The 121,896-nt window shown below is 36.8% G+C and overlaps 1 protein-coding gene across 1 annotated transcript; it reads right to left on the bottom strand.

Moving 5' to 3' along the window:
* Positions 1-771: 771 nt before the first annotated feature.
* A1CF (APOBEC1 complementation factor) lies at positions 772-76,318 on the bottom strand. The gene is made up of 12 exons (XM_037496093.1): positions 76,266-76,318; positions 53,391-53,534; positions 35,787-35,921; positions 33,824-33,954; positions 28,093-28,331; positions 21,107-21,271; positions 14,327-14,424; positions 9,911-10,184; positions 7,773-7,978; positions 5,456-5,592; positions 4,602-4,753; positions 772-1,312 (listed from the first exon to the last, which is right to left on the bottom strand). Exons 2-12 carry the CDS (start codon positions 53,487-53,489, stop codon positions 1,161-1,163), a joined length of 1,788 nt encoding a protein of 595 aa, XP_037351990.1. The 5' UTR covers positions 53,490-53,534; positions 76,266-76,318; the 3' UTR covers positions 772-1,160.
* Between the last annotated feature and the right edge of the window lie 45,578 nt (positions 76,319-121,896).

The following is a 121,896-nucleotide window of genomic DNA, read 5'->3' as shown; positions in this document are numbered from 1 at the left end:
CTCTTGGGGATTTGGGTAAATAACACCCTGAGGGGGTCTGAAGAAGCAGCTTCTGATAAGCAGCAATGGTTGTAAGGTTTACTGTGACAATTTCAAGACCTAAAGCCTGCTCTGGTATCAAAGCTGTCTGATACTTATCACAAGTAAATGGAAGGGTAGGTAGAGAATTTCTTGACAGATTGAATATAAATGGATTAGATGGTTGAAGTTAACAGAACTGTTGCTGGATGCAACAGTTACTGATGGTGGTCTGAGGGCTGCAGAAAGATAAAAGAAATGAGAATAAATCTTACTTTCTGAAATGACTTTTCAGTCAATTTTCTAAATATGAAAAATTATTATGTAATACTCTAGATATGATTTACTTGCTTATGATATTAGAAAAGAGCAAATGAGACAAGATGAAAATAAATACGAACAAGTCCAAATGTTGAAAATGGGAAAAAGTCATTTCAAGTTGGAACGGTTGCTTTGCTGTTGGGAACCTTGGGCAGGGTAGCAGTTCCAGGGAAAAATATACATGGACTAATGAAGTTAATAAACAATGGGTCTTGACTTGTCTCAGCCATGTCTGTAATACATCACAACAGTTTCTAGGAAGTCCCCAGGAACAACAGGGGACAGAGAGATGCTGACCTATAACAACTTGATGGCATTTTTAGACTAAAATGATACTCCATTAAACCCTGGACAGTGTTTCCTGAGTCTGCAAACATGCCCCTTCTGCCTTTTGTGACTTTGTGTATCACAGAGCAGCTGAGTCAGCAGTTACAACTCTAATGTTTACTTGGCTCCCTCTGTTGTAACTGGCTGCTCAGATCTGCTCAGCCTCTGAAGTCCAGTTGACTGAAAGATCTCTCTCCGTTCTGTCAGGATTTGTAAACAGACCTCCAGGCTGCTCATGACTCTGGGAAGTACAACTTTTAGGGATTATGACTCTTTAGCTTTGTATCAGACAAAAGGCTCCTTAACTTTGATTTCATTAGGAATAACGTTCTCATGGTTGGAATTCTACAATTAGCATATACTGCACAGTCTCAGAAAAGGTATTACTTCAGGGAAAGTATTACTTGTGATCATTAGGGGACTGAGTTAGATGTTTATTTCTTCCATATAGAGTTTCGTTTGTCTTATTGTTAATTGGGAAAAAAAAGATATCTTCAGAAGGTTCCATATCCATCCCCTCGGGCAGTCACTGCAAAAGTGGGGTAGACCTCGTATGTTGCATATGCTGCTAAATCTTGTCCAAGGGTCACTGCTTGCTTGAGCTGGGCTGCAGACACAGCGGCGGTGGCACTGGGGACGGCATATCCTGGAGGAGCAGGCAGAGAAAACAGGAGAGGGATTCTCATTTGCATTTTTTATTACGTACTGTCCTCTTTTTGGATTAAGAACATTTAACATATTGCCTTAGGTCACAGTAAATATGTCTGCTTGAACAGGTGCTCCCAGGTGTATTCAGTCATCTTATCTAGACTTAGTGATTTTTAAAGTGACATTTGAAAGTCCTAGGTCAGTCTTCCTGAAAGTGTGGTCAGCTATCGGTTAGAATCACTTTACACTTAGAAAATTAGAAACAGTGGAGGTAGGTGCTGAGACACTTAACAGGATGCTGAGTTCATTATAACCTATGATTTAGAACTTTTTCAGAGGGTCTTAGAATTTATAAAGGAGGGAAGCGATTAGTGAGTTGGCAGGGCATGGGGGCAGGAGTTTGGGGAATCTGGTTCTGTTATACCCCCCATGCCCCCCAGCCCCCAAATGAAAGGTTAAAGCCATTGCCTTTACCTAAGAAAGTTGTGTAGGCATTAGATAGACTAGTGGAAGAAATACTAGTCTACTATCTATCAATAGTATTCTTTTTAGTAGCACCAAAAATGCAAATATCTGAAGTAGAATCCTATATTTCTAAATCATGTACAGTGTTGTAAACCAACATTACCTTAATAAAAAATACATATAAAAAATTAGATAAATGCAATACCTAGCCTGTTCACCTTTAGACCTGTGAATGGCAAAACCTTCCTTTTCACCCCCACAGTCAAATTGTCTGAGGTGTATTTGGAAGCCTTGATGCCTATCCAGACCCTTAGAGAGCCAAGGGGTTTGAGTGATAAGACAATTGTTTGTGTTTTTATAATAGTATTGTGTCTAGTTGATTAACAGTCACTTTTGAAGAAGAGAGCATTACAGTTATTATTTAAACTCAATGTTTCTGTGAAAGTTTTATACTAAAACCTGGATATTTCTGAGACCATCCCAAATATGTAAGGTAACAGGAAGAGGGAAAATATACTGAAGCAGGGCCTCCCCGGTGGCGCAGTGGTTGAGCCCTGGGTTGCGAAGCTGCCCGCAGCCTCTGCAGCACCGGTTCGATCCCCAGCCACCGGGTGAGGGTCCCACATGGTACGCAGACCTCTCCTGACGCCCGCTGCTCCCCTCAGCAGTGTACTTCGTCAGTCTGCCTGTTCTGCTCTCTGTTCTGCTCTCTGTTCTGGCTCTGGTGAATTCTTTCACTCTCCTGTGCTTCCGACTGTAACCAGTGCTTGTATAAATAAATAAATAAATAAATAAATAAATCTTTAAAAAAAGAAAAATATATACTGAAGCAATGAGTTGGTACCTGATTAAAAATAAAACCCATTTGGTTTATGTGCTGTGGAAGTCTGCCCAACCCCAGATACATTGATTTCTTTCTGATGGTTTCTCAGGAAATGGTGGCAGGAAGTTTACTGGACTATTAAAAAAAAAAATGGAATCCACCCCTGGCTCTTTCACTTTGGGCATAATGCTGACTAATGCATTAGTGAAGTTTGCTACATTTTCCAAGGATATAAGCGATGTGTTAACAATTACTTCTTCATATTTGGAAATAGTGTTTCTAAAGTAAGGGTGTGTGTGTGTGTGTGTAGATTTTATCTTTAGGGCATTTTCGTTTCATTTGGTTAATTTCTTAAGTACATGGGTATTTGTGTATCAAACAGATCCTTCCCTTGGAACCTGATATTCTTTGCTTGAGTCCACAGCAAAGTTTACCAGAGGATCTCTGATTATTAGGCATTTCCCCAAAAACTTTTATGTCCTCAACATTTTTAACTTATGGTAGGCATAAATAGAAGTGATAACATGATAAAACATTCCTGGGGAAAATAAATCCTTTCTGATGTGAAAGCAAACTAAAATTTTCCTGACAGTGGCTATTTTTATAGTGCACAGTTAGGAGCCCTTAAGTGCAGCTTTTTGCAAGACAGCGTTCAACTTTCTCCAAGAACTGAGAAGCTCTGGCTCAAGTCCCCAATGACAGACATGTTAACATCCTGTTTCACAGAAAACAAGCACAGGGGTTAATGACCCCGCTGTTGCCCAGGGGGGACCTTGGTCTCTGCTCTGACATCTGTTGTACTGATAACCTTGTAGGGGGTTACACACCTTCCCCACATTCTATAGCTATAAAGCTGATTTGAAGTCTCACTTGAATGTGAAACATGATTTATTTCAACTTCACTTGCCAGGATGGAGGATATATTAGCAATTTTTGAGAAGTAAAAGCAAACAAGAGGAGTCCCTGGTGTTGTGGATTTGAGGAATATAGTTCTTACACTTAGTCCTGGCTAATATATGAATTAATCAATAGGAATGTCCTATTTCTGTGTCTACACAAAATTCTCTGATTTGAGCTTATGAGGGGTATGCCAGTACAAGAAGTCAGAATGATAAATTTCTTCAGAAGAAAAAGCTTCTATTACTAAAATATAATACAGTAATCTGCTTAAAGAAAGTTTGCAAATATTATTTTTAATCTCTAGAGAGTTTATTTTTAATTGAGCATTTGTTGTGGGCATATAATAAGTGGGAGAACAGCTTCTAAATACGAACCCAAAGGCATGCTAATCTACATATAGGCTTTATTTTAAGCAATCAGCATATGCTCCTGACCAAAATGACAGAATATATAAAATGAGGTCTGATTATCCACATATTGAAAGGACTCCCTTCCAACCCACACACTCCCACAATATTTTTGATTTAAAGTAATTTAAGAAAAAATGTCATCTCTACATTTCCTTCAGAATGCAAAATAATAGAAGTAGAATTGAAGATTAGGATTGAAGAGGGAGTTCAAGGATTATTTAAAAATTGGTTGACCTTAATTTTTCCAGTATCTGGTTTCTTCATCTGCACAATGGGTGCAAGGATTGAACCTCTCTCTTATGATGTCATGAACATTACTGACATAGCGGAAAGCGTGATGGGTATTTAGGTGAATGCCTGGCACATAGTGTTTAAATAAACATCCCAACTCTTTTACTAAAATTAAAGACAAAAAAACAAAACAGATCAGATGCAGAGTTTGCTCATTTAAGATCACTCAGCTGCTTTAAAACTAAGTGAAGAGGAGACCTCACTTTCACTGTCCGCTCAATTCTTTTCACTCATATTTCAGTGGTTTATGCATGTGGTAAATTCATTTATGTCACAGTGGATGTAAATCAGATTTACTGTAGGTCAAGTTCACAAACAACTCTATTAGCACATGGTCCCAAAGCAGCTTTCCCAGACCCTCTCTACAGGGTGCCATTTCAGGCACAATTTTTCCATACCTGGAAAAGCAGTAGCAGAAGCAACAGCAGCAGCTGCAGTCTGAGCATCAGCTCCCTCAGCCGGAATGCCCAGGGTCTGCAGGGTGTACTCGGCTGCGTATGTCTTTGCTTCATCCATGTAGGCGCTTAGCTTGGGAGGCGTGAAAGGGTGGCTGGAAAGCACAGTCACAATAGATATTTTAAACTCGTGCTTATGAGAAAAATGAAAACTTAAGGTGCTACTAACTTTTAAAGATGATCAGATAATGGATTTTTTTGTCGTTGTGGGTATTTTTCATTCTCTTTGCTAGTTAAGCTTCTAAATGTACATGAATGTAGGAGTATTTGTGAATTGATCTACAACAATGGTAGTTGATGACTTCAGAGCATACTTGTAACTCATTACTGTACACGTTTTTCTATGTATATGTGAAACACAATGGCTCCAAAAATATGTAGAAATACAGGCTTCAGCTAAAATTCATAAGGCGATATCCATTACTGTGAGGTCATATGTTTGGCCCCAAATTTAAATGACATATACAATGTTATGGATAAAATTAGCAATTTCCTATGGTTCAGACAGATCTGAGAATGGACTATATTTTTGATTTCTATCCCATTTTACATCTGCAATTTTCCACTGGTTGTTTATTCCATATATTCTTCTGTGAAATTTAACAACTTTTAAGTGCCAATCTTTTAGCTGGCACATACATTTCAACTACACATTTCCACATTTTCATTTAAGGGAAAATGAGTAGGTTGTAGATTTCAACACTGATCATGTTTAGATAGTGATAAAATATGCTTCATTTCTAAGACATTCACATTCTAATATCTAAAGGTTTAGGGATTTTGGAGAAGTTACGCACATTGCCGGGTTCTGACTGGCCAGAGCTGGAATGGTTATTTTGTATAAGAATAGTTGTCTTTGGTCTTGTCCAATGGCAGAGTGCAGCTGATATACTGGCTGTCCCCAGTTATTTTTCTGACAAATTTCTTCTAATATCTATAAGAGCAAAAAAGTGATTTCTCTGTTCAGATATCACATTTGTATTATTTCTCCAGCTTTCAGGTATTTAAACTCAAATCTTCTCAGTTTAAGCTAATCTACGAAGATATAAAATGCCATATGATTTAATGACTCATAAAATTTAAGATGAACTCAATTTGAACTCCATTTAAAATTCTATGTTAATTCATAAAAATAATTTTTACAACATTTACTCTAATGCTTTTAGTTTAGTCCATTAGCTTTAACTTCCCCCCAAGAGTTTAATTTTACAACTTGTTTGATGTATATTTCCATTTAAAAATATTATATTTCCCACAGTGTTTCTGAATTTACTCGTCATTACCCCCAATCTTTCTATTTATAATGGTTTAGAGAAGATAACATATGAATACGTTCTTGTTTCTTGTCATTTGTCATGGAGTTTTAACTTCACATTTTCAAAAAAATAATTAAAAAGTTTAATGGGTTAGTATTTACTGATGAGCATTAATAGAGGGGTGTTGATGGTTTCACCATCTTTGACAAAATCTGCTTCAGGATATTTTTATAACGATCTGATTTTTAGCATCTTCCTGCATGTTTGTCCTTATAGCATTACTCCAAACATAGTTTTTCCTAAAGGCACATATTTTCTTTATCCCTAAAACCATATTTGGTGGATCACAAACTCTGATGCTCCTATTAGTCAGCAGAGTCAGTAAACTGTGCAAAACTAGCTGTGTAAAACAGGCATAAATCTGAAAAAATATAACTGTGGGAAAGTATGATTCCCCAAGGATGAATCTATTAAGCTTCTTATCTCATTTGTTCTAAGCTAATTCAGCTGCAATAGCATGACATATTCAAGTTTATTAAAACTGTACATTGCTCCAATTTTTTTCTCTTAACTTTTTAATACTCTTAGTTTGTAGCATCTTTCATCTAAAAAGTGTTCTCAAAGGCTTCTGGTTAAAAGTAAATTAGGTACTGGGCCTCCCCTGGTGGCGCAGCGGTTCAGCGCTGGGCTGCGAAGCTGCCCGCAGCCTCTGCAGCACCGGTTCAATCCCTAGCCGCCTGCGAGGGTCCCACATGGTGCAGACCTCTCCTGCAGCCCGCTGCTCCCCTCAGCAGTGTATTTTAGTAAATCTGCCTGCTCCGCTCTCCCCTCTGGCTCTGGTGAATTCTCTCACCCTTTCGCGCTTCTGACTGTACCCAGTGCTTGTATCTATGTATGTATGTATGTATGTATGTATGTATGTATAAATAAATAAATAAATAAATAAATAAGTAAATTAGGTACTAAATAATAAATTAACAGAGGGATACTCTTGCTTCCCTTTTAATTCCCACAGTGCAAAACACTTGCTACAGGAATACAGACTCTTAAGTAGGAACTATAGGGCAGTGCTTGTCCCTTGACCCTTGTTGGGAGTTCATAATTCCACTCTGGAATTGTTCAGGGTCCATTTCTGTTGGTTGGAGTGGCATGATTTTCAATTTCTGAGTGACAGTTATAGATATGCAGAGAAAAATGAAAGAACTTTAATTAGTTGATAGAGAAGATTTCTCATACTGTAAAATAAAGCATGACTAATTTCCAACCTGGCTTTAATATAAAAAGCAGAGATCACTGTGCCATTAGAACTACTGTCCAAGACTTAAAAGTTACTGCTATATTCTTAAAAGATTTCTCCATGTCCCAGTACTCCAGTTGGATTCCTTCATTTGCTTTTTTTTTTGCTTTTTAACTCAAGATACTACCATCGATAACAAGGGGTTTTCTTTTAAACAGTTTTTTTTCAAAGAAAAAATCTTAAATGGTCTATTCATTCCTTGTCATGAATATTCTTCATTTGCTAAGTAACCTGGCTCACACACAATTGATATTTATTCTGAGCTATGGTCTTTGCTCCCTATTATTTTCATTTTAGGTATAGGTATAGGTCTCAAGATCTGTGCATTTCAGTGACAGATCATTTTAGGTTTCAAATTTTATAATTATGAAAAGAAAAAGGAGTCTATAATAGAGTAATGGCACTTGACACCCATCAGGCTACCACTGTACATTACTTTGGTCACGTTCTCTACTGAACAAAACAAAACAGAAGTCCATGTGGGGATCTAGGCAAATGGAAGGTAATGGATGGTCTTTGGCCTATGTTAAAGAATCTGTCCCTGGAATTAACATCACCTACCTGGGGAGCAAGTTTAATTCCTTGAGGCTTTAAAGTGACAGGATTCATTGGGGTGAGCTCCATCCCAGGTAAAAGATCAAAGAGTTTGTCTTCTCTCTTGTCTCCTTTCACCTGGTATCCACGCCCCAGGCCTGTGTATGCCAGATAGCCACGGCCGCCCAGTCCTCTCACTCCCGCAGCCCCTACAGGTACATTCATGTAAATTTCTAGGAATGTAAGAAGGCATTAAACTGAATCAAACCACCAGAAAATCACCCTGAATCTTACTGTAATGGAAAAGTTAGCCCATGTCACATTGATTATAGCTCTGAAGATAGGTAGAAAACTCTAGGATTCTAATATAATGAAACTCAACATAAGGTAGGATGTTCCCTAGATTAAAAAAAATATTTATGGAAGAGAGTAATATCATCAAAGCTATTGATATGTATGTGACCAACTTAAAAACTTTGGCACAGAGAAACATTTAGAACTTCTGTCTTTACTCTTATTGACATTTTTCTGTAGATTAATTAATATTGGGAAGATGTTAATTAAGATATCCCAATGTATATTATACCACATGTGTTAAAATTAGTCTTGTATTTTTGTCATCAATCAGTAAAACCAAAAATGAATTCTAGCTTCTCCAATAATTCCACCCCAATGACCCATTGGAAAACCCACAGTTAAAAAACTTGTTTTTGAGTTTATCATTTTCTCTCTTATGTTCTGTCAATGTAAGGTTTAAATTTACATTGAGTTTCATTAATAGATTCCTTTTGATTTTTTCGTTTTGCCACATTGTGACTTTGATTGCCTGTTGGTGGCATGAAAAGATGAAAAATATTTTAAATTGATTACCCTTAATCCATGAATATCGTTCATTGATTCCTTTCTTGTTACAAGACAGGTATATATTTCCCCCCGTGGAGCAGAGCTTGTTTTTTTCCTACATTACAACTGGTTTATAACTTATGTATTATGTGTATTTACAACTTATGTTTAAATGATGTGATGTTAGATTATAAATGCATAATGTTTAATGACATAATTTATGATCCTATAGATAGATTATCTTTAAGGAAACCCTGATGACTTCTTTTGCATTCTCATTTTTGGTGGAGTGGTTGTATTATGAATATGGAATTTTTATGCTGTTGAAGATTATAGCTCCTAGCATCCTAGAAGCTCTAATCAATTCATTTCTCTTGAAAACATGATACAAATACTATTTTGACAAGATATGTCCCTATTCTACATCAAACCCAAGAATAGATTTCAATATAAAATTTGTTGTTGAATTACCCAGATTGGTGTCATGGTTGGAAGACAGAATTAGGATTCTGTTGGCATTAGCCACATTCCAGCAGGACCATTTTGAAGGATCCTATAAGAAGAAACAAACTAGTTTCTTGGAAATAAAAGTGATTTTTTTTTGTCTTCTACATTGCTTGAACCAAGTGATCTCAGAAAAAACTGCTTGAACATTTAGATTTTATACAGCATTCAAAAGTTACTGGTTGGCAGTTTGATGGAGGTGTTTTTTCTCTATTTGAACTTTACTATTTAATTTCCCATGTCCTGGAGAAAAATGTTTATTTCCTTAATAGAGAGGCTTTTTGGAAAGTATAGCATATATTTCTTGGAGGAGGTCAGATGAGAGAACCTTCTATATTAGAACATATTTATGATGACTAGTTATTTACATATGAAAGCGATGCCACTGACTCACCATCGATTACATGTTCTTGAACTGTTTTTACTGTGAGAGATTTGGTTTCCATTTGTCCATGTTGCTCTTACTTGGAAGTTTGGTAATAAGTCACATATTATTGCAATAATGAGGTCCAGTGATAAGAATGAAGCTAGCAATTGTGGAACTAAGTGTAAGTTTCTGAATATTTTATGGGTCCATGCAAGCATCAAATGTGTGTATCAGACTCATTTGTACTATCTTCTGGCCACATTTTTTTCAATAACCAGTTGTAATGTGAAAAAAGATTCCTATGGAAGGAAAACTATTGATATAGCATTTGATTTTTTAATAAACAATTTTCTAGCTCCTTTCTCCCAGTGGCCCCAATTTGTCTAAGTCTATTGCAATACAAATCATTTGCAATTTTAAGTTATTCTAGGAAAGAGTGGACTAGTGTTACCTCTAACAGAAGGGGCTCGGATAACAGCCCTGTTGCCAAGATGTCCTTTGGTGGCTGGGAAATGGAGGCTGGGGATTGCTGTGTAAGGTTGGGGGGCATAGAAGACAGGAGCGCCAAGGTAGGCTGTGGTGGGATCATAAACAGGACCGAAAGAATAGGTGTACTCTCCTTGAAACATGGTGCCCCTTCCACCTGTACCACGGGTGTACCTAACATAACTGTCCTTGTCCACTGGCTTGGCTAGGGTCACCTCTATGGGGCAACCATCCAGCACCTGTTGTAGAGAGAAAAGGAAAAGTAAAATAAGAAAACATGAAGGCAACAAAGTGTCGCTGAGCTGCAGTAACATCTCTTTTACGTGTTCCCTTATTTGTTGCCAGGTTGACTTTCACTTATATATATAGCTTATTTCTTTATAGGTTTGGACCTGCCAACCTGCTGTTGGCCACTGTTGGCCCTGCCAGCATATTGGAGACTTTCTGTTGACATTGGTTATAATTTTATTGCCTGAATTATGTTATATTTTGAATGTGGTATATTTATATATATATTAAACACACACATATATTAAATATATAATTATTTATTTATATAATTCTAAGAAATTTTAGGTGGGATATAATCTTCACTGCCTACAACACTAAAATGAAGGTAAAAGAAAACCAATGAAGAGATCAACTATTATCAGTGGTTATCAGTTCTTAACACGTTGGCATGGAACAGCCCATTTAGACTTTTCCAACAGCCAGCCAGCTAAATGGCTTGCTCCTTAAAGCAGTTATACAATAGGTATGTTTTCACTGGGAGAGGGAGGCTGAAAGTGTGGCCTTGCTCAAGGACGAGGACCCTGGGACGCTACTGCATTTGTCCCCCACATGTGCATCTTTCTTTCTTTGTACAACCTTTTGATCTGTTGACCAGTTAGGAATTAACAGGGATGGTAGGAGAAGCGTTGAGGTTTCTCAACTCAAGTATGACTTAAAACTTGTCCTTCAGAATTATTGCAGTGGTTCTTTTCTGACACCAATTTTTGACTTTGCAAACAGCTCCAAATATTGATGATGATTCTTTGTAGATCTACATGTGAGACTCGCATCTTTGTAATGCTTGTGCATACAAGTGTCAAAAGGGTAGGCAACAGATACTTCATAGGTTGATGTATGCTATGAGAAAGCATTTGTGACTTCTTTTCAGTAAGAATATGATGAGCCTCTATAAAATATGAAGAAAAGAATTGATATAAAGTGTCCTGCCAAAGTTCCCCTTCACAGCTGTTCACTGTATACCCTAGCTCCTGGAATATTGAAGTCTGTTGGACAAATTTGTGCTTCGTGGTCATCCTGACCATTTTGGTGGCTTCTGGGGCAATGTTTCCCTAGTTTCTGTACCTCCCTTACTTTTTAGTAGCAAGAATAAATAACAAATACATTAGCTGGAATGCATGAGAGGTAGAATCCACCTGCTAGATATCCAATGATCTCATTTTGATGTTGATGTAATTAGAAAATATGGACTTGCAATATTGAAGAAATGGGGTGACTTTGGACATAAGATTCTTTATATCTTCAGTCCTATCTTGAGGAAGATGAGAGGCCAAAAAAGTCTATGTTTAAAGGCACTTTATATCATGAGACATTTTAAATGCTTTAAACTTAGTGTATTTTTAGTTATTTGGTTTAGATGTTTTAAGAGATAGAACAATATATTTTAAATCTGTATAACTCCAATGTCAGCAAAATTTCTTGATCATAGACACTTCAGATATTTATAGAATAAGTGAGTAATCATGGCCAAAGGTCAATTCATTACCTTCCTTTCCAAAGAGGTTTCCCTTATTGAAAGCCTAGATTGACTCAACCTTCTTTCTTACCCTGTGTCTAATCAGTTCCTGAGATCCTTAAATTTGTTCCTGATGGCTTGTGTAGTATTCTATTCTACAATCCATCTTACCCACTCTCAATTCTTTATTTCTTATGTTTGGTGAAAGTATTAACTTTTTCACTAGTTTTAATTATAATCCTCTCACTACCCAGTTAAGCTTCAACTCTTATTTGATTATTTCTCTAAATTATAAATTTCATCATTAATTACAGTGAATAAAAAAACTTCAAAGCTTCACCTTGCATAATAAGTTAAATATAAATATCCTTTCACTCAAAAACTCTCAATTCCTAGGCAACCTTAATTTTGCTTTGCCATGCAACATTATAAACATAACTATAATGTTCACTACACATTTAATAACATTGAATATATTTAGCTATTTTATAGGTACATATACACTGCTACAAGTTATCTAGCTATGAATATCTATAGCTGTAAAAATTGGGAACAATATGAATATTTTCCATTGTAATTATTCTAGTGCAATTATTCAGCATTTATTTTATGATTGACTATCCCTTCTCAGCAATTATCATGTATACTCAGCAAAGTTTTCAAATTGAAAAATGCTAATCTACAAATTGTTTTCAAATAGATTTTATGATACTAAATGTAATAATCAATGTAAAAAAAGTAATGTATTACTTCATGGACATATGTTTATGCATTAACATTTGCTTTGCAGTTATCTTTTATGTGTTGGAGTCTGTACTTCTTTTCCTCCAAGGACTCAAACTTTTCTGTGGGTCCCAGAGAAGCTTAGATGTGCAGACAAACTGTATCTGAAGGGCCTAAATTGGGAGATTCTCTGTCTGTCCTCCTTATCCAATTCCTTTTGATCTCAGCCTCTCTGCTGTGGGAGGTTACTCTACATGGAGTCCTCCCTTCAGGGGCTCTGGCGCCTCCTGGTTTGATTTGGCCAATGGGGAGCTCTGGTAGGAGGCTGGAGAGATTATAATGAGTTTGAGCCAAAATATTTACTTATCAATCCAATAAACATTAAAAAGTTTTTGTAGGGCCTCCCTGGTGGCACAAGGGGTTAAGCATCAGCACTATGAAACTATCCGCAGCCACTGCAGCATGAGTTCGATCCCTGGCCAGGGAGGTGACCCACATGGCACAGCAGACCTCTCCTGTCTCACCTGCTGCTTCTCTCAGCAGTGTAGTTCAGTCAGTCCACCTGTTCTGCTCCCTACTCTGTCTCTGGTGAATCCTTTCACCTCCCTCACCCCTAATCTGGACCTCAGTTCTTATATGCATAAATAAATCAATCTTTTAAAAGTTTTTGTAAACCACTTACCATGCTAAATAATGATGAGGTACAAAAAGAATCTAGTAAAAATGCTTATCAAAGGACTGAAAGTCTGCCAGAGGAACAAGACAAGTACACAAACACCTTTGGAAAGTACAGTAATGTACTCTGGCTCCCTCTCTGAAAGGTCACTTTGGCTTGGCTATGTCCTTTGACCAAAGGCCTTTACTTTCCTCAAAGAGACCTGCTCTATATAACTGTTTCTCCTTTATAGTCCTCATGACTTCTCCAATTCCTGGCCCTTGACTCCAAGAGTATAGGGAGTCCTTGGTTCCTGTACTGTGTCTTTTTTTTTTTTTTAAAGATTTATTTATACAAGAACTGGGATATGGGTCAGAGGCGCAGGAGGGTGAGAGAATTCACCAGAGAGAGCAGGGAGCAGAACAAGCAGACAGACCAAAGACACTGCTGAGGGGAGCAGCGGGCAAGATAGGAGAGGTCTGCCACTCCATGTGGGTTTCTCCCTGGCTGGCTGGGAACCAAATCTGCGCTGCAGAGGCTGCAGACAGCTTCACAGTGCAGCGCTCAACCTTCTGTGCCACCGGGGAGGCCCCTATACTATGTCTTTTAATTCCTCTTCTCCATGCCTACAGCTTTGTCATCTTTGTCAAAGTCCCTTTGTCATCTTTCTCCTGTTAGGACTGATTGATGCATGGTCCTTGGTGCATCGTGATCTAATCAAATTGAACTATTTTTTTTCTGTTCTGTAGTCATTATTTTGCTCTTTCCAATCCTGAGTGCCACTCCTTTTCCATTTTTTTTTCCTTTGGAATTCTACCCAACTTCATGGTTTATTTTAGACATTATCTTTAGAAATCCATGAAATTCTCTGACTCTTTATGATCCACTTCTTTCTTTGAAAATTCTTAACCACTTTTAATCTTTTTACTGACTCATGACTGTACTCTGCGAAGGTGTTTGTGCACTGGTCTTGTTCCTCTGGCAGACTTTTAGCTCTTTGATAAGCATTTTTGCTTGATTCTTTTTGTACCTCCGTCATTATTTAGAATAAGTGGTTTACAAAAACTTCTTAATGTTTGTTGGATTGATAAGTATATATTGATTTTCTCCATACAAATCAGAAGATACAGAAGTTAATTTTTAAACAGCTACATTTTTACCATGTATCACTTTTCTGGAATCTATACATATTTTTTATTTGTCCTACATTACCTACATTACATTTGTCCTACAAATATTTTTTATTTGTCCTACATTACCTTCCCATTTAAAGCTTTCATGGCTTCAACGGCATCTTCTCGGTTACTAAAGTGCACAAAAGCATAGTCTCGAATTTTCTTTACCCTCTCCACAGCACCTGTGAATAGAGTGAAGTAGTCCCATTAGCAATGTGGGATTAGTACTGAAAATGGCATATTTTAGCACTACGTTTTCAAGAGTATTTGATATTATATTGGAGACAATATTTAGGTAAAAGTTCTCATTGAGATTATTTCATGTATGCAATTTAAAATTCTGCACATTCAGCAGATTTTATTTGTAGTTTTTTTTTTTTAAAGATTTATTTATTTATACAAGCACTGTGTACAGTCAGAAGCACAGGAGGGTGAGAGAATTCACCAGAGCCAGATCAGGGAACAGAACAGGTAGAAGGACCGAAGTACACTGCTGAGGGGAGCAATGGGTGGCAGGAGAGGTCTGTGCTCCATGTTGGACCCTCGCCTGGCGTTCGGGGATCGAACCGGCGCTGCAGAGACTGCGGGCAGCTGAGCAACCCAGCGTTCAACCGCTGCGCCACCGGGGAGACCCTATTTTTTAATCACGCATATTTTCTGCGTTATGATGATGTTATGGATTTGTATTCTTCACTTCTTGGATAAGCTCTTTAAGAGTAGGAGTAGTTTCTTTTGTATATTATATAATGTAAAAGATAGTAGCTTATATGTGTAAAATATCTGTCGCATTGAGTTGAATTCAATTATTGATGATCTTACAAATATATATTTAGGTGATTACCATTTTAGATTTATGACTTTTCCCCAGAAAAAATATGTTATCTCTTTTGATTTATATAGTAAACTTTTAGAGTTAGGAGAAATTTTAGCAATGAGTAACTTTAATTTTTCTTTAATTCATTTTACCCTACTTACTCATTTTTAACTTACAGATTATAAATCTAAGTTTCTAATAAGTTAAGTGAGATACATGAATTCACACAACTAGGCACTAGAAATCAGGTCTCTTATCTGATACTCTTTTTTTTTTTTTTTTTTTTTATAGAGGCATGCTTTATTTATTTGTTTTGCTGGTTTGTTTGTTTGTTTTGTTTATACATGCACTGGGTACAGTCAGAAGCGCGGGAGGGTGAGAGAATTCACCAGAGCCAGAGCAGGGAGCAGAGCAGGCAGAAGGACCGAGGTACACTGCTAAGGGGAGCAGCGGGCGGCAGGAGAGGTCTGCGCACCATGTGGGACCCTCGCCGGCGGACGGGGAGCAGCCGGGGATCGAACCGGCGCCGCAGAGGCCGCGGGCAGCTTCGCAACCCAGCGCTCAACCGCTGCGCCACCGGGGAGGCCCCTATCTGATACTCTTGATTAAAAAAAAAGTGGTTTCTGAAGAACATATGACCACCAAGATAGTTCCTTACCATGTTGTTCATGATATCTAAGGCTTGGAAGCAATGAAGATATCCACTAATTCTACCTTGAGGAATGTCTTTTACAGAAGTAATCACACATGTGCAAAAGAATCATGCATAAGGATATTAAACCACTGTTGAAATAACAAAAATAAAACAATTTAATGTCCTTTTTTACAAGAGTGATAAATCTGGAACATTTATTAAAGAAATAGGCCTGTATGTGCTTACATTGAAAGATTGAAGATCTAATATTAATCTAAATTATAAAATATGTATATCATGGCATGTAAAAAAACCCCAACCCAGAGATATGTGTGCATAAATGTGAATTCACACAGAGGAAGAGAACTAGAAAGATAGAGACCAAACTATCAATAGAGGTTACTTCAGAAATGAGGAAAAAAATTGAGGAGAATTGGGGGACTTTCATATTTTAATCTATGTTCTTTGATATTTTTAAAATAGTTACAATAGTTGTTTGAATAGTAACAAAAAGTAAAAATCAATCTAACCTATTTTTATATAAAGGAGTTGCTATATATGTAGATGCTAACATGTAAAAATAAAATATTCTATTAAGATCTATTAAGAACTCATGGAAGTTCACATTTCACTTTTTTTTGAAGATTTATTTATTTATTTATACAAGAACCAGGGTACAGGCCAGATGTGCGGGAGAGTAAGAGGATTCACCAAGACAGAGCGGGGAACAGAACAGTCAGACTGACGAAATGCACTGCTGAGGGGAGCAGCGGGCGTGACAGGAGAGGTCTGCCATGCCATGTGGGACCCTCGCCAGCCGGCCGGAATCGAACCGGTGCTGCAGAGGCTGCAGACAGCTCCACAGCGCTGCACTCAACTGCCTGCGCCACCAGGGGAGGCCCCACATTTCACATTTTAACATTAAAATGTTATTTGTTTTACTTTTATTATTTTTTGCCTAGATTAAGGGTAAAATGGAAACTTACTTAACGTTGATTTAGTAAGCATTTAGCATGTCAATTATCCTCTTTAGTTTCATTCATTTGGGAGTATCTTGAAAGACTAGATTTCTTTTTCCTAAGCTTAGTTTCCAGAGACAATATAGAATGGACACTTTGCCAGGAAGGATCAGAAGCGGAGATAGGTCCTCTCCTTTCTTCCTCTTCTTATCAAAATAGTCATCCTATTTATTTTCTTAGATTCAACATCACAAAGACAATTAGAGTTTCTATCACATAATCCAGTGGATATAAACCACCGTCCTTTAGAATAATGGTGGGGCTATCAAGTAAGGATAATTTTTAAGTATTGTGTTACTCCTCTCTCCCTGCAGCATTCAGCCTTTGGCTTCTTATGACAATGGTTGTACAAAAAAAAAAAAAAAAAAAAAAAAAATGTCTGGCTACAGGAGAAAATTAGTAAGATATGTGAAACTATAAAGCATGAGACTTGTAATTAACTGAAATTCTAACATGGTCTCTTTATTCCCCCAGAGTTGGATAAGGTAGTTATTGTGACTCCACCCTGAGGATTGTCTTGATAATTAAGAAGTAAGAGGTTGGCCAATCAGGACCTCTACCAGTCTCTTCTCCTTTCTTTTTCAGAGCTTTCCTTTATCTAGGCTCTACTAGACTATTAGTCTTTGAGAACAGGACCTGCTTTAAAGGCATCTTGCATTGTCTTCACCTTGCCCAATGCCTTCTACACAGGGGCTGCCCAATAAATATACACAGAATGACTGAATACTGTCAGTCAATTCAGCTTCTATCATCCATATTAGTTAGGTGGCATTTCAGATGATAATGGATTTAGGTGTTCTCAAATTCTACTTGCAGGTACTGAAATGGACTTGCATATTTGAGCAATACTGCTTTTGGAAATCTTAATTCTTGAAAATTTACAAATGAGGTAAGTTAGAAAGTGTGAGTTTAGGGCCTCCCCGGTGGCGCAGCAGTTGAGAGCTGGGCTGCGAAGCTGCCTGCAGCTTCTGCAGCGCCGGTTCGATCCCCGGCCACCAAGAGCGAGGGTCCCACATGGCGCGCAAACCTCTCCTGCTGCCCGCTGTTCCCCTCAGCCGTGCTTTCGTCCATCTGCCTGTTCTGTTCCCCGCTCTGGCTCTGGTGAACTCTCTCACCCTCCCACACTTCTGACTGTACCCAGTGCTTGTATAAATAAATAAAAAAAATAAATAAATCTTTAAAAAAATAATAGAAAGTGTGAGTTTATATCACAAAAGCTAATTTCCTCTACAGTGGTATTTACATGACTCATTTATTATGTTCTCTTTTATTTTTGTATAGGAGTTTGTTTATTGATTGGTTATCATTAAGCAGAGGGTGAGGTAATAAAGCACTGGTACTCATTATCAATGATCATCCATCAGCAGTGATGAAAAAGACTCTAACATCATAAGACAGGGAATTGGAAAAATATAACTGCTCAATATCAGCTTGTCAGCACCACATCAATTATCTGAAGACAAGCACAGTTACGATCTAAAGAGAGGCTTACTAGAGGATTGCTGTTCTCAAAGTTTGGTCCTTGCTAGAACTTAATAGAAATTCAAATGCTGAGGACCCAACCCAGACCTACTGAATCAAAAGCTCTGGGGATGGACCATCAGTGTGTCTGGGTGATTCTGATGCACTATCTTTTTAAGAAAATCAGAATTTATAGAATGGCTCTAATTGGAATTTCAGTAGATTTCCTTAGGCCTTGTTGGGAAGAACCTATATTTTGAGGCCCCATTTCCTGTTTTGATGGATATTTGCTTCTCTGCATGGCATTATAATATCTTCAGGTTAATCAGGGTTAAAGTTATAGGTAATCAGGGCCTCCCTGGTGGTGCAGGAGGTTGAACGCAGTGCTGTGAAGCTGTCCGCAGCCTCTGCAGTGATGGTTCGATCCCCGCCAGCTGCGGAGCAACCCACATGGCCCAGCAGACCTCTCCTGTCTCACCCGCTGCTCCCCTCAGGAGTGTATTTCAGTCACTTTGCCTGTTCTGCTCCCCACTCTGTCTCTGGTGAATCCACTCATGCTTCGCACCTCTGGCCTGTACCCTGGCTCTTGTATAAATAAATAAATCTTAAAAAAAGTTATAGATAATCAAATATTTGCCAGGAATATTCAGGTTCTTTTTAGGAATTCAGTTTTTAAATGGAATTTTTTAAGATCTATGTTCTTGTTTTCGCGCTACAATTTTTCCAAATATGTAAGAACTCATCCCTTCCACTGCAAAAGAAACTAGTTAGCTCTTGACTTTTTCCTGCCAGTAGATCAGATGTTTGCTAGTTGTTCACTCTCCGAACAGTTTAAGTTATTTTGCAAAGTGCCAAAAATAATTCACGCATCATTATAGATCCCTGAGAGTTGTGCCACCAGCCTCAGGATGTGCTCTGGACTAGCTGGACACACTTTAGGCCTGAAAGGAAACTGTTGAGAGAAACAGAGGAACAGATCTGGCATTCATTATTTTCATTATAATTATTAGGGCCTGTTTCTCTTTAATATGCAGCCTGGGAAAGCTGATAATCAGTGACTATGACAGGAAGCATATTTTTGGTAGTTTCTCATGCTAGCCCTTTACCAAAAAAGGATAATATTTTAATTAGATAAAAATAAGAAGTATTAAAGTTTTACTCACTCTGGGAAGGTAGAAAGTTAATATGAAATGAGGGGAGTTGTTCATGAAACAGTATTTATGCAGGCATATGTTAGTTCCTGTGCTTACAACAGCACCAATTTTCAGGTCCTACCTTACATGTCACTTCTCTGAAACATGACTCTTCCCTGCATACCAAAAGTAGGCTGACATTGCTGTAATTCTTTCTGGGGGAATCTTAAACTCCTTCTACACATATAATACCTGTTAACTCTTCCAATAGTGCCTGACACATAAGAGCTTCTGAAAATGACAGTTGAATGAATGAATGGAATGAAGTTGGAAGGTGGGGTTCACAGAGTTGTTATATGTTCTTAACCAGACCTATATTCAAATCTTGGATTTGCCATGTGCTAGTTATATGACCCTGGACAAAATCCTCAACTACTCTTGAGTCCTGGTTTTCTAACCTTGAAAATAATTGAAGTGATAACGTAACCTACATCATATATGTGAGGAATAAATGACACATGCTATGAAAAAGCTCACTCTACACCTGACACATAGTGGGGCCATCAGACATTTGCAGTTTCTTGATTAGTTATGGATTCACAGCAGGAGCCATTATTGTACTAAAATGGCAGGAGGGGCAGAGTTCTGAAGGCTAGCAAAAGATCTTTGGTGAAACTTCAAAAAGAATGACATCCTTACTAATTTCCTTCAGAATGAATTGTAACAGAATAGCTTATTCTGATATACTTGACATAGTACCCAGAGGTGGAACAGACAATGTGACTATGTGAAATAAAAAAAAGGCAGTTTTAATGTGATGGCACCATGGTTGATGCTTGTCAACAAGCTAGAGGGTTATTGCCTGGAGAGAGGGAAGCTTTCATTTATGGAAGGATGTTTTCACAATGAAAACTTTGGCCAGTAGTCCACAGAGTATTTTCCAAGATACCCTAATCCCAGAAGATAATCTACCAAAAAATGGGAAGTGTTCCAAAAGTTTGGGAAATGAAGCATTCTACTTCTGGAGACTTTCAAAAACATATTAGAAGATTAAGCACTCTAATAAGCCCCATGATAAAGAAATCTATTTAATTTTGCTGAACCAGGTATTTACAAACTTGTTTGACTATGAACTCCTTTCATCAATAACATCTAACAATTTGTAGAATATTAATGTTCTGCTGAATCAGCTTCAAGGGATGCTTGTTTATGCATTGGTAATTGAAATGCTTTACTTGTCCTCATGCTGTAGTTCTATATGAGAAAAAAAGAGATGGGGAATCAATCTCATAACTTAGAATTGATAATAGAAAGTATTGACAAGATAAATAGCAATTATTTCCCTCTACCTTCCCTCTGTTCCTTATCCATTCTCTTTATGCGAATGAGCTTCCTAGAATTAATTGTCACCTCCTTATTTAAGTATGTAAAGTCACAAGCATGTTTTGTAAGTCCACCAGTTTTCAAGTAGGGGTGATTCTGCCCCAGTCCCCTCCCCCGCGGTGTACATTTGGTAATGTCTGAAAATATTTTGGTTATCATATCATAGAGATTGTTAATGGGATCTAATTGGTAGAGGCCTGGGATGGTGTTAATTCTATAATTCAGGGGAGAGACCTCCATGATTGAGATTATTTGGCACAAAATGTCATTAGTACTGAGTTTGAGAAACCCTGTGTTAGAATTGCATGAATGGCCATGCATTCATTAATACAACAAATATTTAATGTTATGGGAAGTCATCTCAAGCATAAGTGCCTTTAGTGTACATTTTGAAAAAGCAATCTTCCTATTGTGTCCTACCTGGTTTAATGTTGTTGAATTCCTTCTCAATCATCTCTTCAGAGGTAGACAGCATTAGGTTTCTCACATATAGGATTTTCACTGAAGACATTGTATCTTCATCAACTTCTACTTCTGGTTCTGCCCAGTCTACTGCAATAGGATGTCCCCATAACTGAATTCTTCCTATTAAAAAAGGACCACAAGTATGATTAATTATGTAGAATCAGGACAATATGATCTCATTTCATACTGATGGCCTTTTAAATTAAACTGACCCTTGAAGTCTTGACTGAGAGAGAAGACCAATATTAAAAGAGGTGATTATTGATTTTAAGAAGCATTCCAAATAAATGTAAGAGCTGGCTGGCTAGGAGGGAGTTCTGTATGACAAGTGGCTTATTACAATGATTGAGTATAAAGGGAACTAGGATGTGGCTTGAAATGGAATAGAAATGAGGCAGCAGTAGGCATACTTGGGTCTTAGGATAGCTCTCACAGGTGAAGGTGAGTTGACAGAAGAGAAAGGAAATGAATGGATTTAGGGATCAGACATAGCATCTGACACTATGAAGTATTAAAAAGATAAGAATTATTGGTATTTTGGTGGTGAGTGTGGTATGGTTACATATCTGAAGAATATGGTATGAACCCAAATCTTACACAGTGCTAGAAAGTAAGGTTGCCTCAAAAAGGATACAATTTAAAACAAAAAAATTTCACTGGGAAGTATGTCTGCTGCTGTTGGAAACTGTGGCCAGCTACCACTGCTGATTGTCCAAAAACAAAACAAAACAAAACAAAACATAAAAGGTATATGGGCAAGAGTAGGTCGGACTCATGCATCCTTGGTTTTTTGCCTGATCCTTATAGTTGGTCAGAGCTCTGATCAACCATGTATCCTCCTAGTTCTCTCTCTGTCAGAACGTGGGTAACTCAGGAAACTGGAGGAAAAATGTTTTCATCTAAATTAAGAAGACATGAAAAGCAATGGAAGAGTCTATGATGAGAACTATTCTTAAACAGGCATTGTTAGCTATGACAACATATATTTTTGCTTTCCTGTGATAGCAATCTATTGAGCGAATTGCACTGTACTCTGTTTCCTAGATGTTATCTCATTTTCTTCTCACAATGACTCTATGGGGCAGGAAATGGCATTCTCAGTTTTGTAGAAGAGGGAAGAGGAAATGAGCTGCAGAGAGGATAACTTATCCAGATCTGTTTCCCTTCTCTACCATGTTCCCCACTTCAACACTTTTTCTGCTCGCCTCCTGGACCCTTGCACGGTGCAGATCCCTGTTTCAGTTATGAGAAGAGGTTAAGGGTCAACTCAGTTCCTAACTGTGATTGAAAATCTTGTTTGTTTTTTTATTATCTGTTTCAGAACAAGCTGTAGTATGGAAGAAATTAAAAAAATCGAGAGAAGAGAAAAACAATCAGAAATTCTCAATGTTGGTAATTATTTAATCATATTACACATGGGAGGCAATTCTTTTCAACCAAAACCATCTTTTTATTCTTTGAAAAACAGCCAATGAAAACACCCATGGTACTGACATTTTAAAATCCAAACAGAGTCAGTGGCTCTTAGGGAGGCTGATACCTCGTTCCGCACTATATCCCAGAGTGCGGTTTTCTCTGCTTCCTTCTCTCCTTTCCCTCCTTTCCCTGTACCCCTCCCTCTGTCCTGTCATTCCTTTTGCTTTCCTTCATTTCTGTTCTATGCTTTACACAGACTTTGCTGCTTGTTTTATCTCTAGATTCCTACAGTTCCCAGGTCACCTAGGGGTTCTCAGTGTTGGCTCCACACTGAAAAAAATTAAAAAGTACTGAAACCTGGTTTCTGCTCAGTAGTATGTTGCCCCTGGTCCTATCCGTATGCAAGAATAAATTTTCAGAATTTTGTTATCTGATAGATATTACCTTGGTCACTTGAAATATACTATGTTGGGAATATTAATGTCATGAAAATCCACAAATGCTGTGAGTTAGGGCTTTTGATTTTCCCCTCAGAGTTGGCTGTTAAATATTTACTAATTCACTGATGGCCCCAGATCCTCCCCCTTCCAATTCTGATATAAATGGTCTAAGCCCCAGGACTCTCAAAGCACCTCAGTGAATTCTTTTTTTTTAAAGATTTATTTTTATGCATATAAGAACTGGGGTCCAGGCCAGAAGTGTCGGGGGTGAGAGGATTCACCAGAGACAGAGTCAGAATGGGGAACAGAACAAACAGGTGAATCTACTGAAATATTCTGCTGAGGGGAGCAGTGTGTGAAACAGGAGAGGTCTGCTGCACCATGTGGGCTAACTTCCTGGTCAGGGATTGAACTCATGCTGCAGTGGCTTGCAATAGCTTGATAGTGCTGAGACTTACCCCTTGTGCCACCAAGGAGGCCTAGCATCTCAGTGAATTCTAATGTGCAGCTAAGTTTGAGAACTACTGTTCTAGCACATTGGCTTTTGCCTCTGTAGGGTAAGGTAAAAAATCAGACTTTTCTGCCCTCCCGCCATCAGGATAGATGAGGGAACCCTGTGATCCTGAATGCATGCCTTATGGAGGGCACCTGAAGTGGGTACACCTGCGCTAAGACTGTGCTTTTTAAAGGCGTTGTCATGGGGACGCCAGTAGAAGCAGCAGAAACTGAAGAGAAGCTGAGAGAGAAGCCAAGAAGCCGAGAACGAATGGAAGCCGAGAGAGAAGCAGAGAACGCCAGAGAGCCCAGATAGAGTGAAGACTTGCTGGGGGCTGGGAGGCCTGCCAGCCTCCCGGTCCCCCAGCACCCCTGCCTGCCATGTGCCTGGTGAACCCCAATAAAAAACCTGCAAAACCACTGAGGACTCTGACTCCTCCTTTACCCGGTCTGCATGTGATCAGAAAACCTGCACTGTGGCCTGTCCTGCCTATACAGCCTCCCAAATCTGGAACCATGGTGCGTATCCACAGAGCTGAAGATCTATAAAAACTCGAGCAGACAGAAGTGAGAGCTCACCTGGAAAGAGGTGGTTTCCATGAATGTCCTTTCAGAAGTCAGTGGTGCAGAGTAGTTGGGAACATGAGCTTTGATGTCAGAAAAGTTCAGATGTGAGATCACTAACCCTGATTAGGAAACATGAACTTATTCTAAGCCTCAATTATAAAAATTGGTATAATGAAAGCACCTAATTTCTTTCTAATTATTAAGGTTGTTTTGAAGATAAAAAGAGACCATGCATATAAAGGTGTTTATCACTTGAAAGATAATTGTTAATATTCTTTTGATTTTTGTCTATTATCCAGAATGTTTAGTTTCCTCAGAATATGACTCTTTGACTGCAGTAGTTAAGTCTGATTTTTTAAAAAAAATAATCCCCCATGTCCTTTAGAAAAGAGCAGTGTCTTGTAGCTATTTAATAAATGTTTGCATACTGAGTTGTTCCCCAGGTGTCCCTATTTATGCTCCATGCAGGTGAATGTCCAGTGTCCGTTGAGACTTAGCAGAGGGTATCACAAAACTTGGCTGCATAATTGAATCATATGGAAAGTTTAAAATGCTTTCATTTCTTTCATTAGAGGTTGATTTGGGTACTGGTAGTATTTAAAAGCTTCCTCAGGTGGTTCAAATTTGTAGCCCATGATTCACAACTATCAAATTAGATTAGTGATTGCAGGGGCAGTAGCATCTTGGGAACTTGTGATAAGAGCAAATCAGATCTACGGCAGACCTACTGAATCAGGAACTCTGGCGGTGAGGCCCTGCAGTCTGTACTTTAACAAAGCTTCCAAGTGATTCTGAAGTAGGCTAACCACCATTAGAACTTCTTTCCATAAAGTCCTTAGAATGGATCAATAGTCTCCAAGTTAGATGCCCAACTTCCACACACTTCAGTACAGCACTCGTTTTCTCGTGAGAGCTGCCACTGTCAACAGAAGAGGTTTGATGCTGGGGAATCAATATATTACTTCAGACAACAGTTTTCTCTTTGTGTTCAAGCCTGAATCAATTAAGAAGGAAAAGCTTCTTGTGGTCCTTGCTGATCATGTTTCTTAAATATTTCATTCTGTACAAGGCTCCCCAGAGGATTGCCATTACTGAAATCCTTTGTTGCTGTTGAAACTACAGTGAGTGAGATAATAGATGGAGTGTGCACATGAGTCATAGAGCTTAATTTCAGGCCTCAGTAAGAATGAAAGTTTGCTCTGATTGGCTTGTTCACCCTTGTGTCTCATTTTGTTAATCTGCCTTTGAGGGAGGCAATCTGACTATGCTGAGCTGAATGAAACTCAACTCAGTTAAAGCCAACTCAGATGGTCCTAGGCAAGGGGGGGGGTGAGTTTGCTCTGATCATGATAAAGATGAATAGTGAATGGGGAGAATAAGGTAGATTTTCTGTTGCTGGATCCTGAACTATCTTGGGTGGAAGCATCACAACATAGATGAGAATTTCTGAAGCCGAGCTGATCAGCAATGCCCAGTCTAGTCAGTTGACTCAGGTAAAGACAGATGCTCTTTCTGTGGGTCAATGTGCTGTTTTATTTGAAGAAAGAGGAAGCTTATGGGGAGGTCAGGTTCTCCAGGAAAATTGATTGTCTGGACTCTAGAAACTCTTTTCTCCTATTTGGACCCTCTTTCACTGTCATCCTCCCCTGGTTCCCAAAAGAACACATACGTTCATTTTTATAGATAATGAAGGAAGAAAGTGACTAGTATGGACTGAAATAGTGACAGTGTGTTTCTCAAGAAAGTGGCTGAACTGGGGCTTTGTTTTGTTTTTTTAAAGATTTATTTATGCATACAAGAGCTGGGGTACAGGCCAGAGATTCAGGTGTGACAGGATTCACCAGAGACAGAGTGGGGAGCAGAACAGGCAGATTGACTGAAATACACTGCTGAGGGGAGCAGCGGGTGAGACAGGAGAGGTCTGCTGTGCCATGTGGGTCAGCTCCCTGGCCAGGGATCGAACTTGTGCTGCAAAGGCTGCAGATAGCTTCATAGTGCGGCGCTTAACCCCTTTCACCACCAGGGAGGCCCTGAATTGGGGCTTTGAATGCGATTAGTAAGCTGAGGGGGAGGGGTACCCATTCTTAGTAGGGAATACAGCTTTCGGAATAAAAAAGACAGAAATGAGCATGGCATTATCCAGGACATTGAGGAGTTTGTCCTGATAGAAAGGAGAGTTTGTATTGAGAAACAAAGCATAGCAAATATAGTTGTAAAGGACTGGGGCCATGAACAAAAGGCCTTTACTCTATACCTCAAATACAGCAAGGTGTCAGTGAATATTTTTGAACTGATAAGTGAGGGATACCATTTACCCTATTAACATATTCTTAAAATTTGCAAGGATTCTATGAGAGGTCAACATGATACTTGGGAAATATAATCTTATGCTTATGTTTAGGATGGAGTAGGCAGAGGGTGAGGTAGTTCAAAGAAAAGCAAAGCTGGTAGAATAATTAGAAGATAGTGAAAAAAATCTAAGTGTGGGAATACAAATCACTCGACTTTATGATGGATTATGTCCTGTAAACCCATTGTAAGCTGAAATGCATTTATACATCTAACCTAACAAATATCATAGCCTAGTCTAGGTTATGCTCAGTATACTTACATTAACCAACAGTGGGGCAAAATCAAACAACACAAAGTCTGTTTGATAATGAAGTGTTGATTCTCTCATGTATTTCATTGAATACTATATTGCAAGTGAGAAGCAAAATGCCATCATTCAAAATTTAAAGTATTGTTTCTACCAAATGTGTACTGCTTTTGTACCATTGTCAAAAAAAAAAAAACCCATGAATTTGTATCATCTGTTTATGTTTAGGCTATAGTGACATTTCGAGAACAGCGTGGGTGTGAAGGACTATTCAGTAATATATTCATTGATGTTGAACAGTGAGAGGATAACAAAATACTAAGTCCATATCATGGAGAGACTAGGTCTGACTCCAAGAAGATTTTCAGTGATGATGTCACTTATCCTGTGAGTCAAAGGACTTGACCACTGCATAATGAGGAAGTAGTAAATGGAAGCTTCCACTTTAAAAAAAAATCTACCTCTCTTCAATGATTTAGCAGTTTTTGGAGCTATCTCATATTTTTTTCACTTTGTATTGCCTTCATCAAATTTCCCCAAACCCAAAAGCCATCTTCTAATTTCGAAAATTTCTACAGGGCTAATTCTACTATTTGTTTCATTATTAGGAATGTGTACAAGGACAATGTAAATCTACATATTTTTGTTTCGTTATGAGCCTGGTGGCTGTCCCATAATGTTCATGAGAAAGATTTGTTCCAATGTATCTAGCCTGCCATTCTTGAGAGCCTTTGATTTTAATACCTTACTTTCTGTAAGTTCTAGCAACTATTTTAGAATGAATTGAAGACTTTTTCCCAGGTAGATCTGACTGAGGTAGTGTCCTGGTAGAGTTGATGGGTATTGAACACATGGGACCTACCCTGTGGCTGCAGCACCCAACAAAGGTGCCTCCATAGAGAGCTGTTATTTCTATTCCCCAAATTACTCAAGAATTATTAGGCACTAAGGATTCATAATAGACATATAGAACTTAATTGCCATTGGGATAACATAGTACTTATAGATTTATTTCTACATTGTAATGGATAATGTTACTTATTTTAATAAGCCTGATAACAAAACCTATACATGAAAGCAACCATTGATTGATATGTCTAATTCTAAGAAGATTCTTCACTTTAAGAAGATTCTTTGAGGGTTCATTATAGAGTTGCTGTAGTTTGAAGTTCTGGATTTCTTCAGTGCATGTAAATTAGACTGAATGCATATAATAAGTATTTTTCAGAACCAGTCTGTGAAAACTTGTGAGAACCAAATCTATCTGATCTGTGAATAAGAAGGATGAAGAATTAAAAACATAATAAGCAAAACTGGAGTAAGAACAAACAAAATAACATTTGATTTCTTTGCTAAAAGTCATAGCAGCTTGAGGGAGGCAGAATGGAGTGGAAAAGTCTCATGCTTGAGGAGGGGATGCTGACCTGGTAGAAGTTTCCTCCGGGCCATGGCAGCTGCCCTGTGACTCTCATATTCCACAAAGGCAAAGCCTCTGTTTTTTGTTTTATCTGCAGCACTTGGGTAGACGATGACATCAACAACTCCTTCAGTAACCTTTTTCATCTCGGATAAGATTTCTTCTCTCTTTTTTGTTTTTGGGATTCCCCCAACAAACAATCGGCAGTTATCCACACTGGCACAAACCCCTAGGAGACGCCCATTTCTGCAAATAGAGCAGGCATATTGATTGGTGAGAATCCTGGTGGAATTAAGGCTTAAGATAGAATTTGAAGATTGATTTATTTATTTATACAAGCACTGGGTACAGTTAGAAGCATGGGAGAGTGAGAGAATTCACCAGAGACAGAGCAGGGAACAGAACACGCAATCTGACGAAGTACACTGCTGAGGGGAGCAGCGGGCGTGGCAGGAGAGGTCTGCGCGATTAAGATAGAATTTGAAAATGTATGACTCTGAGTCAGAAATGGTCTGCAGATGTGGGATGCTGGTCTTCATGGTGTCTAAAATATTTTTGGAGAGTTGTGGTTGCTTTTGAGCAGTTGAAAGCTATGTCAATATTGGTGTTACATTTTTTAAAAAAGAAAAAAATATTCCATTATTGGAAGCTGAGTAGCATCTGTGATCCTTAGTGTTAGTCTTTACCTCATTCCCCACTCTTGAAGCCTATTTACCTGCCCATATAATGCAGTTTACTGCCCAGCCTTGGAGACATTTAACTTTTCATTTCTGGTGCCCCCTTTCTCTTCAATTTATACAGAGAAACTGTTCTAATATGATTGCTATTAAAGTTAGTTCCTTATACTGGACAGATTTTCAAATATATTCTCATTTGGCCTACAAAGGAGCCTTTGAGATGGGCATATAGGTGTTATTGATGTTTTACAGATCAACTCAAGACACCAAGAAATTTTGTGACTTGCTTATGCTGTTACAGCATGTAAGGGATTAAACTGGCCATCAGATGCTCAGTTCAGTTTTTGTTACTTCAACTGTGCAATGTTGGTATAAACCTCCTAGGCAGAGTGTAGATTGATGAAACTTGTTTAAAAATTGGTTGCAAAATGTATCAAAAGGTTTAACATGCATAACCTTTCATCAAATAATATTCCTTCTGGAAAGTCACTTTAGGAAATACAGATGAGCACCAACATTTTTTAATCATAGTCTTTGCTATGATTTAAAATGGTCCCCAAATTGGAAATGAGCAAAATATTCCACTGTACAGGAATAGTATAATGTATCTCAACTGAAAGGATATCAACCTTAGGACTGAATATTTTCATGTTCTATACTGTAGAGTTTGTTATCCCTGCCCATGAAATGCCAAATGATAGACATCTTTCTAAATATTCCAGAGTGTATGATAATTGCGTTTGCTTGAAAATCATGAGGCATTCATACCATAGCATGCTCTGCAGTCATGAAACAGTAATCTAGAAGAATAAGTACTGGCTAAAAAACAGCTTACAATAAGCTTTTTTAGAAAAAGGCTATAAAATAAGTATGTGAGATCATTTTGTTTAAAAATATATTAAAAACGTGAAAAAGAATGAAAATTCAGCATAATGATTATCTTCAGGCAATAGAATGATTTTAACTTTTAATACTTTGTGTTTAGGGCTTTTTGTTTTGTGCTGTAATGGCTTTTGTAATAACACAAAGTTATTAAAAATGGGTGAAGGTCTTTTAACTGCAACTGCTCATTCATCGTGAATAAAAGTACTCAGTCAGGTGAGTGGAGTGTTTGTGCTGATTTGTTGAAACTAGTAACTCCCAGTTGTGTTGAGCATTCTGACCAGGATAGGGCCACTATCCTAGTGATCTTGCTTTTCTAAAGAACCAAGGTCCATGCATCAGAACTGAGACAGGTGCATCTCAGCCTGGTGAACACTGACCTTGGGACGTGCTTTTATTTGGGAAGGGAGGTCTGATAAAGTGGTCCTTCAGGTTTTTTAATTTAAACTTCACTTAAAATAAACCCCTTCCATCCCCAAACATTAGTTATTTGAAATTATATTATTTTTCATAATTAGGGTCCCTGTCAGATATGAATTACTATCAGAGGAATCGTAGAGTCTCCATTTCCTATTTTTAAATCTGTGTGGTTTGTCAGGCACCTTTCCAGAATTGCTTGGAGACAAAGAGCCATCTCTTAAAAGATGAAAGCATGACTTGAATGTCTCCAGAAACCAGGCATTTAGATGCTGTTCAGTGAATATTTGATGCTGAGAAGGATGATATGACAATTGTGGGGCTTTTCCATATAAGAACCATATTTGAGAAATAGTGGCTAAAAACAAATCAAGGTTTAAGCTCTTCTCTACATGAAAGACTCTCTCTCTCTGGCAGAACTGATTCAGGGCAGAGTGGAAATAGGTGAGGTTAGTCTGGGATGTCTATTCTGCTCTTGCTTATTCCATATATCCTACCCTCAAATTTTTAAGTAATTCTGTGTCTTCTCTGTACTTATGACATCCAGCCTAACATTTGACTGCATTTCATCCACCAACTTTCTCTCCGCAAATGCTTTGTCATACTTCTCTTTCCACCCTTCTCCTTCCATCATTACCACCATAGCCATCAGCAAGCATGAAGGGTATCTGTAACATGTCAGACACTGAGTTTTGTGTGCATTTTTCGATTTATTTTTCATATTACCTCATGGGGAAGGCATGTTTTTACCTTAATTTGATAGATGTAAACACCGAAATTTCACAGAGGATACTGTTACATATCTGTGATAGATGGATTATATTCATTATACCCTATCCATTTGCAAAGAGTGTTGACAGGCCCCCATGGGTAACAATGTGTTAAGTAAACAACTATAGTAAGCCCTTTTGATTCCCAACATAGGCAATTCTATATCCATCTCAACAACCATTTTGGGAATAATCCTTACTGTTAAAATGTTCAGATTCCATGAAATGCAAAAAATGGAGAATCTTCCACCCCTTGAAACAATACAACTGTAATATAAACAGCTTTGTTAAAATATAGCATTGTGTAGCTCTTTCAGAACATCTCTGTGTGATCAAGTACTACTAACATAAGTCATACTGAAAGAAGCCAACGGATTTGTCCAAAGAAACCTGTGCTAGACCTCAGATCTCCTGATTCCCATGCCAAACAATCCTCCACATACCAGACTGAGCTCTTTTGGGGTCCATGGAGGCATGTGTGGAAGGGGAGTCTCCTTTATATTTTCTCCAAGACTCTGTTCCAGAATCCAGCATTGGAACTGAATAGCCATTCAGTAATATTAGTTGTTGCCAAATCCAACTGATCTTTTTATGGCTAAGGGGTTCAAGAAAAATGCCTCAGTAATTGACTGATTTACAGAATTATCATGTATATTTATTGAATATTTTGTGTTCATATGATATAAAAGAAAAATTAATGATGGTAGGTAACTACCATCTACTACTTTTTCTGTATTCATCAAATTAAACATTCCATTAATCTTAAGGTACATTTCTATTGTAAGAAGGAAATAAGCTTAAAAATCTGCATTTTGGGGCCTCTCCTGGTGGTGCAGCAGTTAAGTGCTGGGCTACAAAGCTGCCTGCAGCCTCTGCAGCACCGGTTTGATCCCCAGCCACTGGCGAGGGTCCCACATGGTGCACAGACCTCTTCTGCTGCGCCCACTGCTTCCCTCAGCATTGTACTTCAGTCCTTCTGCCTGTTCTGCTCCCTGCTCTGGCTCTGGTGAATTCTCTCACCCTCCCGCGCTTCTGACTGTACCCAGTGCTTGTATAAATAAATAAATAAATCTTTAAAAAAAAACCCTGCATTTTATGATTGATAAAATGTGCTAATATAAGAAGTCTATCATTTGTTGACCTATCGATACATTCTAAGTACTGGGCTATATATTTTAAAATCTTTCTAATATCACCACATAAAACCTATGAAATAAGTATCCCCACTTCGTAGATGAGGAAATTGAGGATAAAGAGGCTCAGAGAGATTAAATTACTTGATGGCACTTGAATGAGGCCTGTTTGACCCCAAAACCTATTGCTTCTTAATTCTAGAGCTGATTTCTCTTCCAGATGACACAGTTGCGGCTTCCTTTAAGAAAGGATCTATGACATTTCCTTCTCCATGTGAGGGTTTTAGAACTCAGAAAATTTCATGAAGTTCCAGTTTACAAAATTCAGTTGTTGATTGCATAGGGCAGTTCTGTCCTGGAACCCTCCCCCACTACCATGGCTTTAAATATGATCTATGTTTGTTTAATATTTTGCTAAACACATTTATATTTTTTTTTTGAGATTTTTTTTTTTTTATATATATTTTTTATTTATTTATTTATACAATCACTGGGTACAGTCAGAAGCGCAGGAGGGTGAGAGAATTCACCAGAGCCAGAGCGGGGAGCAGAGCAGGCAGAAGGACAGAAGTACACTGCTGAGGGGAGCAGCGGGCGGCAGGAGAGGTCTGCGCGCCATGTGGGACCCTCCCCCAGTGGCCGGGGAGCAGCCGGGAATCGAACCAGCGCTGCAGAGGCTGCGGGCAGCCTCACAACCCAGCGCTCAACTGCTGCGCCACCAGGGAGGCCCTAAACACATTTATATTTATATTATATTCTCCCCTGACTGATGTCTTCAACATCTTGGCTGCGGTGTCTAATGTGCATCTCAAATGTAAATTGCCCCAAACAGAGGCATCTGTTTCCTGCTGTTCTCCAACAATATCACATCCATCTGCTTGTATAATAAATACCCTCGGTTTCCACCCAGAATGCTAAATTGACTCATACTCTAAATCCAATATTAAACTTCTCTTTCATGTTTTCTCTTACTTAAAAAAATCCAATATTTAGCCAATCTTGTTTATTCAAACTTTAAAATATATCCCAAATCTGACCCTTTTTCACCACCTTCACCACTAACCTCCTGGTCCAAACACCATCTTCTTTTGTCTGGATCAATACTACAGCAGCAGCGTTCTAAATGCCTTCCCCCTGCCAATCCTTAGTCTGCTCTACTTCATTCCTCATCCAGAAGCCTCGGTAACATTATAAAATACACAAATCCAATGAAAAATCCTCCTAAGAATTTTCCCATTTTTATTATAATAAAATCCAAGTTCTCAATCATGGTGTCAAAGACTCTCCCACTCAGTTGCCTTCAACTCTCCTCTCTTTCCAACCCATTCGGGTTGACTTTCTATTCCTCTCCCACATCAACTTTGTTCTCATTTTGGGACCTTTACACTTGCTGTTATTCCTTTCTCTGAAATAATCTTCTTCCAGGTTAGATGGTCATGCCTGACTCTTTTCAAGTCTCAGGCCAAATTTAACTTTTCCAGAATGTTTTCTTAAATACACCATGTCAGAGTAGCCACCTCTTCACCCAGCTTTGTACCATTTCCTGGTCTTATTTTTTCATGTTGTTTTAAATAATCTTATGTATCCATTTGTTCACTATGAGAATAGAAAAATATACCTTGTTACTGCCAGTATTTTGAATGGTGCCCATCACATATTTATGCAATGGATCAATTAATGTATTTTTTTAGTTTGGTGCTATATATATTAATATTAAATAATATTTCATTAAATTGGCTTTCACCAAGGAAAAGAACCTTTTCTGGTTTGACTATTTTTGTACACACTATATTAGATAAACTTGTTAGAAGAACAGATACAGGTGCATTGTCTGATAATCTAAAGGAGGTGGTTCTTACCTAATTTCATAATTATTTAGTTGCTTGATTGCATTCTTGGCTTCCTGTTTAGTGGAGAATGTTACAAATGCATATCCTCTATTGTTGCCATTAAAATCCATCATCATTCTCATTTCATAAATTTTACCAATCTAAAAGTGATAGAAAAAGAAAAAATTCATATTTATATATTTACGCTCCCAAAGGAATGCATGAGGGCAGGCATACACATGCACACACACACATACATGCGCACACATACTCACACATTCATGCCTCGTACACACAAACACACAGTGTTTTCTGAAGTCTGTCTTTGTTGCATTTGGCATTTGCATCCTAGGTGGAATGGTTTGCATATATTCTTGCTGGGTTCAGATCCATTGCCTGATTTCAAAAGTCAAGTGAAGAAAATGTGTATATACTAGTGGCATGTCAGCCTGAGGTCCCAACAGGTTTTTGACAGAGCAAATGAGCTCATATTACACAGTTATCTGGGGAAGTATACAATGTCTTAGGGACTTAAAAACACATTTATCAATCTTTGCCCTCAGCACTAATCTCTGAAGTCTCCAATTTTACGTTTACATGATCATATTCTACACTGATAAGTTTAAAGACCATGCATACTCGTTTGGAACCTTTTTAACTGACTCCTTACTTGTCTTTTCATCCTATTATAATGTCAAGGTAAACACAGAAGATGTGTTTCAGGGGCTGACCAGAGAAGCCCCTTTGTTTTCTCAGTCTGTTGCTGAAGTTTGATGCTTGTCTTAATACAGCGGACCCAGGACCAGACCCTCCTTAATAGTTGGGGACTCTATCCTTCTGACTAGATCCCTTCTGCTTTGCTTATATACCACTCCTGACCCTGATGTTCTCTGAAATTCTAGATTCAGCAATTTAGTATTGCTGGCTGCTGTAAGGGTAACACAAATATATATGGGGCGGGAAGAGGAGGCATTGTTAAGCATATGCTCTTATCTCAGTGGTCGGTGACCCCTGGCTCAGCCTCCCTCCAGGTTACCCTGCCCCAAGGTACTCAGTGATGGATACCTATTCTTTTCTGTGCTCATTTGGAAAGAATTTCAGCATTTTTCATTTCCGTGTTTCAGACTTATCTTGATGCCCTTTTTTAGGTTCAGTATATAAGACTCTTACAGGATTGAGTCCTCATAATTTATTTGTCCACATACCAAATAGGTTTGTAATATAAAATTAGAGTAGCATGAATCTAAGGCTGAGTTATAGACACACACCTGATTATGGCATTAACAGAAGGAAATAGCTAACCTCTCATTTTTAATAAAATTTCTAGGAATGTGGTTTTTTCCAACAACACTTGGTAAATTATTGAAAATAAAATTTTATTTTGTATTCTCCCTTTAAATCCAGGTTTAGTAACAAAGTAACATTGGGAGTTAAAATTCATGAAATTTATTCCTTCTTTATATAATGATTTTGAGAAGCCTTGATATCAGTCTTGTTGATGCTTCAGGGCAGATAAGAAATTGAAACTTGTAGGAAAAAATCTCATTTTGGATTAATATATGGGCACACATTTGAGTCATGACAAATATACATTCTTTTAATGTGAAAGTGTTACTCTTCATAAAACCATATTAAAATGTCAAGTGGGGCCAATAGGTTATTATAGATGTTACAGTGTTATGCTGGGTTGACAGACACATTGAGTTTGCACTGAGATAGCGCTGCTAGCTGTGATCAGGGATGGAGACATTCAAAAGTCATCAGCAGTGATAGTTCCAAGTGTTAGTAACAGAACAAAAAGCTAAGTCAAGGAGTGACAATAAGAGAAAATTCACTGACAGCTGGAAGGTTATAACTTTGTCTCTAATTGAGGAATGGCACCAGTAATGGTGAGAAACCATCTCTGACAACAGAGAATGAGATTGAAAGCAAAGTGAAGGAGTAGTAATTTTCTCTTGAAAGATAAAGAAGCATATACTACATTTGGACCTACTTTTTCACATAACGGTATAAGTTCATCTTCAAAAAGGTCTCGGGGAAGTTTTCCAATAAAAATTTCACAGCCCCTTTCTGGCGGCGCAGCATCCCAGCCAGGTGGCGGGCCACCGTATTTTCTCTGTCCATTTTCCTGCAAATCCAGAGTGAGTTGTATGAGGGAGAGAAGAAAACAAAAGAATCTTTAGTTTGAGTTCCTCAATTATTTTTCAGTCATTTCACAATAAGAACTGTAGTTATCATTGACAAGTGGATTCATTGCATGATAGAAATAAAAGTCATTTTAATGTATATTTTAATAGCTTCCTCTGTTCCTTGACTTGCTTGAGATAAGCATTGCAAAAACTCAGGAAGTGCTGGGCAAAGATAGCGGGTTATTGTATATTGTGTTGTCATTCAAAATCACCAATGCCTGATAATTAAAGGATCTGACTATAATTTGAATCCGGGACTCTGATTTCATGTTGAAAGCTATGTGGTGTGAGAGTAAGAATTCTGCAACTTCTGTTTGTGGGGAACACTGCTGTTCTTAGAATTAATTCCTGCTTTTTTTCCTTTGTTCTAACAAACCTTTGTAAAATTCAATATGTTTTGGGAAGAGTGGCATTGGTGTCATCTAACCTGGTGTCTTTATTTTTCTAGAGTTTAAAGAACTGAAAGGAACTTCAGGGAACCAAAGTGACATATAGATCTAATCCATTTCTAGTGATCTATGACAGTTGATTTGCTGGGGAAAGGTAAATTCACTTTCCACTTGGACAAAGCCAGAGAGCTCTTTATATTTTGTTATGTTTGGGGGGGATAGGAAAATATAAGGAACTAAAATTCTGTATTCATCACTCTCTCTACAACTAATGATTTTAAAAAGTTTTATACTATGAAATGGTATATGTTAGTAGCAAAATATAGGTAAAAATAAAAATTCCCCAATATATTAGCCTATCCATCAGTATAAGTAGTTGCTGTTAAAAGTTTGCCCTTCCAAATATTTTCCCAAGGATACTTTTTCTTAAATGCCCATTTAAAAATATGGTTTTGTAAATAGTGACTTATAATCTAAGTAAAACAGTTGCTGGTTTCACTGTTAAATCTTTATATGTGTCAAGTGTAGTGTTTGCCAATTATTTTGTAAGTATTAGTACAAAAACTATTGTTTAACAGTGATTTAAAAGATGTTTGTGCTTAGAACCATTTTATATTCCTAGTGTTTTATATCTTGCTGATAAGTCAGAGGAGTATTCTGATTACTTTTTGCTCCAAACAACAGGTCAGGTTTTTTTTTTTCTTATTAAGTATTTAAATATTTGTCTCAAAGTTTTCTTTTTTTTCTTGCCCTCTTATAGGATTATCCAGTAACAAAACTTTGGTATTGCTAAGAAATATGAGAAATAGAATGCTATATACTTACAGAAAATGGTCCTTAAGAACTCAAAAAGCTATATCGTAACCAAGAATTTCCTAAAATATTTAATATGATATTTTCAGAGACATAGTAAATGCTTTATTTATTTATTTGCTAGCAAATACCTATATAGCACTTTACTACATGGCGGGCAATGTTCTAATTCTCAAACAACATCATGGGATAATTGCTATCCCTATTTTACAAAAGACATCAAAGTCCAGAGAGGGTAAGTAACTTTCTGAGGTCACGTAATTGGGGAGTAGAGAAGTCAGGATTTGAATCCAAGCCTTCTGGTTTCAGAGACCATCAGCTTAGTCCCTGCATTTTGTTGCTTTGTAATATGGAAGCATAATCACCTATAATAGGTTTATATATTTAAATGCCTATTTATGAAAAATAAAAATAATTTTCTTGACATTAAATTGCAAACTCTGTTGCACTTAAAATCCTTTCCAATTTCCAATCATTTTGTTACACAAAATTTTGAGGAAAACATACTTTTATTATACACAGAGAGACATATTTGTATCCCCAAATGACAACCCAACTCCCTGGGTTAACTTTCACAATTGTGGTTGATGATGATTCCGCTAGGTCATTTCTGTAACTTAAATGTACATAGATTTACTACCCAATGAATAAGTAGAAGAAATGCCATGTAAATTTGGTAGTATTTTTATTCTTCAGTTTGAGGAAGCCAAATTTTCATCCCATAAAAATATAGTGGCTGTTCCAGGATTTTTGATTTGATAAGATTTGTCTGATAGTTTGGAAACAACCCACAGATTGACCTTTTAAAGTCCTTTCAGCTTTCTTATTATATTTGCTGAAGATATCATCAGACTTCTTAGTTCATATCATATGCAAAGGAGTATTGGTCTGCTTCTGAGCTAAAATAATTGGGCAGCAAAACTTCTTGTCTTTCTGTGGTTTCTCTGAACACTTGAAAAATTCCCCAAGAGTATTCTTGGGCATTAGGAACCATCTGATTGGTTCAGAGATGCTATGAAGTTCACACACACTGGGGAGCTTTGCTCTGTGAACCACCCACTGGGCTTGGAATGCACTAGTGGTGAAAGTCCAGGCCAATTTAAGACAGGCACCGACATTAGTCACAGGGTTAGAATCACTGTCCATTACTCAGAAAGGACAGTTGGGAACTGGATTGCTGGTATTTTCAGCACTATTTTTTTTTTTTTTCCTACTAGTTTTTTATTTTATTTATTTATTTATTTTTTAATAGAGGCATGTTTTTATTTATTTATTTGTTCGTTTGTTTGCTTGTTTGTTTATACATGCACTGGGTACAGTCAGAAGTGCGGGAGGGTGAGAGAATTCACCAGAGCCAGAGCAGGGAGCAGAGCAGGCAGAAGGACCGAAGTACACTGCTGAGGGGAGCAGCGGGCGGCAGGAGAGGTCTGCGCGCCATGTGGGACCCTCCTCAGGTGGCCGGGGAGCAGCCGGGGATCGAACCGGTGCTGCAGAGGCCGCGGGCAGCTTCGCAACCCAGCGCTCAACCGCTGCGCCACCTGGGAGGCCCTTCAGCACTATTTTTATAGTTGAGGAGTTTAAAATAGATAAAACCCAGTTGTAACTCCTCCAAGCTGATGTCCTTCTCATGAGATGCATTCCCCCAAGCAGCGTAAGTGTATTTATAGTCCAGACTTTTGTTTTCCATGAGAGAATGTTCACTAAAATCTGGGGTCTATTAGTTTTACAATCAAAAACTTAGAAATCATTACTCTCTCTGTTCACACATAAATAGGTCAAAAACCTTCAATTCTTTAAATTAAGAATTGCATACCTAGTTCTAACTGTAAATCCAATGTGTTTATTTAAATATTGGATGCTAAAACTATCTGGTAACTCAGTTTATATGTTAGGGTATTTGGAAGTTCCTTCTGTGACAGATACAGTAAGCCTTTTATGATGGAACTGTAGAGTCTTTAAGGGATTGTGTATACTGTCTGCCTGACTTCAGGTAATATTATACAAGCTTCAATAAATCATTCTAAGCAATATATTTTAGCATGAATAAATATGGACTGAGTTCATTTTGACAATCATGCATCTGAACTTTCATATATCTGGAGAATTGGACAAAACTATGGGTATTAAAAATGCCAGGTATTTGCTTTTCTAGTCTCCCTTGTAGCTGGGACAGTGTGATTATAACAAGAAACTGAGTTCTGGTATAGAAATTGCAATGTGAAATTAGCAGATTATGATGGTGGATACACGTTCTAATCATTTCTGATGTGTGCTGTGTATTGGGATTCATTCCCTAAAAACTTAAATCTGATTATCCAAATCCAAAGTTTTTGTGAGCCAGTACCCTTTTAATAAACACCCTTTCTTCTTTATCAATCAGGGTTAACTTGTGTTACTTTTGCATATTATTAGCAGCAGCACAAAACTAAAACAGCAGGCAGCCCTAATTATCAGGTACTATGTTGAAAGTTTACATGTGCTAACTCATTTAATCTCAACAAATCTATGAGGATGATACTGCTATCACTTCCCTTTTACAGATGAGGAAACCAAAGCACAGAGTTTACCCAAAGTCATATAACAACTAAGTGACAAGGACATGATTTGACTTCTGAGGCCATGTTTGTAGTCACAATATTATTTTTCTGTTTTTTTTTTTTTAATAAAGGCAATATGGCTCATTACACACATGAGTAAACTGAGTCAAGATATTATGTGACTTACTGAAAATCACACCGGTTTAATTTATTTCAGAAACAGTAGACTAAAGGTCCTTGATTTGGTAAATTGCATGGCATATATACTATTCAAAAGTCTTGGTGACTTTTCTTCTCAGATTTATCAATCTCTTCATTCTTCATGTTATATATGTTATACCTAGTTTCTTGTTCAGCTTTACCAAACATGGAGACCAGATGATTTGTTGTTTCCCATAAATGAGCACATTCATAAACTGGAAAAATATTAACTAATTAACCCTCATTCCATCTTTTTTTTTTAATTCTGAGTAATAATTTCAATTCCTTTATGTTCCAATTCTGTGATCATTTTTATGGTTCTCTTGGTCTTTTGTTTTTTTCTTGCCAAGAGTGGAGACATTGTGTACATTCCTTAACTAAACTATTTTAATGTGTTCTCCTATTCCTTTTTCAATTGACTGTATTAATTTCTACTCTTGGGTGATACCCATGATTGATGGCATCTTTTAACCTCATAAGCATGCCAGTCACCAGACCCCTCCCCAGAGCATTGGTTCTAGGGTCAAATCCTTTGGACATTTCTTATTGTTAATGCTATTACATTAAAAAAAAAAATTTCTGGACTGTATCCATTGCATTTCATGAATTATTTTCCCAATTATTGATTTTTGAGATTGAATAGAAATCTTGACTGGCCATTATTTCATTTACTTTCTGTGTATATACCAACTGTACATGGGGTTCAAGGAAGATCTATAGGATTTTAAAAACAGTTTGAAAAGATGCCTCTTAGATATGTTTTTCGATAGATTTGAAAAAACAAATCTAATAGTATATGTAGAGGAATCCTCAAAGATATGAGACTCCTTACATGCAATTTACCTTTAGTCTGTTTATGGAATTTTTGACAGACAGCATATAAGGAATATATGTAGGGAGATATGCTAAAAGAAATCAACACGTAGGAGAAAGATACATACTGTAAAATTTCACTCATGTGGAATATGAAGAAACAAAACAAAGGAACAGATAAAACTAACCTCTAGAAATTGGACTGTAGAATTTAATAGGAAGCAAAAGCAGGAGGGGCCCTGACTGACCATAGTGGGGGGTAATAAGTGCTTTGGTGGTGGGTGTGGTGTGGTAATACACATCTGAAGAGGTATGAACCTATATCTTTAAATCATACACAGTGTTGTAAACCAATATTATCTCAATAAAAATAATACAATTAAAAATAAATTATAGCTCTTTAAAATTGTATGATATGGTTCTCCCATTAAAAAACAAATGTTAGAATATTAGGAGTTATATTCCTGTATCACATTGGAAGGCTGACTATTGAAGACCTATTTCCTAGGAAGGTTATCCTAATTCAATTCAATTTATTAGTTGTCTTTTGGAGGATGAATTAATTTATGTTATTAAATGATGCATTTAAAATATTTAAAATTTTTTTTTTCTTTTTTCAAAGATTTATTTTTATTTATACATATAAGAACTGGGGTGCAGGCCAGAGGTATGGGGGGAGGGGTGGTACAGTGAGAGGATTCACCAAAGACCAAATGGAGAGCAGAACAGGCAGATCTACTGAAACACACTGCTGAGGGGAGCAGCCGGCGAGAGAGGACAGGTCTGCTGCGCCATGTGGATTAGCTCCCTGGCCTGGGATTGAACTCATGCTGCAGTGGCTGGTGATAGCTTGATAGCACTGATTTTAACCCCTGCACCACCAGGCAGCAGGCCTAATTCTTAAAATCTTATTTCTCTCTACCAGTGGCACTTTTTATTATTTAGAAAATTTTATACTCTTTCTCAAAAAAACATGAATCCTTTTGGTCTGTTTTGTTTTGGTGGAACAGGAAGTAAAAAAGATGAAGAAAAAGAACTGGAAGAGTAGTTGATTCTCTTCAATTGTATGTTAAAAGTGAAATGTTAATAATTTTTGTTTTCAGAAGCAGAATTGACACATTCCTCTGATTCCCTTATGGGAATAGTAAGTAAATTATGTCTTGCTGTCAGGAGGAAAGTTAGCACCCAAATATCAACCAAAACAAACAACAAAAAAATAGGGATACCCAATCTGGGTTTTGAAACTTTGAGCCTTTCCTGTAAGTAATTGACTTGCTATTAAAATAATTTCATTCATTCCAGACTTTTGCAATTTTGAGGTATGGAATTATATGACTGCCAGTCATTAAACTTTCATCTCTCACCTTCAAACCCCTTTTATATATCCCACTTTGTGGTACAGTACTGGAACCCTATAAATCATATTTTTGCTTTTCTAGCTCCCTCCAGTTCTATATGGCAAACTGCCCTTTAGGAATTTAATATCCCAATATTTTAAATATTCAAAAACAAATTATTTAAGAATAACATATTTTGTGAAGTTTTTTCTAATGTAAATTTTTAGTGAACTCAATGGGAATATCAAGATGATCACACAAAATTAGAAATCAAAAAATATTCTCTGAACCTGTGTTTCTACTCTAAAAGAAAAGTAAAATGCTGATTAGCTTCTGAGAGTCTCTGCAGTCTCTGATGTTCACATTTTGCAACAAAGTTAACATGATGGACACAAAATCTTTATTATTTTTTAAATTATTTATTTTTAATATATTTTATTTTTGTGTAGAAGAACTGGGATGTAGGCCAGAGGTGTGGGGATGACAAGTTTCACCAGAGACAGAATGGGGAGCAGAACAGGCTGATTGACTGAAATACACTGCTAAGGGAAGGGTGGGCGAGACAGGAGAGGTCTGCTGTGCTATATGTGGGCTAGCTCCCTGGCCTGGGATAAAATTCAGGCCTTAGCGGTAGGCCTTCACAGTGATAGCGCTGAGACTTAACCCCTAGGTCACCAGGAGGCCCCCTACATTTATTATTTTGATGGCAGGATTTTGTGTGATCATATTCACCTTGGCTCTGAGTATGTTTTTTTTTTTTTTTTTGGTGAGACCCTCGCCGGCGGCTGGGGAATGAACCGGCGCTGCAGAGGCTGTGGACAGCCTCGCAGCCCCCTGCTCAACAAGCTGCACCACCAGGGGAGGCCCTCTCAGTATGTGTTATAACACACTGCTCCAATCTATAAAACCTCTAAATTCCATTCAAGAAATAACAAGGCCAGAGTTTTGGTGATTCCATTATCCATTTTGGGTTTTTGTCCTTGTGGGATGTGAAATTTATTCAATAGGCCAATCCAAGTTTTTATTTACTTATAGGTTCAGTTTGCCTTTTTGAATTGATTAATATGACATTTGGAAATCTGGTTAAATATTACGAATCTATATGCGATTAAAGACATTTGTTCAGGCCTCCCCAGTGGCGCAGTGGGTTGAGCACAGTGCTGTGAAGCTGTCCGTAGCCTCTGCAGCGCAGGTTTGATTCCCGGCCTGCCAGGGAGAAACCCACATAGCGCGGCAGACCTCTCCTTTCTCGCACACTGCTCTCCTCAGCAGTGTATTTCAGTCAGTCTGCCTGTTCTGTTCCTCGCTCTGTCTCTGGTGAATTCTCTCACCTTCCCGCACCTCTGACTGTACCCTAGTTCTTGTATAAATAACTAAATCTTAAAAAAAAGAAAAAGACATTTGTTCAGTACAGATAAAGAACATTTGGTTTGGGTAACTGCGTTTCTGCTCTTCCCTAATTGACAAGTAGAATTCCACCTAACACATTTGTTTTTATGTCAGGTATATATGTTTTATACAGTGAGAAATTTTTTACAGTAATTATTCTCCTTTTCTCAGTGGTATGAATTTTAATTTCTGACTAGCTAAGGGTAAAGCACTAATTCTTTTTGACTTTAAACTCTTTATTTAATTAGGGAAAAGGGTGAAATAGGTCTTTTCAGAATGTTAGGATACTTACAAAAGAGATCCTGATTTTGACACTATATTTAAATGTGGGGATATGTTCACAGATGTTTTGTGAGTTAGTCAGTAGGCCCTTGAAGTGAATGTGATAGAGACTTTTTTAAAATCAGTGGTGGGTGTGATGTGGTAACACACATTTAAAGCTGTGGATCCTGTGTTTTGGAATCATGTAGTTTTATAAACCAAATTACCTAAACAAAAGAAAAAACATAAAATCAGTGTATCTGCAGTTGAATATCCATTTTATACCTATGAATTAATTACTCTGCACAAATTCACTTTTTAAAGAAATTTAAGCAAAAAAGAAAATATATGAACTATTAGTATTTCCCACAATGGAAAGTAATTATAAAATAATTGCAAAAAAGGAAAATCATAATCAAATTCTGCTCCAAAGCTCTGAACACTAGTTCTGCACTTTCTGTTTAAAAACGTTTGCAGGTCCTTCAATAACTAACTTTCCTCACCAAAAAGCTTGAAAGAGAATTGAAAGTGGAATAATTCATTATAAAATTCACCATACCAGTCATTTAACATAATCTCGTGCTCTGACCTGCACTTTGGAAACAAATTTGAAAGAAGATCATAGCTGCCAAGGTCCTACCTACAACTACGATTGCATGGCTCCTGACCTCATTTTCTTCTGCGCCTAGCTAGGCTAGAAAACTCTTTGCAAGTAATAACAATAAACTTTTAAGTGCTGAGGATGAAGAGTCACTTATCTTTTGTTGGCTGATCAGTATTGAATGGGTTAAAAAAAAGTCCTAAAGTTGTCTGCAGGCAAAGTCCAAAGTCCGAAAGAACTGTTTTGGCTTCTGCCTATTTGAGTCCTGAAGCTCACACCAGCTATTAGGCTGAGCAAATGGAAACCTTTTGTGCTTCAAGTTTAGGGGCAGCACTATAATATGTGGTTTACAAAGATTTTTAAGCTTATGTCAAAAACTTCATATAACCAGCTCTCTATTAAATGATTTGGGGAGAAATTCATTGCTGTTTGAAAATAGTTTCTGGAATGAATCTCTGTGACTTGGGATGTTGAAGTTCCTATCATGTGTTGGACACAAACATTCTCCATAAAAAGATTCCAGAGCTGTTCTTTTACTTGGAGTCTTCTGTACCATACTATGGTATTTCTGGTTAGTAGAACAAGGCTTTTTGGGAGCTTTAAAATACGGCTGCCTGTGGGCTGCTGGGGTGATAAGCTTAGGGAAATATCCGCCTGTGATGAGCTGCTGGTCTCATCCTGTCCTCATGGTTAGGCTACCTATTTAAAGAATTAGTGTCATACACTTGGAAAATGACCTCAGTCTTTGGATAGCATGGGTATGAACAGGTGGTAAGAACAGGGATAGAAAAAAAGTGGGACCCACGTGCTATATTTTATCATATAGTCAAATTCCCACTTTTGTCCCTAGGACTTTTGTGTAGTGATTGGAAAAGAATTTCAGTGACACAGCACTATTCTATCTTCTCACTGAGCCATTGTAGATAGAGCCAGTTATTAAACTCTGAGGACCCAACGTTACTTATTTTTATTGCATTATTTGTGGAAGGGAATGCAAGTTGAGAAATACCCAAGTAAAATGATGAGAGATGGGGAGCTGACTTAATTTGGAACTCTCTTAGAAGAAGGAGGTTATTGTAATCAGGTTTTTATTGATCTAGAACTATCCTTTGTATGTTAAGACTCATACAAATTAGAATTAAAATATTTGGTTGCATTGAGACACCAACTAAGAGAACGTAATGTAGCAAGCAAAACTTATGGGTAAAAAGTAAAGACATTATTTCATTCCCAGTTTGAGGGAATTGCTGCCAGGAAACCAGGCACATGACTGATCCATTTAGGAAGGGAAAGAAGTCCACTTATTTCTCTTATTTTCCAGCTATAATCCTTCTGACTCTTTGGAATGGATAAATAACTTCATTGCTCAAAGGTGTTAACTTGCTAAGATTTTGGTTAAAGAGTACTGCCCAAGTAGGCCCTTTTGTCAATAACACTGTTTCGTCCTTGTTTTTTTTACAAGGTTTGTTTGCTTTTATCCTCAAAGTCTCAGCTTCAATGTCATCTTATCTGAAGAAGGCCACCAGCCATTCTCTGTCACACACTGTGATTTGTGACACCATGATCTGTAATTATTTTGTTTATTGTCTATTTCCTGTATTTCCATGAGAATAATCTTTATGAAGGCAGGAGCCATGAATTTCTCTTTTTTAAAAAAAATTTTAAATTTATTTACAGCAGAACTGGAGTATAGGCCAGAGGCATAGGAGGGTGAGAGAATTCACCAGAGACAGAGTGGGGAGCAGAACAGGCAGACGGACCGAAAACACAGCTGAGGGGAGCAGCGGGCGGGACAGGAGAGGTCTGCCGCCATGTGGGTATCTCCCTGGCCGGCTGGGGATCGAACCTGTGCTGCAGAGGCTGTGGCAGCTTCACAGCGCTGCGCTCAACCCACTGCGCCACAGGAGAGGCCCGCCATGTATTTCTTTATGAAATCAATAAATGAGCAAATAAATGATTGAATGCAGGTTAAGGTCTTCATAGAATAAGTGGGTAAGACCTCTTCAAGGTCATGTAACAGGGATTTAAAAAAAAAAATGTAGCTTCACTTTTAATACAGAGAGCTAAATTAAGGATTAGAATGAGAGGCAGCACCCTTTTTTCTGTAAAAAGGCTGGATAGTTCATATTTTAAGCTTTTAGAAGAAGTAACTATTTAAACATGTGAAAACCAACATTACCTCAATAAAAATTCATGATAATTTGAAATAAAAACACTAACCTGAATTTTGAAAAATGTGAAGTCCATTCATAACCTGAAATTATTACAAAAAATGGACTGTAGCTACATTTGAGTCATGAGTGATAGGTTGCTGACCCCAGACTTATGTCTCAACTGAGCTGTATGACTACTCTGGGGCTTGTTTTCTAACTGTAAAAATCAATATTCCACAATTTCAAACTTATAAAGATTTGAAAGAATAGCCTAATGAACCTCAGAATCTATTATTCAGTTTTAATAATGAACTTTTTTTATATGAAATGAAATTTTTTTTTTAATTTTTGTATGAAATTTTCCTGATTTATCAGCTTCTGACTTCTTCCCAGATTTTTTCTATTTTATGAGATTTTCTCTTGTAATAAAGAAATCCATATTTATTATGGGAAGTTTGGAAAGAAAGAAGAGCATCAAAGCAAGAAAAAATTTATCCTTATCAGAATTACATTTTCTTCTTTTCATAATTTTTTTTATTATATATGAATAATTTCTTAAACATATCTGGAAATTAATGTATATGTTTTTGCATTCTGATATTTAACTAGGCTTAAAAATTTGGACATTTTCCACATCATTTTTAAAATCTGTTTTACGTGGCTATATAATTTAGAAGTATAAGGGTGATCGTATTTCATATGACCAGTAGTATCTTATTGGACATTTAGGATATGTTTAATTTTTTATTAAACTATAATTATAAAACTGTAATTACCACTATGCTAAGCATCCCTATATCTTAAATATCTGGTCAAATATTAGGTCAAAGAGTACGGTCAGTTTTAAAGTTTTATACACAAAGGTAGCACCCACAGCTATTTTTGCTTATTTTATGCTGTGTTGTATTATTTTAGATTTTGGATAAATTCATTTTCAATTACAACTACTTTATATGCACTTTAGCTGAGGTGCTATATATTACACTACTATAATCCCAAGATCTACCACTAACATACTCTTAATAATAGCGACTGAGGAAACAAAAGAGAAAAACATAACCAAAAATTCCCTGATGTTTATTAAGGATGACCACTGTTTTAAGAGAGAAATGGGCCTATCATACTTCCTAAAAATCATGTTGTAATGAATTTTTCAAAAGAATCAATTGAATAAATGGACAAGAAATACTTACACAGGTAATATTTTTAATAATGTTTAAATAATATATGATCCCTCTGGTAAACTATTTTTCACAGTCTAAAAATTGTTTTTGTTGTTCCTTGCCAATATACATATATTTGTTTGCTTATTTGTTTTTTATATTCTGATAGGAGAAACCATCCAATATTTGCCTTTCACTTTCTGACTTCTCTTAGCATCATCCCCTTAAGGAGGAACATGTGTACATATGGAGGAGTAAAAATTTAACTCCAAAGTTATATGGATAGTAAATAATGGACATATTAGTTTTAAAAACTAAATGAAAAAAAAAGTAGTTATTGCAGAAAAAGTATATATACTAAGTATCCTGGATCTACTATTTTAAAACATTCATAGTACTTGAGGATGACCTTTATGAAATATATGTATTTTGGTTTAGTTGTAGATTTAAAATTGATATAAACTGACCCCTCCTTAGGTAGGAAGCATTCTGAAATTTTTCATCTATGCAAAATGTATTTTCTTAGTTTTAAGGGGAAAATTCCAGATGGAAGGCTTATCACATGTCACAGAGTTTATGACCCACATCATTAATGTGTTCTTAAGGAAAGGATCAACGTAATGTGATTTTTTTCCCTCTAGCTTCCAGAGAAATACCTGAGTTTAGAAATCTGGAAAGTTTAAAGTCTAAAAGTAGGGGCAAAGAAGCTTCACACACAATTCCATTACCTGGAGACAAAGACTACTTGCAAATTAACATTGTAGAACATTTCCTTCCACTATAAATACTTTGGAATGATGTTGAAAGTGTGGCTTGTGAACATTACACAATTTTATCAGTAATATTTATCGAATTCCTACTATATGTGGGTTACAGCATTAAATTTCTTCTATTCTCTGAAGTACTCTGATAAAATTTTCAATTATCAATATATAAAGATATCCAATTATAAAAAATATGGTACCACAAAATGTTTTCAAACCCTCAAACATATTGTTGCATCAGTTTCCGTATGAAAGACTGACCCATGTTATTAAGTAACCTGCAAAATTCTATTTTTGATAGCTGTATTTGTCCTGCTAGTGATAAGAGAGCACACATTAGTCACCCTCTGTTTTTTGAATTCTTGTTTTGAAAGTATTTAACATTCAATATCAGAGACTACAAAGACAGCAAAAGTAAATATTTCAAACCCTAACTTTACAAATATGGTAACAATTTAAATGATCATTTTATGTGCCTGAAGTGTTCCTGAATTGTATCAAGATGCTCTTTGTTGTCATTTTTTGTACAGAGATTTTTTTTAAAGTAAACTTCTTGTTATCTCCTCTTATTGGACAATGTTATCTTTCCTCTAATCCAGAGTAGAAAAATTGAAGTGTTGAAAACATTAAATTGCAAGAGTTTGAGGCTGTGTCATAGTAAATGCTGTGTCTTAGCATATGCTTTTTTCAACAAATTAGTTCAGTTTGCTGACCAAAGGCCAGCTTGATCATATACAGGATTCACAAAATCATGACAAATAGAGTGGGGGATAAGACCTCACAATCTTCTGGAAATTAAGGCCAAGAGAGGTTAAGGAACATATTAAGATCATACAACTTGCACGTGGTAGAGGCTAGGTTTTAATACCTGTCTGATTTAATATCTTGGGTGATTTTTCTTACTTTTGAGCAAACTCAGGAGAGATTCTCCAATTCATTCAAAGATTGGACTGAATCATGTATTTGTTTACCTCTTGATTAGAGGCTGTAGGCCTAGGTAACTAGATTTTAGAATTTTTGATACCTATATTACTGGTGATTCTTACCTAGTAGACTTTCTGCTGACAATTTTACTTAAAGTGAGTACAAAGTTAAAGTATTACCAAATTTAGGCGTAATATTTTTTTTTTTGCATGCATGCTCCTATAATCTCTAAAATTGCAGTCTTAAAGATAACATAAACAGTTCTTAGTTCTGCTAATCTTGCCACAATTTTTGTCAGTAGAAGTGGAATTATTACCTATAAATCTTGGACAAGTTACCTGAATTTTTCATACCTTGTTTTTCTTAACTGAAAAATGGTGATCATAGTAGCTATTTCAGTGTTATTGTAAGTACTGGACAAATAGACACAAAGCAGTTAAAATATAAGTGACCATAAATACTTACTATTATTGTTGGTAACTTGTGATATAAACCTTTCTCATTCTTAACATTTTCTGAATGTAATTGAACACATCAGATCAAAGTGACTTGTATATTGGTCATATATTTTAGGGGTAATTTTATTTGAAATACTTTTAATTATAAATTTCATAAAAGTATAATTATAAAAGTATAAAACCCTATTGGGTTTTTTCCTCCATAGTGCAGTTGTTCCTAAATCAGTACGTTAGGTTTATAAAATGATCTCCTTTGCTATTTGAGTCTCTTTAAAAGTACTGTTAGGGGGCCTCCCTGGTGGCACAAGGGGTTAAGCACCACACTATGAAGCTGTCTGCAGCCTCTGCAGCACGAGTTCAATCCCGGCTGGCCAGAAAGAAACCCACGTGGCGCAGCAGACCTCTCCTGTCTTGCCCAGTGCTTCCCTCAGCAGTATATTTCAGTCAGTCTGCCTGTTCTGTTCCCCACTCTGTCTCTGGTGAATTCTCTCACCCCCTGCATCTCTGGCCTGTACCCCAGCTCTTATATGCATAAAGAAATAAATCTTAAAAAAATAAAAGTACTGTTATGGCAAGCTGTAATAACACAATTTTCTGTGCAGGGATTTTTAAAAATGATCAATTAATGACTGGGTACTACTTCATCTGTAAAAGGATTTTCAGATGGGATGGGACTCTTTTGGCTTTTGGTTTGGATAGGCAATCAAATCATTGGAATGCCAAACAGCAGGAGGAGGTAGTAGGGAACTGCTTAATTACTTTACATTGTTAACCTAACACTCTCCTCTTGCTTCCCCACCCCCAGTTTAAGAAAGAGATTGGAGAGTTTGAAAAGAGTTTTTGAAGTTTATATACTTGGAAACCACTGCTGGTGCATTATGAGTCCTAGTTCACTCTTTCTGGGAGAAATTATGAGGTGCTTCTCTGTTAACCTAAAGCAGGGAGAGGAATAGAAAGGCAGTCACTCAGAAAGCTTGTGTTGTATTCCCTGTGTTTGGGAACACCAGTGGGTCTAATCCCCTGCTCAACAATAGGTGACCTGCTACTTTGATGTTGAAGAGAAGGAAAAATCTTTGCTTTGTGTTCCCTGCACTTCTGCATTTACTGGATCTGAGTATCTGTTCTCAGGAAACTAGAATTTGGCCACATGTAGTAATTGGAGGTTATCTTCTATCCTCTCCCTGAAAACTGCTTGGAGTGTCAAATAGAGCTCTGCAGGAGACCGAGGCTCAGGAAAAATGGCCAACCAGAGGAGAGATTAGCCAGGTGTGAGATCCCCAGCAATGGAAATAAATCTCTAGTGATCCTGTGAGGGATCCTGCAAGTTTTACATGTCTGTCAGGCCCAGAGTCCAATGCCAATATCAGGGAAGTAGAAACTCCCCTGCATCTTCTCCTCTGCTGTATCTCTTCCGCTATATTTTAACTGTAAGTCAGAAATTGTAGTTAGTGAACTGATGCAAGAAGAGTATAGCATAAAGGAGGAAAAGAGAAAAGAGACAGCTCTCCACTCTGACATAATTGGGAAAGGGAAAAGGCTGTAACTTTGAATGAAGTTTTTATTATAATGGAGTGGACATATTAATTATTCAATGGAGGATCTTTTATTATCTGAAAGTTACCAGCAAGTCATGAGACTTGCTCTGAATTTCGTCTGGGATGAAAAGAAAGAACTAGTGCCAAGAATAAAATTAAATGGACAATTTATATTGTCAGGATTTTTTTTAATGATTCAACTTGTTGACTGCAATGATCATACATTCTAGTTTACATACATTTCTTTATTTTTATGCATTAAGGTTTGTGATATTGAGTCTTATAATTAATATCACACTAGAGAGGTTTATGCATATTTCTCTTCATCATACTTTGGATCACTAGAGAAACACTCCCAGAAGTGGGATGAACTTATATATAAGATCAGCAAACTGCTTTTTCAAAATGTTTAAGTAATTTATATTAACAACATATTTGCATGAATGTTTCAGATATCAAGAAGTTAATAAGAAAAAAAATTGATTTCAAAATATTTTTTATTTTATTACATATATGGAAGGGTTAATTATAAAAGGAAAGCAAAAACTCTTTCAAGTAACTATATCAGAGCAGATTAAAAAATTATTTGTATGGATTATGAAGCACTCCTTTATGTGGTAGAAGACTATATAAAAGCACTAATTTTGGTGGCGAAAACTTAAAAGTTTACTAATGATTTAAAAATAATTTAACTGTTACTTAGTATGGAAAGTTAATAATACATTAGTATTTCTCTTGACTTAAATGAAACTTTAAAAAGTTTACCATTAAATAATACTTTCTGAAATCTTAAGAAAGTCCAAATATTCTTTTTCTGAGTGAAAGTTTTTTTTTTTTTTTTTTTTAAAGATGTATTTATTTATTTATACAAGCACTGGGTACAGTCAGAAGCGCAGGAGGGTGAGAGAATTCACCAGAGCCAGAGCGGGGAGCAGAGCAGGCAGAAGGACCGAAGTACACTGCTGAGGGGAGCAGCGGGCAGCAGGAGAGGTCTGCGCGCCATGCGGGACCCTCCTCCGGTGGCCGGGGAGCAACCGGGGATCGAACCGGCGCTGCAGAGGCCGCGGGCAGCTTTGCAACCCAGCGCTCAACCGCTGCGCCACCGGGGAGGCCCTTGAGTGAAAGTTTTTAAGTCACTTGGAGCATTATATTATTTCAAACAAAACATGCCTGATTTATAAGATTAGTTGGAAACTGAATGTATTACATTTTCCAAAAATGTGACAAAGGAAGATGTGATAAAAGGACATGGTTGCATATTTTGTTGTCCACATATGATGTCTGTGTTCACAACAGTACATAGGTTTGGCAAAGTTGAGTGGGTAAAAACATAGCTGAGGATTAAAATATTTGTCTCACTGTAAGAAGAGCAATATTATTTCTTCAAATAAGATAATTTATATCCCTAACACGAATTTGCTTTTTCTATACCTAATTATATACTTAATACTACTAAGCTCTGTAAAAGGAGTTATCATAAAGATAATAAAAATATACTGATAATTCTTAATAATCAATGTCTAAATAGACAGTTTTAGAATTTTTTTTTTCATTTTCAAGAATGCTGAACATGGACAGGACTGGTTATATATAGGAAACTGTTTGGAATAGCTTGCCTGACCAATGGCCAGTCAGGATCTCATATCTAGTAGTCTTCCTACATCTGCAGTGATTCTTCTGGAAGTTAGGCTAATTCCTAGATAATTATTTCTCTACCGATTCTTGAAATGCTAGCTTGATTCTACTTCATACACAGCTTTGGATGGTGAATTACACCTGCCTTTTCATATACTAAAATAGTCTTTCAAATCTGTGACAATGTTTGTGAGTGTGGATACATTTTCTGCTTTCAACACCAACCTAAAATTGAGTGATACTGTAATCTAGATAAAAATATTACTTGCAGGGTCACCTACAAAACTAAATGATGCTACTTCCTCCCCCCCTGTAAAGGAAGAGCCATCTCAGTGGTTAAATGTCTGTTCACATTTGCTTCATAGGCCCACTAAAATTCGCAACACTCTGTGAATTCAGTGGTGGGCTTCAGTCGATGTCGAAGGATGTTCCTACCTGGACCAAGCTATATCCTGTGCGCTGGACCAGGGCGCGGAGTGCTGCTTCCTTCTGGGTGCCGCTCAATCCATCCCCGGATTTGTGATTTGATTCCATTGAGAGTGATTATCAGCAAAAAATCAGGTTAATTAGGGTTGCTCACTGAAACCAAATTTAAGATAAATTAAGTAAATTACTGTTGCCAAATCCAAACTTGTCCTTTTCATGAAGGATATCTTTAGGAAACATTCTCTATAAAAAAAAGTCATTAAGTTTAGAGCATCTAACAGCCACACAAACAAGGCCAGTTAATGTCCTCATTAAAAAAAAGCTTAAAAAAAATCTTCAATTTTTGCTGAAATTCAGAAGTCAAACATGACTTTCTTCAATTAGAACACAGATCAGTATTCCCAACCCAATTATCTCTGAATATCACCAAAATGAGCAAAAAAAAAAAAATTAGCTTTTGTCAATTAAAAGAATATAAAGAATGATCATTGCTGTTGTGGGAAGAGGGCAAAGTTACTAAATCAAATCAAGTAAGATAGAATGTCAAAATCATGAGACTTTACTTCATTTTTCTATCCCATATATTACCTAATATATCTATCTATTCTCCAAAGATGAATTTTTAGGAAAGACTGTACTGGTGACAGATACATGAAAGTCATCATTCAAACTATTAGTAACAAAAAGTCACATGAGAATTTTAATACAAGATCAGTAGCTGCTTCTGAGAAGTGGTGTGTGGTCCTGATACCTGGATCACGTATGACACAGACCACGGCCTAAGTAGTGGACATGAGTCCTTTGTAAAAACCTAAGAAATTATGAAAGTTTACATGTGTCCATGTTCATTTATATAGATAGGCATATCAAATAGTTTGCTATTGATAAATTCCCAGGCTCCCCAGGCAAGAAAAATGGCCACATTGAAGGTTCCAGGCCATGGTGGTTTGAGGGCCTGGAGGTGTGCATTTATGTGTGGGTGTACACTGACCTGCTGGCTTAGAGTGTGAGTGTTTGTTGAAGGTTCTGTGCTGGATTGTCACTCTGCTTAATGGGCTCTGCCAGTCTGACAGAGGAAACACAATTTATGATTTGATCAAATGCATATCTAAGATATTTGCCTATAGATCCTTATTTTTTTTTGTCTTAGGCATTGAGATTTCCTACACTGATTTTAGTTGTAATTTAAAGGTGCAGAATTAATGGACCATTAATAATATAGGAAATCAAGCCTAAAAGTTGGGTGTCAAAAGTGAAGCTGGAGTGTTCATTTTTAAATGCAACTGCAAAGAATGGAATTATTAAAATAACAGAAAAAAAAGCCCCCAATGGATTACAATCATTTGGAAAGCAATATTTTCAATGTAATTTAGAAAACCAAAGGAAAAAAATTGCACTTCCGCAGAGTGAATATCCATTAACTGGTATAGGGACTGAACAATTTCACAGGCTGACAGGCTGACCATTGTCCTCATCCTTTGTAATAATTCTTGTTTGCTTCTGAGTCTGGTCAATTCAACTTTTACTGAATTACTAATTCTGTCAAGAAGTATTTAGTTAGTGCTATGTGTAGCCCAGCTCTAGGGATATGAATTTTGTGTTTATATTTTATAAAGGGCGCATATAAAAAAATCTAACTTTTCTGTGTAGGCTATGACAAATTAGAAAATATCTTTCTGATACGTGTGCTTTAGTACACATGTAGCAATACATTAAGTGTAAACACCTTCCCGTGGATACTACAAGGTAGGTTTAAAATGAGTTTATGATCTTGATCTACCAGTGCATAGTCATAGAAATTTCTGTGAAACAATACATGTCCTCTTCAAAAAACTACAAAATTTAAAAAATTGACAAAAATTAGTTTTTAAGACAAAACCTAGCTCTTGTGCTTTTTCCAAATCTCACTAAAATAGTCTTTTTGTCAGGACTTTCTCAAACTCTCTGAATTTAGCCTGCACGATCAGGGAGGCCATGGTGGACTGGGCTCTGACGGGGTTAATCATATGTGTCTTACAGATATTTGAAGGCAAAGTCTATTGTCTTTTGGCCAACCTGTAGATTTGCTTTTTGTTGAACTTCATCTTTTCCAACAAAAGATAACAGTTCATGGTGAAATGACAAGTTTTATTTGCAAAGCCTAGCTTTAGTTTTGGTTAATAATTAGTAATGGTGATTAAAAAATGTTTTGACATTTGAAAGGTCTATTGATCCCATATAGTTTCACTCTGAAATTATTGCAGAAATCTGTATATCTCCATATAGGGTTAAGTTATTAGAGACCAGAAAATGGAAATGGAATTCAGAAATTGCCATAAGAGATGCTTGATCAGTAATGTTTATTTATCAAAAACGACCACCTCTCTTAATGTTGATCTAATCTACAGAATGAACTTCAATTCTGAAAAATATTTTTAAGCATGTCTAACTTTTGTTTAAAATTTGGTCAATTTCAAATACAGGTTTTGCAATACATTTTCTAAACTAGCACCCTATAGATTCTTCAGCTCTGGGGCTGCTGGATTTTTAAGGAGTAGTTCTCAGTATGATGTATTGAGGCAATGGAATGCACCACCTACATGTAGCAGGCTTTAAAACCTTTGACATTAAAGGAAAGCAATCATGAGTATTTATCACTTATTCTTTCAAACATTATTTACTGAGTGCCTGCTATCATTCAAGAAATTTTTGAGAAACTGGGGATATAACAGAGAATAAAAATACACCTTCTTCTCCCAAAAATTCTTTTGGAATTTCATGATGGGTGAGACAGATAATAAATAAAGTAGATAAGTAAAATATACAGCATTTTTACAGTTTCTGAAGAGAAAAAAATAAAGAATGGAAGACGAATAAAATGTGAATGTATGTGGGAAGGGATATAATTTTACCTAGTGTAGTTCTAAGAGTGAATTTGGGAAGTGACCTGGGTGAAGTGAGGATGAGTTTGGAGAACAGCATTCCAGGCAGGGGCCCAACAAGCTAAGAGTGACAGCTTGTTGCTGGAACAATACGGAGACCAGGGTGGAGAGGTTGGAACTGAGTGAATGAGAAGAGAGTATGAGTCTCCTCATTCGTGAATTGGGTAATCAGCAGGCTGTGATATTGCTGTTGTGAAGATAAAATAATAAAACATCTGGGAAGTGTTTAGTTAGCTCTGGCACAAGAGCAAGCATGCCCACCTGACTTACAGTTACTACAAATAGCACATGTTGGAGAAGAGAAGCAGAGTGGAGGATGAGCAAAATGATTCTAGAGGGGCCTGATGGAGATGATAGCACTGCCTAGTATAGTTTCCTTTTCTTCTTCCTTATATTCATTCTGAAAATGGGTGTCGGTCGGGCTGATAATTTATTATTATTGTAATTTAATAATAGAAAAACTAGGGGTCTCCACTATTTCTGACAGCTTTCATTAAACCACTATCATTTGTGTCCCCATCTTCTAAGACAGTGTGGATGGTCTTAGCCAAGGAATAATTTGTTCAAATGTATACTCACCCATGTCTGCTATATCAAATGTTCACCTCTTTACCAGTAGAAACACTGAGCCTCATTTTCTTTGCAAATGTAGTTGTGATAATAATAGTTTGTGTTTCATAAGGAGTTGAGGACTAAATATGAATGCATTTGAAATATTGAAGATGGTTCCTGGCTTTTACTACCTACCTAGTAAGTGCCAGATAGTATATTTGTTGGCGAGGATGTAGAGAAAAAAAGAACTCTCCTGCACTGCTGGTGGGAGTGCAAAATGGTCCAACCACTACGGAGAGCTGTGTGGAAATTCTTCAACCTACTAAAGATAGAGCTTCCATATGAGCCAGCAATTCCACTCCTAGGTATTTACCCAAGGGACACAGAAACATTAATTCAAAAGGGCACCTACACCCCTATGTTTATAGCAGCACTATGTACAATAGCTAAGCCATGGAAATAACCCAAATGCTCAAAAATAGATGACTGGATCAAGAAGATGTGGTACATATACACAATAGAATATTACTCAGCAATCAAAAAAGATGAACTCATGCAATTTGCAGCAACATGGATGGCGCTGGAAGGGATCATGCTCAGTGAAATAAGCCAGAAAGAAAAAGAAAAACACCGGATGGTCTCACTCATAGCAGGAATCTAGAAAACTTAAATAAGGGACCTGGAAAAAGACTAATTATAATAAAGAAAAAATCAAAATCAACAAGCAACTATAAACCAGAGACATACTATGGGGGGTGAGGGTGAGGAGAGGAGGAATTAGGGTCAAAATAAGGGGAGTGCAGTTGTGTGGGGAATATAATCAAAATGAAAATGCATACATTGTGCAAAAATGAAAAATGATGTAAGAATTACATAAAATAAAATATATTAAATACAAAAAAAGAATAAGTACTATTATCCTATTTTGCAAAAAAAAAAAAAAAAAAAAGAATTTCAGAATGACTTGTGAGGAAAACAAAGGCTGAAGATGTTAGCATGATATATCCTCCCTTATGGACTAGATCCGAAACACCCTTCCCAATGCCCTGCCTTATGCTCTGCGTTTGGAATGCCCTTCTTTTTCTTTCACACATCTCCTTACTTTACTACAACAACCTGTTGATCCCTCTAGACTTGACTGCAATGTTGCTGCTCTGTGAGGCTTCCTTTACCTCCTCCATGAGTAACTTTGGTTGCCACATCAGTGTTCTCAAAAAGCCTGTACACCCTTGCTTTGTTGCACATTGTACTTTGATTTCTTGCTTACATGGCTGTTTCTCACTAAACTGTGGACATTCTGAGCACAGGGACTGTGTTGTACTCATTTTTGTTTGCCCAGAAGGATTAGCCTGACATTACACTAAGTGCTCAATAAATACTTGCAGAACAAATGAAAAACACTAGACCAGCATTTTATACATCATAGTAACTTACACTTGATCATGAGTAAAGTGAATCTGCATTTAATTTCCTAATACATATTCTTATTTCAGTCACTTCCTGAATTTTCTCTCCTGGAATATAATTGTTGGATGTAAGAAACTAATTTGAGTACTTTCTCTGCATTTATGAACATGGCATCATATTTGAAAGAGATTGCAAGGTGATTAAAAATATGACACAGAAACATCAATTCCAAAGAGCACCTGCACCCCTATGTTTATAGCAGCTCTATTTACAATAGCTAAGCTTTGGAAACAGCCCAAATGCCCAAAAATAGATGACTGGATCAAGAAGATGTGGTACATATATACCATGGAATATCACTCAGCATTCAAAAAAGATAAACACATGCAATTTGCAGCAACATGGATGGCGCTGGAAGGGATCATGCTCAGCAAAATAAGCCAAAAAGAAAAAGAAAAATACTGGATGGTCTCACTCATAGCAGGAATCTAGAGAACTTAAATAAGGGACCAGGAAAATGAATAACTATAAGAAAGTGAAAATCAAAATCAACAAAAAACTATGAACCAGAGACAGTTTTTGGGGAGTGGGGGGCGGGAGGGGAGGGATTGGGGTCAGAATGGGGGGTTTGCAAATGTATGGGGAATATAAAAATAAAATTTAAAAAAAAAGATTGATTTTTGGATTCATTTCTGCACTCATTACCTTTTAGGTTTTATATTTATAACTTTAATGTCTATTTGAGCAAGAGAAAAAGGAGCTAGAAGTTTGTGGTGGTTCAATATTTCTGCCTTCCTGAGAGTCACAGATAGATTAGAATAAACTGCTCACCTTGGCTGGTGATAGCTTGATAGCACTGAGACTAACTTCTACACCACCAGGGAGCCCACTTTTTACATTTTAATTGTGACTATTAAAAATTTGTAAGTGAAACATGATTCACATTATATTTCTATTGAGCAGTGCTTTCAGATTGTGCTGGGGGTGATGACTATTACCTCTTTGCTTGAATCCCGTTCTAAGGGAGGTCACATGGCTTGGATGGGACAACGTGATGCATCAGAGATGCTGTCTTTCTGATCCCATCTGACTAGACCAGAGTCAAACAGCTAGGATTGAGAACCAGTGTGTTATGTTTGATTACTTGCATGGTCCCTTGATGTGGATTATGTCTTGATGGAGATAAATAAAATATCAAAAGAGCTCCAGCAAAAAAAATAAATAAATAAATAAAAATAAAATAAACTGCTCACATTATCGCTTGGTTGAGACAGTCAATGGAAAATTCCAGAGTTCACTCTTGGGCAAGGTCAGACCATTGCCCCTAATGGCCTCAAGAACCAGTGGGCCCTGACTCAGGAAAGGTAGCAGGGAAACAGAAATAAGAAGGAAGGTGGAAGAGAGAAACAGGTAGTGCAAAATCCTGACATTCCAAAAAATCGTGATCTAATGAAAGGTAAAACATTTCTTGTACATTTATTTTGTCTTACATTGAAGAAAATTGTAGAAGGAAAAATATGAGAGGCTCTTAAGTGATACTTGTTATCAAGATCTGTATGAGGTTATGGCAATGTAGGAACATCTTATTAACCTAGTGGAACATAAGTGACAGGAAACAAAGTGAGAAAACTAATTTTTAAAATAAATCTCACAAAATGGCAAATTAGGAGGGCATGAGACAAAGGTAATAGAAGTACATGATGGAAAACACACCTAGAAAGAATAAGTTGGAAAAGCAAAATAGAAATAGTTGTTGGAAATGATAGGCAGACAATAACAGAAGGATCTGAAGAGTGAAAAAAGAATTAAAGGTAGAAGTTTTGGTTTAATACTATAGAAGTAATTGTCCTTAACTTTAACAAAATGCTTAACAAATATTAATGCCTGCTATCTATCTGGCACTGTGATAGGCATTTTTAATATAGTAAAATGGTGAGTTTTGTAAATATTACAGATTGCATTTTATTCTCAATATTTGAATTTTCTGAAGAGAAGGGATAGGGAAATTGAAAGTTAAGAAATACTACTTCCGACTTGGAAAGCAGAGGTGTTCTCTTCTAATCGAGCAGGAAGACTTTGGGGCCTCTGTTAGCACTGTACCCCCTGTGCATTTCAAATTGATCATGCTTCACTTCGCATTGGGACTGTGCCAAACAATTCAGTCTCAACCCACCATTTTATTGTGTGCTAATGTTGCATGATAGAGGATGGATATAAGTCTTTATGCAACATACAAGTTATATTAAGCATTTTTATCATCAGTTTCAATCTTTTGTAGTTCTTAGGACTTTTACACAGATTTTTACACAGAATGAGCTTGCATTTAAATTTTAGTTTCTCCACTATAATTTGAACTCCTCTGCAAGACTATTTCCTATTTTAAGAAAAGAATAGGAATATAGATACCTAACTTGAAGATGTGTCTTCAACAAAAGATTATAAATAAATCAAGTAATAGACATGAGAGCACTTAAGTTAGTGCTTGTTGTATGGAAGCTGCTCAAAAAATATTCTGTTATTCTCCTTCTCTGCTCTTTGGTTAATTCACCTTAGCCATTGTCTGTTGTTCTCTGCATGGTTTGTTTCCTTCCGAGCATTTGTTTATGGTGAAGAGTTGTGGCTTTGAATACATGATTTTGACCTCTCTCATATGGCTTTAATAATTAATCTAATTATGTATGTTTGCTTTCATTTCTCAGTAGGAAAAATTTCTTAAGGTCATAAGTCTGTGTGTGTTTTCTCTAATAGAGCTTGCTAGTGTTGTAATGAAAAGTGGACACAACCTCAACATTCATTGTCAAAGAAATAGCTTAAAAAGCAGTAGTAAGGTGAAACTAATAAAATTTATGGGTTTGCTATGTATTACTAATCAACATATAAAGATGTTGGTACAACATATAAAGATATAGACAGATATTTGTGAATAATAATCAAGTAGAAAAAGCAGGTTACAAAACAAAATATGTAGTCTGATTTCATTGATGCTAATTTTTATATTTATATTGGAAGAAAAATGATTGCTATTTATATAGGTAAATAGCATATAGTATAGCACATATAGATAAATCATGGATAAAATGATTTACCTTTAGACATTATATAGTATAACATCTGTAATATGCAAAAGTAGATTTAAATCAATAATAATAGAGACATTTATCAGTGGACAAATGAGTAAGGACATGACCAGTCAGTTTACAGAAAAAGATAAACTTATTTAAATGTGCCATCATCTTCAGTGATCAGAAAAAAGGCATATTACAACAAAAAACCAAGATATAGTCATGCACCATTTAACAACTGAGAAACGTATCCTTAGCCAAAGTCATCACTGTGCAAACAAATGAGTATACTTAAACCAATCTCAATGGTATAGCCGAGGCACCATAGGGAGCATTATTATATATGCAGTACATTATTCACAAATGGTACATTTGTGAATGGTACATGGTGCCATTCACATGGTACATGATTACACCTTAGTTTTGTATAACTGGCAAAATTATAAAATGTTTCAAATGTAAACAATAAACATAGTTGACTTACTCAATACTTACATGCTATGTTCTAAAAATTATGCATAATTCACTTAACCTTCATAAAAAAATCAGTGATGTAGATACTATCATTCTTATGATACAGTTTATAAAGGAGGTTAGAGAGGTTAATATATCCAAGTTTACTCAAGTAATACATAGCAAACCCATGATTTGAATCTTGGCTTGGGGTAATAGTATGGGTTCTTAATTGCTCAGGTTGATTTTTTCCACAGTTTCCTCACCTTAAAAAAATGGCCAAGGAGAGGAAAAAGGGGATAGATTATAGCATTTACTTAGTGTCTTTTAAATTGTTGCTGTGAGGAACGCATGACACCATGGTGAACCTGAGGAGGGTATACTCTAAGTCAGGGCTTTCTTCCATAGGGACAGATGGTCTTCGTCATCTAAAGCATTATGGTAATTGAGCTTCTTTGCTGGAATGAAAATGAACTTTAATAGATCTTTCAAGTAGTGCTGTGGGTGGACTGTTTCACCTTTCACTTGGACACATTCAAATTCTGACCATCTATAGATATGATTCAAAATGGATACATGATCATTGCTAATTCTCTGCTGTGCACTGGTTCTATCTCATGGAGACATTATTCCTTGGCAGAATATACAACCTTCTTAGGTGACCAAGTGATGTATCACTTGGCTGGACCTGATTTGGATTTCATGTTAATTTCTATTCTTAAAATTAAATTGTTGTTTCCTCCATTGATATGTCGCTCTCTCCTCTGGATTGTAGACAGCCAGAGAGGAGAAAGTCAATGATGAAATAGTGCAAGGATGTGTAAGCAAAGCAATGAGTGTCTCTCATGGGCACCAGACATCTATTTTGGGAGTATGATCTTCTATCGCTTCATTTACTTCCACTTAAAAATATTCACATAGGGCCTCCCTGGTGGCGCAGTGGTTGAGTGCTGGGTTGTGAAGCTGCCTGCAGACTCTGCAGTGCTGGTTTGATCCCCGGACACCTGGTGAGGGTCCCACATGGCACGCAGACCTCTCATGCCGCCCGCTGCTCCCCTCAGCAGTGTACTTCATCAATCTGCCTGTTCTGCTCCCTGCTCTGGCTCTGGTGAATTCTCTCACCCTCCTGTGCTTCTGACTATAACCAGTGCTTGTATAAATAAATAAATAAATATTTTTAAAAAGTCATATAATTCCATGTTTCCTTCTTTTGTCTTATGCTCTTCATCCTTAATCCTTTAATTTGTTCTCTACTGCTCCTTTAGAGACATTCATGATAAAGAAGTTGCAGATTCCAACTGGAAGTGAGATTGTACTTATGAAACAAGATATTAGCTTCATAGAGAGGCAATGCAGATAGACAAAACTTTTAAAGAAATGGTTCTTTTTGCAGAAATGTACAGGGCCAGTTAATACTTGGATTACTGTTTGTTGATGGGTGATCTCATATACCATTCAATTTAGAGTCATTTTGAGTTTTAAATAGAGTAACTTAAAATAGCAGAACCTAAGATACTGGGGGAATTCTCTATAGAGAAATCCAGAACTATAATAGAATAAAAATACCATTGGAACTACTGACTTAGACTTTATTAAAGAAAACAGAACAAGCAGATGTATATATAGATGATTGTAATTTTGTACATATCCTTGTAGATTCTCTCTCTCTCTCTCTCTCTCTCTCTCTCTCATAAACTCCCAGACTATATAAGGACATTATAAACATGCAAGGTGATAAGAAGACATGTCTTCTCAAGTTTTCTAAATTATTATTAGTTCAAAACGAGAAATCATACACAATTTCATAGAAAACGTTACCCAAACTCTTGGCAAAATTAAGCACATTTAGCTGACCCACAGTTTTATATTCTGCAAAAACAATCCAGATAACTGGAAATCCTTTTTATTTGAGGAATAAATAATTTCAAATAGAACAATTTACTTTTATATAACAATTTCTTTAAAATCGTATAATTCATGGTCCACTAGTAACACCTTCTACTTTCTACCATAGTCTTATTAAGTTGATATTATAAATGTACATTTTATCTGCTTCCAAAGACATTTCACCACTTATTTGCTTAAAATGTCCTTTAAATATCAACAAAGAGTCTAAATCCCTGGGATTTAGCTTGAAACTGTAAATCACACAAGGAAATACAGAAGCAGCATTAACCTATGCAGATCTTGTCATAATAGAACTATGAGATTTAACTGTAAGCACACCTAAATTTTAGCACATGATACTCATTCCATTAAATTTGTCCTTTCTCAGTTTTTATCATGCTCCAAAAAGCAACTTCACTATGATCTTCTGCATAGACAAAATGTACAGTTTGAGTGCATTCCTTAACTAGGTCTTAAAGAAGCTTGCCAAGCAGGCTCCTGTCCTTAAAATTTTTAAGCACAATTAAAATATACTCCAAATTGGCACTAAAAGATTATTTAATAATAGCCAGTGCTGGTTGACAGCAGGTATGAGATACAGAAGCAATGGATAAAGAAGAGGTCCCTCCTTAATGTCACATAATCAATTATACTTGGGCTTTACCTTGTCCATCCACAGAGGGGTTCTGATTCACCCGATCTGGGGTGGGACCCAGAAGATGCTATATTTTAATGCCTCCCCAGCGGATAATAATGTGCAGCTCAGTTTAGAGGTGCTGAATGAAGCAAGTCTATATACATTAACAAATGTTTGCTTGCAAAACAGAACAATCGAAAGTACTTGAATTTATCCCACTTGCCAAACAGATGGGACAGATTACTCAAAAATTTTATTTAAAAAGTATGTAAAAGAAAGGTAGGGACTAGATTGCAGGAGAAAAGGGGGATGGTTAAACAATTTTAGTCTGTAACTGTAACGATTACCTACATTTTCATCATCATCTAATGAGTAAATGTTTTTCTAATTGCTAGTATTTTAAAATAATAACCTTGAAATACCAAAACCACATCTAATCTGGTTCAAGTGATTTTTATTTAACTTAGTTTCCTTAGGAACCAATCAATAAGGTATTCATAATACTATGTTGTGCATAAAACTGCTGCTTATCATATTTCCATGTATCGAGAAGAAACAAAAGTTATGACTTAGAGAGAGGATGAGAAGTAAAGAGTAAGAATGGCTTTTAGAAGAGAGAAGAGCAGATGCAGGAAGTAGTTTAGTTAACAAGGAAACATCTGAGCAGATCTTTAAATCCCTACTATTGAATTTCTTATAGCTTCTTTATCCAGACAACCTACAATACAGATTTTGCATGGATTCTGGGTCTTGACTTTTTCTTGTTTTGCACTTACACTCCTGCCCTCACCCTCTGCCATTACTGAAATTAATATGAATGTAGCCAAAGTGTACAATGAAACTTTAGTGCCTTCTACTCTCTATCCGCTGCCTTTTGCCTCTCTGTTCCTACTGATTGGTCACTGTGCTTAAAAATATCCCTTCAATAGTTTCCTCAAAAATCTTTATCTCATCCCGAACCATGAAAAAACAGTACATATTTTAGATGACATTCAGTGCCTGCCACGATCTGGTCCTAACTTAACTTTTCTGATTATCAATCAATTCAAGTCTAGAGCTAGTTTGTACTCAAGTCCATCAAGTCTCTTGGACACACCAGTTATTTCTTATGTTCCTTTGTTTTTGTTTTCCATTTGCCATATACCTAGAGTTCCCTTCTGTCCACAATCTGCCTGTTCCATTGGATTGGGTGTGATTGTGTATGTATGCAAGAATGCACAAGTACAAATGTGTGAACATGAATGTGTATACACACACAGGGGTGATAAACCCCTGTCAGCCATTGTTGGCACACAGCATTACACAGGAGACTTCTCTATAACCATCTATTTTGGTTACTAGCTCTGAATATCACTCTCTTAAAATCCTCCTGCCTCTCCTCAAGTTGGATAAGAATATAAGGTTCTCTGAAACACAGATCCTCATAAGTGACTTATTCTTTTTTTTTTTTTTGTGGGACCCTCGCCAGCGGCCAGGGAACCAACCGGAGCTGCAAAGGCTGCGGGCAGTCTCGCAGCCCAGTGCTCAACCGCTGCTCCACCAGGGGAGGCCCATAAGAGACCTATTCTTGATGACATTGAAGATTGAGAGATGAATACTAGTTTTTCAGTTAAGAAATAATTTTGGAAACTGTGCTTTTGTTGGAGGAGCAAGTGGTGAAAAGGGAGAAACTAGTTAAAAAGAGATCAGGAAATTTTTATTCCCTTAAGACATATTAGATATGTCATTTTGGTCTAGAGAGTGCCCAGACGTTTTGTCAAACATTATTCTGAGCATGTCTCTGAGAGTGTTTCTGTATGAAATTCATCTCTTATATGTATAGTGCTATATTAAGTCTTTTTTTTTTTGCATTAATCGAAGGTTTATTATGTACCGACCTTGTTTTAAGTCCATTGCATTGGGTTGACTCACTTATCAGCCTATGAGAGAGGTCTCATATTAGTCCCATTTTTTTTTTAAATTTTTTCTGGTCTCTTTATTTTTTAATTGAAATATAATTCACATGATAAAATGCAGAGTTTTAAAACTGTGTCCTTTGATGAGTTTTTTACCCACTGCATTTAAATACAATCCATTCCAATAACCCCTTTTTTTAATATACAAATTTTATTTTTCTATTCCCCATACAATTGCAACCCCCTTATATATTAGGTCTTGAACAATAAATAGAGGACTTCCCCGGTGGTACAGCGGGTTGAGCGCTGCACTGTGGCACTGTCCGCAGCCTCTGCAACGCAAGTTTGATTCCCGGCCTGCCAGGGAGATTCTCACATGGCGCAGCAGACCTCTCCTGTCCCGCCCGCTGCTCCCCTCAGCAGTGCTTTCTGTCTGTCTGCCTGTTCTGCTCCCCACTCTGTCTTTGGTGAATCTTCTCACTCTCCTGTGCCTCTGGCCTGTACCCCAGTTCTTGTATAAAAATAAATCTTTAAAAAAAATAAATAGAATAACTTTATTGCATTTGGGGAAGTCCTAATTTCCCCAAATAAGTAACATCCAATTTCTAGCAAATTAAGAAGTCTTGGAGAAGGGAGTGAATATTTATAATGGAACCTTAATCAGAAGTTAGGAGAACACTTCATGGGCTTCTTGATTTTAGACACAAAAATATAATACCTCTATATATCCAACACAGTATCTAGAACAGTGTTGAACTCAATAAATCAACTCTCAATTGGCAAGTTAACATAAAAATCCCATGGAATCTCCTTTGTAGCCTTTCTTCTAGCTATTTCCCTTAAAATGGACACTAACCTTTCACTTCTTGCACAGTTATCCTGATGTCCCATCTAGTTTCTCCTCACATAATTTGCCCTTCAGGGGCTATTGCTATGCCTGTGCAGGAGACTGATTGGGGGCAGATTATATTAACTCATGCTTGAACTTTTATCATGCTAATAACCATCCTATTGTTCACAACCTGCTTCTTTATAGGTGACTTTGCATGCTGATGTTTTGTTGTTGTAACTATGAAAATCATAGGTTCTGAGAGGTTTACACTGTGGTGTGAGGATCCAGATATCTATTCTGCTTCTCTCACTAATTACCCAGTTCCTTTAAAACATTTTATACCAACTTAATTAAGAGGTCTGTCTGTAATAAAAAATATCTCTGTCTTGGAAAAACTGCAACAGAGTCAGGGAGAAATAATTCCAAATTTGTACCTCAAGCTAGTAATGGGGGAATTAATTTCTTTTTAAAGAAATTATTTTTATATATTTTGTATCATTGTTCATCTTTGTACAACATTTGTTTCTTCCTCTCAGGTGTAGTTGGGTAATTAATTTCTAAGTCACCTGACTTACAGTAAAAAAAAATCTATTTTTTTAATTTATATGTGTATTTTTCTTTACATCATTGTTCCTCTCAGGTGTAACCCCATAGAATTTCCACCAAGTCTCCCGTGAACCGACACCATAATCTCTTGTGCTCCTTCCTTCCCTCTTCTGATCCCTCTCCCTCCCCTGCTGAATGTCTCTGATTTATCTTTTGCCTGCTAGTTTTGTTTTTGTTTTTGTTTTGTTTTTTTTTCCTTATCCCTTGTTTGGTTCCCCTATATTCCTCCTATAAGTGAAACCATCCAATATTTTTCTTTTTCCTTCTGACTTATTTCACTGAGCATAATCCCATCCAGCTCTGTCCTTGTTGCTGCAAATGACATGATGTTTATCTGTTAGACTGCTGAATAGTATTCCATTGTGTCTATATACCACATTTTTTTTTAATCAGTCATCTGTTTTAGGACATGTAGTTTGTTTCCATATCTTAGCTATTGTAATTAGTGCTGCAATAAATATAGGAGAGCAGTTTCCTTTTGAAATAATGTTTTTGTGTCTTTGGGTAGATTCCTAGGAGTGGAATTGCTGGATTATATAGTAGCTCCATTTTTAGTAGTTAAAGTGTCCTCCACACAGCTTTCCACAGTGGTTGGACCATTTTGCATTTCCACTAGCCTTGCAAGAGGGTTCCTTTTTTTCCACATCCTTGCCAGCATTTGTTGTTGCCAGATTAAGAAACAAAACAAAACACCTACTTTAAACTCTTGACTTTGGAGACTCTATTTTCTAACCACTTTCTTCTAGTAAGGCATTGTGTAATACACACAGAAATAAGTTGGCAATAACTATAATAGTTACAATTTATGCACACTTGTTTGGTATCATTCTGTACTTGTGTAATTCTGATCTTCAAAATGACCTTGATTTTACAGAGTAGTTAAATAATTTGCTAAATATTATGTAACTAATACGTGGTTAAACCAGGAGTTGAGACAACACATTCTGCCTTAACTCTTCTGCCTTAACATTATAATTGTCTGTCTGTTTGCCATGACAACACTGTGAATCAAAGACTTTAATCACTGGATTTTAGAAAATATCTTGGAAATCTGAGATACTAAAATATTATTATAGGAAATACTTTATGGCTTGTTTAAAAGATTAGTAAAAATAAGAGTTTCTGGAAACAAAATTTTCTTCCTCTTTAAAAATATCCTAAGTAGCATGTCATGGCATTCCCTAAATGATTCACATTCAAGTCAATGTACTTGTACTATTCAGTGCCTATTATAAAATGGAGAGACGGAGAAACTCCCATTCAGTAGGGGTAGTAATCAGATGACTTTAATAATAAACCAGAATTTCAGCAAATTTTGCAAAAGAAAAATCTAAAATACAGAGACTAAACAGCATGCTACTATGCTATTGGATTAATGAGAAAATCAAAGGAGAAACTAAACAGTACCTGAGAAGAACAAAAATAAAGACAAGAACTACCATTTCCTATGGAATGCAGAAAAAGCAGTATCAAGAGGGAAATTTATAGTAATACTGGTCTATGCCAAGACACAAAAAAACCTCAAATAAATAATCTAACTTAATACCTTAAAGAGCTAGAGAAAGAAAAACAAATTAAACCAAAAGCCCAAAAAAGAAGACAAGGAAATAGAACAAACAGTAAAACATGTATGGGACCACACATGCCCCAAATGACCAAACAAAAGAAAAGAAAAAGGATTGATATTTCAATCCCTGTCTTCAAATTATACTACAAAGCTATAGTAATCAAAACACTATGATATTGTAATAAATAAATACAGGGATTAATGGAATAGAATTGGAACCTATAAATAAACCCATATTTATATGGACAGTTAATATATGAGAAAGGAGCCAAGAAAATAAAATGTCTTCAACAAATGGTGTTGGGAAACTTGGACAACCATATGCAAATAGTGAAACTAGGCCACTATCAAACACTGCTAAGCAAATTAGCTCAAGGGGGTCAAAGATGTGAATGTAAGACCAAAAACATAGAAAAAACACTCCATAACTTTGACTTCTGGGACATTTTGGGGGACTTGACTCTAATAACAAAGTAAACAAAAGCAACAATAAACAAATGGGACTATATCAAGTTCAAAATTCTCTATACAGTGAAAAAAACTATCATTAAAACAAAAAGACATCTTATGAAATGGGAAAAAATTTTTATACATCATACATCCAACAAAGGGCCGATATACAAAGCATCTATAGAAACTCATCTCATAAAACTCAATGAAAAGTAAACAAATATTCAAATTAAAATAACGAACATAAGAGATAGATATTTCTCTAGAGAAGACATACAGATGGCCAACATGGAAAAATGCTCATTGTCAATTATTGTCAGGGAAATCTAAATCAAAACCACAATGAGATACCACCTCACACCTGTGAGAAGGACCCTATGTAGAGACAAAAAGTGACAACAAGTGTTGGTGAGGGTGTGGAGAAAAAGTACACTGTTGGTGGGAATGTAGATGGTCCAGCCTCTATGGAAAACAATATGGGGGTTCCATAAAATATTAAAAATAGATATAGCAGCATATTCACTCTTTCATATTTATCCAAAGAAATAAAAGAACACCAACTTGAAGGGATATATGCACTTCTATGTTATTTGTAACATTATTGACAATAACCAGGTTATAGAAACAGTCTAAGTGCCCAAGGACTTATCAATAGATAATAAAGCTGTAGTCTGTATACACAATGGAATATTAGTCAGCTATTAAAAATAAAGTTGAAATCTTGCCATATGTGGCAACATGGATAGAACTGGTGGGGATAATGCTATGTGAAATAAATAGGAAAGAAAAAGACCAATACCAGATGATTTCTCTCAACTCTGCAGTATAAAAAAAAATTAAAAAGGAATAGGCAAAACTAACCTATGGAATCTGACTAAACTAACAGACAAAACTAACCTTGGAATCTGACTGCAGATCTGAGGAAGGGGAACATTGTGGGATGGTGGGAAAATGGAGTTGGGGGTCTCAAGGGATTATGATGGAAAATTATTGGTACTTTGGATGGTGGGTGTTGTGTTACAACCTATATTTGTGGCCCTGAAACACATACAGTGTTGTAAATCAATATTAGCTCAGTAAAAAAATTAAAAATGAAAATAAATTTAAAAATTGTTGAATAAGTTCAGTGAATTCACCCTCAAAAATCAAATACCTGCCTTTCAAATAGGGGTATTATCCTCTGGTTACCATGGAACTGCTACCCTTGATATTCCTCTATTTCCCACTATCAAATCATACTTGTCCTAATAACCATACCCACAAGGCTTTACCAGGCAGGTTAATCTGCTAATTGAGTTCAGGCTAAAGTGTTCCTAGATATTAACTCTGCATCCCAACTAATTTGTATTTTAATAAGGTTCTTCTAGTAACACATTCTTATTATTCTAAATGAATAACTCTATTGGGACTGGTGGAGTTGCTATTTGGGAACATCTGTGTTTCAATTTAATGTTCCAAATTAGGTCATTTTAAATATGAGACTCCCTAAGCATTCATAGACCTTGCAGCCCAATTATTCTTTCTCTGGGGAGCAAGGTGTGTCCTCCAGGTGGGAGCTGCTGTGCCCTATTCATACACTGCCTGAATACAGGTGTATGACAGTCAAGTCATTCAGGACAATCATTTTGTATTTTTTTTTTGGTGATGCCTCCACTATGTTCATGGTACCTGTGTCTGCACATATGTCCTCTGTGATTTTGGCCTGTCAGACTCTTAAAGTCTCATAATGAGTCTATTTTAACTGAATTGCTGCTTGTGTTAGTTTGTAATTGGGTATAGCAAGAGGGTGGAACTCAGACTAAAGGGAATGATCCTTTTTAACTGTGGAGGTCCTGTGATTTGTATATAGAATCAGGATGAATTAGAAAAGTTGCATGGTGGTTGGTGGTATAGTGGAATGGCCCTGGACTTGAGTTCTTAATCTGAAAAATGTGCCTTTAACCTTGGGAAACTCATTAGATTTTCTCTGTCAAATGAGGAATCTCAAAATTTGCTTCTGAGATTCAATGCTTCTCAGTGTTCCATTTATTGTTTTGTAGGATGATATGTGCCAGGCTGATGGAATTCACTTCTTTTTAATACTTTCTAGCTGTGTGACCTTGGGTAAGAGTCTCCAGGTTCCTAAGACTTAACCTTTTTGTTAGAAAAGTTGCATAGCAGTTAGTAACTGTTCTATATAATTCAGAGAATTAGTCTGATCAGATATGAGTCTGGCCTGTGGCAGGAGCTATATAAGGGTGTAAGAGCTGTTATTAATATTGTTATCATTCTCATAGGGTGCCAATTCTGAGAGGTTAGTACAAATTCCTGACTGTGAAGACTGTTAGTGATCTTCAGGATCTCACTTTCCCCTTCCATGGTATCAGATTCTGATTGCTGACTTCCACTGCAAATACTCATAGATATTAGGAATTAAGTATGTCTAATAAGCCAATTTACTTAATGCAGACATCCCCAGCTGCAAAGATAAACACTAAGCAGAATCCTAATAAGTGAGTTGATTATACGAATGCTAAAAGGAATGAAAACAAATAAAAAACAATTGCATTAATATATAATACTCTGCCATTATTTTAGGAGACATTATAGAATCCTCCCACATGTCTACTTCTTTCATTAGGTTTGTTATAGCATCCATACTGATTTCAATATTTTTAGGGCTGTTTTCTTCTGGGACCTGCATAGCTTGTGTTTTTCTCTCATCTGCATGTGTTCCTTATAGCTTTACCTAACCTTTGAATTAGTTCATCAATAAATTAGTGAAGGTCCAGTGTAGTAGTTGAAGGCTGACTATATAATCTACATCTTGCTACATAAACATAACTAGACTTAGAAACACTAGGTGAGAGCATCTTTCATTAATTATCTTTGAACAGTTGGAATGATGATTAATGATTCAATTGCTTTGAAGAATCTAGGCACACTAAACTGAAGAAATTTGCCATTAAACTAGAATATTCCATGAAAAGAAGAAATTATAGTAGTTAATTCTGCTACATAGATATAGTGTTATTTAAATGAATTGGGCTTCCAAAAAATGATAATTTTTTTATCTGCTGGGAGGGGAGAAGATATTACTATTTCACTGAAGGTGGGATTTTGTAGAATTGCAAACCAATTTGTTCATTTATGCATGTGGTCATATTGTCATGTGCTGTTTTTCTTTAATCATATTGTTGCTAGGGCAGAACACTGCACATAAACTTGAAAATTATAGGGAATTACTTTAATCATCATTACTTCTCTTCTAATATTACCATTAAAATCCTAGTAATTAATATTTTTATTAGAATAAAAAACATGGAAATGTTTTCCACATGATTTTTACCATCAACACACATAAAATTTCATGTTTATATTCATACAAGAAAAAAATCTGACATCTTTCAAAAAATTAGATTAGAGGGCTCAAGATTCCAGCCTATTTTAGTAAAGACAATAATTTTTACAAAAGGAAATATGTTAACTTGGAGTCTGTATCAATCAAAAATATTCAACACAAAATTTTAATTTATTAAAATTTTAAAATTGTTTCTAAAGCTGATAATTGGATTAGATTTTCTAGAATAAGATGATACTAACTTATCAGAGCCGATCAACAGTAAACATTTGTTAATAACTGCCTGGATTTTACTGTATCAGGCCAAGGAACAGATAGGATTTAGACTGTCACTGCTGTTTTTATGCATGATTTTCCTGGGGTGGGGGTTAGGGGGGCTTGCACTGTTAGAACTGCACTTTAGAGGAACCAGGTTACTGTTTCCATGAATAAGATAAAGTGGTGTTTATCCTCTGTGGATCAATACTGTCTTGTTTGAACTTATTGAGTCATTTAGACACACAAGGTAATGAAAACTATTGTGCAATTGTACCCAATGTACTACCAAACTTTCTGAGGGATGGCAATATTTTAAAAGAGTTATTAAAAAGGATTTTTTAGCATCAACTGGCTATGTGATGAAATGAACACCTGTGACAGGGTGTCCTGTGGATTTCAGTGAAAAGGGCATTGGGCTTTCAACTAGAATTTTTCTTGAGCAATGCTCTCTAAAATAAAAGTATAAGTTGTTGTTTCTTTCTCCAAATAAATGAAAGAAGATTCCTATTTGTGACTAATCAAAACTTCATTGCTTATGTACAGTTTTAAATATAAAGTATATTTTTGTGACTAAGAAGCATTAATGAATGAGTTTGGAAGGTTTTAGAAAAAAATTCTGGAGACTGTTACAAATAGAGAAATGATAAGAGAAGAGAGTTTTATTTAATTGCTACTGTGTGTCAGGGACCATTTTGTTTTTCATATCATATAATCTTCCCTAAATTTGTACAGAGCAGATTTTACTCCATTTTTATCCACATTTGAGGAATCAGATTCAGAGAGTTTTGGAATGGTATTTCAATCCAGCTTTGTTGGGAGAAATGTCCAGTGTTCTTTCTGGTGTTAATTAATTAAAGTAGCCATGGTCCTGTGTGATGGGAGATGGCTAGACTGTAAGGTACCTCAGATGTTTTTGATCATAATAATTACAATAGTGAGACTTTTAAATTGATTCTGATTGTTATAAATGCTGTTTACACAGGTTCTAAAAATTACTCGTTCTTTCTTAAACTGTTTTAAGGAATACCGTTTCTGAGACATGTTAATAGATATTCCTGAAAGATGTTCTGTTGTAGATGGATCCTTGTAAACAAAACACTGCCTGCTCTCCTAGATCTCTACAACGAATGAACATATTTACACACAGAGTAAATGCCTAGTCCATGTGAATACAGTATGTATGATGGTTACATGTGTGGGCTCTCGAATCAAGCTCGAATCAGCTAACTGGTTGGAACTCTTGGCTCTGCCACTTGCTAATGTGATGTTGATCCTGTCTGATAACTGATCTGTGCCTCAATTTTCTCATTTGTAAATGTTATAAGACTATTTGTAAAATGTTATGTGACTATTTTAAGTGTAACATGAGATAAATACATGGACGATACTGAGAAACAGTGAACAAAATAACAATGCCTGTTATTGTTGCTATTACTCAAAACATTCATGTAGCAATAAGATCTGCTTTAACTTATCTAACCACCATTTCCATAACTTACTTGACAGCAGAGTTGTTTTTTGGGTCACATTTATTAACTTTCACCAAATAAGTGCAGGAAATGTTGGTATTTGCAATAACACAAAACTAACTTGGCATTAACCTAGTTGGAATTAATAACTAAGTACTCAGTATTTTCATAAACATTATGTCATTTGAAATGTTTGGCCATAATAACTCATTTTTTTTCTTGCCATCTACTTTTCCTCTCTCCTTACACTTAATAAACAATAAATTAGAATGGTAAAATGTGAGAAATGTCTAACATGGGCAGTATCAATATTATTTCAGAAAATATGGGCTTTAAAAGTAAGACTATAAGTCAACTACTTTTCTGAATTTAGCAGGGAAAAGCTTCATCACTTTGACAAGTATGTGATTTTGCTTTAGATCTATGTGCCTGTTCCATGTTTCCCAGCACATATTATAAAGACTTTTAGACCAGGCCAACAATTCCAAAAGTATAAATAGAGTTGAATTTGTTAATATGTTTTGTAGAACAATGCATTTGTAATGTGTTCTTTTACTTCTTCAATCTATACAATATGCATCTCAAAAGTCGTAGCATAAATAAAGTTACTTAACATGGATACCATTCTCCTTGGAACTTTGCTAATTATGAAACAAAAATATTTCAGTTTCTGATAGGAATGGGAGATTCCTGATAAGTGTCCTGATTGGGTTTTTCTTTTTATTGGGGGGGGTGTAAAATAATCATCATATTCTTCTTATGATTCATCTTTTTAGGGTGAATACAGTGACCATATGAAAAATATATCCATTGCAGCCCAGTTGCCCAAGCCATTCTTAAAGGAAAAGATATAATAATTAGCCATCTAAAGGTTGAGATTTAACACATTCAAAGTCAATTATTTTCCATGAAAGTTTCTGTTTTCTTTCTTTCTTTCTTTCTCTCTCTCTCTTTCTTTCTTTTGGTTAAAATAAAAAAGGAATGGATTAGGGTATTCTTTTGATTAGTAAAATAATGGCAGAGAAAATAGAAAAAAATTCACCATGGTGTGTATGTGTGTGTGTGGTGTGTTTGTATTGGGTTGTTGTGTAGGAAAAAGGAGAGTGAAAGTGATAATTAAATATATAATTTCTGATATGTAAGACCTCAGAATACATAGGACTTGGAATCTTCCAGTGATTTTAATACTATCTCTTGTGAATTACATTTTTATGTTTCCCAGGGCCTTAGTACTAGGACAGGCAGTCATCCACAGCTCTCTCTCTCTCTCTACTGTCTGGCTATTGCTAAATAAATATCCACATTTTAACCTCTGAAATTGATTAAATCAAGGAACAAAAGATGGCCACCATCTCATTCTCAGATTATATATTTCCAAATGTATTCTTTTGTTTTTAGGTTGCTTCCTGAGTATAAAAACAAGCTAGAAAATCCCTGAATCAGACTATTATAATAGAAGAGGGTAAAAAAACTTTCATTGTATCCCCACTGATCCATACTGCGGTTTCACAAAATTTAAATAGAAAAAGCAAAACACATGAACCATACCTGTCTGATTTCGGAGATCCCCACCCGGAAAAGGTTTCCTTGATTATGGCGAATTCAACGTGTCACTCTGGTTATGCTCTAATCATCATATCAAACTCCAAAGGTTCAGTAGCTTTAGGTTTGGTTTACAATTCCTAGGAGTTAAACTTTAACTCACCCTGTCTCTTGCATCCATGCAGGCCTTTGACCAGATAATTGGGTCACTACAGTCCAGACATAATCTACAAAACTACTGTTGTAGTTTGTTTACAAAATTAAACAATATTTTGTATTAAAAACCACTGACATGAATATTATTTTAAAGCATTAGTAACACATATTAATGGTAGAACTAACTGCAATTTTGGTAATTATGGTTTTATATTACTCCTTTATTTTCTGCTATGCCAAAGAGATATTAAAACTTTGGGAGAATTTTGGGGAGAATATTTATCTTTTTATACTTTTTTATAACTGTATTACATGAATTTAAGTGTGGAGTTTTAGGAGGTCAAGTGTGCAGATAAAGGCTGGCATACAGAAATAAAATATACAAAACATTTACATAACCAAGTCAGATCAGGTTGAGTTAAACATGCTTTCTTTTTATACATGCTCTTCATTCAGATTTTAAGAGGGAGTAAACACTCTGAGGACACAATAATCAGTTACATATTGAGGTTATATGAAAGAAGAGGCTATTACTCATTGCTTGAAATCTCAGTGATGAGTGTTTTGTGAATAGAGAAATGGTTATTTTTATTTTTTATTTTATTTTTATATTCCCCATACAATTGAAACCCCCTTATTTTGACCCCAATCCCTCCTTTCCCTGCAACCCCCCCCCCATAGTGTGTCTCTGGTTCATAGTTGTTTGTTGATTTTGATTTTTTCTTTCTTATAGCTATTCTTTTTCCTGGTCTCTTATTTAGGTTTTCTAGATTCCTGCTATGAGTGAGACCATCAGGTTTTTTTCTTTTTCTTTCTGGCTTAGAGAAATGGTTATTTTTAAAGCTCTAAACTGCACATTGTAAATTTTGTGATAACTTCCAGTCTAGAGTGAAAATTCCTGAGAGAGATAAGACCAACCTTTAAAAAGAAGGAAAACCCTTTTAATTTTGAGAAAAATTTTTAAGATTTATAAACCACAGACTCTGCAACTAATATTAGAGGACATGCTCACTTGTCTTCAGTTCTAGTAAGAGGAATCTAATTTTGTAGAAACCAACCATTAACAGAATCATTTTGTCTATAGAAAAGCATGGAATGAGCAATTCTTCCATAATATAGACATAGAGGAAGAGAAGTCAACTAAACACATCTAAAAGAGGAGATAAAACATATAAATATAAAAGAGGAGATAAAAAAATCCTGTTGGAATGCTAGTCCTGCTTACAGTTTTTATTTCTCAAACACAAGGAAACCTTGATTTACCTCAATTTTTCCCAAAGCAATACTTGACAGGGTTTAACAAAAAGACCCATGAAAAATTGTTTTACCCTGGAATTTTGCCTCTTGTGTGACACTTCTGGTAGCACTCATGCTCTACCTTGCCAGACAGCTGTATGAGACACATCCCACTTCAACCCCCATATAGTGGACCTCTTTACCAAGCAGCTTGAATGCTATTCCTAGTGAAAACTGTTTGGGTTTTATGACTCCAATATGTGGGGAATTCTTACTTTGAGTTTGCCTGGTATTATGAAGAATAATCTTTTTTTTTTTTAATTCTTTTATTTATTTATTTATTTAAATTTATTTATACAAGCACTGGGCATAGTCAGAAGCGCGGGAGGGCGAGAAAATTCACCAGAGCCAGAGCGGGGAGCAGAGCAGGCAGAAGGACCGAAGTACACTGCTGAGGGGAGCAGCGGGCGGCAGGAGAGGTCTGCGCGCCATGTGGGACCCTCCTCTGGTGGCCGGGGAGCAGCCGGGGATCTAACTGGCACTGCAAAGGCTGAGGGCAGCTTCGCAACCCAGCGCTCAACCGCTGCGCCACCGGGGAGGCCCCTGAAGAATAATCTTTTAAGGTTCCCATGGGGCAGATGTTTTGTGTTGTCTTGTGTGGTAGGCACCTGTATGATGAGATGGAAAAAGAAAGGAAATCCAGTGTTTTTAGGCACCTGGTGGAAAACAGAAAAATAGAATTGGTAAAAGAATGCATTGTACTAACTGGTTATTAAAATAAGTTGATTTCTTATAAAATGATTCCTGATATTCAACAGAAGTAGGACTCTAATCACTTAAACAAGTGTTTGGAAATAATAGACATAATATTGATATATCTGTCAATTCCAGTAGGTCAATTCATATATTGTTCAAAAGAGCCAGTGGTAGTAATTAATTTGTTGACATTATTATGATAGTGCTGAAAAGTTTTTCCCTTTTTATTTTCCAATCATTTTATTGAAAAAAATAGAAATATATTGATCAGGAATAAAAAGAAAAAATAATGGATAAATCTTTCTTTTTGTGAGGGCTATTTAGGAAGACAGACTATAGCCTTGGGACAAAGAAAACTATCTGGGATGAAATGACTTTCAAACCTTGATCTCAACAGTCTAATCAAGGGAGCTAGCAATACCCAGGAGAGCTAGGTTTCTTTTTATTTTGTAAAAATAAGCACAGTTTAACCCTCCCAGGGCTTCATTCTCCTGGGAGGGATAAGGCAATAAGTAAACTGTTACACGATGTAAACAAACACATCTTGTTTAAATAGTGGCTGATAAATATTTTTTTTCACTAGTTTATCCTACAAAGAGTTCCAGAGAATGTACTATCTGCTAAGCATTGTGTTAGATGGTTGATTATTTAACATGAGAGTTGGGTGTATTAGTAGGCTTTCATTCAATAAACTAAGTTTAAAGCAAAATATTAAAAGAAGAATAGAGAATACCAAATGAATTATATCTAGAAAGAGTAAGTATGTGTTCATGAAACTTGTTTCACTTATGTGTGTGCATACGTGTGTAATGATTATAATGTAAAATGTGTTTTCTTACATTGGATCATAATTTTAAAAGTTTGCAAAATATGGAGCTAGTCTTGAAGGATTCAGTGATTAGCAAATCTAATACAGGATATACACATTAAGTAAGCTCCCTCCCCCCACCATGATGAGCAAATTATAGTATTAATAAGTATTACAGAGGAGAAGTGTGGGATGCCAAACAGCATAAGACAAGGGACCTAACCTAATGTGGGACTGGGAAGGAGTTGAGGAAAACCTTCCAGAATACCTAATATTTAAATGAGGCCTGAGGGCTTCTCCTGGTGGCATAGGCGGTTGAGCGCAGCGCTGTGAAGCTGTCCGCAGCCTTTGCAGCACCGGTTCGATCTTGGCCTGCCAGGGAGGGTCCCACATGGCGTGGCAAACCTCTCCTGTCTTGCTCACTGCTCCCCTCAGCAGTGTATTTTGTCAGTCTGCCTGTTCAGTTCCCTGCTCTGTCTCTGGTGAATCCTCTCACCCTCCAGCGCATCTGGCCTGTACCCTGGTTCTTGTATAAATAAATAAATCTTTGATAAATAAATAAATAAATAAATAAATAAATAAATAAATAAATAAATAAAATAAGGCCTGAATGGTGTGTACATGGGAGTGTGAACATTTTAGTAGGTAGAAATAGCATATGTGGATGTGTAGATGTGTAGATTTTGGCACATACAAATAATTGATAGAAAACCAGTTGTGAGAGACAAGACAGCGAAAGAAGAGGAAAGTGATAGAGGCCAACTCTTTGCTACAGATTTCCAGTGTTGTTTTGAGGTAATGGAAAGTCACAAAAGGATTCTAAGATGGACTATGGACAGAGGAGGATCCGAGATGGTGTGAGAGGAGGTTCCTAACTTCACTCCCAAGAGGACATCAAGGTGTTAGCCTGTGGAATACTGCACCCAGAGAGTCCCATGGTTTGGGGCAAAACTGGAGCACATCTTGGACATCAGAGGCCAGGCAGACTGCACCAGAAAAGAGAGTAGATTCATGCTTCAGTGTAAAGGAGGTAGTGGAGAGACACTTGGAGGCTGTGGTCAGGGCTAGAGGCTGTTGTACAAAACACAGTGCTGCCATTATTTGTAATAGGTAAGACTTGGAAGCAACCCAAATGCCCAAAAATAGATGACTGGACCAAGAAGATGTGGTATATATACACAATGGAATACTATTCAGCAATCAAAAAAGATAAACTCATGCCATTCACATCAGAAGGAAAAAGAAAAATATCGGATGGTTTCGCTTATAGGAGGACTATAGGGGAACCAAATAAGGCATCACGGGAAAAAAATACAATAAAAAACACAACACAACACAAGACAACAAAAATAAATGGACAACTATGAATCACAGAGGTTCTGCAGGGGAGGGGCCAGGACGAAGGAGGGAAGAGCACAGGTGAGGTGCACGGGTGAATTCCCACGGGTGGGAATTCTGTAGGGACTACACCTGAGAAAAGAAAGCAAACAATGTAAAAAAATGAACAATGATGTAAAATATATATAAATAAATTATTTTAAAAAAACCCATAAAACACAATACTGCTATTGCAGTGGCTGCAGGGAGGGTAGAACCAAGAAGTGTGTGGGCACCCACCCTCGAGTGAAGGGGAATATATGTGGAGGAACTAGGATAGTCCCAGTAGACCAGGTCATTAGTGAAAACAAGTACAGTGTGTTGGTCTGCACTACTCTTCCCATACCCCTGGGGACTGGTACTCACCTTGGGCTCACTGAGAGTGCATAGACACTGTAGAGTCTTGGGTATAGAACAACAGAGAGAAGGACGACTGGCAATGACAAAAACATGAGCCTGGTCCCCACAGAACATTCACACCAGTGGCTTGACTGCTTCAAATCCATCCCCCGCCCCGGCCCCCAGTCTGACTCAGCAGTTGCAAGAATAGATTTACTGAAGTTTGAAAAAGCCAAACATCCAAATTTTTATAAATTCCACAGCACCACCTGCTGGAAGTGTAGAAGTAGTTCAAGTCTTTAAGATCTGAATCCATAAAAAGGACAGACAAAAAAGCACAACACATGGCAATTTGAGACTTCAAGAGAGTATGACATCACAAGGAGAGAGTAACTCTCCAGAAATCAAAGAAATGTAATATTTTATCTTCCTATCAGTAGATACTTCAAAATTGCCATGATAAAGAAATTCAAAGAAATGCTAAAGAATGGAGAAAAGCGAGTCAAAGTAATGCAAGAGAACTCTGAAAACCTAAACAGAGATAGAACAGAATTCAGCAAAGCAAGTGAATGTCATGAAAATTACAACTAATGAAAAGGAATAGAAAGTAAAGAATTAAATAAGAAAATAAGAGTGTTGCAGGATGTAAAAAAATCAGTGGAGGAGATAAATTCTGCAGAAAGCTGTAGAAGCATTCCAGACTAAATGAAGGATTGAGGCAGTGACCGTGAATATAAATGATGCACAAAGAACGCAGGTGGAAGAAGAAAGAGAAATATGAAGGAGAGAGAACTGTCCATCTTATTAGGAAAATAAAGATAATGTGTATTCTAGAAGGGGAAGAAAGAATTATTTCTCTTTGCTTATCATTCTTTTCCCAAGCTCTTCAATGTTTGTTTATGGCATCTTTGAAATCCTCATTAGTTAATATACTTATTTCTATTTCATTAAGATTTATTTTTGAATATTTATTTTGTCATAAGTTACTGTAGTGTCATTTGATTCTGTTTAATTCTGTTTATTGGTTAAATAGATGTACCTCCCACTCTTGAAGAATTGCTCTTGTGTTGGAGATGAAACTCGCCTTTTAAGCTTATCCTAAGAAGCTTTCTTAGACTCTCAGGTTGCTTTCAAGTCTTGACATTATAAATAATGCTGCAATGAATATCCAGGTGCATGTTTTTGATTTAGTGTTGCTGGTTTCTTTAGATAGACATTCAGAAATGGAATTGTTGGATAATGTGGTAGTTTATAGTAGTTACATTTTTATATTTTTTAGAAACCGCCAGAATGTTTTCCATAGTGGCTGAAACAATTTAATTCCTACCAACGGTGCAAAAGGGTTCCTTTTTCTCCATATCTTCATCAGCACATGTTATTTATTTTTTCTTTATGAAAATAGCCACTTAATAGGTATGAGGCGATAATCTTAGTTTGGTTATGATTTCCCTTTCCCTGATATTGTGTATCTTTTCATGTACCTGGAAGCCATCTGTGTATCTTCTTTGGAAAAAAAAGGTCTATTCAAATTCTCAGTATTTTAAATATTTTTTTTGCTACATGGTTATATTACTTATTTATGTATCTTCTATATTAACAAATCAGACTTTTATTTACAATGTTTTCTCCTATTCCACTGGTCGCACTTTCATTTTGTGGATGGTTTCCTTTGCTGTGCAGACCTTTTTAGTTTGATGTACTCCAACTTATTTTTGCTTTTGCTATCAAATCCAAAAAATTATCACCAAGATTGATGTCAATGAACTTACTACCTATTATTTCTTCTAGGAGTGTTGGGGTTTCAGGTCTCCCGTTCTTTCACCCATTTGAATTAGTTTTTGTGCACGGTGTAAGATGTGGCCCAGACTCATTCTTCTATATGAGTCTGTAGCACCTTTTATTTATATTTATATAAATAAATAAAGAACTGTGTCCTAGGAGCTGGTTGTGGGGAATTGAGTCCTATTGCTATTGCCGATGAGTCATGTAATCTGAGCAAGTTTCTGCTCCTTGTCCGTGTCTGATTTCTTGCCATTAATGAGAAAACATGTATCTCTTTATCTACCTCAATATGATTGTTGAGAGGGTCAGATTAATTGCTAGGTGAAAATTATTTGAAAATAATGGATTAACATAAAGTTATAGGGTGTAATAATTTTAGAGCAAATTAAATCTAACTCCTTTAGCTTCTGACAGTGCAATTTCTTGTTTTATTCTGTGACATGAGGACTGAGACTTACGCCTGCTTTTTTAGTGTCATAGCATTTCAAACCTCAGAGCTTGATGCAATTAATGCCCACAAAGCTTAGAAATACAACAGAATTTGACTCAATGCATTAGCATCCTTCTGTGGTATCTGAAGATTTTAGATTTTTGAAGATTCTGATTTTGTAGCTAGAGCCATCTAGTGTTGAATTGGTTAAACACACACACACACACATATTCGTTTCACACTTTTGGAAATTGCTGGTGGTTCTTCCAAATGATGTTTTTAATAATTATAGTATTAAATGAATACTTGAGAATTTATCTAAATCTAGACTAAATGTAAACATAATGACAGCAAGTGTCATGTTACAGTGGTCTTCTTATTTATACCTGAGTTGAGTATACCACTTCTCAATCCCTGTTCTTTTTTTATAATTAAGGCTGTGCTTAATAAATGTTTTGATATTAGAATTTTAAATGTGCATTTAAACCAATGTTATTCAGCTTAATGAACCCAAAAACAAAAGTTGATTTTGGAAAAAGAACTTTAGAAAAAATTCCAGTTACCTAATCTTTTTTCCCTTTTTGCTTTTATTAATGTTACATAATACTGATTATTAAGTTTTTAAATCTGTGTTGTACTCTTTTGTAAGGAAAATAATTATGACAGGTGTTTTCCACTAGTTTTTGAGATGTGTTATATTTATAGAGGAACATTGATTTACAACACTGTATATATGATTGGGGTGAATATTCATGGCTCTTCAGTATATGTATGTTCACACAATGCCCACCACTAAAGCACCCATTATACCCCACTATAGTCTACTGGGGACTGACATTCTTTTCCTTCTCACCCCCAAACTTCCCCTCTGGTAGACAAAATTCTTCAGTCAGACTTACAGGGTTTGTTTTATCTGTTCCTTCGCTTTGTTATTTTATATTTCACATACAAGTGATAGCATCCACTATTTAACTTTCTCTTTGTGATTTATTTGCTTAACGCAATCCCCTCCGGTTCCATCCATGTTGTCACAAATAGCAAGATTTTGTAGGTTTTAATAGCTGATTAGTATTCTGTGATGTGTATATATATCACATCTTCTTAATCCACTCCTCTGTCTTTGGATGCAGGTTGTTGCCAAGATTTGACTTTTGTCAATAGTGCTGTATTGAAAATAAGGATGCATATATTCCTTCAAATTAGTGTTTTTACATTCTTCTGGTAGTTAACCAAAAGTGGAGCTGCTGGATCATATAATAGATTGGTTTTTTCAATATTTTGAGGACCCTCCATACTCTTTTCCATAGGGTCTGGACTAATCTACATTGCCAGTATAAGAGGTTCCTTTTTCTTCAGACCCTCACTATCACTTGTGGTCTTTTAGATATGGGCTATTCTTATGGTGTGGTATGTGGTATCTCTTTATGGTTTTTACTGGCATTTTATTGATGATAAGTGATAATGAATATTTTTTTCATGTGCCTGTTAGTCATCTGGATGTCTTCTTTAAAGAACTCTGTAAAAGAGTTCTTTAATTTAAAGAAGTTTAAAGAACGTCTTTAAAGAGCTCTTATGCCCATATTTTGATTGTTTTTTTTCTTTGGGTTGAATTGTATACATTGTATAAGTTTTTTGTTTATCTTGGATATTAATCGTTTGTCAGATGTATGATGTGCAAATGTTGTGGGTTTTTTTTTAACCATTTAGTAGTGTGTCTTTTAATTTCTTTTGCTATGCAGAATCTTTTTAGTTTGATTTAGTTCTCTTTGTTTACTTTTGCGTATGTTTACCTTGCTGTTGAAGTTGACTCTGTAAAGATATCCCTGAAACCGTTGTGATGGTGTTTTCCCTATATTTTCCTCTATGTATTTTATGGTTTCAAACCTTGCTCTAAGTCCTAATCCATTTTGAGCTAATTTTTGTATAGTGTGTGATAGTGGTCCAGTTTATTATCAGAGGTGTGTTATTTTTATTACCATTTTTGGGGGAGTGTTTTTAATCATAAATGGAATTTGAATCTTGTAAAATGCATTGTTTATAGCTATTGATATGATCATATATTTTTCTTCCTTTTTTGATATGATGAATGACAATTGATTTGCATATGTTGAACTTTTCTCCATTTTCTATTTTTGCTTTTCTTTCTATCTGATAAGGACTGAAAGATAATAATCTTCCATATCATTGATTTAGTTCTGGTAAGTTATTCTCTCCTCGTGATACCACATTCCCTTGATGTCTCAAGGTACCACTTGTTTTTTTTTTTTTTTTTGTCTGATCATTTGGCTACTTTAAATTTCTCTATTAAAACAAGCAAACAACAACAAGTTGAGTTCGATCCCCTACCAGGGAGCTAACACATCTGGCGCAGCAGACCTCTCCTGTCTTGCCAACTGCTCCTCTCAGCAGTATATCTCAGGAGATCTGCCAGTTCTCCTTCCTCTGTCTCTGGTGAATCCTTTCACCCCCCGCCCCCCAACTCTAGCCTACACCCTAGTTCTTCTAAGCAAAAAAAAATTTTTTTTAAATAAAATAAAGTAGCAATAAGCTGGAGAGTTGAATTACTTTTACTATTCCTGAATGTGATGCTGTGGTTTAATTGGTTTCATCTCATCTTTTGACATAAGCTGACTTCCTTAGGTATGGAAAGTTTTTTTGCATTTGGTAAGTTATCAGGGTGAGGGAGGAATCTAGAGGATCAGCCACTCTCATAAACTTGTTAGGAGGGGGAGAACTGGCTTATGTTTGTTGTACTGTGAATATCCTTCCTCTCGGGAGTTCCAGGTCTGACCCTGGAGTCTGCGCTCTCAGTGTGTTTCATGAGGTCAGTACAAACCCTTACAGGTTGGGTTGAGGGGGTGCCATACAGAGTACAGTCTCTGCTCTCCTTACTTGGGATATATTCTGTAAGAAGCACCTTGTCTCCTCTACCTATTTCCCACCAGTCAAGGGTATATGCCTCCGCACTATTCCCACTTTCCACTGCACAGGGTCCCTTACTGAGCCACCAGACCAAGCTTCTAGGTGTTATTCTCTACCTAACTCCTATTTAATAAAGTGTGATTCCTCTATGTCTCCCTTCTGTGTCTCCTCTGGGCAGTCTGTATTGTTCTCTGATGTCCACGATGTATTCCAATTTCATCATAAGCTATAAGACTATGTATAGTGTCCCTCTGATTACCTGTTAGATATTCCTATCAGGAATGAAGCGAGGAACCTCTTTTGTTGCCATATTCATAAAGTATCCAATCTCTACTAAGTTTTAGTTTACTTTTAACTCAAGGAAATGGCATTATCTACTTCCTTTAGTTAAATTTACTGTTTTGACAACAGGAGATGTTTTCAAAAGGTTGGAGTATTTCTGGAGGAAGCAAAATTAAAGCATTCTCTCTCTCTCTCTCTCTCTCTCACACACACACACACACACACACACACACACACTCTCTCTCATGTGAACACCAAACAAACATAAACACAGACCACAGCAGACTATGCATAATTATAATTTTTTCCATACTCTTGTTCTACTCCTGATTACTAATTGACAGTTTGTATTATTTAGCTAACAAAGAATTTGAGAAGCTAGTAAATTATAGCAATTTAGGTAGCCTCTTGAATTCTTACCACTGTATGATAGATATGGCCATTATTACAGCCTAAAATCAAGTCAGGACTATTTGTAAATCCAGATTTTCCACATCAAAGTAAGAAATAATTTATCAGTTGACTAAAAAGAGGGTTTTTTCTGATTTTCTTAATACTAGAATAAATTTGTATTCTGTCAAGAATAACAGATATAGAATAACTTAATGCTAATTGTATGCATTAATACATTTTTCAAAGGATAAAAGCTGAAATTAATGGCAGGATTGCTGTGAAGGGAACATTAACTCTTAAAAAAAAAAACAAGGCTGCTGCTTAATGGGCCTAATTCCGACACTATCAGATAAGTCCTCTAACCTCTAGTACTCTATTTTCACGTCTAGAAATGGGGATAATGGTGATACCTACCTCATAGAAATCTTGTGAGAATCAAAGGGAAGGCATGGAAAGTGCTTAGCCCAATGTGAGATTCATAGTAAATACTTATATTAACTTTTTATTAATCGGTTAAGGAGTCAAAGGTTTACTGCTGCTTTTCCATTATCCCAGCAAACTGAAAACTGCATTTCTTTGCATTCTCAAAGCTTGTGCTCTAAAAGCTTGTGTTTCCTGTCAAAGTGTTCAAGATCCTCTGTATAGTTTGGTTAAGAATAACATGGCTTGGGCCTGCCTGGTGGTGCAGGTGGTTGAGTGCAGTGCTGTGAAGCTGTCGGCAGCCTCTGCAGTGCCGGTTGATCCCCACCAGCCTCAGAGCAACACACATGGCGAGCAGACCTCTCCTGTCTCGCCCGCTGCTCCCCTCAGCAGTGTATTTCATCAGTCTGCCTGTTCTGTTCCCTGTTCTGTCTCTGGTGAATCCTCTCACTCTCCTGCACATCTGGCCTGTGCCCCAGTTCTTGTATAAATAAATAAATCTTTAAAAAAAAAAAAAGAATAACATGCCTTTACAATTTGGATAATGTAAATGCTCTTTGAGAATCAGTGATTACTATTGAAATTAAGACTTTGTCTCTTTGTGTTTCATATGTATTGTAGTCCTGGGGAGTGATTTAGGGCAGGGAGACAATTTCCTCTTTTTAAGAGGAGAAGATGAGATTATAGGATAAATGGGATTAATGTTTTAGGCAAATAGGTTTTATATGAAGAAGCAACACAAGAGTGACGCAGAGTACAAGTGTTTGCCATTTACACACTCAGTAGCCTTGGGAATTTTCTAATGTTTTTGAACATCAATTTTCTCATTTATAAAATGGGACTGACAATCTCTCATCTGTTTGGTTAGGATTAAATGAGCTATGTGTTTGTACATAGCCTGGTACAGTAAATTCCTGTCTTATCTCCACATCTTTTTCTTAGAACATGATGCTTCCAGATTAGGCACACCTGGATTCTTAACCTGTTTTTTCCATTAGCAAGTTTTCCATGAAGAAATCAATGTTTTAAATTTAGACTGCTTTAGAAGCCTCCTTCCTCCTTAGTCTAAGGATACAAAACTTTCATCAACTCTACAAAAAATCATTTTTTCAAATTTTATCCTGAATTCATCCTCTATAGTCTTACAAGCCCTTCACCTTCTTTCCTAAATTTATTACTAGCTATTTAAGTCTTTTTGCTGAGAACTAAGATTGTTTTCTTGATTTCTTTCTCTTCTAGCTAATTTTTTTTTTTTTTAATATAGAAAGCAAGTATTTTGTAGCCTGCCACTTTACTGTACTTATTGTTTTCTAAGGGTCTTTTACTGTGTTTTCTAAGGGTCTTTTACTGGAGTCTTTATGGTTTTCTATGTATGCTATCTCATTTGAAAATAGTGATAGTTTAATTTCAATCCAATTTGGATTCCTTTTATATTTTTCTCTTGTTTATTTAGCTAGAATTCCTAAATAGTAGTAATGAGAGTGTAAATCACTTTCTTGCATCTAGTTTTCAAGGAAAAGCTTTCAACTTTTCATTGTTGATTATGAGGTTAATTGTGGGTTTGTCATATATAGCCTTTTATTCTGTTCAGGTATTTTCCTTCTATCCCTGTTTTTTGAGTTTGTTTGTTGTTTTTTTTTTTTATCATAATGGATATTGAATCTTATCAAATGCTTTTTCCTAGATCTAGTGATAGGATCATATGACTTATTTTTCCTTTTGTTTATCTGATGGCTTACATCAATCTGTTTGTAGTTCTTGAACTATATTTGCATTTCTAGAATAAATCTCACTCAGTCATAATGTGTGATTCTTTTAATGTATTGTTGAATTTAATTTGCTAAGATTATGTTGAGGATTCTTGTATCTGTGTTCATTAGGAATGTTGATCTGTAGTTTTATTTGTGATACTATTGCTTTTGGTGCAGAGTACGTTAGCCTCATATGTTTGGAGGCATTCTCTCTCCCTCATTTTTTTTTGGAAGAGTTTGAGAAGGATAGGTATTAGTTTATCTTCGAAGGTTTGGTGGATTTAGTAATGAAACTGTCTTGTCCTAGGCTTTTTTGGAGGAGAGGAGACTTTTGATGAGTTTGAAATATCCTTACTTGTAATTTGAACTCCTCCTTTTATAATTGACAAAATTGAATCCCAGAAGGAAGTGACCTTTGCAAGACTGGAAAAGGTTCAGTTTAGAGGATGACATTAAGACTTGGAATAAAAAATTCCAATACTTGAATTCTAGGTTGAGGACTTGGTGGTTTTTATGTTTTAATTGGGAGTCAGTGCTAGGATTATATGTCTAAGTAGTAATGCTTAAGATGATGTGGTAGCTGAGCATTTCACCTTTTAAGCTAACTTACTTGTTTATTAAAATTATGACTCCCCTCCTCACATGTTAGTGAAATGATTTAAATTCTTAATGGTTAATTGGCTTCTCTTTAAAATGCAGTATTTTATTCTTTTTTAAAGATTTCATTTTTATTTTTTTCTGCATCAAAGAACTGGGGTGTAGCCAGAGCTGCGGGTGGTTAAGAGGATACACCAGGGAGAGAATGGGGAACAGAACAGGCAGATCTACTGAAATACACTGCTGAGGGGAGCAGCGGGCAAGTCAGGAGAGGTCTGCTGTGCCATGTGGGTCACCTCCCTGGCCAGGGATGGCACTAAGGCCATTGCGATAATAGCGCTGAGACTTAACTCCCTAGGCCACCAGGGAGGGCCATAATAACCAGTATTTTAAAAGCATTTAGCCATTGTCCGAAATACATCATATATTCAGTGAATGTAGATATAGGTGATTAAAGTAAAACATGAGATACAATGATATGATTAATTCACTATTCAAAAAGATTTACTGATAAAGGTTGAATAGAAGAGTCCTGTTATATAGCTATTTGACAGAAATATAAAAGAGAGTGTGCTAGAGGTCATAGTATATTCAGTTTGTGTCAAAAGATGAATTAAAAATGTGTCCTTGGTGCTCAGGGTGGTGATATTATGCCTGTATGCTGGGGTGAGGATATTGGAGAGAATGGCAGTTTACTGTATAAAATGCCTCTTGGGTTGTGTTTGCTTTGGCTAACTAAAATATTCATGGATTTTGTTGCTGGAAATGCTTTGGCATTTTACTTCTAACCCATTAACTTCATACAATGGAGCACCACTGAAAATAGAACAACCAAACTTTACAACTTCACCCAATTCTGTTCACTCAGTTGGAAAATGAGTTCCATATTATTGTGGATTCATTTGCTGCAAAAGGGACATTCAACCAAAACACCAATTAAAGGCACATTTAATTCAGTAAGACCTACTTTGCTGAGTTCCTTTGAGTTCAAACATCTGACTGTTTACTCTATGCCAGGAGAGTTGTTTATAAAGATTTTTAACAGAGAAGTAGTTTAACGTTTTCACCATTCTGTGAACTTTATACATTCCCATGTAACTGTTGTTAGGACAAGTGTTTAAAAATGATTTCATGTCATTAGAGTTATATTTTCTGTTTCATATAAAATAAGGAACTATTCTGGGTCATACACAAAATGCATGGAGCCTAAGATACTTCAGTTTAAGTCTGAGCTATGGCACATCTGGCCCTGTAATTTCTGAACCTTAGTGTTCTCATCTGTAAAATATCACTTTTCATAGATATATACAGAAGACCTATGAAGAGTTAGTGAGATGGATTCTCTGTTTAAAGATTTTGCTTCATGTTGAGCACACAAGCAATTAACACATATTGGTTTCCTTCATGGATCGAGGAGTAAATGGCAGTATCTTGCATGAAACAATAACATGGATTTCATACCCTCTCTTAGGCAAGGTCATTGGCTATCCTAACTTAATTGAGTGACTCTAATGGTGTAAATTTTTTGGATCAGGAGGGATATTTTTTAACAAGCAAAGTTTATCAGAATATAAACATAAGTACATAAATTAGTCTTTGATGAGTCCAGATTTAGCTTTTCCAGAATAACCTCAGGAAAACCTTTTAGATACATATAAATGCAGAAATCAGAAATCAAGTCTAGTCATTGCCTGATTTAGGAGCCCATGTGTCTCTCATTAGGGGCACTTTAAAAACTGAAACAATTTTTATTAAAATTTAGAACAAGTAACTTCTAGATTATTTTACAAATGTTCCTTGAAAAGAAACAATTTTGAACAATTTCATATTTACAGAAAAAGTTTGAAGACAATATTGTAAGAGTTCCCATATTACCAGCATCCAATTTTCCTTATTGACATTTCTTCCTAATGTTATGTATTTATTACAGTTAATCAACAAATATTGATATAGTGTTTCTGACAAAAGAACATATTTCAATTAGATTTTTAAATTTTACCTATTATTCTCTCTGTCACAGGATATCAACCAGGATTCCAGTGTTACATTCAGTCATCATATCTTCTTCTTGCTGTGAGTTTCTCAGGCTTTTCCTATGTTTGTTGACTTTGAAAATTTGAGGAATGCTGATAAAATATTCCCTAAATAGTCCTTCATTGGGATTTATGTAAGGATTTAGGAGGATCACAGATGTAATTGGTATTTTAATCACATCATATCAAGGGCACAAACTATCAGAATGACTTATGGTTATTGATGTTGGCTTGTACTCATGCTGAAGCCAGCTCCCTCTCCTCTAAAGTTGCTCTAATTTTTCTCTTTCCATACTGCATGCTTTGGAAAGACATCATTATCTATAATTCAAAATGAGGCTTTGCTGTCCTTTAGGGTTTAGTATCTATACAATTTATCCAGAATTATGCATGGAAGATTTCTCTCTTCTCCCTTATTTACTCATGTATTTACTTATTATCAATAATTTATTAAAATCAGTAAAGATTAATGGATATTTATATTCTAGACTTTGGATTATAATCTGATTCTACACTCTTTTAGTATTCAAAATTATTCCAACTTTGGTCATTGGGAATTCTTTTAATTAACTGCTGTGTCCAGATGCACTATTCACAGTTGTAATTTTACACACATTTGTTAATTCTTTGATTTAATATACCTCTCCTCGCAAAATTATAAACTTTATGAGGATAAGATAGGTATCATATTTTGTTTGATTGTTTATAACTGTATTCTTAATATTTAGATGTATACCTGAAATATTCTAGGTAAACAGTGAATATATATGACACGTAAGTGAATAGTAAAGGAATGTCAGGCAGACATTATGTAAGGCATTTCACATTCGTTAACTTTTAAATAACTCATAAAGGAAGGTATTTTTATTCTTTATTTTGTAGACAAAGGAGTTAAACTCAGAGACGTAAAGTAACTTGATCAAGGTCACACAGACAGTAAATAAGAACTTGAACCTAAGATTGCCTGGCTTTATGAACATAGGCAGCAGTTAATATTTCTTTTGAAAAATATTTTAATGTATTCAAGAGTCTAATTGTCAGGTTATATATTAAAGACTCATGTATTTAATCACTGTTATAAGGGATTTTCTCTTTATCTCCATGTTCATAATTATACAAAACCAGATATTACCTATTACTAAAAAGAGAACCAACAAAGTAAGTGTAACTTTTAAGAAAATATTTCATTTTTGGCAGTCCTTCATGTAATGTGTAAACTATGCATCTTCCAACCATTTCTTACATATCCCCATTTATAGGAAGATTTACAGGATTTGAATAAACTTTATATTAAAATCACTATAGGTTAATCCAACTCACTAGTGAAAGGTGAATAAAGCTCCCTTCTTATCTACAAATAAAACAAGTCTCAGAAGAATCCCCTGGTTTTATTTGATCATTTTAGAAATGATGATGAGGAACAAGGAAATATAATGGAAAATAAATCTTGCCTTACAACATGAAAAGACCAATGTTTGACTCACGGCTCTGGCATGTTTCAGTGGGACCTTCATGCAAATTCTCTATCATTTTCCAGACTCAGGCTTCCCCTCCATAAAATTTTGATATTATAAATGTCCACTTAATATGTAAATATTAAATGGGAAAATGTGTATAACATGCATAATAAAGTGCTTTTCACAGAAGGGAACTCAAAACATGGTAGCTATCATTTAACTTTCATTATTGTTGCTGTTATTCTTTTTCTTCTCTAGAAGAAAACATATTTCAGGTTTTTTCATTAAGTATTTTATTTTAAGGGTAAACTGATATTGAATATAAGGAGACTCAAGCTGAGAACTAGTTAATTGCATATGATTGATTGGGAGAATGTTTACTGATGAGACTCTATTTTTCTTACAAAAATTATTAACTTAATATATTTTCTCTTAAATTATATTCTAACTTCTAGCTTGCAAACTTTGTTCGACTGCCATCCTTTACACTCTGTGAAAAAACATACCCAACCCTTTTTAATGATCCTGAGCACAGACTATCACTTATTGTGCTTATTAAAACATTGTCTTTTCTTCTTCCTATCAATGATGCTAATTTCCTTTTTGTATTATGATAAGTAATGGTGAACACCACTCAGTAAGTGCTATACAGTGAATGATATTGTCCATTGCTTCCAATAGGAGATGGAGGTTAAAATTACAGCGAGATACCATCTAACAAAACACAAAAATTAAAAATGGAAATATTGCATGATTCAGCAGTCCCATTCCAAAGCATCTATTGAAACCATTAACAGAAAAAACTGTATGATCTACAATGCTTATTACAGCACAATTTCCAACAACTAGAACATGGAAAGTTCTAAATGTCTATCAATAGACAATTAGATCAAGAAGATCTGGCATATCCATATTATTGAATACTATTCAGTCATAAGGAAAGATAAAATGCAGCCATTTACAGAAAAATGGGATGAGTTTAGTAGAATTATGTGTAGTAAATCAAGTCAGAATGAAAGGGAAAATATTGGGTATTTGCACAGTGGAGAACTTGACAAGGTAATATACTTAAAAAAAACTAGCAGACAATCGAGGCAATGAGAACTCAGTGAGGTTAAAAGGAAGTGGGGAGGGAGAAAGGGTGAAGTGGATAAAAGGGATGGTGGTGAGGGATAAAAGGTACAAAAATACCAGTTACATTTATGGATATATGTAAATGTACAAAACTATTTAAAAATGTGTAAATGCAGGGGCCTTCCTGGTGGCGCAAGTGGTTAAGTCTCAGCACTCTGACAAGCTGTCCGCAGCCATTGCAGCATGAGTTACATCCCTGACCAGGGAGGTGACCCACATGGTGCAGCAGACCTCTCTTTTCTCGCCCCATGCTCCCCTCAGCAGTGTATTTCAGTAGATCCACCTGTTCTGCTCCCCACTCTGTCTCTGGTAAATCCTCTCACTCCCCCGCCAACACCTCTGGCCTATACGCCATCTCTTGTATGCATAAATAAAATAAATCTTTTTTTTAAAAAAAGGGATAAATGCAAAATAAATACCAAATTCAAGTTAGAAGTAAACCATCATCCAGAATAAAAGGAATATAGGTTGAGGAAGAGGACACAGTGAAATTAAATTAAAAATAAATAAAAAATAAATATGTACATAAACATTAAAAAATGGAAGGACACAGAAAGAGTATAAAGTTTTGGAAATCTATACCTGGAGAAAATGTGAATAATAGTTTTGACTTAAGAGACTTAGGTTAATTAGAGAGATGAAGACATGAACTTAGATTATACCCATATGTAGCAGTTCTTAGGGATCTTGTTTATGTGCATAAATTTATATCAATAAATCTATATAACAAATCAGATGTACATAAATTCATATATCACATCATTTTATAAATATTAGAGTAAAAGAATTCATATTAAGGAAAACATTGAGAGTATGAATTCAATAATGAAAATAAGCACTTTATCCATAGGATGTCTATTCTCCTTTAATAATTAAAAAATATTTATAGTGTCAGGCACTTTTGTTTTCCGGGTACATTTTAAAAGTTTAATACTATTGTTGAAACCAGAGTCTCTTCCCATTACCTGATTCAACTAATTCTTGGAGAAAATGCATGGTATTTCAAACTTATTTTTTAGAATATTCTAGTATGTGAATCTTTCCATTGTGGTGTCAACACTTCAGATCATCAAAGTTCAATCAGGATATTTTTCCATAGTACATGTGAAAATAAAACATTGCTATTTGGGAAGGAATTTGTTTAATGTTGGCTGGTTTCAGCTGAGTGTCTTTGTAACCCAGGTTCTGGGACAGAGAACATTTGCAATATCTGGAGTTGAGGGGTAGGATATTGCCTTTATACTCAGTGTGTGTTGTAATATATTATCTATTTTGCTTTTTGCAAAAAAATTCAAGAAAACATTATTTGGTGATTTGTAGATACAAAGACATAGTTTGTTTTGTATTTTTAGAGGGTACAATTAAGGAATTCTTAAATTATGGACAAATAAAGTCCAGTAGTGTCTAATTTTCTTCTCTGGGAGAGGGGTTATTGGATCTTCTAGGACTGGGGTAAAGGTTGGACTGTTCTTTCTACTGCCATGTGAGAAGCCAGAGGTAAATATATTGGACGTGGGGGCCTCCCTGGTGGTGCTAGGGATTAAGCACAGCACTGTGAAGCTATCCACAGCCTCTGCAGCATGAGTTAGATCCCTGGTGGGCCAGGTAGCTGACCCACATGGCACAGCAGACCTCTCCTGTCTCGCCCACTGTGCCCCTCAGTAGTGTATTTCAGTCAGTCTGCCTGTTCTGTTCCCCACTCTGTCTCTGGTGAATTCTCTCACCTCCCATACCTCTGGCCTGTATCCCAGTTCTTGTATGCATAAATAAATGAATCTTTAAAAAAAATAAATACACTGAAGTTCGTGCGAGGATCATAGATTGAGAAATATGCCAAACTTAGTAGAGTTAGAAAGTTGGGGATTGGGAGCAGAAGGATCTGAAATCCCAGGAAAATAGAAACAAAGATCTCATGGATGACTAGAAAGGGAGTATGGATGAACCTTACTTGGGCTTTCAATGAAACCACATTTGCAGAGTAGTTAAGAGAGTAGCTGTGGTGCTAGACTAGGTGTTACGTTGAGTTCTGCCATTTACTGCTACCTGACCCTCATCTTATTTGTGTAAACTCCAACCTCAGTTTCCTCTGTAAACTAAATTCCCTCAGTTTCCTTATCTGTAAAAAGAGGATAATAATATTACCTTCTTCGTTCTCATTCTGTTTCTCTCTTGATCTGTCCGAGTCATTACATGTTTTATGTCGTTTGTTAGCATTTATTATGTGTCCTCTCAAAGGTAACATAAACCCTATGATTTTTAAGAACTTTGAGTCATTTACTGCTATATTTCTAGTACCTCTGTTTTGTCAGGTTTAATCTCTCAAGTGCTAACTTCTATACATTAGGAAGTTTTCATTTATGACTCAAGCCAAATCCGTAATATAAATTTGTTGGGAGGGAATCGATATTACAATATAAGCATACGATTCAGTTGGCAGCAAAAAGTAGGAAGGCTGTAAATCCCTTGGCAAGTCTCAGGAGAGACCTTGGAAACAAAGAGAAGCCATCTGTCTGCAAGGAGGGAAGGCCATTTCTGAGAGTGAGAGTCTTGGTGATGCCCCTTGAAACTGGGAGAAGGCTTCCAGACTATGGGAATGAAGCCCATAAACTTCTCAGATAGCCTCAAATTTGGTGCCTGTATTTGTTCTATTTTTCAGAGGCATATTATCTGCAGCTCCTGTTAACTTAGGTGGCGCCCTGCAGCACCGTTTGGTTTTTAATCTGTCCTTGACTTTCCCATGTCTGTTTATCCCTTTTTTCATAAACTATAGGTTAATTAATGGATTACATTGCTCTCTCTCAATTTCCCCCACCTGTCTATTGGTCAGGGTCTTTATAATGTCAGAACATACAGCGTCTTCCTCAATCAGAATCGTTATGTCAGTATATATAACACCGTGTCCAGTGAAGAGGATGGAGTCAAGGAAAGAAACTAAAAAGACTGGAAAGAAGAGGGACAAATAGTTCAGTGCTTCTCCAACTTTAACATGCATATAGAATTCCTAGGGACCTTATGAAAAGTGTAAATTCTAATCCAGTAAGGCTGGTGTGGTGCCTGAGATTCTGAATCTCTAAGAAAGCCCCAAGTAACATCAAGGCTATGTTGCAGGGACCACAATTTGAGTAGCATGGTCTGGAGAAATTATTAAGTAAGGCATTATTGGAATGAGATCTGTGTTTTTCATATACTTTGCAGGTCGTGATGCTGCATATCAAAGTGAGAGAATGACCGGGGTTAATGAAAGAGGAAAAAGAAATTTTAGGAGCCATCTGAGTTGGAATCAAGTAAAAGTTTAGGGACAAAGAGGCTTAGATTAAGGTATGGTAATACTTAAACGTAATTCTAGAATCCTGTAAGTTTTCAGAGGATGAAAAAAAGATGATGCCTTCAGCACTGATTTTAACATTGCCAAACTTAACATTGCTTAAAATGAGAAATTATATATGCCATCCATCCAATGCATACATATTCTGGTCACTTTGACTTGAATGTTTCTGAAATGGTTGGCAAGTACTGCAGACAAATTGAAGTGTTTTCTACTACCTGGTGCTGTTTTGTAAAGAATCAAGTATATCAAACAAAAATTTGCCTTTATGGTATAGTAATATATTCCTTATTGAAAACAATGAAGGAACATTAGCCAGTATGTCTTTTGGCTTTAGTAAACATTTGGTTCTTTTCATATTTGCCGATTAAATGTGTTTGTAGGGTTATATTTAGACTATAACACCAGTGACAATATTAAAGAGGAAAGATAGCATATTAAGTGCTGTTTAGCAGGTGTTTAGCCTTAAGCCATGACTATATACTATTTTTTTTAAAGATTTATTTTTATTTATACAAGCACTGGGTACAGTCAGAAGCACAGGAGGGTGAGAGAATTCACCAGAGCCAGAGCGGGGAGCAGAACAGGCAGAAGGACCTAAGTAAACTGCTGAGGGGAGCAGTGGGCGCGGGAGGAGAGATCTGCGCGCCATGTGGGACCCTCCCCGGTGGCTGGGGATTGAACTGGTGCTGCAGAGGCTGAGGGCAGCTTCACAGCCCAGGGCTCAACCGCTGCACCACCAGGGGAGGCCCTGAATCCAAGTTTTGAAGAAACTCTTTTATGGAGGTGGTGGGGAGTCATTAACAGAGGATTCACCTGACATATCTGTAATTTGCAAACACTCATCTGGCAGCACTGGTGGGATAGAGTGGGGTCTGTAGGCTGTTTCTGAGCCTGTCATTAGGGACCATCGAGGAGATATAACAAGGAAATGGGCTGTGTTTTGCAAATGATAGGCATGAGAAAGAGATTGAGAAGATAGGCATACTATTCAGGTAGTGAGTTAGACCAGGCAGAAAGCAATATATAAAAGAAATTCCCAGTTGTGTGTTCTAAGTTATTTGCCTTTGTTTGGTTGGTGACAGGTGTTAACCATTTTAATGTTAATTGGAATAAAAATCTATGATATTTAGAAAAAGAATTTATTAGACAATCAAAATGAGAAGCACTTTGATAAGCAGTTTGGAAGCTGTTTGACAAATTTTACTGTGTGACAAAATTCACTGTGTGGGAACTGTTCTAACAATCACAAGTTTGAATTTAGTTTGCATAGGTAGGAACAGTCAGCCATTGAGAATAGACATATAATTATTCTTGTCAGGGGATTTCTGACTTTAAGTTGTTTGATTTAAAGATATGTTGCTAATATCTTACCCAGAGGGAGGTAATGTTGGAGTTTAATCCTTTCTTTAAATCCTTTTTATCTGACTCCTTGGCCATTAGTGAAGGCTGAAAAGACTAGGTTACCTGCTGGCAGTACATTTTTGCATAGTTGCTTCTCATACTTCAAGTTTATGTAGATGGTTTTGCTCTTTTCTCTGATAGAGTAGGAAAGGGTTGTTCCCAGAACAGTTTACAATATGTTCACATTATGAAGTTCTATTCATTTTGGAAGGCTCCTGCTGCCATTAGTTATTTAACGTTCCTTCATTTCTCTTTTCCTAGATATCTCAGTGTAGGACAGGTTTTTCAAGGACTGGGGATATGGTGAGAAAAGCAGGGACATTTTCTGAGGTTATTCTCAGACTTTACTCTGATAGATATGGAATGATTAATAAAACTCATTGGACCACAGGCAGCCAATGTGAAGACTTGCACATGGTGCATTTCATTGTAAAAAATATATATATAGCAAGTGTGGATAGAGTGACGAGTCCAAAGAAGTCAGCCTGTCCCAGAGCTTTGGGGTATCTTTTACCATAAGCTGAATAAATGACTACCTTTAAGCTGTGATTTTCCTGATCACTAGGAAAGGTTTTCTGGTGCTTATACAAATAATCCTGTTCCACCTCCCCCGGGATGTTTCCTGTTCCTTTCATTGAAAACATTTTGTCTTTCAGTGGTCAGGATAATGTGCAGATTCGTCCTGGTTGTGGTAACTTAAGGTACTCACTTCACACTGGGATGCAAAGGGTGCACTTTCTAGAGAACATGTTTCCATAGAGATGGGGATGTGAGTGAATGGGAGAAGAGGAGTATGATTTGAATGGGTTGCAGCTGCAAGGGTGCAGAAAAAAGAGAGATGAAGTCATTAATGATCAATTTTCCCTCTGTCAATGCTATCTACTTCAGGCCAGGAATAGCGCACTTGAGAGCTGGGTGATCTTGGATTAACTTGAGAAAAGTTTCTCAAAATGGGCTCTAGGATCACTTAAAATATAATAATTTGGAAATGCTTATGAAAAATCAGATTCCTGGGTTCTACCCAGGCCACAATTAATAAACTCTGTAGGGAGGCAGGGAGGAGTGGGTTGGGAACATGGAATTGAACAAGTTGCAATTGAAAAGTTCCATGGTGATGCTTTGATCCACCAAAATTTGGAAAGCATTGCCCTGATTGTTTGGGATTTCTCTCTTTGTTTTTCCTCTTTTCTCTCCTTCTAACTATACTTTTTTTAAATGTTTTTTTTTTTTAAGATTTATTTATTTATTTATACAAGAACTAGGGTACAGGCAAGAGGTGCAGGAGGGTGAGAGGATTCACCAAAGACAGAGCAGGGAACAGAACAGGCAGACTGATGAAATGCACTGCTGAGGGGAGCAGCCTGCGAGACAGGAGAGGACGCTGCGCCATGTGGGACCCTCGCCGGCCGGCCAGGATCGAACCAGCACTGCGGAGGCTGCGGACAGCTTCACAGCGTGGCGCTCAACCGCCTGCACTACCAGGGGAGGCCCCCAACTATACTTTAATCCAGACCTTCCTCTGGCCTCCTGAGTCATGTCATTTTGGGTTGTCTGCTCATCTCCGCTCCCACAAGTACAATGGTTTACCTCCGTCGTAGTGCTTATCATTAGTGCTTATCACAGCTGGTAAACAAATATGTTGACTTTTATTTCCTCCACTAGGTGTGCATTCTTTGGGAGCTTGAAGCTGTGCATTTTATTTTTGTATACCCTGTTCTAGAATTCTAGGCATTGAATACGTCACCAAAGAGCTTCTCAGTAACCAGAGTCTGGGATGAGATTTGTTCTGAGTATCAGTGTGAGCTATAGCTTTCCAAAGTTCTGAATGGAATCATGGCAATGCAGTGATGTTGTATGTCCCCGTGTAGCAGGGTGATCCCCATAGGATAGGGGCAGAAGGTGCAGGCATTCCCTTAGATTCTGGTCCTCAGCAGGAACCTAATAGTAGTATGTGTATGAGATCATTCATGAAAGCACATCTTGTTTTCCTGCTTGCATCTTTCCTGGACTCCTTTTGCTGCCACATTAATAGGTCATTACCAACTTCTGACAGTAACAAGGAGCAAAGACTACTGTTTGCCAAACACAGATATGAAAAGCAGAAAAGGTTAAACCCAAGTCTCACATAAAAATAACTCCAGAGCCCTGGGCTTACATTAACTGGTTATACCAGGAATGGAAAAACAGGTCAGTGACAAATTTAGGTACTGATTTAATCAAGCAGTCTGGAAGGCAGCCAAAAAGTCAAGGCAGCTCAAATAGTGGATACAGCATGTTTTTCCCTTCCTAGCAATCTGCTTGTAAGCTTTTAGTCTCCATTCCTCAGCAAGAGCTGCTAAGTACTTGAGTGGTTCACAAAGCACTTTAAAATGAATTCAAATCAGGCTGTAGGTGGTTGTGATAGAAGTTGTTGAATAGCACCCAGAAACATTTCTAGCATTTATTTCCCTCATTTTTTTTTTTTTTTTTTGTGGGACCCTCGCCCTGTGGCCAGGGATCGAGCTGGCGCTACAGAGGCTGCGGGCAGACTCGCCGCTGCGCCACATGGGGAGGCCCTATTTCCCCTCATTTTTGTCATTTCAAAAAATCATTGGTTTTCTCTATAGTCAGAGATTTTATAGGTTAGAAAATGAGAATCTGAAATAAGCAAGCCTTTGAAGGATCCTTAGCATTTGGAAGTGCTTGGAAAGGGCGATAGGACGTTATCCTATATAATACTAAGTCAATTCTGGAGGGTGGAGAAAGGGTGATCTGGCACTGAGACCCACTTGGTAGATTTGGGTTCACTGCTGAGACCCCTATAGCTTAGCTTAAATTGATTTTCTTGTCCCACCAAATCTTGAATGAGACTTCAACCCCACTGCCACACTTACTTTCTTCTCGCTCAGAGTTCTAGCTCTGCATGCGGATTGGATGGAGGTGCAATTCTTCATTAAAATTCTTATAATTGGGGCCTCCCCGGTGGCGCAGCGGTTGAGCGCTGGGTTGCGAAGCTGCCCGCGGCCTCTGCAGCGCCGGTTCGATCCCCGGCTGCTCCCCGGCCACCGGAGGAGGGTCCCACATGGCGCGCAGACCTCTCCTGCTGCCCGCTGCTCCCCTCAGCAGTGTACCTCTGTCCTTCTGCCTGCTCTGCTCCCCGCTCTGGCTCTGGTGGATTCTCTCACCCTCCCACGCTTCTGACTGTACCCAGTGCATGTATAAACAAAACAAACAAATAAAATAAATAAATAAATAAATAAATAAAAACATGCCTCTATTAAAAAAAAAAGATTTATAAAAAAAAAAAATTCTTATAATTGGCTGGACAAATACCTGAGTCCAGGAAAAGCATAAGGTGGTTTTAATTATTATCAGTTACTCACATGGAACTCATAATTGGGATATAGAGCAATTACCTTCACTGTTCTCATCCACTAATCCTGAGTGAGTGGGGACCACACATAACTCACTCCACTCAGTTAACTGGTTCTCTCAAAGTCATGGTGGGGGAAAGTCTTCTTTCTTTTGAATGCTTTTCAATTTCTAACTCCTCTGCTCTCTTGGAGCCCTTTCTCTTTTCTGATATTGACTATAAATCATGCAGTTTATCTCTTCCACCCAGGAAGATGTGAAGGGTGGTACTGTGGAAGATATTTCAAATGCTGCAGGTGTAATATTGGAACTGAGATCAGACCTTGCATTCTGCTCTGATGGTCAACCACACAGAAGATGTTTCTGTTGCTATCGTCATCTTTTGCACCCAGTTGTATTACCAAATGCCTATTTTTATTCTGTAGATTTTCAAATGTGCTGGGTTCTTAGAATCAGGCAGTGGGTTTGGAGTAGGAATAAGCTGTTTCCCCCAATACACATGTGAACCTGCTCCTTGGCCATTCTTCCAAAATAAGATCATTGTACTTTCTGAGTCTCATTACTGGGAGTTTAAGTCTGAGAAATATGAGTAGCTTAAAAAGGTAATAGAATAAAATAATTAAAGGAAGAACTATTTGGATTGAAAATCATGGTTGGATCAGTACAACCAAAGACTACGATATCAAATTTACCTTTGATTGTCTGACTATTCTGAGTCTCATTCTCTAAAATCCCTGATGATAACAAGCTACCTCACTCATATTTAGTGAATTAATATAATTTGCTCATCTTAATGATTTACCCATATAAAGTAGTATAATTTCATTTTGGGAAAGATTTAAATGTTGTAAACCAAAATGAAATATCAGAATAGCATGGCAATTTGATGAAGTCTTCAATGGAACCCAGAATTTCCCCCAGTTTTGGCACTTAACTAGTTATCTTATGTTCAATGTTTATATAACTATTCCTCAATTATCTCAGGCTAGAGGTAACTGGAGATAATTATATTCCATGGTTTTAAAGTGTGCATTCCAGTACTTATCAAATTATTTTGTGCAGAACACCTGGAGAATTTGTTCAAACACAAGATTCTTGGACCCCATGCCCAGGAAAGGTAGAGTAGGCCCGAGAATTTACATTTCTGAAAGAAATATACTCAGGTTGTATTGTTTACAGTAGACCACATTTTGACTAGTATTAGCATAACCTCAATTAAGCAGTTCTCAAACCTGCATCTGAATAGGATCATGTGCTGGTCTAAATTATAGATTAGATTCTCTAATCCTGGGAGGGACCCAGTAATCTTTGTTTTTAATAAAATCTCCAAGTTATTCTGTGTTGTTTTTATATCCTCCATTATATTGTTCTATTTTTCACTAATTTTAGACTTACAGAAATGTTACCAGAAACATAGAAAGCTCACATATATCCTTCATCCACCTTCTCTGGGTTTTAACAGTTTACCTTATTTTAATATAATTGTAAAACTGGGGAATCAGCACTGGTATAATACTATAATTAGGCTACCCACTCCTCAGGAAGAACTGACACAAACTGTTTGTGGTAGGCTCAGTAACAGCCCCAGTAGCATCCACATGCTAGCCTCAAAACTATGAGGGTCACCCTGAATGGCAAAATGGATTTTTAGACATGACTGAGTCAGGCATTACGAGATGGAGAGATTTAGATAATGTGAATGGAGGGAATGTAATCACAAGGGTCCTTATTGTCATACAGGATGCAGGAAAACATCAGAAGAGCGATGTGTTCATAGAGCAGGGGGAGAAAAGTATTTGATGTAGGGCAATGAGTCAGGGAAGGAGTATTGCATCTAGAAGCTAGAAAAGGCAAGGAAACATATTCTCCGTTAAAGCCCCAAGAATGAACCAACCTGCCACACACCTTGATTTCCTTTATTTTTTTGATTAAAAAAATTGTTTGAAGTAACTTTAGTTTATAAACTATACAGGTTTTGGATGGACAGTTTCTCTTCCCAGAAACCGTGTGGATCACACTTCACCTACCACCAAATGTCCCAACTAATTGGTCCCCTCTTCCTATTCCATCCCTCAACCCCTTCCCCCCGTTAACCACCATTCTGTTGTCAGAATCTAAGTGTTTGTTTTTGTTTCATTTGTTCACTTGCTTTTTTTCTCTAACATTTATTTTTATATTTTTAATGTTTAATATATTTTATTTTATATAATTCTTAAATTGTTTTTATTTTTGCACAATGTATACATTTTCATTTTGGTTATATTCCCCATACAATTGCCCCGCCCTTATTTTGGCCCTAATCCCTTCTCTCCTCCCCCGCCACCCCATAGTGTGTATCTGGTTTATAGTTACTTGTTGATTTTGATTTTTTCCATGAGGGTAAATAAATGGTTTACCCAACATCTTGATTTTTGTTCCTGGGAGACTCATTTTGGATTTCTGACCCCCAAAACAGTAAGATTAAATTTGTATTGTTTTGGGGCCACCCTGAGGGCACAAGCGGTTAAGATGCAACCTATGACGCTATCCACAGCCACTGCAGCACGAGTTCAATCCCCAGCCAGGGAGCTACTCACATGTCACAGCAGACCTCTCCTGACTCACCCACTGCTCCCCTCAGCAGTGCATTTCATTCAGTCTGCCTGTTCTACTCCCCACTCTGTCTCTGGTGAATCCTCTCACCCCCCACACCTCTGGCCTGTATCCCAGTTCTTACATGCACAAAAAAATAAATCTTAAACAAAATAAATTTGTGTTGTTTTAAGGTATTACATTCATGATTATTTATTATAGCAGCAATAAGAAATTAACATACAGTGCATGGAAAGTGCATGAGAATCACTGAACTTCACAAGGTTTCGGTGAGAGAATTAATATGAAAGTGACAGATTCGTATTTACTCATAACACAGAAGAGTCTCAGTAAGGTATTTCTACTACCAAAGACAGCTAAAACAAACATTAGGATTACAGCTACATGCTTGCCTAATTGATGGGGCAGTGGTTTTTGAGACAGCGTATCATCTTAACTGGGTAAGATTGAAATAGACCAGTGTCCTGGCAAGTTGTAGATGGGCCTTATTTTGTTCATTATCCTCTTGGCCTCTATTCATGAAGACCACTCAAGTTACTAAACTTTCCTATAAAGAAAATGGTTTGGTTTTTGCTGCCTGTTCATGTCTTCCTTATCTTTACTAAAAAAGTTATTTAAAACACATACACACTGCACATGTACTCATCACTCAGAGCTTTGTATCAGTTTGGTATACTTTCTTATTTTGAATTAGGATTTTTCAAAATACTGTTTCCTTTTGGACTACCTTATTTTTTTTTTTATCTATTTATGACCTTTCCTTTTCATTTTAATTTGATCTTCTGATTTCTTTTTCCCTGTTAAATATTTGAATATTGTGTTTTTCTTTCACTAAATTATATTTTAACTGTCCTGATTTCTGGTTTCTTTTTGTGTATATGTGTGTAGAGAGCAAGGAGTGCAAGATGAGATGCAGGCTCTATATTTTCTAGGTACTTCTGGGTAAGGTTCATTCTCTGTCCATCTCTACCCTGCAGGGTACAACCTGTTGCATGTTAAGGATGCCCTACTTATGGAATGAGTATGTAAAGATTAACATGTAAACGCTTTGGTTGAAATTCAGTGCCCTCACCTGACAAATTTTCAGATATATCTCTTGGCCAAGTGGAGGTCATTTCATTTATTAAACATTTGCTCTGTTCCACACAGTAAACTGGGCCTCGGTAGCAAAACATAAAAGAGGAGATATAGCCCAGTGATTTTTGTTCTGTTTCGAAACTTGATTCTGCCTCTGACTAAATGACAAAAGGTAAGAATAATATGATTTCCTGTTTTCTCTTTAATGATAATGTATTTTTCCTCTTATTTTGTTCATTGTGTTTATTTAATCATAATCATTAACCTACAGTTAAACTTTTATCTCTGTTTTGTTACAACTTTCATTTACTTTTCCCTTTAATTTTGCTTAATTTTGGTCTTATTTTGTGATGGTAGAAGGAAGTTTGGGGGATAGGCAGGCAATTCCACCATAAATGAAAAATCGTCTGCCTGTTCCACTCCCTGCTCTCTCTGGTGAATTCTCTCACCCTCCTGCACCTCTGACCTGTTCCCCAGTTCTTGTATAAATAAATAAATCTTTAAAAAAAATTTAAAAATATTCATAGGTCTCTTTCTCTCCACCCAGTTCTAAAGGAGTCATTCTTTTTTTTTAGATTTGTTTATACATACAAGCACTGGAGTACAGGCCAAAGGTGCGGGGGGTGACAGGATTCACCAGAGACAGAGTAGGAAACAGAACAGGCAGACTGACTGAAATACAATGCTGAGGGGAGCAGCCAGCGAGACAGGAGAGGTCTGCCGTGCCATGTGGGTACCTCCCTGGCTGGCAGGGATCAAATTCGTGCTGCAGAAGTCGTGGATAGCTTCACAGTGCTGTGTTTAACCCCTTGTGCCACCAGGGAGGCCCAGGAATACATTTTAAATATCTGTATTTTTTAAATCAGGAGCATTCCCTGTTCAGAGTGAATCCTTTTGTATAATACGAAAACATTTTTTTAAGATTTATTTTTTTAATTTATACAAGAGCTGGGGTACAGGCCAGATGCACGGGAGGGTGAGAAGACTTACTAGAGACAGAGCGGGGAACAGAACAGGCAGACTGGCGAAATACACTGCTGAGGGGAGCTGCGGGAGAGACAGGAGACGTCTGCTGTGCCATGTGGGATTCTTGCCTGCTGGCTGGCCAGGATCAAACTGCGCTGCAGAGGCTGTGGACAGCTTCACAATGCAGCGCTCAACCGCCTTAGTCATTCTTAATAAAAATAATATTCTACTGAATGTTAGTTGTCAAACACACATACCTGATTAAGAATATGTCAGAAAGACCTTTGAAGGAGAATCATGGCTCTCCCTGAAAGATGTCAGCGAGAAGTGAATGTTTTTTGGTGTTATGAACAACCAGTTGTTCTAAAGTCTGCAGGAAGTTATTCACAGAAAGAGGAGCCTCAGAGATGCTTGGAGCAGCTTATGGGAATACTATCTTGCTTCACCTTCCAAAACTGATATTCCTCTTTTGGAGAAGGCCAGGAGATGGAAAGTTCCAGATGTTCTTCAAATGTTCTAATTGTTCCTCTGCATTTTATTTCCACAAATGTGTATGAAATTGAGATTTTTGAAGGCACTTTTCTTCACATTGAAGATGTAGACTCTGTATCAGTCAGGTTTCTTGGTTGTGATAAACAGAAACAGATGCTAGCTAACCAAAACTGGAAAATAATTTCATTGAAATATGTTGGGGAGAGTTCCTAGAAATGAACCAGAAAGGACAATGTAACCTAGTTACACAGGAGCCTGGAGAAGTGAGGATATTCATTTTTAGCTTTTATATTAGGAGTTAGCTCTCCAGCAAGGACGAAGGGAAGAGAATAACCATTACAACCAACAGCGTTTGGTTTAATGTCTAACTCATCACCGGAATTTGGAGGAAACTGACTCATAGCAAGAAGTGAACAATTTTTTCAGTCACAAGATTAGCCAATGACAGATCCAATAATAGAGGTAAGGAACTAGGCTGGGTATTCCTACTCTGGTTACTATTTCGCTAATAACCACTTGATTTCTACTCATCAAATAATTGTTTCTAAAGGACAAAAAAAGTTTTCTTTGCAAATTTTCCATGTCATCAAATACATGGAAGGAGAATCACACACACACACACACACACACACACACACATGTGTGTTGTTTGAGATATAATGACAGTATCATTGAGTTTGTGGAATGGCAGTTCATTTCATAGAGTTTTAAATCAGGAAAAGTTTTATTTTCTATATTCCATGGCATGGTTTTGTTGACCACTGTGTATTGTGTACAAGTGGAAATTTTGCCATCTGTTGTCAAAAGCTTTGTTTTCCTGCAACAGCTGAGTCTAGGGCTAATATACTAGGAAGATGAGATGGGAGAGAAAGACAAAGATAGAGACCTAAAGAGGCCAAGTAGATATAGAAAAATAATCCAAATTATATTGTTAAGAGAGAGGGCCAGTACATTGTTTTGAATCTAGAAAGAGGCCACTGTAGAGGCTCTTTAGCAACTCTCTGGAGTTGTTATGAAGAGAATTTATGACTACCCCATCTCTGTGTCCACTTGTCTCTATAGTGTTCAGTGTTCAGTTCATGGAGTGCCATGGCAGATGGAGATTGCCTGAGCACCCTCTTATCATGATTGCTATGGAAATGGGCCATCATGGTTTCACTGGATGATCCATGTGGATTTTGCTTTGTTTCACTATTAACTAGATTCTGATGGTTGAGAGCCTGAAGTGAAGGAGAATAAAAGAGATGTGGGAGACAAGCAAACAAATGTGAAATGGATTTGAACCAAGAATATTTGTAATAGTTAAAGGAGAAAGAGAGGATGAGCTGAACATAACAACCTATAGATGCTTCATGATAGGAATACAGGGGTTGGCTTCAATAAAGATGTTTCATTACCTGCCCCTATCCACAGATTTTTTTAATATTGTGCCCTGCCTAGGTCCCTCATGGCCAGCACTGCATACTATGGATATCCGTATTTTGTTGGACCCATATGATTTGACCTGGAGAGAACGTCTTACCCAAGACTGTGTTGATTTACAGGTTAATTGGAAAAATATTTGACTTGTCATGAAGAGATAAGCAGGAATAATCAGACTGACTCACATACTCTCTACCTATTTGTTGCCTTCATACATTTTTTTGAACAAGTTTTAAATTGTTTATTACAATCTCTAGCTTGACCAAGGCTCAGGTAATGTTTTCCTTGAATTAGATTAAAGCAAGCAACCTGAACGCTTCTTGTTCTGTTTAATAAAGTCAAGAAGAAAACGAAGAAAAATTTATGATTTCGGTTTTTTTTTTTTCTATTTATTGAGGTAATACTGCTTTATGTCATTGTTTGTATTTGGGGAGTACAAATCCCCCCCAGTGTTACTGCCGCAGTGCACCCACCAACAAAGCACCTGTGGTCACCACCGTAGTCCATTGTTCTCCCTTCCCACCTTACTCCCACCCCTCCTCTGAATTCCTCAGTTCTATAATCCAATTTACAAGGTTAGTTTTTAAGTTTGTCTTTCTCTGTTCTGTTGTTAATTTCACTATATAAGACATACTAATTTGTAAAGAATAGAAAGGGTGAAACTTTGATACAGAATTGGGACTGCTGGCCACATTGTGTTATGCGCAAGGCAAATTAAAAAAAAAAAAACGATTTGAGAAGGGGGATGGACAGAGTCTAGTGAGAGGAACAGAAGTTAGACATCATGTTTCTCCCAAAGAGAGAAAGGGAGTTATGGAGGACAATAAATGACTAATCCTAAGAAGCTAGGTTTTAGATGGCAAAGTCATAGCCTGAAAGTTCATTACCAGAGGCTTTATATCTTAAGTTAAATTTTATTTTCTCCCAGGGTCCTCTTTAAAATTTATTCTTTCAAAGGCAATATGCACGTTATCATTGTATGTCTTCTGTAATGGGAGATTCTTAGTCTATTTGAGAAGGTGAATTGTAGGTGAAGGCAAAAAGAGGGAAAAGAGGAGTTAGTCATGGAATTACTTACATAAATGTGAATTATTTCTCAAGTGGCATTTTAGAACAGAGGTCATGGAGAGAGAGGAGAACCTTGAAAGGGAAAAGGAGGGTTATGGCACTCTAGAAGCAAATAATGCTGACATCATTCTGTAGGGGCACTTGCCAGGACAAATGAGCTTTAAAACTGAACTGTTCTCTTAGTGGTAGGCTTGGGATCAACTTTTTACTCTCTGATGTAAGCTAGGTTCTTGGCCTTTAGTAAACACTAAAAAGTTTAAGAAATTAGGGCCTGGGCCTCCCCGGTGGCGCAGTGGTTGAGCGCTGGGCTGAGAAGCTGCTCACAGCCTCTGCAGCGCCGGTTCAATCCCCGGCTGCCGGCGAGGGTCCCACATGGTGCGACAAACCTCTCCTGCTGCGCCTGCTGCTCCCCTCAGCTGTGTGTTTCGTCAGTCTGTCTGTTCTGTTCCCCGCTCTGGCTTAGTGAATTCTCTCACCCTCCCATGCTTCTGACTGTACCCAGTGCTTGTATATATAAACAAATAAATCTTAAAAAAAAATAAATAAAAGCATGTTGACATTATAAAAAAAAAAAAAAGAAAGAAATTAGGGCCTCCCTGGTGGCGCAGCGGGTTGGGTGTCGTGCTATGAAGCTATCCACAGCCTCCATGGCCCCGGTTCAATTCCTGGCTGGCCAGGGAGAATCCCACACGGCGAGGCAGACCTCTAATGTCTTGCCCACTGCTCCCCTCAGCAGTGCTTTTGGTCTGCCTGCCTGTTCTGTTCCCCGTTCTGTCTCTGGTGAATCCTCTCACCCTCCTGTGACTCTGGCCTGTACCCCAGCTCTTGTATAAATAAAAAAAAAAAAGAAAAAAACAATAAAGAGTTCAAATAATTTTTAAAAAAGTTTAAGAAATTAATTGAAAATAGACAAAACAATGGATGACCACAGTTGTCACTGATGTAAGAGTTCCCTGGAAGACCTTCATCATCAACAAAGTTTAAATAGCAAGGGAGATCTTTATAAAACATTAATCCACAGGTCAAGGACATTGTCCTTGAAAAATATTTCTTTAATCATTCAAATAAGCTGATACTAAACAAGACTTTGCTGTTCATCCCCATATCTGCCTTCAGTGTATAGAGAGGACAAGGTATCCCTACAAAACTAAAGATTAATAGAGGTTGTCCTGCAAGTGGCATACTAATGATTACTTTTTTTTTTTTTTTTGAGCTTTGCTGTTCTTTGCAAATAAAACCTTTGATCTAGGCTTGGGAAGAGATAGCAACAATTTTAGTAGTATTATTAGCTCCTCAGTGCAATATCATATTCTAAAATTGTGGTTCTAAAATTACTAGTACAGAATTTAGGGCACTTAAGTAAATTTTAGGTCACTGCTCCCGCCCCGATTTAGAATCATTTCTCTAAGAAATATCAGCAGCACAAATTTCTGTTAGAGAGAAATCAGTTTTGGCTGTACTTCAGGTATGGATATATAAAATATGAACATCACCGCATTTTATAAAAATAAACTGTATTTATCTAACGATCAGTCCTATTTATGTCTGTGTGTTGAATCAAGAGCCATTCATTTCAGGAATGTCGACTCAAAACTACATGATGAGATGCATCAGGAAAGAAAAGAAAGTTACAATAACTCAGTCAAATCCAGTTGGTTATTAACAATGTACCCTAAGATTGCAGATGCCAGGATGTGATAGACTATTAAAAACCTATCTTGGCAGTCAAAAGAGAATATATTTTATAAAATAATAAAATCTTACTTATTTTCAAAAAGGCTCTCAACTTCAAAAGCTTACCCTGGTTGGGGTGCCAGTTGGAGGCACAGAAGAGAAGATGTCAAGGAAGGAGATTAAATGGGTAGAAGGATGGTCTCTGAAATCTCCTAATGTTACAGACCCACAAACTAATAGGCTTGCAGGGACTTTCCCCCTGTTTTTAAATTCTCTGTGATCCAGGGAGCCCAGGCATTTTTAGGCTACTGACTCTATGAGTCCAGAAGAGTCAAGACTGGTAGAGATATTTCAGGACCAATAAAGAGGTATGAAGAGAGGGTGCCAGTATCAGAGGGTCAGACTACTTCAAAGGCTCTGGTGGAATTGTAAACTATTAGATGAATTTGTTTCAGTGCATCCTTTGTGAAAGAGACAGTGGAAAGAATGAATGAACACCTGGTTGTTTTCAGTTCCTCCCTCTTCTAGGACTAAGAGAAGATGCAAGACATGGGTATTAGGCTAAATCATAGCAGACCTGAGACTGTCATAGTTAATATAAAACAATCTTAAGGTCTTTTATGGAATGATAATATCACTAGCTTAATTTAATATGATCATCCCTTTAGCCAATAAATCAATACACAATTTGTTTCTGGCTCAGCCACTTAGGACTATTCCAACATGAGTTTCTCTTGGTCAGGTATCAACAAACCTGCTTGAGGGATGTCTATGCTTAAGACAAATATCTCTAGTCACTCCTAGTCTACTACCAGTTGCTTCACCTGTGATGATTTAGCTGTGACTCTGATTTTATTTTTTTAATTAATTAAATTTTTTTCATAGTCCCCATAGTTCTCCCATCACCACATCACCTGTGACCCATCACCATATTCTCTTGCGTTCATCCCTCCCCTTTTGGGCCCTTCCTCCCTTCCCCTCATTTGTTGTATGCCTCACTTCTATGGTCAGCTTACTAGTTTGGGTTTTTTTTTTTTTTTGACATTTTGTTTAGTTTCTCTATATTCCACATATAAGTGAGAACATCCGGAATTTATCTTTTTTACCTTCTGACTAATTTTGGTTAGCATAATCCCTTCCAGCTCCATTCATGTGGTCACAAATGGCATGATTTTGTCTTTTTTTGATTGCTGAGCAATATTCCATTATATAATATACCACAACTTTTTAATCCATTTGTCTGTTTTGAGACATTGGGTTTTTTCCGTATCTCAGCTATTGCATAGTAGTGCAGGTTTCCTTTGAATTAGGGTTTTTGTGACCTTTGGAAGATTCCTAGGAGTGGAATTTCTGGACCATATGGTAGATCCATTTTTAGTGTTCTGAGGAACATCCACCCATGGATGTTCCATGTGGTAGCTGGACCACTTTACATTCCCACCAGCAATGTAAGAGGATTCCTTCATCTCCACATCCTCATCAGAAATTGTTGTTTCTGTTTTGTTTTGTTTTGTTTTTTAATGTGGGCCATTCTTACTGGAGTAAGGTGGCATCTCATTGTGGTGTTGGTTTGCTTTTCCCTAGTAACTAGTGATGTTGAACATTTTTTCTTATGCCTATTGGTCATCTGCATTTCTTCTTTGGAGAAGTGTCCTTTTAGTTTTTTGCCCATTTATTGACTGGGTTGTTTGCTTTGTTTTTGTTGATTTGTGTAAGTTATTTGTAGATCTTTGATATCAATCCCTTATCTGTTGCAAGGTGTGCAGATATTTCCTCCCATTCAGTAGGATGTCTCTTTGTTTAGATTATTGTCTCTTTTGCTATACAGAAGATTTTTAGCTTGATATCATCCCAGCTGTTTATCTTCTCTTTTGGTTTCCTTTCTTCTGGAGAAGAATCCTCAAAGATATTTCTGAGGTTTATGTCATGGAGTATTTTTTTTAAATATTTATTTATTTATGCATACAAGAACTGGGGTACAGGCCAGATGCGCGGGAGGGTGAGAGGATTCACCAGAGACAGAGTAGGGAACAGAACAGGCAGATTGACTGAAATACACTGCTGAGGGGAGCAGTGGGTGAGACAGGAGAGGTGTACTGTTGCATGTGGGTATCTCACCGGCTGGCCAGGATCGATCTGGTGCTTCAGAGGCTGTGGACAGCTTCACAGCACTGCACTACCAAGGGAGGCCCTGTATGGAGTGTTTTGCCTGCATTTTCTTCTATATATTTTATGGTATCAGGTCTTAGATTCAAGTCTTTTATCCATTTTATGTGGATTTTTGTATATGCTGTGAAATAGTAGCCTAGTTTCATTTTTTTGCATGTTGCAGTCCAGTTTTCATTTTTCCAGTGGCTTTCCTTTTACCAACATATCATTTTTGTTCCTTTGTCATAGATTCATTGACCATATATGTATGATTTTATTTCTGGACTTTCAATTCTATTCCATTAGTCTGTGTGTGTGTTTTTGTTCGAATACCATGCTGTTTTTATTTTAATGGCCTTGTAGTATTGTTTGATGTCTGGGAGTGTAATGCCTCCATTCTGCCCCCCTTTCAGTCAGAAGAGCTTTCGCTATTAGGGATTTTTTGTGGTTCCATATGAATTTCAACAATATTTGTTCTATTTCTTGGAAGAATGCCATAGAGATTTTTATTGGAATTGCATTGAATCTGTAAGTTGTTTTTGGTAGGTTGGTGACTTTTATGATGTTATTATAATTCTTCTGATCCTTGAGCAGGGAATATCTTCCCCTTATATTTCTTCTATAGGAATGTTTAATTGTAGATGACATCATTGAAAAATGATTTTAATTAGATGAAGATAAACTTATGAATATTTCCTTCCAGGAATATTTGATTTTTTAAGGAATGTAGGAGGATAGAGACTTCTGATTTAATAAATGGTAGGATTTCAATACTTGAATGGGTTCAGAGTTTATGACACATAACCCAATAGCTACTCTGATTACTTGTGAAGTTCATTTTACACTGCATTTTATACTCATTTTACTGCATTTTGTACCCCAGGAAGAAGAATGACTGAGGGGGAAATATGCTTTGATTAATACCTACTATGTATTAGCCCACTTTTAGGGGATTTACGTAAATCATCTATTATTCCTCATTATAACTCTAGAAGATAATGGCAATTTACTATAAAGATGAGGAAAATTAGGTCCAGGGAAGTTAGGTAACTTGCTAAAGTTAATACAGCCTAGAAGTGGGATAGCTGGGACTTGAACCTAAGTCTGTTTTATTTCTTCATTCATTCATCAGTTTATTCATTCACTCATTTGTTCACTGATTTACTTACTATGTGCCATGAATTAGACATACTGCGGTGTATGGTGTATGAGAAACAAAGATTTGCCCTCATGAAATTTATATATGAAAGGTCCATGCAGGAGGCCGGAATGCAGAAGCCAACCAGGAAGCCCACCTGGGGGGCAGGAATGCGGATACCTGCCTGGAGGATTCAGGCAGTGAGCCTCCCCCCACCCGCTACGAGTCTCTTCTCAGACAAAGAACCTCTACCTGCCCCACAAACTTTTTCCTGCCCTATGAACCCAACTTCCCACCTGACCCCTCCTCACCCTATAAAACCCTGCTTCCCCCTAACAACGTGCGCGGCTTCACTGACCCCCACCTTGGGTGCCTGAGGTCCACCCTGGGCGCAATGAACTTTCCCTCCCTTTGAGAAATTTAGCCTGGCTCTCCTTTTCTTTACCGCGCCGTACCTTTCATCATTCTATTGAGGGAGACAGACAATATCAATAACAACTTAAATTCAAACTGAAAATTTTCCAGCTACCTGCTTTTTCCACACTACCTAGAATAGTCACTTATTTTGTTAGACCCAGAAAGTATGTGTGTGTGTGTTAGATTATACATAAACATATATATATATAGAGAGAGAAAGAGAGAGAGAGAGTAAACACATGCTATAAATAAAGTATAAGCAATGTAAGGGGAAAGAATGATTGCATTGGGGTAGATGTGTTATTATAGAAGGTTGCAGGAAAGTTGTCTGTGAAGAGTTGATAGTTGAGTTGAGATCTCACTGAGTGAATAGCTATGCAAAAATAGTGAATAGCTATTTACCTTTCAGGGCCTTTACATGAGCTTAGTGTGTTATAAGTATAGCCAAAGCCAGGGTGAATAATGGGAAAAGTAAGTTGAGGTTGGGAAAAGGAGCTGCAGAGGATATAGGGCTTTTTAAGCTACTACTAGGACTTTGGATTTTATTCTGTATAGGATTGGAAATCAACAGTTTTTGAAACAAGGGGCAACATGATCTGAGCTCTGGTTTCAAATGACCATACAATAACTGTTAGGCAACTGAGGAATAACAATTTAATTGTTTGTTTGTTTCTTGTAGAGTTTTAGTTTCTAAATCTGTTTTCAACCCTGGACATCCAACCTTCATCTGCAATGTGATTTTGAGACAGACCAAGATAGCACTTAGATTAGAACTTTCCTGGCACCAGGGAATCTGAACTAGTCATTGTTGGCCTGAGAATGAAATGTGCTGTGCTCATTAACAAAGAAAATTGGAAACCAGGAGGCACTTTTCTATTAGTGCTTTCTTTTTGAAGCATTAATGGATAGACCTTGTTACTGCTCTAGAAACTATTAATAATTCTCCCCTTGGTGCCCAAATACAATACTACTGAATCTTCATCAGTAGGGCATGAGATATTAAAAAAATGGATTCAATAGTACTGGTGATGGATATTATATTAACCAGAATCATTTTAGTTCTGAGAAACAGAAACCAACCTTTAATGATTTAAACCATGTATAAATAAATAAATAAATGAAAGAATGAATAACAACTAAAAATTTGATAAAACACACCCAATTTGTTACATAAGTGCATTTTATGTAACTATAAAGGGGTAGAGTTACCATTAGTTCTCATGTATGACTGAAATCAGAAATCAGTAAATCACCAGGAAGTTTGGCAGTTTTATTTCTCTTTTTTCCCCTTCCAGCTTTTCACTCCAGATCTGTCCAGTTTTCAGCAAAGGAACCTAGTTAAGAAGATCAGGCTTCCCTGGAGAGCAGACCTTTGTGGCCACCTTACTACAAGTCTATACATTACCACACAATAAACAGTTAGTATGAGCAATTGTCCTGGTTTGCCGTGGATTGTCTTGGTATTACTATTGAAAGTCAGGCTTGCTGGGTAACTGGGAAGACTGGTCACCCTGTGTGCTACAGCACAACATGTGTAGTGGATGTGGATATTAGGAGTGTGGGTTTGAGTTCAAAGGAATTGGAACTAGGCAAAGTTCAAAATAAACATAAAAACTTGACAGTGGTTCCCTTAGCCTTGTCCTGTTTGAATTTAGCCAGCTCTTATTTGTTCAATGATAATTTAACCAGTTATATTGGAAACATACAGACATAAACTACATCTTCCAGGAAACAGCTATCCTGTATATATTTTCACCATTGTTATGTCACTTGTGCTACTACAGATATAGTAACTGACCAAATAAGAGACAATTCAATTTGGACCAAGATAAATAAATATGGCTGCTGTTTTCATTTTAATTTTGGCAAATCTACTCCCACTACTATTTTGATTTTGCCTCAGTTTTTTATATTCAAATCTGTACTACAATTAGTGATTCCTCATCCATCCCCCATATTCAAGATATTGGACAATTTAGGGCCTCCCTGGTGGCGCACCGGTTGAGATGCAACCTATGAAGCTGTCCACAGCCACTACAGCAGTGAGTTCAATCCCCAGCCAGGGAGCTACCCATATGGCATGGCAGACCTCTCCTGTCTCTCCCACTACACCCCTCAGCTGTGTATTTTGGTCAATCTGCCTGTTCTGTCACCTGCTCTGTCTCTGGTGAATTCTCTCACTCCCCACACACATCTCTGGCCTATATCCCAGTTCTTGTATACATAAATAAATAAATATTTAAAAAAAGATACTGGACAATTGATCTTGCAACTAGCAGCCTCAGCTACCTTATCATTAAATGGAGAAGGTGATTGCTACATTCTGCAGGTAGAAGATGGTATTCAATAACTTTTGTTTTTTGATTTCCTAGATTTATGATTCCTAAAGCCAAGGAAGGATCTCTTCCCATGCTTGCTGTCTTAAGGCTCATCCTCATTTTATTTTTGGTGTTATACATTTAAATTCTAAGAACTTTTCCAGCCCATAGACCCCAAATTACTTAATTTATGTGACCCAGCAACAATAAGGAGCATTAAGGTATCAGTTCTCTCACTTGTTTTCCTGCATTCACTTGTACAACATCAGGAATTACTCTGAAAGTGAAACCTTACGTTCATCATATGCTTCTTTCAGTCCTTCCTCCACACCACCCTTTAAAATGCACACATCAAACATTCTACACTTTTCTTCCTTTGATTACAGCCATGGAAAGCTGCACATCATTGCAAAAACTTAAGTTCATTACTTCTAGACTGAATAACTGATATGAATCACACATATATGTAGTTTACTAGTGTTTTTCAAATATGTGTCATTTTAGTTAACAGTGAGAGTAAATATATGAATTATGTATTACATATTTTCTCCAACAATGAATACTAAGAATTCGATTACTCCATTGTGAGCATTAGAATGATGTTGTTTATTAAGCATTTTTGGTGTTAATTTCATGAAAAGATTGGAAAATTGATTGACTACCAAGGTCAGCAAACAGCAGTACACAAACAAAATCCAGGTCTTATAATTTCTCTAAATAAAACTTCAGTTGAACACATACACATTCATTCATTTATATATTCATTCATTTATGCTATAGTTGCAACAAATTTCTTAAGGTGTGAGAAACCTAACATTTTCTGTGACCCATGACAGATAAAATCTGCCCATTCCTGTCTATAGGATGAAGTGAAATTAACCAACATTTGTAGAGTGCCTACTTTCAGCTAAGCATAATATTAAGCATTTTTACTTTTATTATTATATTCAATTTTATTTATCTCATTATCAAAGTTTTAAAATCTTGGGCCCAATCTTCACTGGACATCTCATTGTCAGTTCTAGAACAACATGCTGTAATTCCCTAACCCCATGTCTTTGTATATGTTATTCTTCTAGCTGTTATTCTTCTATATTTTCCTGGGAAAATTCCTCCTCATCTTTTAGTACACATCCCAAATATCACTTTCCTGAAGTCATTTTTCTTGACTCTAAAAGATAGCAATGAGGTGTGAACTTATACTACTATATACAGTGTTGTAAATTCCATATACTGTGTTATAACCCCACGGTACCTCAATAAAAAAAAAAAAGAATTTCAAAAAAAGTTACCTACAAATTTCCTATGAAATATGAGTAAAAGACAGCATTGTTTCTTCATCATGGCTTCTGAAACACTTACACCTAACCAGATGAATTATCATAGAGTTATATAAGTTTCCATGTTAGGTTACTCTCTTAGCTGGTGATGGGATACAAAGCAGGACTTCAAAAGTGGATTCAAGAATAATCACTGAATGCCTAATTTTATTTATTTATTTATTTCTCTATTTATCTTTTACATCGTTGTTCATTTTTGTACAATGTATGCTTTCTCCTCTCAGGTACAGTTCCCCTAAAATTCCCACCACGAAGTCACCTGTGTACCATCGCTATAGTCTCTTGTGCTCTTCCCTCCCCTGTTTTGATCCCTCCCCCTCCCCTGCAGAATATCTCTGATTCATAGTTACCTGTTAATTTTTATTTTTTTATTTATTATGATTTATTTCCCTGATGCCTTATAGTCCTCCTATAAATGAAACCATCCAATATTTTTTTTTTCCTTCTGACTTATTGTATTGAGCATAATCCTTTCCAGGGACATCCATGTTGCTGCAAATGGCATGAGTTTATCTTTTTTTGATTGCTGAGTAGTATCCCATAGTGTATAAATACCATATTTTCCTTATCCAGTTACCTATTTTTGGCCATTTGTGTTATGTCCATATCTTACCTATTGTAAATGGTGCTTGCTGCAATAAACATAGGGGTGAAGGTTTTTTCTAGAAACTGAAGTGTGGCCTTACCTTTCTGGAGTTGCCCCAAAGCAGAAGCTGATGCAAGATAGCTTATTTGAAGGATGATCCCCAGTGAAAAAACAGAGAACATGAATAAAGGAGAATAGCCAATGAAGATATAATAATTACTGCTGCTGCTGATAGGGCCTCTATCTGACAGGGACCTTATAAGAATGTGTCTTAGAATTTTTCCACTGTAGGTCAGGGGAGCTGGGGCATCTATCCAAAAACTGTGTTTGAGGTTTGTCCGCAGGGACATTATCCTCTCCCACTCTCTGTCCAGAAGTACCTGGTCCTGTGTATCTAGAGAAATCCTGAGAAGCAGAGCCAGGCACTTGGGTTAGGAAGCTCAACTTGCAGGAAAGTCTCCAACACAGTTGTAAGTAAAGCCCAGGTAAGCCACAGGGGTGTGGGAGAATCAGAAAAATGTCTGTTAGGGGCCTGCACTGAGTCTGTCACATGCAATAATGTTCATATATACGGTAATGTTCCACAAATGGATACTTGCAGAGATTATTATTCTTTAAAAAAAAGTCATTTTAAAATGCAGATAGGTGCAAAGAAGAAAATTAAAATGACACATTATCCCAATACCTGGGTAAACCTGTTGGAAAAAAAAAAACGAAAACCAAAAAAAATGTGCATGATTAAAAAAATATTCAAAGTATGAAAAATACAAAATGATAGGTAAATTTCTTGATCTTGGCTGCTTTTCTCCCTCCCCAGAGATAAGTACTACCCACAACTTCCTGACTGTCCATCCAAAAACAAAACAAAACGTATCTATGTAGCAGTATAGTATTCAAATATCATTTTTTGATGACAATAAAGGATCGTTCTTTGCACATGTGCACTTTGCTTGGCCACCTCTTCATATCCGCCGGGAAGTTTCTTCTGAAGAGCTACACGATTCATTCCCTCACCTCTGCTCAAATATCATCACCTTAGAGACTTGCTCTCCCTGCCCTATCTAACACTAACCTCTGTCACTCTACCCCTTCCTCTCCATTTGTCCTGCCACACTCTGCCTGCTGTGTACCTGTTTGCCACACTACATGTAAAGCTCAATAAAAGCCTGAGAAACCCACTGAGGGCTCCAGGACTCTTCCTTTACCCCATCTGCCTGATCATTAGAAAACCTGCTCAGTGGCTCACCCTGCCACTACAACAGTATTGTATTATCAACTACTGTTACTAGGTTATGTAGTAGATTCTCAGCCCTTATTCATGTTATAACTAAAAAATTTGTAACCTTTAGTCAGCCTCTCTCTATTCCCTTCAAGCTCTGTCAACCATCACTACTCTGTTTTTAAGGTTTTTACTCTTTGGGGGGTTCCACATATAAGTGATAGATGCAATCTTGCAGCATTTGTTTTTCTCTGACTTATTATATGTAGCATAGGCTTTCCAGGTTCAAATGACAGGCAGGATTTCCTTCCCTTTTAAGGGTAAAATTCTCTGTATAATTCTTCATATATATATATATATATATATATATATATGTGTGTGTGTGTGTGTGTGTGTGTGTGTGTGTGTGTGTGTGTATGTGTGTGTGTGTGTGTGTATAAATGCTACTTCTATTACATATTCAGTCCATACTTCTAAATCCAGTATTATGGCGAGTAGAGAATTAATATTATAATGTATTAAAGCAATGTGGTATATTTTTTTCAAAACCATTTCAATTCACTTACAGTCTGTAATCTACTCTTAGGATATAGAGTTCTATTTTTTTTTTAAAGATTTTTTAATTTATGCATACAAGGACTGGGGTACAGGCCAGATGTAGGGGTTGAGAGAACTTACCAGAGACAGAGTGGGGAACAGAACAGGCAGACTGACTGAAATACACTGCTGAGGGGAGCAGCAGGTCAGACAGGAGAGGTCTGCTGTATCACATGGGGCAACTCCCTGGCCACACACTGAACTCATGTTGCAGTGGCTGTGGATAGTTTCACAGTGCTGTGCTTAACCCCTTGTACCACCAAGGAGGCTCCTCTAGAGCTCTATTTTAAGTACCAACTATATTTGTATATTTTCCTCCAAACATTTCAATATGGACTTTTATTCCTCAGGGCATTACATTTTTTAATACTTAACAACTTCCTAATTCAAGTAGGTTAATAAATTATATATTATGGACTCTGAAGGCTAGGATCTATTAAACTGATACACATGTGCACATTGACCACCTGATTTCTAAGATAAAATAATTTTTTTTTTAATTTTTCTTCTTTCATAGTTAAGAGAATTATTTGAAGGAATAATGTATATCTGACGTTTCTGTAATAGGAGTGTCCACATTACTGAAGTGTGATTTTGTTAATAGTTTCCTAACATGTGGCAATTTGTCCT

The sequence above is a fragment of the Talpa occidentalis genome, unplaced genomic scaffold, assembly GCF_014898055.3.
Source record: "Talpa occidentalis isolate TD23 unplaced genomic scaffold, MPIMG_talOcc4v2.1 talOcc4.8, whole genome shotgun sequence".
Lineage (NCBI taxonomy): Eukaryota > Metazoa > Chordata > Mammalia > Eulipotyphla > Talpidae > Talpa > Talpa occidentalis.
This window is presented reverse-complemented; position numbering and strand designations above follow the sequence as displayed.

Excerpts from the sequence above, each read along its gene's own strand:
- A1CF (XM_037496093.1), bottom strand. The coding sequence starts at position 53,489 with ATGGAATCAAATCACAAATCCGGGGATGGATTGAGCGGCACCCAGAAG. Across the intron at positions 28,332-33,823 it reads CTAAATAATTATGAAATTAG|AAATGGGCGTCTCCTAGGGG; the intron begins GTAAGAACCACC and ends CTCTATTTGCAG. Across the intron at positions 10,185-14,326 it reads TGAAAGCTTTAAATGGGAAG|GTGCTGGATGGTTGCCCCAT; the intron begins GTAATGTAGGAC and ends TCTCTACAACAG.